Source organism: Solenopsis invicta, chromosome 1 (assembly GCF_016802725.1).
Source record: "Solenopsis invicta isolate M01_SB chromosome 1, UNIL_Sinv_3.0, whole genome shotgun sequence".
In the NCBI taxonomy this organism is placed as follows: domain Eukaryota; kingdom Metazoa; phylum Arthropoda; class Insecta; order Hymenoptera; family Formicidae; genus Solenopsis; species Solenopsis invicta.
The window spans coordinates 7,066,777-7,188,672 of record NC_052664.1 but is presented as its reverse complement, the minus strand read 5'-3'; the positions used below and the strand labels follow the sequence as shown (position 1 = coordinate 7,188,672).

The window sequence follows — 121,896 nt, the reverse complement described above, 5'->3', positions numbered from 1 at the left end:
ACAAAATTTTTGAATTTTTGGTAATACGTTGAGAGGTGAGGGGCGCATACCTCCTTAAAATACTTCAATAATACACACACACACACACACACACACACACACACACACACATGTCATGGAATTGATATCATTCATAAATAAATAAAATTATTGATAAATACGTTTTTCAAACGACTAATAAATTGTACAAATTAGAAAACTTGTGATTATTAGCAGAAACAATTGTGAGATTTGCAAGGAACATTCTGGTGAAGAACCGCGTGCGCCGCGACACCGCGTTGAGTCGGCGGGCGCAAGCCACACGGCGCACGAGTAGAGGTACGTTGGTGGTCGTCATCGACAACGACGACGATGTGTGCGCGAATCTCTATCAGTCGGCGACGGAGTTGCCTGGTGGTTGCACCGTGGGTAGTAAGTGCGCGCGTCGACGCGATCAGCTCGATTCGATTAAACTCCGTCTGCTACGCTGCAGCCCTCGTTCTCCGCGAATAAGGTGAGACCTCGTACTGTGGCTCGTTATGTCGAGTGTCATCATCCCCTCGCGCGTATGTTAGAGTCGCGTGTGAGACACGAATCAGGATAAACGCGATTCACACGTTTACCGATGTACTCCAGAGACACGTAGAATCATATCGCAATTGGCCGCCTCCCATTCGTATGTCTGCTCACGGCCTGGGTGCAAAAGATAATTGAAAGAAACCTTGTGACGTTTTTTTGCGACAATTCTGTGCATACGAACAGCGAGATAAGTACACACTGTTCCAGAATATCATCGTTCTTGTGCAAAAGACAGATGTACAAATCTTGCGGATACACATCGGATACGATCTTTTACGTATTTAAAATCTAAAATTTTTAAGGTATCAATTTTATGAATTGTTGTCTAATTTTCTGTGTTGAGATATTTGATTTATACTTTAAATCCATTGCTCGTATCAAGTTGATCATAAAATTAAATCAAGAACACAGATCATTATTGTTTATTTGCACTTTTGAAGCTTAATTTAGCAAAAAGTTTAGATTTGTGATTATTCAAGAACATTTTAAAGAAAAACCAAATTTGTTCTAAATTTATACGCATGTAAAAGAATTGCGCGTTCTCTTAACCTTGTTCATATCAAAATAATTCTTTCGTACAGAATTATATTTCGACAATAAATTTTAACAGCGCCCCTTCTTTTTGAAACCTTTCATAAAAAATACTCTAAGTAAGCAAAACTATTTATTTACGTCAACCCATTTTACATGCGTATATTGATTTATCGGAACGCGTTCTTCGAATCTATGAAACCGATTTGTGTCACGTTACATTTTAATGTTACTTGTGTTGACTGTAATGCGAAATATGGCTCATTTAATGTTCAATATTCAATTACTCACTTAAGTTTCCTATGGAGGAGGTACGGAGGGGGTTTATTCTAAGCAGTTATCCACTTTTTAAAAATATGAAGTATGATATTGCGTATCTGAAAAACGTTATCTCTGTTTCAAGGAATTTGTAGATTTTTATGTGGAATGTAATAAAACATTTTTATATTCAGTCTGCGTTTAGTTCTGATATTTTAAATAACGAATTATCTATAAAATATAATAGCAATAATAGCGTTTTAAATATAGTTGATTATCTGATTAATAAAAGTGTTATCATCATTGTTGAATTATTTCAATTATTTTTGGCTTTTCTACACTTTGGCTCAACAAAGTGCAAGAATATAGTATATGATTCTAATATATGTATTATACATATATAATACATACATACATATTTACATACATACATACATACATATATATATATACACACACACACACACACACACACACACACACACACACACGCACGCGCGCGCGCACACACACAAGGTATCCCAAAATCGCGGATACTTCATGTTAAAAGAAACTTTTCTTTTTAGCTAAAATTGCGTAGTACATTTTTTGCATAAAAATAATAGTTTTACACAAATTACAAGAAATAAAAATTAGAAAAAGTCTCCAAATGTTATTAAAAATATTGCTTTACATTTTCAAATTGATTAAATAAGTCATGTTTGAGTTACCATGGCGTTGAATAAAAGTTTTACGTGATGTAATAGAGCTAATATAATCAACTGATGTTTTTTATGATAAAATAGATACAAACGATAAAACTGTTACTAAGATTTTATGTAATTATGTAATCATTATAGAGAAGAAAGGAGTATTATGAGTGGACATTACGGTTACTTCTATTATCTCCGTAATTGGGTGACGAATTCTAACAATTACTTATGGAATTATTCGTTTATTAGTTTATGGATGGATGAATGGATTAAGGCAATTATTGTAAACCAAGTCCCTTTTTGGCATTGTTAAAAATTGAAGCAAATAAATTCTATTCTTATTCGTTTAAAATCGGTTTTGTGCTTATATCTCAAAAATAATTTATTTTATGGAAATTTTATAAGAATATTCTGATATGATCATCAGATAAAAAATAAAGTTGATAAAATTTCCCACATTTTGATTTTTTAATAAACTTTTTACGACTAACAGTTTCTAAAATAGATTTTTTACAAGAATCTTTTATTTTTGAACGTTATGTTTTATCCTTTTTACGCGTATTTTTTGTGGGTATCTCAAATTTGGCTGCTCTTACGTAAAAAACATATAGACTAAGATTGAAAGAGTATTAAACAGTTTGCAAAATGGTTTTTTTATTGAATGTTCTATGATCAACAATTCATGAAATATTCTTTTTTAAAAGTAATTAGATTTGCCTAGAATCAGACATTTCTTCGCAAATATGTTAAAAATATCTCATATACGGTTACTCCTAATCTAAAAATAGTTATTATCAAAATGAAAAATTATTAAATTTGCAGTATTTTGGTTATTGATTTGCTTTGTAAACGACTGCTACTTATTGAGATAGGTATAGCTCAAAAACTTTCATTTTATGTGTTTCTAAATTTTTGAAAATATATTACTTCTGATTTGTCTAAAGTAAAATAAAAATGTATAGAAATATTATTGTAGCTTATAAAATTATCTTTAAAATGGTTTTTTTAGCCTCGTTCGGTGAATAGTTTCCAAGATACAGCTTTTGAAAGATTTTGTAATATGCTGATTTTATAAGAAAAGTCAGACTTTTTGTATAAATAAACGCTTGTAGTAATAATAGAAAATATAATCTCTACATTTTTGTTAGTTTATAAACATGTATGCACGATCTTTTGTATTAATACAAATTTTTAAAATTTACTTTTTAAAAAATCAATTACAACAATAATACGAAAATTGATTTTCGACATTTAGCAAAAAAAGAAGTTAGCGGTACGTTTTACAATAATTACGCAGGTTCTCCTAGATACCATATACGTAAAAAAATATCTCAAATAAAAATTTTAGCTTGAAAGAAATTTATTACAAATCAAATTTGTGCCAGTTCTGACGATTCGTTTTCTTCGATTTCGATGATTTGTGACATCTCGTGATCCATCTAATCTTATAATTTATAATTTCTCATTGCATTTTGCAAAACTGTATGTTAGTTATTTATGTTCGATGAATACCGACCGACATACGAACGTTTGAAGATGACAATTCTTTTCTCGAAATTTTATTTTCATGGTTGTTTATAATTATCAAAAAAGTGTGATTTGCAAATTTTTAAAATCAATGTTTATTTCTGAGCTCATAATACATAATGTTCGCTTTCATTTGGGATTTGGATCATACTTTTAGAATGAATAGTTTTCGAGATATACTGTGGAGAAAGTAATCGTTGGAGAAATCAGTAGTTCACAAGATACAATGAGTGCCATTAGAATTTTATCCTTTGTTGTACTTTTTTCTAGTGAACATAATTTTGTGAAATTTATTATTCGGGGGGGGGGGTTGCTAAGTATGAATTCGGTATGAAAAATATGAAATTCAAAATGGCATACAAAATAATCAAAATCAACCAGATTTATTCGAAACTTGGTATTTAGAGGATTTTGAGATCGCTGATTACGAATCTGATTTCAACAATATAAAATTCAAAATGCTAAATGGCGGATCTTTATGGCAAACGTAATTTTCAAAATTGATCTAAGGCTGTAGCCGAATAAGGAGGGTCGAAATTCCCCCTCTCAATAGATTTGTCTAAAATTTAACCCATCCTTTTGTCATTAAAAGAGACTAAGTTTCCTAAATTTTCAAGTCCCGGGCTCCTTCCTATCGTCCATAATCTTAAAAAACAATATTTTTTGGTAAATAATTTTTTTCTCTGCAAGTTTTTAATGAATCAATTTCAAATTTTAACTGGTACTAGATATAATTCAGATATATAATAACAAATTTTAGTTTTCCATTTTGACAGAAAATTCTAATTTTACCTCTATATTTTAATCATAGTTGCATTTTCATGAAAATTACCTCCTTGATTTTTTTCAGAATTTTTGTTCCATGACAACACATTTAAATACCCCAAAAACGGCTTTTTTCACCTTTTTCGGCTATTTTTCATGGTTATTCAATAAAATGGAAATGGCTGCCATATTACGCTCTTCTTCTCTACTAAGTTGTAGAAGAGTGTTTTTTTCTTCTAATTAAAATTTTTTTTGTAATATTGATTTTTATCACAGGTTGAACAGCTTTTAAAATTGTTGGAAAACTATTTCAAAATAAGATTGCAAACAGCAAAGAATCTCTCTTATTTTAAGAGCTTAACTTGATTATAAAGGTTTGATACTTCCCAAACATATTATCCATTGAAAGGAAAAGGATTTTATGCACTGAAATCGTTCCCAGCAAATACAAAGTCACCGTTATGTAAACGTTAGTTGTAATTTTCCACTCAACAATATAAATGTCTTATAACGAATGTATTACACAATAACATTGCTGAGTGGGAAATTACTACTAACATTAATATAACTTTGTGTTTGCTGGGATAACATTGAAAAAACCTGTTGAAATATAGCGTTTTTGAGAATAAAAAAGTTTTGGGTGGCATTTTTTATTATGAGTAATAACAAAAATTATGTAGTTGTATAAGAAGTAACGAATCTATCCGGACATAGATTAAAAAATCACACTTTAAATACATGAAAATGACGAAAACAAGCGAAAACGTGATATGATTTAAGAAACATAATATCCTTTAAAATATTTGTTAATGATGCTTGATGATGATCTCTGTTCTAGTGGAGAATAGAAAATTTATCAGATGGAGTCACGAAATAGTCTTTACAAGCAAAAGTAACTACGAAAAGTAGCCGAAAAAGGTGAAAGAAAGCGGTTTTTGAGGTATTAGTAAGTCTTGTGAGACTCGAGATATTACAATTTGAATTCTTTTTCCGACTTGTAAAATTAGAATTTTCTGTAAAAATAGAAAACTAAAATTTATTATATGTCTGAATCATATCTAATACCAGTTAAAATTTTAAATCAATTAATTAAAAACTCGTAAAAAAAATAATTATTTACTAAAAAAACATTTTTTTTAAGATTATGGACGATAGGAAAGAGCCCGGGACTTGAAAATTTAGGAAACTTGGTATGTTTTAATGACAAAAGGATGGGTTAAATTTCATACAAATTCATAGAGGGTGGGGGGGGAGAGGGGGGATTTCAACCCTCTTCTTATGCGGCTAGTGTCTTTACTTAAAATTATGTTCCTCATATTTGAATTCTTTTATCAGAGGAAACTTTTGATAAGCATTACTAAAACATATTTCAATTTTAGCCAATTTGACCGTAACCATTTTTTTAATATAAAATTTGCAAAGTCTTTTCTTTGTACGAATGCATGCGAAAAATTTACTTTAAATACTATAAACGCGTTCTAATTTAACGACGCAGCTAACAAAGTTTTGTTAATGACGGTGTTACACTGAAATCGTGGTAGTGAAAATTACGTTTTGTGACAGGCGAAATAATTTCTGACAGTTAGTACTTCTTCGAAGTATTGTAAGTAAGAAAAATAAGATTCTTCTTGAGAACTTAATTATGTCTAGTTGAATGTATTTGAAATAATTTGCATCTACTTAATTTTTTTTCATTTAATTGTATACTTACTTGTTTGCAATATATACCTAGAATAATAAAATATTCAGTTCGCGCTAAGCATGTACCATTTATAATTATCTTGATTTTCATACGGACCTACAGAATCGGACACATTTTTTATTTAGTTATTACTTAAGGAATGAAATCTGTATTTATTTTATTGACTTTTTATATTTTAAGCGATACATATGTATGTACAATACGTTAAACAATAATCGTTTTAACAGTATATGAAAAATTTGATTTTAATAAAATCTATTAGCATCTTTGAATTCTACAAAAAATACATATAAATACTACATTATTTTTTTGTTAAGATCTTATCCTATTTATGAAACAATGATTGTTTATGTTTGACATAATATTATATTTAACAACTTTGACAACAGATTCATAATTGCCGACGAATCGTCTAGGTGATTATAAGTATAAACGGACCATTATCATCCTTCTTTCTTTTAATCCATAACTTTTCATAAAGCAGTTAATACAATACGTGAGTTTTATCCCACACAGCAAAATGAAATCTGTAGAATCTCGTTACGATATTTAGCCGGGATATTGTAATGTTTCAAAGATATAAACTTAGTAATACTACAAGATTAAGTGAAATATATCTCAACCTTATTTCTGAGATATTTGAGATATCCCTGAGATATGCGAGATATTCCTGAAATATTGTTTCTAACCTTAGCTATTCAACATATAAAAAAATTTCTTTGTAATGTAAATATTAATATGGTTACATCACATAATTCCAATGCAAAACAATATTTTTTGTAGTATTTTAAAAACATTTTTCTAAAAAAAGAATCTTAAGAATTTGCTCTCAGAAATTCCCGAACAGCCACCCATCCAAATTGTGATCGCGCTCGACGCTGCTTAACTTCCAAGATCGCTGCGAACTAGATCCCTCGTGATGACTTGGTGAATACTTTATGCTAATACGTCTGTAGAACTGATAGATTAGGTAAATATATGTCGAAAAGATGAAACATGTATAATTAAAGCACAATATTTATATAAGCACATATAAAATTAAAGTTTTTTTATTGATTTTCACAAATGCGAAATAGCATTTGGAATAATTTTTTTGTCATTTGTATAAATAAGAATATAATTTTAAAAAAAGTCAATATGACACAATAATTAAATTAAATAAAAAAAATTTTTGTTAAACATTTAAAAAGCATTTAAAAAATATTGTCGGATCATTAAGATGTAGATCAAGGTTTTTTTTGCTTACAGATCTATTTCGTGTATCGACAATATTTATGTTTCTGGATTTACACAGCTTTCTTTTTAATTCATTCTTCACAAAATAAGAGAAATATCAATAATAATTTGTTCAATGTTGCTTCAACGTTACAGCAACATTACCATTTAATGTAGAAAAATTACTATAGATTCAATATTGAAAAAATATTCACACTTCAACATTCAACATCGCAATGTTTTTACAATATATATCTCCGCAATATTGCATTGCAATTTGCAACATTGCTACAATGTTGCTGTTCTGTGCTGTATGGCTTTTATGTACATACATACAACATACATACGTCCGCTTTAGAGATTCAGTCTACGAATATCGAACATATACTATAGATGAGAAGATGTTATGTACTTTCAGTGCACAATACTGATTTCCTTATAATATAAAATGGCCGTACATTTATTTTTATTAGTTTATAAGACCTATATAAATAAAATATCTTAAAGACGTCTGAAAGATATTCTATCTGTTTTGGATATCTTTAGGATATCTTTAAGATGTACTGAACATATTCATTTTTTGTTTAGGATAAGATATTTTCTGAATATCTTATACGGGAATAATTTCATAATTTATTTATTACAATATACTGGTGATATTTTTAGGAAATTGAGATATATTTCGTATATCAGCGATAATTTTAGTATATTCTACAGATGTCCATTGCTGTGTAGAATAGATTTTACAATAGATTATTGAAAACAAATTCGTAAATAAAATTGTTCTATTACGTCACATTATATAGCTATTTTGGCTCATTTTCTGAAATGTGACGCGATAGAGTAATTTTATTAGCAGATTTGTTTTCAGCCACAAAAATGTATCAAAATTATTTTGTCTGGATTGTGGTTTAAAATTCGTTTAACACAGTGTTATGAAGCAAATTGTCATACTGCTATATCACAGCTCCGCTATTATGTCGTCTTTTTCGTAAATAAGAGTCTAGAGAAAGGTAACACTAGCGGAGCACGTGTGACAAATAATTTGTCTTACAATTTGCAGTTTTTGCACTACTTGCTCATTGAATTCATCGAATATTATTATTGTATCTTAAATTTTTATTTCTTGTTTGTCTTGTGACGTTTCACACTTTAAAAATTTTTCTATTTTGCATCTTTTACATCATAAAGCTTTGCGCGGTCTACAATAAAAAGAATTTTAAATGACAAATTATTTCACATTTTGAATGCTTTTGTAGGATTTTTCGAAAAAAATAACGATTTTTTTTTTATTATTCTTTTTCAATCTTTGATCCTAAATAATTCCTAAACAGGTCAACGTAGCAGCTTTCGGTTTCAATCAAAAGATTTCTTTTCTTCATTCTAATGATATACTGTAATATGGGAGTTCCATTTAAAACTTTTAAGTTGACGCCTCTCTAAGGCACCTTTTGAAAGGAGCAACTGTTCTAACCCTCTTAGGACTAGTTTCACAACCTTCGGTTAATTTAATCGGCTGATTTTTTTATCGGAATTGACCAATCGCATTTGTCGTTAAGTAGAATTGACCAGAAATAACCAATCATGATTGATACTTAACCAATCAGTTAAGTTAATCGGTGATTATGAATCTGACTCTTAGAACGTGTTCCAACTTAACAGTAGAACTACGGTAAAATTTCTCTACCTAAAACCACGGCAAGGGTCAATTTGACTGTTCATTAAAAATTAGCGTTTAAATTATTATAATTTTAACAATAATTATCAGGTACATACCAGGTATTAAGTGGACATTTAAGTAAATAAATTGCCTTTATTTAATCGTTTATGTAACTACAAACGTGGAGCGCTATAGTCTCAAGGGCGATCGGCGGCTCGGCCGTCGAGTCTCGAGCAGTAATGAGGAGATAGTAGGCGTTGCCTCAGAAATCGGCTCGAAATGTGCATTTCATTACGAGCACTGCCTAGTGCATACATGTGCCAAATGAGGAAAAATCGTGGAAAAAGAGGAGTAACTACACTCTCTAACAACTCAATTCTTATTGGCTGACAAACGCTCAATTTTTAATATCGGTCAATTTGACCGCAATCGTCGTTATAGGTATATCCCTGTAGAAAAAATATTTAATTCCATAAATTAATTAGTTCTTTTTTTCAACTTTTATAAAAGCAAAATTCATGCACAATCACAAAATTACAAGACTCTACAAGCAATAGATTAATTATAAAGTTAATAGGAAAAACTGAAACGGTCATTTTGACTGCAGTCGTAGTTCTTGTGTTAATGCTTGCAATACTTATGGAATTATTTCATCCTTGTTGTTGTTGTAACGACGCGAAATTCACATCGCGCACACACATGCGGATGCAATACGGGTATCATATCGAATAGGCGACGATCGGATAGCGCGGCATAATAAAGCAGCAAAAAAGGGACACAAATAAACAAAAAAGCAAAGCTTGGACGGTCTCGAGCATTTCCGGGTTGCACGCGGTTATTACCCAACCATAAACATCGTCTGGACGATGCGGCGCCGATATTACAATTGCAGGGCGGTTGTAGATAACTGCCCTAGGACAATATCGGCGCTAGTCCTGGGACCGTCGGCAATCGTTCGTCGGCCGATCGTCTTTATTCGCTGCGCTTGGAAACCGAAAATCCGAATCGCCTAATCGGGGCAAGGATCTCGGAAATCGGGACCAAGTGGGGTGAGAACGTGGCAATTCTTAAATTAATAAATAAGGGTCTGGAAGGGTCTCCGGCACCTTTTTCTAGTCCGACTTCATCGCGGTAATGTCCAAGTATTCGCTCTCCCTGCCGTACCTCCGCGAGCTCGCCTATTCAATATCCGCGAAGGGTCGCATCTCTGATACGAGCTCAGGGCGAAATACGCTCCTGAGCCGATAACAAAAGGGCGATCGTCGCATGGCGTCGTAGCCCTCTCGCTCGGCGAGAATACTCGACCTGCACAACTGTCGTAACGCGATAGTGTAACGCGATAACGTAATACAAGAAATATACTGTAAGTGACGATTATCAAAGCGAATAAATAAACGAAAACGCAGTGACGAAGATAAAGTTTTTCCCACTGAACAGTTGCCGTAGCCAAATATTAAACGAGGACAAATAATGCTTGTGATTGTTATGAGAGTTAAGTGAACGCGCCTTTAAAAGAATAGTTCTTTGAAACGATCAAATATGTATGTCGTGGTTTTTCACAATTTTTAATCTTTTCTGATATATACATTAAATACAGCCTTGTAAAATATAAACATAGAGCTACAATAATATGAACTGTACAGATTAATAACTACTTAATAGTTATAGAAGGATTATAACTTTCCCACGAATTATTAGATCATGAGAAACGTAATCAAGATAATTCTACTTTGATTTCACTATCAACAACAGAATACACAAACTAAGCAGTCAATTGCAAAAAAATTATATTGATAGCTTGTATAATATACTAGCGTTATTTATTCAACTTACCATAACTACTTAGAAACAACAAGTAGGCTAAATTGGGTAGTAGGCTGTATAGAATACATGTATAGAATACATTTATTTGTGTATAAAAGAGAGTGCCAAATGCGTATCACATGCGTAGGCTATTTTTCTTTATTGTATTTCGCATTTGGTGTTGTTTGGAATACAAATCACAGTTAGAAATTGTATTTAGCTTCATGTTTCACGCATCTATTGTTATATGTTAAAACTTTCCATAATAAAAAATTAATTTGTCATAAACTTTTCTGTAACATTCTGCAAAAGGTGCGATTTAGAAAACCGGTTGTCTAAAGCATATCTGTAATCTCTTAAATATATCGTTTTCGAAAATATCAAATTTATGAACTAAAGTAACTAAATATGTAAAAAATATAAAGAGCTCTATTGACAAATACTTATTTTATTATATAGGTAATAATTTATCATAAAGTGTATCAAATATTTAAGAATTAATAAATAACACTAATAAAAAGGTAAGAATACCAAAACAAACTAAATTAATTTTATTTTTGTAATTGACATATTTTTATTCATAGCAATTATTAGCTGTACTATTATCACTTATTAATCTTACATTAGTATTATTTGTATTGTAGTAAAATTTGTAGTGGCACGAGTTAGAAAACTTGACAGAGTTTATAAAAATATTGATTTATTTTTTATATTGCAATATAATTGCAAATATATAAATACAATGAATATAAAATATTCTACAACAAATCTTCTTTTATGAAAATAAATATTAAAATTTAAAATAAAATTGTATAATTACATCGGGTATATAAGTTGATGAAAAATTTACATCAGATGTACCAGATTTTCTAAAACCAGCATGCACAAAACAAGATAAAATTTGTTAAATTTTTGTCTATATTACTTATTTCTTATTTACTTTTTATTTTTGTCATACGTACAGAAATACATAAAACTTTTTGCACGATTCAATTAGAACAAAAAGTGTACCAATGTATACATTATAGATAGAGATAGGATTATTTTTCAATATCATGTTTATGCCTTCGTATTTTTTAACTTCTAATGACAGCAGAAGCTACATTTTTAATGTTTTAACCTCATTTATAGTTGTGGCTGTTAGTAACTCATATTTATTTGTTATTAGAATACATAAATTTACACAGTCAAGAAGTAGCCTCGAGTTGAGTATGGATGTGTAGTATTGTCGACGATTACGACAATTGGAACGCAACTTGTGTCGCCGTGTGCAAAACAAAAGTCTAGGGATTACAAAGCACCCATTCTTTTGTGCATAGTGAAGAAACTGAACGGATATAACTAGCGACTAAAATTCATACAAATAATTAGATGTACAATTAATAAAGAATGTAATTTCATTAGTTATTAATATTTTAAACTAGATTGACTAGAACTTAGTTGAATTACACAAATAAAATATAAAAGTCTAGTTACGATTGAGGTTGGACCTTGGTGTAAAATAATATTTTATATGTAAATTTATTTTTAATTATGAGGGAATAATCACTCTTGAATTCTAGTATGCAACCCGTTAGAGATCTGTTAAATTCCTGGAAGTCCGATAAAGTCAAATAAAGTTCAGCGTAATCTGATAAATTCCATAGCCACTTAAAGTTTTCGGTTTTTGTTACGAATTTTAGGTTGTTAGTTACTAGAGATCACATGAACAAATTATTTACAATTTCTTTTTGAAATCTTCTGAATCATAATAAATTTCGATGAAGTTCAATGAAGTCTGATAAAGTACAGCGTAGTTCAACGAATTTTATCATAATCTGAGGAAATCCTTGAAGTCCGGTAAAGTCTTGCAGTCAGAAGTCTAGGTGTACATGTACTTTCTGAGTGATTATTTCCTTCTCGTTTAGCTATTATTTAAAAATATATTTAAAATTTTCTACAGAACATTTGTGTGTTTTTATTCAAAATTGATAGTAGATATAAACAAATAAATTTGTTACAAAATAATTGAAATAATTAAGATTTTCCATATTATTTTATTTTTTCCATTAAAGAATACATTTTATGTGTTAATAATTTTTAAAAAATTAGCTTTGTTTTATCAATTTATTTAATTCCTTTAAATAAATGTTCATTTCAGAAAATTGTCTATATTTAAAAGAGAAAGTAGTATTATCGGTTGCGTAGATATAATGAGCACTTATATTATTTCCGTTATTAAGTGATGAATTGTTAGTAAACTTATGAAATCATTTACTTTGTTGCCATCTATTGTGTAATGGCGTTAATATGCCAATACACAATACCGACAATTGTTCTAAAACATTTTTATTTTTAAGATTTTCGAAACTTTCAAGTACATTTTAACATTAAATTACACGTACTTCCTCATTGTTTTTGAACTTTCGTGTATTATCATATGAAATGTATATTCCCTTACGAAAAAGACCGATTGTCAAAGTATTACTGGCCGCTACATAGAAGTATTATAGGAAACTATTGGGAATTACTGGAAATCGCATAAACGTATTGTTGATAATTATACAGAAGTATTACTGCTGTATGTGATTTTTTTGCACTACTACTGAAATGTATTACTACCAGTAATATACGCGTAGTACTTAAATATGGATTTTTGCAAATTTAATAATCGCTCGTATTTGACCAGATTCGAGTTGTGGTTTTTAATCCGGTCTAAATCCGTTTAAATGTGAAATATTATATAATTGATAAAATGTTACAAATAATAATACTCTCTGCATATTGCCAACAGTATCACTTAAGTAGTATTTACTATTTCAATATTACTGTCAGTTTTATATGCACAGTAATATGGAAAATTTGTGGAATTTTTTTAACTATACATATAATATTTCACATGGGATTATTCGAACAGGATTAGAAATTGCAATTCAATCTGATCAATATAATTATTGAACCTGCAAAAATCCACTGAATTTTAGATTGTTTACAATGTTTTTAAATTAACAATAATTATTTCCAGCAAACATCAAGTTGCATGTAATACAAATGTTTATTGTAATTTCAATGTAACTGTTACATAACGAATGTGTATATAACAATTACGTTATTGAGTGGGAAATTACAACTAACATTTGGATTACATGTAACTTAGTGTTTGTTGGGTTATATAATTTTTAAAAATTTAATACATTTAATATCTGTGTAATAACATATCTAACACTGTATTATACTTTTAATCTCTCTAATCACTCACTCACTCACACACACACACACACACACACACACACGCACGCACGCACGCACGCACGCACGCACGCACGCACGCACGCACGCACGCACGCACGCACGCACGCACGCACGCACGCACGCACGCACGCACGCACGCACGCACGCACGCACGCACGCACGCACGCACGCACGCACGCACGCACGCACGCACGCACGCACGCACGCACGCACGCACGCACGCACGCACGCACGCACGCACGCACGCACGCACGCACGCACGCACGCACGCACGCACGCACGCACGCACGCACGCACGCACGCACGCACGCACGCACGCACGCACGCACGCACGCACGCACGCACGCACGCACGCACACACACACACACATCTACATCTACATCCACATCCACATCCACATCCACATCCACATCCACATCCACATTCACATCCACATCCACACGCACGCACGCACACACACGTACGCGAGTGCGCGCACGCGTGTGTGTATCACATATTTTGCTAGCAGGTAGTGTTGATCAGAACACAAGAAAAGATTTCATTAACATGGGTCCTAAGACTAATATCTTTAAAGATACAAACTATTTTGTTATTTGAGCTATTTGTCATTTTCTTATTAGTCGTGTCATCTTTAGAATATAATGGACAAAGAAGTAGGTTTGTAGTATCTATTGCGAACCAAACGTAAATGTCAGGAGAGAGAAATAAAGTTAGAATGTGTGATTTAAAAGAGTGCGTGATTCTCTAAGACGTAGGTCTGAAACGTGCGTGAAAGTGAATAGCAATCACATAGAGCAACTCCTCTAATGGTGAGTCAGCATTAAAATTTTTTGTTTTTTGTAAAAAGAAAGTTTTTATTTTGTTATCATTCATTCAGTTTCTTTACTTTAGTTTTTTTATAGAAGATAAATGATTACATTTTATGTTAAAATAAAAATTGTCTTTTTTCTTTTTTTGTTCATTTTTTATTTTTTAAGGTAGAAAATCTAGAAAAAAGATATCCCCATTGTATCCCACTCTCCCCTACTCCTTTGTTCACTACATTCTAAAGATGACACAACTAATAAGAAAATGACAAAGAACTCAAATAACAAAATAGCTTCTATCTTTGAAGATATTAGTCTTAGGACCCATGTTAATTAGACCTTTTTTTCTTGTTTTGATCAATACTACCTGCTATCAAAATATGTGACCTTTTTTTTTAATATATAACAAATTGTAATAATATTTACATTGTGATCCATTGGTAACAGCTTCTGTACGATAGTAATACTCACATAGATAACCAGAGAATTATAATAATTGCTGTGTAATCTGCTGACAGTAATTATGACACAAACAGTAATACTCCCAGTGATAACTATAGGGCTGTAATATTTGTTATATAGTATGATCCGGTTGTAACTACTATATAGGCAGTAATATTCCCAGTATTAACTCCATAACCGGCAGTTGGTTTTGTCCGTAAAGGCTTGAGTGATTTTGTTATTTAACTTTTTATCCAGCCGTTCACATTTCGAGTTATACAAAATAATTCAATAGTGTAGTATTTTGTTAATATGGCTATATAAGCGTCCTAATATATTTTGTAAATTTGGCTACCTGAACGTGCTACTATCGAGATTTTCATATCGAAATATTTCTTTGATAAATTGATTGTTTTTCTAGAGGGCGGTATTTAAAAACGTTAGAGATATAATTTTATGTTTGTTGTTTAATGTTAAACAGAGATAAAATAATATTTCTAATGAAATTTTTAATAGTACTTCTAAAGTTAATAAACGCAGGAAAATTCTAAATTAAGAAAATTGTGAACAGTTAAAAATTAAAAATATATAACTTTGTAACAGGATACCGTGTTTCTTTTAAACTAAACTAATTTTTTAAAATTGTTTTTATAGATAACTATATTACAACCACTTTTTTTGCTTCCACCGATTATGCAATGCATTAGATTTTTATAAATTACATCATAAATAATAAATATTTCATTACTTTGAATCTATTTGATAAACAACACTTTAACGAATGTAATCGTTCAAGTTTCAATAGAAAATATTAATTATGAACAAAGTTCAATGAAATGAAAATGAGTGCTACATTACCCTTTCCTTCTTTATCATTTTGCAGCATAATGTGACATTATTTTGATGTTGCAATTTAACTTTTTGTTCTACTTGGAATAGTTTTGTAGTGCCAACAGTAGGAAAATTATACATATAAATATATGCATTTTGCAATATTTTGTTCTGTTATTAAAACTCTAAAAATCTGTTTTGTAAAAACTGTTTGTTTGACAATATGTCTATTATTTATCTTATAATTCCCTTACGTAAGTTTATGTAATAAGTCAGCATTTATTTAAAAATTTTGCAGCTTCATTATAAGTCTATCTAACAATTTATTTTAACAAACTATATAATTTTATAACAAAATATTGTGTTCTTTTAAACAAAATTAACTTTTTAAATGTATTTCTATAGTGGCTTTTATTATCCTTGTTCCTCTTCTACCCATTATGCAGTATTGTCACATTTTTATAAATCATTCACTAAGTAATAAAAATATTTATAACTTTGAATAGAATTTATTAAACAATATTTTGATGAATATAATCGTTTAAATTTTAATATGAAATATTGATTATTAACAATGTTATTGAACAAAATGTAAATAGATGCTTATAATATCATCTATATACTTCTATTATATTTTTATAATATTTGCACATATCCTATTATATTTAACTTGTGTTTGATATTATACTTACTTTTGGAACAGCAATTTTTTTTTATATATTTACACAATTATTGGATACATATTGTGCAATAAAGATTACACAAAAATGATTAAAGTGTTTATATTTCATATTACATTGATAGCCATAACGGCTATCAAGTGATTAAACACTTTAATCACTTTTGTGTCATCTTATATCAACGTGGTATAAGAAATAAACACTTTAATCATTTTTGTGTAATCTTTATTGCACAATATGTGTTCAATAATTGTGTAAATATATAAAAAAATTGCTATTCCAAGAGTAAGTATAATATCAAATACAAGTTAAATGTAATAGGATATGTGCAAATAGCCGGAAAACGTTACATACGCTCAGTAACCGGAAGCTGAACAAGATATGGTCTTATCCGAAATGCATCCGTTGCAATAAAATTAGAATCAGGTTGCGACGAACTTTGTATCACGCATGATTACCAGTCTATCAAGAAGAGACGTATAAGTGCACTACAGTAGAAGCAGCACTTATCTAATCAGTTAGATGTTTTGCCACTTTAATCCTTAAATGGTGACATAAAGAAAAATCAACACAGATGATGAAATATATTTCAGATCGCTTACATATTGTTTTCATTCTTTTGATAGAAATTACAGATAATATATTAATTACTTTTATTTAAAATATTTAAAAATTCAAAGAAATAAGAAACAAATCCGCATTAAAATTAATATATCAAGTATTTCATTTGTTTGTAAACAAAACTAAAAGATAAAATTCAATAGATTAAAAAAAAGACTTTATTGAGGTTTATCGCCTTGTAGAAATAACAAAGATCACTGTCTGGGATTACTATAGTTTATTAAAACTGTTGAGTACAAAGAAATATCGTATGCGCCCGACTCGACTGAGTCTACTCTCAATGCCTCTCAATCGGAAGTGAAGAACGAGGTGTATGTACCACAATCATGGAGGACTGGAGAGAGCATTGCGGTGGTGGGGATATAATCCTAATAGGCGGTCCAACATGGTCGCTACCGGAAATATACATTGAAGGAGACCAATTTAAATCGACTTTTAGTCGATCATTGTATCGTAATAATTTTCTTTTAGAGCATCATAAATATTCAAACTCCGTATATTCGGAGTTATGAAAAATTTCAAATTAATGCATACATAAAATAAAATTAATGTTGTTAAAGATAGAATACTCTAGAAAAGTCTTTTAAAATTATAACGTTGTAATTTTATTCATTTTTGTACAAATTATGTAAAAATATAAAGTTTTTGTACAAATCATGTAAGAATGTAATTTTTGTACAGATCATGTAAAAATGTAAAGGTTGTATGTACATATAACAATATATATATTGTTACGACCGGGAAGGTTGTCTCGTATTCGCGCACTAATGCTCTACAATAACACGCACGCTCACGGAATAATAAGACAGACTTTTAAAAAGATAACTTTAATGTAAGAACATAACAGTTCGTAAGAAAGATCAAGACCATGACAACAACAACAACCGTTGACAGGGAACGATTTTCTCCTGTCGTGCACATCGATCGCCCCGCGCGAATCGATATTAATCGCTTCCTCAGGGTGGGCAGGCAATACTATTTATTTATAATATTAAGTTAGTTGAAACATCATTGTAGATGCAAGAACATTTGATGTAATTTATTTTGACGTGGTCATCTTTTTTAAATGCATACTCTGAAAAAATTAAGAAAAAATGAATTAAATTTTAATTATAAATGTAACACTATAATTTCTTAAAGTTATTAAATTAACATAAAGTTTTTTGATTTTGTCACGGAGCATGTCACATAACTAACCATAGTTATGCTAATATTTTTTAATTAATAATTTACTAATTGTGCTAATCAAGAATGAAAAATAAACCTAACGGCATGTCCTGACGGAATGGAAAAGCGCGATGGCTTAAGATGGATTAAAAAAAGAGATTTGTTGTACATACGTCGACTGCAGCGCTACTTACGGTAGAAGCGCGTTATAGGCGATCTCCCATGATGCACATCCGATTATAAAATTCCCCACCACCGCAATACTCTTTCCAGTCCTTCATGACGAACAGAAAATGTGTGACTTGAAGATGGACATAAACGATGTATTGGATATAGTTTCACCGCGAAGATTGGATAGAAAACGCGATAGTACAGTCTAACCATACTCAGATAGGACAGTGAGTGTCGGCACTTTTGATGTTATCGTTCTCAAGTCATGCCACCATATTGTTAAATGTACCGGCGCTATAATTCAAATAAACATATATAATAAAAAAATAACTTTATAAGTTTAGGAATTGCATGAGGTTGAAGTCTGTTTTTCAAATCGTTTAAAAACATCGATGATTTAAAATAATTACCACAAACTAATTAAAAGAAGCAAAAATTATTTACAAGCAACATAAAATGAAGTTGTAAATTGAGATTACATATGATATTCTGGTCACGGCCGTGCTGTTAGATCACGAACTTAGGAATAGAAGGAGGGAGCATAAAGTCCTACTTTAGGCAAGAGATGTTCTCTCAGGCATGCAGGGGGAACCGTTCTCTGCCATATTGGTTTCAAAAAACTTATACATAGATATGTGTTAGTGACATCCCGTTTGCGCTGTGTTAGTGTGACAGCTATAAAGTTAGGTTAGATAATTTAACTTACTCGTGTTAGTCATCAACGTTAATTTACTCTTTAAAAATAGAAATGGTAAAATGCATAGTGCCAGGATATTTCATTACGACAAATTCTTTAGACAAATATAAAAATAAATTTCAGAAAGTATTGGAACAAAATATAAAAATTAATTTCCACAGGTAAAAAATTATATTAATCTTATTAATACGTAATATTTTATTTTTATTAATATAAAAAAATATTTTCTTTGTTGATACAATCAATGTATGTGTTTGTTGATACTTTATTTAAAGCAAAAAAAAATTATTTTAAATTATTATTTTTATTTTATCATAATTTATTTTTTGGTTTGTTTTTATATGTAAAATATTATTTAATATGTTTGTTATACTAGCTTATTACATTGCTAAATGTATTTTATGTTATTAAATAATTAAAGAAAAATTTAATGTAAAAGATTAACAAAATTTTAAACTTTATTATTCTGTACTGTTTATTTTATACATACACTGTACACGTTTTAATATGTGCGATCTTTGAAACCAACATGGTGCCCCCCCCGCCACGAACGTGTCTCTCCCCTGTAGGTTATGCACCGTTCCTCTATTCCTAAGTCCATGTCTTAGATGTATAAATTCACACAAGACCACTAAAATTTGATTCCATGTCAGACGGCTAAGTGTCCCAACTAGATATGGATAGACTGTAGCGATAATTTAAACTTCAACACTCTCACCGCGCAGTTTCTCAAAATTATCTCTGGGTAGCGGTTTAGTGAGTATATCGGCACGCTGTTGTTCTGATATGGTAAACGGAGACTTCCTTTTTTTCCACTCTTTCACGAATGAAATGATACTGATTGTTGATATGCTTGATACGTTTGTGATATTTAGAATTTTTGATTATTGCACTTAAGTTATCGACGTAGAGAATAGTTGGGACTTCAACTCGACACGCAATTTTATCTAACAATCTTTTGAGTGAAATAGCATCTTTTGCTGCGGTAACAGCTGCCACGTATTCAACCTCGGTTTTACTGAGTATTACTAATTTTTGTCGCCATTTTGAAGCCTACGATATTAACTCGTTTAAAAAAAAAAATTTAACAGATTTTGTACGAGTTTTTAAATCATTTGCGTAATCGGCATCAGAGTAACCTAACTTCTGACACTTGCTCCCACCAAATTTATATTTTATATCTAAATGAACTTTGTTTATCAAATATTTAAAAACCCTTTTTACTGCTCACTAATGATTATTCGTATTGTACTTACTAATGATTATTCGTATATGTACTTATTCATATATTGACTTAATTAATTAATTACATACGTTATATTTGGACCGAAAATTGTTGCAATAAACAGTAAACCTACAGTTTTGCGAAATGGCACATAACTATCGAAAGTCTCTTCTTTTTCAGACGGATATAAAATTGTGTGTGGATTCGCTGGAACAGATACGGCTTTTGCATCACTCATGTTAAACTTAACTATTATTTTCTTGATGTAGTCGCTTCGATGAATAAAAAGAGATTTATTTTCGAGATCTCGTTCAATTTGTAATCCTATGAAATTTATTACTTCACCAACTGTTATTTCAAAAGTTTTTTGTAAACAATCAATAATTATTATTAGTGTCACGAGATTTTGTTGTGATTAACCCGTCGTCTACAAACAAAGCTAAATACACAATGGAATTCTAAATTCTACCGTGGAAAATGCATTGATCTGTCTCTGTTGCTATGAATCCGAATTCTTCGAGAAAGTTTCAAAACTTTGTACCTCAGCATCTTGGAGCTTGTTTGAGTCCATATAACGACTTATTTAGTTTGCAAACCATATCGTCACCGTCATTGCATATCAGCAGTCCCTCTGGCAGTTCCATGAAAATGTCCTCCTTCAATTCGCCATATAAGAACGCTGTCCTGATGTCGAATTGGATGAGCTCTAGACTTTCTTGTGCCACCATTGCCAGTAACACCCGTAGAGAGTCTCACGACAGGCGCAAAGGTCTCTGTATAGTCTAAGTCTTTTCTTTGTTGGAAGCCACGCGCACAGAGTGTTGCTTTGTAACGCTTGGACTTTACTTTGACATGCTGCCAGATGCTAAACATCCATTTGAAATCAATGGTTTTGCATTTGTCAGATCGTTGAATAATGTTCCAAGTCTGGTTATCTTGATGAGTTTTGAGTTTGTCAGTTATTACCTCTTGCCATTTGTCAGTATCAAATCTTGTAATAGCCTCTCGATAAGTCGTAGGTGGATTGATTTCTACATAATTTGCTTGATACCTTGTTGATTTCTGCAATTTGTCTCTATCTCTGAACATTTGTCGTGTATCCTGAGTGCACTGTTGCTCCACGAGATTTGTATCTTCCGTTGAATGAGCACTTTTTCTTTTAGGATTATCGACACATGTGCGCTGATCTGGGAAGCATCCATTTGGACACAGTACAATTAGACACAGCCAATCACAGCGGCTGATGCCTAGTAATTTTCTTCTGCTCAAGCGCTGTGAGTGATTTGTGTTCAATTGTACTGTGTCCAAATAGATGCTTCCCCGTTAATTTTCTTGCTCCAATAAAATTTTTAATTCACCTTGATTATTCGTATCTGAAATCTGAAAATGAGAATCCTCAATGAAATATACATTCCTGGAGACAAATACTTTTTTTGTAATAGAATCGTAGACTCGATAATTCCGTGAATCATCCTGGTATCCAACGAAAAAGACTTTCTTGGCTTTTGGATCAAATTTTCTTCTGAATTGTTTCTTAACATAAACATAAGCCTCCGAGCCAAAAATCTGCAGATAAGACAAATTGGCTTTCTTTCTGTGTCAAATTTCGTAAGACTTCTTGTGTTTTCTCCAAAGGCATGTCCTATTAAATAGGGTGATTCAGAATAACCTTATGTCCTTGAAGAGACATATTCCTGAAGTTATTTTAAAACAACTTTTTCTTTGGCAAAAACTTGTCCAAAGCATAGTTTTTAAATAATAAAAGGAAATAGTTATCCAATAACCGGGCGCGTATAGCGGTGAGGCAGGGCCGGCGCAACTCACCGTTCGATATGGGCGATTACGTAAGGCGATTGCAGTGATAAGCTGACAGTTCGAACATTGCTTTCCCTCTCTTTCCCCTCTCTCTTGTTCTCTCTCAAAACCTCTATCCCATTCTCATTCTCATTTTTTTCTTATTTATTTATCAATTCATACACTAACACTGAAATAATGCTAGAATTAAAAACGATATTTAATTATTTGACGCCTTGCTTTTAATAATTCTGTACGTGTAAAAAAATATTTTTTTTTAGTCAAAAATAGCATATTTAAAATGCAATTGAAAATGTGATTGAAAAATAAAAATGCAGAGTGAAAGAGAAAGAGAGAGAGAGAGAAAGAGAGAGAGAGAGAGACGAGTTCGATCAAATTTAAACGTGTATACTCATTTATCATCCTACATAGCAATCAGCCTTTATCTTCACGAAGACAAAATATCCATATTAAACTCGAGATTTTTCTCTTTTTTTCTTAAATCACATCACTTGTCACATTCACTGCAATCATTCTCTTGATCAAAAAATACTAACGCATTACTTCATACAAATCATTATTGTCAATTACTATTAGTCACTACTAATCACGCATGAGAATTACTCAAAAAATGAAACACGTGCACGTAATCTCAAAGATTTCAAAGTCATCTCGGTTTTTGACGGCCGAAAGACTGAGTTTCATATGAGATAGTGACAGTCGCTCGAGAAACGTGAACCGTAAACGCGCCGCGAGTGCAACGTTTGGGGCTCGTTCGGAATGACTGTGAAATCTTTGAGTTCATGGTCACAGGCATAACACACGGGAGCAACAGTATTTTTAATTTTTAGTTATCGCGTTCTAATTTTTAGAACGTTAATTACGCAGTGATACCGCGAACAATAAAATTAGTCGACTACTCGCTTGTGAAGCAAAGAGGATATAACCAAACCCAACCTCTTTGTTATAAACACGTGTCGTGTGTTCGTCGTGTAAACACGTGTTTCTTTCTTTGAGTAATTCTCACGCGTGATTAGTAGTGACTAATAGTAATTGACGATAGTGATTTGTATAAAATGATTAGTAATTTTTGATCAAGACAATGATTGCAGTGAATGTGACAAGTGATGTGATTTAAGAAGATCATAGGAAAATTCATATTTTTAATATGGCTATTCTGTCTTTGTGAAGATAAAGCTGATTGCTGTGCAGGAATGATAAGTGAGTATACACGTTCAAATTTGATCGAACTCGTCTCTCTCTCTCTCTCTTTTCTTTCACTCTGCATTTTTATTTTTTATTCACGCATTTTAAATATGATTTTGACAAAAAAAATTTTTTTTACTTGTACAAAATTATTAAAAGAAAGACGTCAAATAATTAATTATTGTTTTTAATTCTAGTATTATTTTAGTGCATAAATTAATAAATAATTAAAAAAAAATGAAAATGAGAATGGGATAGAGGTTTTGAGAGAGAATGAGAGAGGAGGGAAAGGGAGGGAAAGCAGTGTTCGAGCTGTCTGCTTATTACGATCGCCTTACGTAATCGCCCATATTGAACGGTGAGTTACGCCGGCCCTGCTTCATCGCTATATGCGCCCGGTTATTGGATAACTGTTTCCTTTTATTATTTAAAAACTATGCTTCAGACAAGTTTTTGCCAAAGAAAAAGTTGTTTCAGAATAACCTCAGGAATATGTCTCTTCAAGAACATAAGGTTATTTTGAATCACCCTGTATACACAGTTGTGCTGGTCACTTCTGTCTAGAGATACAACAGAGGTAGTTTCTTTACCTGCATCATTGTTTTGGCACTTTCAACTATGGTTCTATTGTCCCTCTCTGATTTGCCGTTTTGTTTGGGACAGTACGGTGAAATGGCTTCTAGACGAATTTCCTCTGCATCTAAATAACTCTTCATATTCGAGTTTATATGCTCCTTTCCATTGTCCGAACGAAGAATTCTTATTGGTCGTCCTAATTTATTTGCGATTATTGCTTCAAATTTCTTGAAACATTTGAAAACGTTGGCTTGTGCTTCATAAAATATACTTGACGATAATCAAAAGCTTTATCTTTAAAAGTGAAGAAGAAACGTGACTTTCCAAGTCATTCTGTCGACATTGGTCCCGACACGTCACTATGTATATAATCACCAGGCTATTTATTTTTGTTTTTTGTTATTTGAAAGATGCTCGATGGCATTTGCCCAATTGAAAAGCTTCGCAAAATTGATCTCTTTTATCTAACTTCTACAACAGAATTATTTTGAGTCATGCTGACTATCGTTCTTTTGTTGACATTACTCATACGCTTGTGTCACATTTGAAGACTTGCAGATAGGTTAACTACTTTTGATATTTGCGGGGTTTTTACTCTCGATAACATCTACCATGTCTGTGAATCGTGCTTACAACTTCTGACACATTCCATTTTGTCACGTAGAAATATGACATTTTATTGATTGAATATCATTTTGTATCTTTTTGTCACATTTCAGCCGATCAAAAATAAATTTTTTTGCAATGCTGGCACATAAAGCACATTTTCAAGATGTGATTTTTTCATTTGCCATTGAACATGGTTTCAATGCAGATTGTTGCTGAGCCTTTCATTTCGCATATACCATTGTCTTCGAGTTAGAGTCCCTAGAAGTAAGAGTCTGGTCAATCTTATCTTATTTTTGATTGGTTCGATGAAAAATGGTAGAACAATGAGTGATGACTGAGTACGCCAAACAATTTAAAAGCAGAAGTGTGAAAAATAAATATAAGAATTTTGTAACAACCTAGCAAAGATAGGCAAGTTATTTTTTCACAGAAGCAAAAATTAATCGTACATAAGTGTCCAGCATATCAATAATCGGAAGAATCAATTTAATGTACTTACATATGACGAGTGGTTTATATCTTCGATCAGGAAAATGAATCGGAAGCAATATCATGAGCCGATAATTGAAATACATGGTTTGTCCCAAAAGTAATGAGCCTCATTTTTTTTGCCACGCGATTGTACAGCGCACACTTGCGCGACCGGTTGGAAGTGGTGGAGGGGACTCTAAGCTTGCCAACGACGCTTGGTTCAATTGCGTACGAGCACTCGGAGCGGTGGGACGCCATTTTTAGTAAACCTCCGCGCAGAGCCTTGTCGTGGTTAGGATGGAGAGAACTTTAGAGCAACGCTATGCGATAAAATTTTGCGTCAAACTCCAAAAGACGGCAAAGAAAACGTTTGATATGCTCACTCAGGCCTTTAAGGATGATTGCTTGTCGTACTCGCAGGTCAAAAAGTGGCACAAGTCGTTCGTTGATGGACGCCCAGAACAGGCCTCATCGGCTACTTCTTCCCGGCCTTCCTTGAACGACTTGTGCCACTTTTTCACTTGCGAGTACGACAAGCAATCATCTTTGAAGGCCTGAGTGAGCAAATCAAACGTTTCCATCGCCGTCTTTTGGAGTTTGACGCAAAATTTTATCGCATAGCGTTGCTCTAAAGTTCTCTCCATCTTAACCACAACAAGGCTCTGCGCGGAGGTTTACTAAAAATGGCGTCCCACCGCTCCGAGTGCTCGTACGCAATTGAACCAAGCGTCGCTGGCAAGCTTAGAGTCCCCCCCACCACTTCCAACCGGTCGCGCAGGTGCGCTGTACAATCGCGTAGCAAAAAAATGAGGCTCATTACTTTTGGGACAAACCATGTAGAAACAAAGATTATTGAAGAAGAATAAAAGAATTATAAGAAGGATTAATCACTAAATATGCAAAATACATAATAAGAATATAATATTTATTGATAAAACAAAGAATTAAATACAAATAAAATACAGAATATAATTTATTGAACTACGAGGTGTGTTCAAAAAGTATCGCGAATTTTGAATTTTCGCGGGTTACGTATATTCGAATTTCGATCTTTTTGTGGCGTTATGTTGGTACTCATGTCTCTCACTTATGCCGACAAGCTCGGCCATTTTGAATGTTCACTTAATTGTTGACAGCTGCTTTGCTTGAACGTATTTTGGATCGTCTTCGATTTTTACCTATTCAAAAAAATGGATCAAAGAACCTGTATCAAATTTTGTGTGAAAAATGAAATTAAGTGCGCGGATGCATTCCGAATGTTGACTGTGGCATACGGAGAAGCTACCTTGGACTGAAGCAACGTTTATCGGTGGTACAAAATGTTCTCAGAAGGCCGAGAAGATGTGAACGACGAAGAGCGTGCCGGACGCCCGAGCACTTCAACAACAGACGAAAAAATTAATGAAGTGGAGAAAATGGTATTGGCCAATCGTCGAATCACCGTTAGAGAAGTTGCTGAGGACCTAAACATATCGATTGGCTCGTGCCATTCGATTTTTATCAATGATTTGGGCATGAGACGGGTCGCCGCGAAATTCGTACCAAAATTGCTCAATTGCGACCAAAAACAGCATCGCATGAACATTGCTAATGAGATGTTGGACTCTGTCCGCGACGACCCAAATTTGCTCCAGAAGGTCATAACTGGTGACGAATCGTGGGTTTATGGTTATGACGTGGAAACCAAAGCTCAATCATCTCAATGGAAGCTGCCGCACGAACCAAGACCGAAAAAAGCGCGCCAAGTTCGGTCGAATGTGAAAGTTTTGCTGACAGTTTTCTTCGATTGCAGGGGCGTGGTGCATCATGAGTTCTTGCCACAGGGTAGAACGGTCAATAAGGAATATTACCTGCAAGTTATGCGCAATTTGCGCGAAGCAATCCGCCAGAAACGCCCGGATTTGTGGAAGAACAAAAATTGGCTTTTGCACCACGATAACGCCCCTGCACACATCGTTGCTTGTGCGCGACTTTTTGGCCAAAAACAACACACTAATGATGCCGCAGCCACCGTATTCCCCAGATCTGGCCCCCTGTGACTTTTTCTTGTTCCCTAAACTGAAGAGGCCCATGAAAGGACGACGTTACGCTACGCTTGACGAGATAAAGACGGCATCGAAGGAGGAGCTGAACAAGATAAAAAAAAATGATTTTTTGAAGTGCTTCGAAGATTGGAAAAACCGTTGGCACAAGTGTATAATATCTCATGGGGATTACTTTGAAGGGGACAAAATAGATATTCATGAATAAATAAATAATTTTTGAAAAAACAGAAAATTCGCGATACTTTTTGAACACACCTCGTATATTACATTAACAATATACAATAATACAAAATAAACAACATACAATAATATTATTACCCAGCAAACACAGTAATATAACATGTACATCTTATATACATAACAATAAGTATCACTAGGTAACGAGTTATGTAGCAAGTAACATACATGTACGTTACATGTACTATTAAATGTCAGTAACAAAATTACGTCTTTGATCTATATCATATCTTCAGATATGTAGCAGAACACTTTAAATGTTATATATAATATATAACCGTGCCAATACTGCAATGTAACATATATTTGTCTTTAAAACATATATGTTACATCAAAGTAATCAAGGTAAGTTTTGGTTGTCTTTGCTGCTCTTTTATTCGGTGTTTGCAGGATGCAAATTATATTCTGATATATACTGCCGATATACTGAGAGAAGAGAATGGTTGCAATTACCATAATTCAATTTGATATTTTTTATGTTTATATGGTTGGAATATTGGAAGTTTAAAAATGTTAGTTTTAATCATTAATAAATCAAAATATTTTTTACTTGATTTTATTTTCAAGGAGACTCATCAGAAAAATTATTTTACTATAACAACACCAATGTTCTCATCAGTGAAAAATCTCATAAAGCCTTTTATGTGATTCCTTTCTTACGAGAAATAGAACGCCATAATAACCATCTAGTGACGGTTTTATGTACTACCATACGCAGAGATAACAGTATGTGATATTTGTGACTATAATGGCATGGTTAAAAAAATAATTATATTCACTATATTTGTAGTTGCGTTAAAGATATACTCGTAAAAATAGTTATTTTAATTTTCATACATATCTCGATATTTTACTATGTTAATAATTGTGATTGTCATAATTTATAGTAAAATATTTTTACAATTGACACAGCTGTATATATAAGGTTGTTCGTACTAACAATAACTATAACAATAACTATAAAAATAGTTCTCATAACCATTATTTTACAACTATGCAGTTATAGTCACAAATACCACATACATTTTTCTCTGTGTAGTAAAAATCTATATATGAACTACAGATTTTTAGTACTAACATTATTTATCAAAAAACACTCAACACATAACTGCATAACTATAATATAATTAAACTTATATGGAGAGTTACAAAAGATGTTTAATTCTCTTGTTAACTTAAGCATACTTTTTAGCAAAAAATTGTTTCATTGTTTGCATATATTTTACATTATGTTAAGAGTTATATACGTAACAAAGAAATATAATTTTGTTCTTTTAGAGTGCTCTCAAATTTGTATAATATTTACGTCTCATCCACAGTGATATATAACATTGTTCTTTTCATGTGCTCTCTTAGTTATGTAACAAAGAAATATAATTTTGTTTTTTTAAAGTGCTCTCAAATTTATATAATATTTACATCTCATCTACATAACAGTGATATATAAAATTGTTTTTTTCATGTGCTCTCTCAATTATGTAATAGTTATGTGTTGGTTCACTGGGTAACCATTAAACTATTCATGAACATTCAACAGACTCATATAAATAAACATTCAACATAAAAATGTAATATATTGATAAATAATAAACATAAATATATTCACTTTATGAAATGTAATATGATGTGACATATCATTCAATAAAATGAAATGATATTGTGCGCTGAACGGCACTGGAGCGCGCTTTTTTGCACTGATGCTATTTGGCGGGATGGAGATGAATTGCTTCGAATATGCTCATTGCGTTCGAAAAAAAATATATCTTTTATTTCGCACTGAGATAATCGCTTTCTGTGATCACGATACGTCTCGAAACCCGACTGCGAAGAAAAGGCGCGTTCCCGCCGTTTGCGGGAACCTATATAGCCCGCGACACGATCCGTCCCGAGGGTCTCACGTGAACCTTTCGCGGTTTCTCAGGGAACAAATCATGCCGGGCTTAGCCGTTCGAATACGCGAGATCGTCGCGTATCGAACGTCAATTGGTCGGCTACAGCGCGCATCGCGCGACCACGCGCGCGATCACGCGGACACCAGACCGAGCTCACCGCTCCGCTCAGACCGGCAAATAACAACATGTTGACTCCAAAGCCAAGAATTGATCGCCGGAATTTGAAAAATGATAATTTTAGCGCTTCGCAACATTCTTGGCTTTAGAGTCAATAATTGGGAAAGAAGTTGAAAATTGCGGCGTTCCGCAACAGATATAAATAAAATGTCTATTGAATCAATGCCCTGATAGCCAAATAACCATAATCAGATGACATTTTGCTGTCACTTATTCCGCATTCAATTTCATCAAACTAGAACCAAGGTTTCCACAAACTGTCCATTGTTTTGATGTCATTAAAGTCTTTATTTAGCAAATTGCCAGCAAATTGTTATCATGCGTGCACTATATTCAACTGATGTGTTTGATATCAAAATGTCAGTAAGTCATCATCATACATGATATCTACACGTGAAGCTTTGTTGTCAGCAATTTGATTACTGACTAGCCTAGTAGTAATTTTCTGCAAGACTGCAGTAAATTTTGCAGCAGATTCTTGAAAGATTCTGCCAACAAGACGATCTTTTTCCACATTATACTCAATTCTTCTGAAAGATGCTGCAGTCAAATTCTTGCAAGAAATTTGTATATATCTGCTGCAATATTTGCAAAATTCTTTTACCAGAATATTAATATAGTCTTAAGATACTTCACTGCCGAAAATGTGCGATTAAAACTGATTTAAAAAAATGTAATCCAGAATTGATCGGGATTTCTGTACCAAAAATATAAAATTTTATGTGGAACAGCGTTCCATACACACGTCATAAAAGAATGAGAGCGAGTATTATTCTCGATGTTACAACATGTAGCTCCTAGAAACTCACTGAAGTATGAACCATGGTATGAATTGGGGAGTCGGTTGTCGGTGGCGCCATATAACGCCTGTAGTCGCACTTGACTCACGAGAAATCTCCCGCGGCGTGGCCGCCTAGCGGTGGCGCTAGCACTCACTTCGCGTGAGGTCTTACACACGGCGGGACCAAATATTGTCATGTCACCAAATTGTCGATAATAAGCTGCAATTTAGAATCTTTAACAATATTCACCAAATATTCTACTTTTTGTATTAAACTTTTGATATTATACGTGCCATCATTTTGTTGACATATTGCTGTCATTATGACATATACAAATGCAAGCTCATTACAAGCCGACAGTTTGCTGTCAACATGATATGTTATTATTAATAAACGTTTGCTCTTAATATTTCATTAACTGATGTTGTGTTTTTGCTCTTCTGTTGCTGACTCAGTTTTACGTTAAATTCTGTAGCCAGCAAATTTCCTGCAAATTCACAACAATACATGCAATACATTAATTTGCCTGATGTGCTGAATCTAGCTTGGTTATCTAGGTAGGTGCATAGCCATAGTTTTGCTGTTAGAAACGGGTTTATTTAATTGTCTTGGCTGACAACTTTTTCTTAGTTGAAATTTGATAAATTGAGTTGTTGTTTTATGTAGTAATTATACTACATAAACTATAGTAACTAATACTCCATTTTTAATCGAACTGGAAGATTGGCTAGTCTCTTACTTGTAGGGACTCTACTCTGAATGTGACAGTATCGCCATCTCTTTCTTGGAAATTCACGGGCCCATCGCACTGGAAGATTATATGACGAGAGGCGCCATTGTCGGTTGTCCCGATGTTTCTTGCGTCACTGCTTAGCAAATGTCTTTCGAGTTCCTCCAGTAATTTGCATTCTCGATTTCCCTTTTGATTGGCCGATGACACAATATTGGCCGATGGTGCAGTTACTAATGCTTTCCACACCCCGAGCGTAAGCTTGCGGGGATAGTGATAAACGCAATAAGAGGAAATAACGAACAAACTCACCTTCACGTGTGCGTAAATGTGCCGAATATTTCCAAATCTAATCAAATTTGTCCTATGGCCCATAAGCTATGAGTGTTTTTCCCCTTACGTCGATTATCACACCCTCTCTTTTCTAAGATAGTAGTTTACGCTTGGTCTACAATTTCCTAAGTCAATGGTGCTTCCACTTTCTGCATTAGTTTTGTTGTTTAGTCCGGTAGAGAGACGGATACCAACATTGTCTGAACTGAACTTGTTGTTTAGTCAAAGCTTGCGACATTAGACCTGTTGCCCTATTTGTATTAATATCTTTATCATCTCTCTTTTTCTTACGGCCGAATATATATTTATCTCATCTCGGGTGCAAAAATTTTTGGAGATTTCAAGCAACTCGAACAAGCCTATTCTCTAGCCATATGTCCTACCTTTTTACAGTAATAAAAGCATTCCATGTTCTTTCTGCTGTTCGACTATTACCTTCGTTGAATGCTCTTTCTTGTCGTATTTATTCTTAGAGTCCGGTCTTTTATTGCGTCTAATACTCACGCCTGCTAAAGCACTCGATACTTCATCGTCCGTTGTCATGCGAGTCATAAGGAAAAAAGAATAGCAGTGGAATGAACTGAATTTGTTCTAATTTGTATCCCCAAAAGAAAGTTAATATGTTGATCCATTCCTCATGAAACAAAACCTAATTAAATTCAACTCTTTTAGGTTCAAGAATAAAGTACCCTTTGCCACGACCAAAATCATTCTCGAAAATTCAACGCGCAACACTTTGTACCGCTAAAATATAAAATTTCAGATATTGTATCCTCGTCACTTCTTCGAAAACTACCCCCAACCCCTGTTAGATTCAAGAATACGGTAAAACTTCGGAAAAGCTACACCGCTCTTAATGACTTTGACCTTTATATAGAGGCATGGGTACTGAACAACTTTTCCTTATAAATTAATCGGCGGTCACGTAGAGTTTTTAAGATATACTTAGAAAAAAAAACAATTTTTTTAAAATTATTACAAAAAATATTCATTTTACAAAAAAAAAAAAATAAAGCTCGTGATAAGCTCTACAAAAAAAATCATATACTACATGAGCTGAAAAGTCCCGGGATGAAACCACTAGAAAATGAACATGATTTATTTCGAGAGGTTCATCTGTCACTAGTTTATGTGTGAAGTTTCATGACATTTTGTTCATTTGTTTACAAGCTACAGTCGTTTAAGTATCGCTACCTTCACCTTCGTAAAAAAAGAAAAAACAGGAATATCGCATATTGATCTAACATTGCTTTTTGATGGGAAAAACTCCTAAACAATCAATGAAATGGTTGAAGAAATGTTATTTCACATCCGCTCCTTCGAGAACAACAGTTTATCTATAATTTAGTGAATTTAAAATAGATCGTACAAGCACTGAAGACGCACCTCGCTCTGGAAGATCAAAAGAGGCTACGAATCGTAAAGCAAGTGCATCGAATTGTTTTAAATGGTCAGAAAGTGAAGTTGCGCGAGTTAACTGAGATCGTTGGCATCTCAAAAAAATGGGTGGGATATATTTTGCACGATGTTTTGGGTATGAAAGAGCTATCTGCGTGATGGGTGCCGCGTTTGCTGACCATCGATTAAAAACAGCCGCACGTTGATGATTCAACGGCTGGTTTGGCGTTGTTGTAGCGTAATCAAGCGGACTTTTTTCGATGTTTTTTGACAATGGATGAAACGTGAATCCATTATCATACGCCTGAGTCCAATAGGCAGTCTGCAGTGGCTGAAAAGCCACGAAAGTCAACCAAAGCGATCAAAAGACCAACGCTTGACTGGGAAGGTTTTGGCCTCCGTTTTTTGGGATGTGCATGGCATAATTTTTATCGGTTACCTGCAGAAGGGAAGAACAGTTATGGGAGAATATTATGCAGCGTTATTAAACAACCTGAACGACGGAATAAAGGCCTCATATGGCAAAGAAAAAAGTTCTGTACCATCACGATAATGCACCGTCACACACATCCTTGAAAGCGATGGCCAAATTGGACCAATGACGATTCGAATTGGTTGCTCACCCGCCGTATTCTCCAGACTTGGCCCCCAGCGACTATTATCTGTTCCCAAATCTCAAGCGGTGGCTCCAGGGAAAGAGATTCACATCGAATGAGGAAGTCATCGCAGAAACCGAGGCGTATTTTGAAGGCTTGGACGTATTACAGAAAGAGCATTGAAATGTTGGATGATTGCTATACCAAGTGTATCGCACTCGAAGGCACCTATGTTGAGGAATAAATATAACTTTGCCTAAAAAACGCTTGTTTTTATTAAAAATCTCGGGACTTTTCAGCCCATGTAGTACATATTTTACCTAACTTCTATGCATTAGTCGTTATAAAAAAAAAACTGTTTTAAAATAAGTATATACATTTGTAATAAATGGTCATACAAAATAGGTCCACCCTTTTCTGCCTTGGGAGCGAAACAAGCAGGCAGGCAGGCAGGCAAGCACGCACGCACGCACGCACGCACGCACGCACGCACGCACGCACGCACGCACGCACGCACGCACGCACGCACGCACGCACGGCACGCACGCACGCACGCACGCACGCACGCACGCACGCACGCACGCACGCACGCACGCACGCACGCACGCACGCACGCACGCACGCACGCACGCACGCACGCACGCACGCACGCACGCACGCACGCACGCACGCACGCACGCACGCACGCACGCACGCACGCACGCACGCACGCACGCACGCACGCACGCACGCACGCACGCACACACACACACACACACACACACAGAGGAGGGGGTGCTGGGGAGTGGGCCGTTAACCCCCGTGTCCCCCGTGCGCGCGCGTGTATATGTGTGACTATATATGTAGTTATTATACGTGCATGGACCCTACTTGAGCATATTTGTCCATTTATATTTTTTATTTTCACAATTACGAGCATGGACTATTTAAAAGTATGATTATACGTATACTGTTGCAATTAAGAAAATTATGCATAGGAGTTTTATTGTAAACAATTTCAAGAGCTTTATTTGACACATTTTTTTGTAAAATAAATATTTTCTGTAATAATTAAGAAAAATTGTTTTTCTTTTCTTTAAGTATATCTCAAAAACTGCACGAGATTGCCGATTAATTTATAAGGAAATGTTGTTCAGTATTTATGCCTCTATAACATATATAAAGATCAAAGCCGTTAAGGGTGGTGCAGTTTTTCCGAAGTTTTACCTAAAACACTCTTGCCATGAGCAGAATCAGCCCGTACTATCACACTCGACGCGCAACAATTTGTATCACTAAAATGTAAAGATTTAAATTTTGTACCCTCGCCGTTCCTTTGCAAAATTATTCAACATTTAATTTATGTTCGTAATTTTCTTTATATTTTCATTATTCTTACATATTGAAGTATTCTTATATATCGATTTTTGCCATATGGCCGTCAAATACCAGGATGACCGTGAAATCTTTGAAGATTTCACGGTCACGGGCGTAACACTATACTGTATATAAAAAAATAGTACAAGTAAAAGTACACATTATGAGTCACATTACAGGTAATGTATGTAACGTTGATTACGGTAACTGTAATTTATTCCATGTTATAACAGCTTTTAGAAGACATATACAAAACTTTGCAGGCAGTCAAAAGTAAAAATGTTTTATAATATTTAAAATAAGATTATTACGAATAGTGTAGCCATATAAATTACCGCAAGTATAAATAATATTTCGGAATAATTATAAAAATATTATTTAGCAATTATTGGAAAAATTATAGACTACGGATATCTTTTCCATAATACCCAAGTTTACTCTATATAACTGTAAAATTGTCAACATAATCTTAAGTTTGCAATAAAATAAACAGTTAATGGCATAAAGGAGCGGTGGCGTCGTAATGGCGATTTAGCTTTGATTACGATATAAACGGTTGCTATGACTAGACTTACCTTGGTACATAATATAAATAAAGTTGCACATGATATAGATATAAATCTCTAGATGTAAATGTAGCTCACTTCCCATTTCTTACAAGATGTTGAAAAAATTTGATTTTTGATTTCAGAACAAGAAACCTCAACGAAATAGTAAATCTGCGAAATACGGCGGCTGCTCGATGATCATCTTTTCTTGTCAAGGGAAAGACGAAGAAGCTAGGGATGAAGAGAACGATGATTCGAGAAAAGACAGTTGTCTATATCGCTATCAGCGATGTCGTATGACAAAAATAGGCGACAAGTGGCAAACAGTTGAGACGTTCTTCTTGACAAGGATAAACCAATCACAAAATATAACGAAATTAATAGAAGAGCGACGGAACTCACGATATCATGTGGGATCACTTTTGATCTCTCATGATTCTGAAAAAAGCGTGATCACGACAACATGATGTGGAAGGCGAAATGGTCACGCTTCACCGAGTGCTTCTGCCGACGTCCTGGCCTTGTTCTGATTCTGCTGCCATGTTTGATCGTTATCACTCTCTACCTTGTTTCTAGCGATGAGTATGAATTTGATGTCTTACAATATCCGTCCTTCAAGTCATACAACGTCGTTGAAGGTGAGAATCTTATTCTTTCGTAACGTCGTCATTTAAATACTGGCACGACTATTCATTTAATATTAATACAAGGCATAGATCCAACATTACAATCCTTATATTTATTACTAGACACACAAATGCCTCTGCTATTTGTTTTCTCTCTTTCTATGTAAATGTGTATGTATGTGTGCACGTGTATTAATATTTTTAAATAATAAAATAATAAAACAAAGTGCGTTAAATATATAAAATAAACAACAAATGTAAGTAATACAGCAAAAAACTTCATTGTAATTAGAAAAACTTCTTTAATTTTATTGAGCTTAACTCTTAACTTTATTATAGTGAGTTCAATTAATTTGATTTAATCAAATTAAATACAAATGTAAAAGCTTTTCTATCAGCTATTGCTGTTATTAGAGCGTACAAAGTAACGATATCTATTATTAATTATGTAACAAACCGCCTTTCCGCTCCCCCCTCGGACCATCCATCGTTCCGGGCTGTCCGGCCGAACAACCGCCGGACAGCAGAAACCTGGCGCATAGCGCCGAAAATACACTCAGATACCGGCGTAGCGCGCGTTGACGCATCCGCATGTGAGATCTGCGTGACAGATCTCCGCGCGCACGCGCTCGACCGGAGTGGCGACCGCCGGACCGATCTCGAGCAGCGGGGAGACCCCCACCGACTCCGTACCGTTCCGTACCCCCGCACCGTCCCTGCTCCCGAGATTCGGGTATATAAGCGCCGCCGCTCCGAGAGTCGAGCGGTCTTCTTCTCCGCCCACTGTCCGATCCATAGAAGAAGCCCATCCTAGCGCTCACTTGGGAGTTAAGAGCCTTAGCTTCCGCCAAGCAGTCTTGGCAAGAGCCTTCCGCCTCTCCGACACCGCCGATAGAAACGGGCTCAAGTACACCTTGGGCTCCACCAGGAGATCCTGGTCGGCAATTCCCGATCCGCCGTCCCCGCTAAGGCATCGACTCACGACCTGGGGTGTGGAGTTCCGCGCCTCTACCAAGGGCTCTTGGCGTGAGTCGATCACCACCGCCGAACATCGCGGTATTAACCGCTCGCGACGGGAATCCCCGATCCGCGTACGTTCGCACCGAGCGCGCGTCATTCACGGCCGTGGCCACGGCCTTCGGCAAGGCCACGGTCTGCGCGCGTCAACACCGGCTTCGAGTTCTCGGAAAACTCGAGGCCGGAATTCCGCGAACTAAGCCGCGACAATAAGCGCGATTCCGATACCGCGGCAAACACCAACTGTAAATACCGTTCGTTCCGTCCGCGCGTTCCGTTTCTCGTCCGTCCGTCCGCGCGTAGTCTGTAAGTTTTGTTGCGTCCGTCCGCGCGTCGTGCCCAAGCCACTCCACCTGTATATAGTCAACGCGAAATAAACGCACTATTGTATTTACCACCTAAAGCAATACAAGTCTAGTTCTCTTGGCGACCTCCCTCCGCGTCCTGGTCCGTCCGCACTCACGCACCGCCCCGTGCGCGGAAAAAGACGGGTCGTTACAATTATTACAAGGTTTAAACATTTTGATTCTCTTATTGGATCCTTTTCAATTAACCGCATAAATTATAACTCACTATCCGCAAAAGTAATACAGAATTTAAGCCTTCTCCCGCCTCAAGCAAGCTCAAGAAAATCAAGTGTATGGAAATTAATTATCATCTATAACAGTCTAAAGATGGAACGTCAAATTATTAAAATCAGCAAAGTCAATTTAACCTTTACTAGCTAACGTGGGGTCACTTGCGTTCACGCAAAATTTCTCGCATTGCGTATGCCGGTACAGTACGTGCTACACGCGTCTATACATATCCTACTTAAAAAAACTTTGTTGTTAGGGGAATGTAGCGCCGCAGTAACGCTTTTCAACTGCTGTTATTTTAATAGTTATGTCGGTGTGAAAATCACGGTGGACTGACTCCAGCTTGGCTGGTAAAGGTGCTAAAATTGGAAGTAAATAATTTTTTATTTTCTATAATATTTTATTTTATAATAAATATATTTGCACAATATTTGTAGCTTTTAACTTTTTATTGAAACTTTATTCACATATTTGCCAAAATATAGTTTCATCAATTGTTATTGCTATTTCACTTTTTAATTGTATACTAGAAGGTTAAAATTAACAAGTAAAATTATGATTGAAAACCATTTTATTATGTTGTCTTTTTTTTAACAGAAGCATAAAACGCGAATGACCTCACATTGGCTACTGAGGAACAAAAAATTACATTGGCTAGTAAGAGTTAATTTAAAACATAAATCTTACAAAAAACAAAGAGCAGGCCGACCGAATAGTCAGACAACAAGCCCATGTCAGTATAAGGACACAACAGTAATGATATGGAAAGAGATAATTCATCAGTTAAGAGCACTTTCATCCTTCTTCAACTGGTTGGAAAACCAATAGACATCAACATCATCCAAGTATACGCCCCCACAGCAGATAAACCGGATGAAGAAATAGACACCTTCTACAAACACATCGACCAAGCACTAAATGCAACAAAGCCGCATGAAATAACCATAGTCATGGGAGACATCAACGCTAAGATAGGTACAGGCAGAGTGGATCAAATAGTGGGCGACCATGGCTTGGGACAAAGAAACGACAGAGGATATAGGTTGGTCCAGTTCTGCGGGGAGAATGATCTCATTATGTCAAACACATGGTACAAACTACCACCAAGACGTCTATACACGTGGAGATCGCCACAGGATAATAGCCAACAAATAGTACGAAATCAAATAGACTACATAATGATCAATCATAGGTTTAGGAACTCCATCACTAAAGTTGTCACAATGCCAGGGGCGGATATCGATTTTGATCATAACCCGCTATGTGCGAACATCAGATTACGACTAGCAAAAGCTAAAAGAAAGAAGATCACAAGTGCTCCTAATGCCAAACTACTCAAAAACAATCAAATAAGATCGAAGTATGTGGAACACCTAAACGATCAGCTCTCAGGTGTTGTCCAGACAGATGATATTGAGGAATGCTGGATCGGTATCAAGAGTGCTTTGGAAAACTCGAACAAGACTTTTTTACAAGAGAGGGAGACAAGAAACAAAAAGATGTGGATGACTGATAAAATACTAAACCTCATGGAAGAACGCAGATAGTGCAAAAATCGTAAAAACATGGAGGGTTACAGACAATATCAGAGGAAAATCCGTAATGAGATAAGAACTGTAAAGGAAAAATGGCTGGAAGAGCAATGTGTAAAAGCCGAGGGTCTATATCATATAGGCGATAGTTTCCATCTCCATAAAAAGGTAAAAGAAATAGCCGGACTACATAGGAAAAAACCGATGCATCACATCATGGATGAACAGGACAGAATTATACTAAAGCCAGACAAACTGTTAGAAACATGGAAAACATATACAGCCAACCTGTTTGACGATGATAGACCGAAGAGCATACACACACTGCTGGATGGTGAGGACCAAGTATCAGGATCAAGTATATTAGAAAGTGAGGTCCTTCATGCTATTAAACTATCAAAGAACAATAAAGCTCCAGGACCAGATAACATGATTTCGGAAACCTTCCACCTGATAAATGAAGAGAACATAAAAACGGTAGTAAAATTCTTCAACAAGATCTATAATACCGGAAACTTTCCCAAAGAATGGCTGCGCTCCACATTCATTACACTACCAAAATCAAACAACGCAAGAAGATGTAAAGAATATCGGCTTATCAGCTTGATGAGTCATTTTCTAAAGCTCTTCTTGAGAATCTTGCATACAAGACTCTATAGAAGATGCGAGGAGGCCAGAGGACACAGCCAATTTGGCTTTAAGTGCGGTTTTGGAACCAGAGAAGCTGTCTTTAGCCTTTACACCCTGGTGCAAAACTGTCTTGACTAATATAAAGACGTATTCATATGCTTCGTAGATTATGAAAAAGCATTCGACAACGTCAAACATGAGCTACTAATAACGTACCTTCAAGAGCTCGGCATGGATAGCAGAGACGTCAGGCTCATTGCCAATTTGTATTGGGGCCAAACGGCAGAAGTGCGTACACACAACTCACTAACAACAGAGGAATTTGAAATAAAGAAAGGCGTGAGACAAGAATGTATCCTGTCCCCCATGCTGTTCAACCTATATGTGGAAAGAGCTTTCATTCAAGCAACCTCTGGCAATCATATAGGAATCAAAGTTAATGGACTCCTTATTAATAATATACGATATGCAGATGACACTGCAATCATGGCGAACAGTGAAGATGACATTCAAACACTGCTAAATGCGGTCAATGAAGCAAGTAAGAAAATCGGGTTACGAATTAATAATAGCAAAACGAAATTCATGGTGGTCTCCAGAAACGAGCTTCCAAACATTAATCTACATCTCGATGGAAAGCCGGTGGAAAGAGTAACAAGGTTTAAATACCTGGGATGCAGTGTGAATGACAGAGGGGATTCGGAACCCGAGATAAGATGCAGAATCGAACAGGCAAGAGCAACTTTTCTGAAACTGAAAAAATTCGTGACAAACCAGAATCTTAGTTTCAAGATCAGATATAGAATGGTGAAGTGCTATGTCTGGTCAATTCTGTTATACAAAGTGGAAACATGGTCGCTTAAAATTGCTTCTATCAACAAACTGGAGGCATTTGAGATGTGGATGTTGAGACGGATGCTTAAGGTAAAATGAGTTGATCATGTGCGGAACACAAATGTGCTCCGTATGGCTAGACTCAAGAACCGGGAACTGTTCGAATGCATTAAGAAAAGAAAAATTTCCTACTTTGGCCACATTATACGGGGAGAACGATACCACTTCCAACGCCTCATTCTACAGGGAAAAATTGAAGGTGGAAAGAGAGGACTAGGAAGAAAGAAGCTGTCCTGACTCAGGAACATCAGACACTGGACGGGGATACATGATTTCCAGTCTCTCCAACGGGCTGCTATTAATATGACGAGAGAAGAACGGAGGACGCCTACGCGGGAATCTGCATGGCACTTTAAAAAGAAGAAGAAGAGCACTTTCCTTATCATGTTCATCTCGCTGTCTCACAATAGATGATATTCATAAAAAAAGAAATCAGGGTCAGGGTTGACTCTTCAAAGCGATACTGATTTGTTAGCTTCTATCTATGATTTAATAGATAACATCTCATAGATAATGAGATCCTTATTTGTTGTGAGACAGTGAGATGAACGTGGTCGAAAGAGCTCTATTAACTCGATGGATTATCTCTCTCCACATCATTACTATTGTATCCTTACACCGACATGGGCTTGTTGTCTCGTTACTCGATTGGTCAGCCTTTCGTTTTTCGAAAGTTTTTATGTTTTAAATTAAATTAATTTTGCTGATTTTAATAATTTGACGCTCCATCTTCAGACTATTATAAACAATAATTTCCATATACTTGATTTTTTTGAATTTGCTTGAGGCGGGAGCAAGCTTAAATTCTGTTTTACTTTTGCAGATGTGATCTGTAATTTACACGGTGCACTGAAAAGAATTTAATACAAAAATTGCGAAACGTTTGAAAATTGTAATAATTAATAATAGATATCATTACTTTGTATGCACGAATAACAGCGGTGGCTCGTAGAATGGCTTTTATATTTATAATTAATTTGATTGATTCATTTAAGCCATATATACAAAGGCTATTTTTTAATTAACCTCCGATAATGTTGTACAAAATTCCTAGTTGCAATACAGAACCCGTTTTTACGCATTTATGTTGGTAGCACTGTTATCTGTATTCCATTGGTCGGAATTTTATTGTTAGTGATAGTGAAGTAGCGAGCATGTAAACATGTCGACTACGATCGAGTCTACCTCCACGTGCGAAGTACATACGTTCTGTCCTCCCGCCAAGTGTAAGTGCGTTTTGTTATTCGCTTTTTGCAGGCCAAAGGGAATAATGCAGCTAAAATTCATCGATAAATGTATTGTGTGAACGATGACTTCAGTTTCCACAGATTTTCTTCCCCTGTTGGCCTCGTCGTGAATGTCGGTACGTCCTTCTGCCTACCCAATCACACGTTACGCCGTCACTTATGAATTTGTTACCGTACATACGACACATTCTTTGATGAATTTCAGCTGCATTGTTCCTTTTGGCCTGCAAAAAGCGAATAACAGGAAGCACTTGCACTTGGTGGGAGAACAGAACGTATGTACTTTGCACTTGATGGTAGACTCAATCGTAGTCGACACGCTTGCAACTTCACTGTCACTAACAATGGAATCCCGACCAATGGTGAGGATACAAGTAACAATGCTACCAACTTAATTACGCAAGAACGGGTTTCAGGTATCGATCATGTAATTTTTGATAAATGTTTACAACAGGGATGCAATCTTTGATGACCTTGACCTTGATATATGTTATTAATGGGAAGGTATTGAGTGACATACAAAAAATTTTAAGTAATGCTCATTTTGTATTAAAAAAATATTATTAGAGAAAGAAAAAACAGTTTTTCTTAATTATTACAGAAAATATTTATTTTATGAAAAAATGTATCAAACAAAAAATGAAACTTGCAATAAGCTTTATAGAAAATATTATATACATATTTTACTTAACTTTAATACTATAGTCGTTATAGTAGGAAAACTGTTTTGCGTGGAAAATCAAAAGCTCATATGGTACAGAGAACGCGTGGGCGAGGGAGGGTTCTCCCTTTCCCTCCCTGTATTTTTTCTAACCTAACCCATCCTGTCCATCTCAGTTAGTCTACTAATGATAGGGTGGGTGCGGGAGGGGCTGGGTCATAATTCAAATCTAATATTGCAACGTGATCAATTCGATATCCTTGGCCAAATTACAACCAAAATAGAGTTGGGTTAGAAAAAATACAGGGAGGGAGTGTAGGAGGAGGGCGGAGCCTCTTTGCCGTCCACGCGTTTCTCTGTACCACATGGGTTTCTCAATTTATCAATAAAATAAACGATTTAAAATACTTACGAATGAAACAACTACTTGAAAAGATCAGTAAGACGAGTAAAAAGGTGTCGGTGTTTGTATAACTTATAACCATTATTTATTAATATTCGAGACACAAATGTTTCGACACTACGGAGTCTCCTTCAGTGTGTGTATTTCTTACATAATTGACGCAAAGTGCAAACAGAATCTTCAAAACAGCCTGAAGCTCTTAAATACATTAGTCCGGGATTTAAAGCCCATAGTCCTAAACTTCTATAAATGTTTCGTCGATTTCCATATTAATATATAATGGTTATAAGTTATACAAACACTAACACCTTTTTGCTCGTCTTACTGGCCTTTTCAAGTAGTTGTTAAATTGCATACGAGCCTGTCAGACTAGTTGTTTACGAATAAAGTTTTATAACTGTTTTAATACTTTCTTACGTCATATTTAATTAATATTTAATTAATTTAATTACTTATATTTAATTAATATGTAATTATTTAGTAGATATGTACAATATCAACCGCTTGTGGAATTTTTTGTGTGACAAAAATGTTATACGTAGTGAAACACCTCAGCATTAGTGGACCGACTAAGACGGGGCGGGTTAAGTTAGAAAAAGGGGGTGGAGGCGGTTGGGAGAGGGGGTGCAGGCGGAGTCACTTTTTCGCCCAAGCATCTACTTTTTACACAAAACCATTGAAAATTAAAAAAAATTATTTTAAAATAGTTTTTCTACTATAACGACTAACGTATTGAAGTTAAGTAAAATATGTATATGATCTCTTATATAAAACTTATTGCAAGCTTCATTTTTTATTTAACACATTTTTTTTATAAAATAAATATTTTCTGAAATGACTAAGAAAAACTGTTTTTTTCTTTCTCTAATAATATTTTTTTAATGAAAAGTGAAAATTTTTTTATTTAAAATTTTTTAAATGTCACTCACAAGGAGAGGACCAGGTGAGTCACCCTGGAATTTTGACCCCAATTTTTTTAATTATTCTAAAGACGAAAAAAATGTTTACGTCTCCAGGTGTTTGATCGAATAGGCCTTAGTTTCGAAGTAATAAATTTGTGAAAATTTGCTATACCACTGCGCAGCTTAAGAGCCTTCCCGGTAAGTGTTCTCCCAACCAGTGCAATATGGCTCTGTGCATTAGGTGCATGCCTCGTAATTGTGAGATCCGAAATTGCTCCTAAAGGCAAGCAATAATTTTTTTTTTAATAAGTGTTTTTATTTATCAAACAATACAAAACGAAGGTTAAGGCTCTTATAAATAAATTAAATTCGAAAATAGTGAGCTTAAGAGCCACGCTGGATTTCGGGTGCGAGTAAATAAATAACGAATAAATTTAATGTCAGGCAAACGTTTTGACTTTTAATGACGGTCTTCTTTGGTGGTATTACAAGTCTATAAAACAATAATTTAATCGTACTAGTTAAGATACAAATTTATCAAATAAAGATCAAAAATAAAAAAATAAAAAATTGAAAACCAGTTACCAAATAGGTAGAGATTGTACATAACCGCGGTGTACATCTTATTTCAACGTCTTAGCATAATAATATTGTTAACGACCTCACAGAGCGTGTGCAGAGACAAGAGTTTCGTAAAACCACATAGATTGGTTGCTAACAAATAAATAAATAAATAAGAAAATGATATTAAAACGATGACTTTAAAACTTGTGACAGACAACCATACAAATAAATAGTTAAAAAAAGGGAATAAACGAAAAATGAACAAAAAAATTAAATAAGTAAAAATAAATATGAAAGCTGTACAAGTCATTAGATATAAAATTGTAAAAAAACGCTTTATAAAATCATGCAAATTCAAAAAAAAGGGAAAAGAAATTAAATTGAAGCAAAAATTATATACAAAATACCTCTCAGCACCGAAACTCGTGTCACAGCCTTGAGATGGGATGTTACATTCTCGGTGAGAATAGATACAAATAATAAGGATCAAATCGAGATAGCCTCGGTGGCCCAAACGAAAGGAATAGAAGGAGAAGGGGTGATCAGCCTAAGAAGGGGGAATACGATCGAGGATAGGTAGATACGCATCCGAGAGAAGTTTGGTATCGCTTTGTTTATTGAGTCCATGCATTTGATTTTTGATGTGTAACATCTCGGATATAGATCTTTTAACATAAGATGGCTCCTTGTCTAAAATTTCAACGTTCTCCCAATCAAATTCGTGATTTTCTCCAATGCAATGTAACAAAATAACTGAAGGAGAACTGGCTTTCCTAATTCCTCTCTGCTTTATGTTCGCTGATTCTTGTTTTTAATTGGCGTTTCGTCTGTCCCACATAAGAAGAATCGCAGTTCTTACAATTAATTTTATAGACCACGTTATTACAAGAAAAATGCTCTATATGGTCTTTGCCAGTAGTTATAAATTTATTCAGTTTAGAAGGGAAGGCGTGAACGCAACGCTGCAGTCAAACTTACATGAGAAAGACGAAAATTTCTCCGACTGAATGTAAGGGATCGTAAAAAATGTTCTCACACGTTTATCCTCAACGCAAGTGTCATCTTTATAAAAATGGTGTTTGAGTCTGAAATTTATCATGGAGAAAATAAAATTTAAAAGATAGTTATTTTCCAATAAAATGTTGACTAAAATTATGAAGTTCTTACGGTGAAATTGAGAATGTGATAATAACAGTAATTTGTCAACCATACCAAAAATAACCTACTATTCCAGTCAATGAATTTCTCAAAGCTTTAAATTTAATAACAGATTCTACGTATTTTAAATTTAATAATACTTGCTACAAACAGATTTTTTGTCTGTCGATGGGATCACCGTTGTTTTCTATTTTAGCGGATTTGGTCATGCAGGATTTGGAGTGCAAGGCGTTAAAATTCCTTTTTTTCCATCTATCTTTTTACTGTAGATATGTAGATTATATTAGCAGCCCCGTCCAACTCGTTATCGAGCATCCTTGACACGTTTAATTCCATGCATGACCGTTTACAATTTACTATGGAGAGAAGAGAGAGAGAATGAGAGAGAATGAATGAAGAGAATGAATGAATGAATGAATAAGCATTTATTCTGTCCTAGGGCAGGCCCTCTAAGGACGCACAGAAGTACAGAGAAACGTAGAGAGTAACAATAATATCACTTACGAACTAAGAACAAACGAAATTGCAGGAGAAAACTAAGCTGCAAAGAAGAAGTAGATATAACTGAGATAACTAAACTATATAATAATTCTATAATAACAAACAAAACAAATGAAATAACATAACGGTGATTGTATTGTTTGTAGTGAGTGAAGCTGAGGAGCGCTATGTGCCAGGCGGGGGGGGGGAGGGATTATAGCGCGACCGCGGCTCAATAAATAGCCGAAGAGCGAGCGCTTAAAGGCGCTAGCTGAGGCAGTCTCCCTGACGGCAGGAGGGAGATTGTTCCAAAGAGAGCATGCGGTCGAATGAAAGGAACGTTGGTAGGTGGAGGTGCGGCAGAAGGGGATGGCGAGATCGAGGGATGAGGAGGGGGAGGAGCGCAAGTGTGAGAGAGGGCGGTGAAGAGGACGGAAATTTTCTGAGAGATAGGAGGGAGACGAATTAAGGATGATTGAAAATAGGAGGCAACATGTGAGATACTCCCTCCTGTCGTCAGAGCTGAGCCACCCCAGCCTCTCGTAGTACCCCGAAATGTGCTCATCCTTGCGAAGATTGAAAATGAACCGAACGCATGAATTCATTAGGCGTCTTAGCTTTAATTTTTGTTGCCCTGTTAAATCTGTAAAGAGGGCCGCGCAGTAGTCAAAGACGGGGAAGATGAGAGCCGTGACGAGCTGAGTACGGAGGCGCAAGGAGAGGCAGCCGGAGAAAGCTTTTAGCCGCCAAAGGATGCCGTTGACGCGGCTCGAGGTGCCGCGAACTTGTTCCGACCAGCTGAGAGAGCTGGATAGACAGATGCCGAGATTAGTGACCTTGTCGGTTGTTTCAATTGGTGCGCCGTTGAGGTGAAGTTGGATACGAGAGGAGGGGATGCTATTGATGAATTTGGAGGACCCCAGGAGCATGGATTTGGTTTTGCGAGCGTTAAGAGTGAGAAAGTTGGTCAGGGCCCAGGACTCGATTGCGGCAATGTCCGCTCTGACCTTAGCGAGAGCGGTGTCAATTTCAGCAGGTGGAAAGTGAATGTAAATTTGAAGGTCGTCCGCGTACAGGATGTGGTTGCAATGTTTTAGGACGGATCTGAGATCGTTAATGAAGAGTGAAAAGAGCAGGGGGCCGAGAACCGAGCCCTGGGGGACCCCGGCGAGAACAGGCATCCAAGACGAAAAGGAGCCGTCCGGGCCACGCACGCGCTGGTGACGCCCCGTAAGATAGGACCGCACCCATTGGCAGGCGGAGGGAGACAGGCGGAAAGAGCACAGCTTACGAAGAAGGAGCTCGTGAGAGACCGTGTCGAAGGCCTTTGTAAAGTCGAACAGAACGAGCAAAGTGACCTTCCTTTTGTCGACGGCCAGTCTCACATCGTCGAGCAGCTTCAGTAGAGCCGTTTGTGTGCTATGCCCCCTACGGAAGCCGGTTTGGAGAGGATCAAGAAGGTTGTAGGTCAATAGGTGGGAGGAAAGTTGCTCGAAGGCAACGCGTTCGAGCACTTTGGACAGGAAGCAAAGCAAGGATATAGGGCGGAAATGGGAAGGTTCGGAGGGATGCTTGGATTTGGGAAGTGGAATAATGTGAGAGAGTTTCCAGGAGGAGGGAAAGGAGGAAGTGGTGAAGGATCGGTTAAAGATATCAAGGATGAAGGTAAAGATGCACGGAAGACACATTAAGATGAGGCGACGATTGATGTCGTCGGGTCCGGAAGAGTTGGAGGTGCTGTGGCGCAGAGCACGCAACAGAGCGTCGGGTGTAATATGAAGGAAGTAAAAGGTGGAAGGGTCAGCCAGAGGCGAGGAAGAGACAGAGAAGCAAGGAAGGGGAGAGAGAGAGTAAGGTGGGCTAGAGGGAGAGATTTGAAGAAAGCCTGGCGGCGGGATAGGGGGGTCGGGTGAGGCGAGGTGAGCTAAGGAGAAGAAGGAGTTCAGGATTTCTAGGGAGACATTTAGATGCGGACACTGGGTCCCAGCGCTAGCGAGGCCCAGAGAGCGCAAGTCGGACCATAATCGTGCTGCGCTGGAGGTCGAGCCAAGCCTTTTGGTCAAGTAGGTATTTTTGGCGGACTTAATAGAGGCCTTGGCTTGGTTGCGGAGCACTCGAAAAGTTTCCCTCCTCGAGGGAGAGGGGAGGCGGAGGAAGGCTCTCCTAGCTACGTCCCGCCTTCGCAGGAGATCGCGGATGGTGTCGTTTATCCAAGGGGCGGGAGGTCTCCTCGCAATGAACGATTTTAGCGGGAAGAGTTCGTCACGAGCAGAAGTAAGGAGTTGACAGAAAGCGAGAACCATGTCGTCGACATGGGAGAAATTGCGGATGCGATGCCAGTTGGAAGATAGCAGGAGACTGTGGAGAGTCTGTAGGTCGGCCCTGGAGTGATCGCGGATGGTGACAAGGCGAGGAGGGAGGCGATGGATGAGAAAGTTGAGTGACACCTCGATGAGGTCGTGATTGGACAGGAACGGAACTGGAAGTTGATGGTGAGACGTTACGAGAGAGAGGCTGCTCACGAGGCAGTGGTCGATTCTAGTATGGGAGGTGGTGGTATGGTGAGTGTTGCCGAAGGGAACGAAAAAAAGATGATTGGTGGAGCAGAAATCAAGGAGAAATTCCGTGTCGTGAGTGGAGCGGTTGGTGTCGATGTTAAAGTCTCCAATGATGACTGCGTTGCGGAAAGAGGGAAGGAATTTTTCAAAGTCGGCTTGGAAGATGGAAAGATGACCGACTTTGGGAGGTCGATAGATGACGGCTAGAAGGAAAGGACGGGAAGCCTTTGGGGAGACGCGAAGCAGCATATATTCAGGCTGGCAGTTGTAGGGACCAGGGGACGCTGCGAGGATAGAAGCGCCGATGTCGCCGCGCACGTAAACGCCAATCCCCCCTCCCCCCCTCCCCTCGCGGTCGCGTCGAATGACGCGATAGCCGGGAAGGGAGACGAAGTTGTCAGGAACATGAGGCTTAAGCCAAGTCTCCGACATAGCAACAATATCGAAAGTCTCCCGGTGGAAAAAATCCGCGAATTCAGAGAAATGGGGGAGGAGCGACTGGCAGTTCACGTGGCAGAGACGCAGGTGCTCCGGAGGCAGGCGGGCGACCTGGGCAGACCGTCAGTCCTTTCTGGACCGCAGGACCCTAGCCGAGGCAGCCGCGTGGGAGTTAATATTAGGAGGGGCACCCCGTGGGAGGGGACCGAGTGGAGCCGGCAGCGCGGGGGTCGGTCGTGAAGCCAGGGGAGGCCGCGAAAGACCGGCGGCGCTCGCAGGCGCAGAGGAGGAGCGTGTACTGTCCGACGACGGCCCGACATCAGCCCCGCCCGAAGAGGGCACCGGCGCCCCCGAGATCAGCGATTGCAAGTGCACGCGGTCGCGGATGCGGATAGGGGGGGTGCTAGAGTGACGCCGGACAAGGATGAGCCCATTTCTCACCCACGAGCGATATAGGCGTCCCTCCCTGACAGCGCGCCGCGCCTCGCCAAGGACCTCACGGGCGCGAGGAGAAAGTCGCTCGTTGATGTCGATGATACCAGGCGGAAGACCGGGAACGTCGGATCCATCCAGCATCCCCTTAGCTCTCTTCCCGGCGATCCACTGGTTCCGAGCGTCGCAGGTGATCAGCTTGACGATGATAGGGCGAGGTCGTCCACCCTTGGCAGGGATGCGAAAGCACGAAGTTATATCGCCAGGGGCGACCTCCACACCAATGGCGGCAGCAATGCTCGAAACAGTCTCGCGGAGGGCTTCAGAAGGTGGCTCCCTGGCACCAAAGATGATTAGTTCCGAACTCAGCCTGGCCCGCTCAAGAGTCTCCAGCCTTGCCTCGATCCCCTCGAACTCCCGTTGGTCGCCGGACGGACCGCACATCTCGAGGGCATCCATGCGCCTACCGAGAGCATCCTGCTGCGTCCTGAGATCGAGGATGGACGCAGTGAGGGTGTCCGACGTGGCGGAGAGACGCGCGTCGAGGGCTGCAAGTTGCGGCTTAATAGTCGAGAGATCCAGCAGTTGCGTCTTGATTGTAGAGAGGTCCCGCAGCTGTGTCTCGATACGCGACATCTTGGTGAGCAGAGCGGAGAGAATGGAGTCAGAATCGGACTCCGGAGGAGCAGGGCAGACAGCGGCTGAGTCACTTGGTGTGAGAGCGGAAAGACGAGAGTGGCAAGGTTCCTGACAAATTGGACAAAAAATGTCCGGAGAGGTTGCTGAGTCGGAGGGGAGCTCCAAGCATTCCGCGTGGAAGGTGTGCTTCGCATCGCGCTCGCAATGGATTGCAGTTGTCGCCGACAGAAACCTTTTGCACACTCGGCAGGACAGAGGCATGCTGATTGGCTGGAGATAGTTAGGCCGGCCCGTGAAGTGTTGCGGGACGCACAGGTGATGTGGAGCTGGTAGGTTTGAGAACGCACTCAGGCGCGCGCTCGCCGGCGATGAGTAGCAGAACGCCGAAAGCGCTCCGGTCACGGCGCAGGCGCAAGAGCAGAATGCCGCTAAGAGAGACCCATAACCTCCAGGAGTAGAGATGGCCAGAAAAGCAGCGAGAGAACGCCGAAAAGTGAAATTGACACTCACCGCGACAGTGAGGTGTCAAGTGAAAGAGGCCCTTGACAGACAGAGGCTGAAAGAAGCGGCCCCGGAGGGCAGAAAGCAGCAGAAATAAAGCTCAGAAAGCGGAGCAAACAAGCAAGCAAGTGGCAGTACTCACGTGATCACAGAGCAGATGACCGTTTACAATTTACTATGGAGAGAGAGATCGAGGGGAAAATCAGTTTTCTTGATGTTATGCTTATGAGGGTGAATAATAAGATTATTTTCGATCAATATCGTAAATCAACCTTCTCAGGAAAATACTTAAATTTTTTCTCACACCATCCCCTGTGTCATAAAAAGGGTGTTATTTTTGGTATGGTTAACAAATTACTGTTATTATCGCATCCTCAATTTCACCGTAAGAACTTCATAATTTTAGTCAACATTTTATTGGAAAATAACTATTTTAAATTTTATTTTCTCCATAATAAATTTCAGACTCAAACACCATTTTTATAAAGATGACACCTGCGTTGAAGATAAACGTGTAAAAAGATTTTTTACGATCCCTTACATTGAGTCGGAGAAATTTTCGTCTTTCTCATGTAAGTTTAACTGCAGCGTTGCGTTCACGTCTTCCCTTCTAAACTGAATAAATTTATAACTACTGGCAAAGACCATATAGAGCGTTTTTCTTGTAATGACGTGGTCTATAAAATTAATTGTAACCACTGTGGTTCTTCTTATGTGGGACAGACGAAACGCCAATTAAAAACAAGAGTCAGCGAACATAAAGCAGACATTAGGAAAGCCAGTTCTCCTTCAGTTATTTCGTTACATTGCATTGGAGAAAATCACGAATTTGATTGGGAAAACGTTGAAATTTTAGACAAGGAGCTATCTTATGTTAAAAGATCTATATCCGAGATGTTACACATTAAAAATCAAATGCATGGACTCAATAAACAAAGCGATACTGAACTTCTCTCGGATGCGTATCTTTCTATCCTCGATCGTATTCCCCCTTCTTAGGCTCATCATTCCTTCTCTTTCTATTCCTTTCGTTTGGGCCACCGAGGCTATCTCGGTTTGATCCTTATTATTTGTATCTATTCTCACCGAGATGTAACATCCCATCTCAAGGCTGTGACACGAGTTTCGGTGCTGAGAGGTATTTTGTATATAATTTTTGCTTCGATTTAATTTCTTTTCCCTTTTTTTTTGAATTTGCATGATTTTATAAAGCGTTTTTTTACAATTTTATATCTAACGACTTGTACAGCGTTCATATTTATTTTTACTTATTTAATTTTTTTTGTTCATTTTTCGTTTATTCCCTTTTTTTAACTATTTATTTGTATTGTTATTTGTCACAAGTTTTAAAGTCATCGTTTTAATATCATTTTCTTATTTATTTATTTATTTGTTAGCAACCAATCTATGTGGTTTTACGAAACTCTTGTCTCTGCACACGCTCTGTGAGGTCGTTCACAATATTATTATGCTAAGACGTTGAAATAAGATGTATACCGCGGTTATGCACAATCTCTACTGTTACGTCCCGACCGAGCGCGGTCGCCGTTGGGCAGAATACGCGCGTTTCGGCGAAACTGGCTGTTTCGAAGCCTAAGCTCCACAGCCCAGGAGCGGATCGCATCGTCGGATTTACCGGCGGACGGGCCCGATTTTCCACGACCGATGGCCTAGTGAGGGAAGTTTTGTAACCTTAAAGGGTGTGCCGCGAGAGCGCAAGTATGGTAGCGTCAGAGTCGTTCCAGGGACTATCTCCTTCTCGTATTAAATACGTTATGAATTCTTCCAACTCGTGGGGGCAACGGTCACAATCGAGAGGGTGGCGGGGGGCAGATACGGGCGCGTAGCAAGAATCGCACTTTTGCGGATTATATGGATGGCCAAGATGGATATAGTGAGTAATTACCCCGAGATAATCTCCCTTCTTGGTGCTCGAGTGCTTGCTTTTACACTCAAGCCATAATACCGTTGATTCGTCGTCGTTGCGAAAATACAGAGAGGTTACGCACCGGGCACTGCATAGCCATATACCGAACAAGCGATTCGCTTCGCGTTGGGCACGGACCGAGAAAATGGCAATGCGCGGCGGTGGGCACATGCTTTAATTTATCGTATGTGATTATTATTCTTCGGGGCACGAACACGTTTCTTCGATCTCTATAACAGTAGGCTGGATGATAAGATACGGCTTGTCTTCTGAATCGTATAAATGACGCGCGAGATCGTTTAGTGCTTTGTAGCACTTGACGCAGTCAACCGCGGTCTCCGGAAATGAGATTAAACGATTGCAGGACGAGCAGCGTATGGCTTCTTCGTCCCCGCCGACAATTAAATGGTGACGCGTGATTGAGTTGTAATATACGCGGTCGCAAGTGGGTAGGTTATTTTGGCACTTGTCGCAAATGATATTGTGATTAATTTGGTGCTGATGGAAGGTGGCTAGGCTACACAACGCGGAGTTAAGCCAATTGAAGTATGGAGCTCGGGTTGAAAAATACACGTTATGTGACATTCCTTATTGGGCGTTGCGACTTAGCTTTTAGAATGGCGGTTGCTTCTGAGACTGTTGCCTATGCCTTGGTGGCTGCACCAGTCAGGTGATGTCCTCGTCCTTCCTGGTTGCTCATTGTCTTCGGGTCTTGACCGTAACGCTTCTGCTTGTGCACTATACTCGCGATATTGCGTGCAGATGAGAGGAAGTAGGGGTGGGAATTGAGCAAAGCGTTTAAGCGTGTAAATTACAATTTATTGCCATAAGCGTAAGGAAGAAAGCAACACAACTTATTCAAGCTATAACTACGTTATACTAGAATTAGAATGGAATTTAAATTAGGAGTTAGAATTAATGTTAATCTCAACTAGGATTAGAAGTGGGCTCGACTTAATATTAGCGCTGGATTGGAACTTGATTTTGAATTAGGAATGGAATGAGTATGATTCGCTGTATCGATCAACGCGAACTAATAGCTCGGACAGAACTCGGTCGCTACGATTGCGACACGGAACTGTTTCGGCTTTACTAGCCCTGATCTCGACTATCGAGTTCGAACTGCTCGGAGTCGCGGGCTGCATCCCTATTTATACGATTTTAAGACAAAGCTCTGAGAAAAGCCCGGCAAGTCGGTACTCTTAGTGGGGGTTGCTGCTGATGCAACCACCACTCAGATTTCTTAAATGAGGAAACTCAAATTCAAGTGCCGTGCGAGCGGACTTCTCCGCCGCGACCATTCGGCACTAAGAAATGTCAAGGAAATGTCAGTTCACGATTTTATGACTTTAACGGTCGCGCAACAGATTTCTCTGTCGCGGTAGCTTTCAAGTGCCGTGTGAGCGGACTTCTCCGCCGCAACCATCCGACGCTGGAAAATGTTGGATTGAGATTTTATTACTTTTCGAGTGTCGCAGTTTTTCTCTAGCGATCCTCCATCACTGGAAAATGTTAAATATGATTTTACAACTTACTGGCCGTGCGTGCAGATCACTCTGCCGCGACTATCCGGCGCTGGGAAATGTTAAATAGACATTAGTCTATGATTTTTATGACTTACTGGCCGTGCGTGCAGATCACTCTGCCGCGACTATCCGGCGCTGAAAAATGTTAAGAACAGGATGCGACCTGACAGTTGAATTTGTTAGCGAATGCCGGCTTGCCCGTCTGTTCAATATCGGTGTCGAAAATTTTATACCCGCAATGTCGCGGACGTGATATTACCTATTCGGTAACTGGTTTTCAATTTTTTTATTTTTTTATTTTTGATCTTTATTTGTTTATTTTGATAAATTTGTCTCTTAACTAGTGCGATTAAACTGTTGTTTTATAGACTTATAATATCACTAAAGAAGACCGTCATTAAAGGTCGAAACGTTTGCCTGACATTGAATTTATTTGTTATTTATTTACTCGCACCCGACATCCAGCGTGGCTCTTGAGCTCATTATTTTCGAATTTAATTTATTTATAAGAGCCTTAACCTGCGTTTTGTTTTGTTTAATAAATAAAAACACTTATTAAAAAAAATTATTGCTCACCTTCGGGAGCAAACTCTCACGATTACGAGGCAAGCACAGAGCCATACTGCACTGGTTGGGAGAACACTTACCGGGAAGGCTTATAAGGCGCACAGCGGTATAGTCAATTTTATTACTTTGAAACTAAGGTCTATTCGATCAAACAACAGGAGACGTAAACTTTTTTTCGTCTTCAGAATAATTAAAAAAATTGGGGTCAAAATTTCAGGGTGACTCATGTGGTCCTCCCCTTGTCAGATTTTCCCATTGATAACATATGTCAAGATCAAGATCGGCAAAGGATGATCCCCTGTTGTAAACATTTACCTAACTTTTTTCCTAGGGCGGAAAGGTAAAAAGTGAAAAATTTTGCCATGAATTTCAATGGTAAAATTTTTCACTTTTCACTTTCCGCCCTAGGAAAATAGTTACATGATTGATACCCTGTATTGCAGTTAAGAATTTTGTATGATGTTATCAAAGGTTAATTAAAAAATAACTCTCGTACATTGTATTTTATTAATTTGATTTACATTTAGCCTTGATAATGCTAACATCTTTCGGTATTTATTCCTTATGAGTGCGTAATATTATTTTTACATTAAGGGCTAACCACCCTAAAATGATATCTAAGTTTGGAAATTTATTGTCGATAAATGAATAACTTTATATAAAAAAAGCTTAGAGGGGTTTATTGTACATATATTGACGAATAAAAAAACATTTTTTAATTTTTTTTTATGCACAAAATGGCGGCGTACTGGCCCATTTTCAAAATCGTCCTTTCTTAAAGATGAATTTTTGCGAGCAAGTTTTCTGCAACATGGTTTATGCTGAAACCAAACAAAAAAAATCTACATTATCTACATATTCAAAACTAAGGAAGTACGTAGAGATTTTTAAAAATATTAAATTTTATCGAAATGGCAGCTATTTATAGAAAAGTGCATTTTTCACCTAAAAATTTGTTTAAAAAATGTAGATTACAAAAAGAGTTTTCAACATTTCGCAAAAAACCTACGTACTTCCCTGTAGAATAGTTACAAGAAGATTGTGTTAAAATTTTAAATCAATCGGATAAAAATTGTAAGAGTGACGTTGCACGCAAATTTGAAAAACTGTGTTTTGAGAAAAACGCGTTAAAAGTTTTGGTAACTGATTTTTTGTGTATAAAGTTAAAAATTTTTAATTTTTTTTTAATCTGCGATGCCTGCCCCATAAATCTGTCTTTCCACGAGTTCAACAGCCTCATTATATTCCTTTCTTGTTGCTAATAATGATATTCTGGTCTTTTTTACTTCTTGGGTGAGACTGCGCTCGGCAAGTACGACGCGCCACGCATCCAATTTTTACCATTAATAATGACAAGTAGTGCCTATCATAAGGTTTCAGATTTGCAAAATTTTCATTAGACTGTTATAACTATCATTATAATAGCAAACAGCCAAGTTTGTTGCATAAACACAGAAAAACTAATGGCGTCGCAAAAACACAGAAACCGACGCTTCCAAAACTATTTACTGATATAGTACAAGTAATGACATCTATATTGGGTTAGTCAAAGGTCTATTTTCGGTACATAAATAAAGCCCACATACTTGTGGAGCATAGAGAAGACGGGGCTGCTCTAAATCGCTTGCAGCTGCTCGGTAGGCGCATAGAGACGATTTAATCAGCTCAAACACTATAATACAGTTTGAATTTTGTTCTAAAACTACTTACAGCATATTTTTATAAGTATAAACTAATGATTTAAGCAATAAAAAAATCGATTTTTTCAAACCTCAAGGGTGATGTTACTCCTTAAATATTAATCCCGAAATATTAATAATAGTGGTGTATGGTTATATGTTCACTCCTGATAATATTATAAGAAGAAATAAATAATATTTCTTCAATATTTTAAATTATCCAGAACACTATAACTTTCAATTATAATAATTATAAAGTTTATGAATATTTTATGCATAATAATTCAAATAATTAACTCCAATCATAATAATTCATATTAATTTTTAAATAATAGTATTCGCAGAATAATATTTCAGGGTTATTGAAATAATATACTACAAATATTATGTAAAAAAACAGACATTATATTACCACAATATTCCTACAATATGGATAAAGTAATTGTTACGTCTGGCGAGAAAATTTTTATTTTCCCGGGCCATCTGTACTAATAATAGCCTAATTAGAATCCGGAAACATCCTCCGATCAGTTGGATAAATCCCGCATCAGTATCATAAATCGATATCGCTCGATTTCAAATCTCATACGGCTTGGCTACATCGTGCCGCCCCCTCGACGCGCAACACCCGCGAGCGTCCATCGGCGCGAGACAAACATCGTGCGCGCCGACCACTCGGCTCGCGACCCCCTCTGATATCGCCAAGCTCCGCGCGTTGGAATTCTATTCAGCTTTCCAATTTAATACGAAATATTAAGAACGGCAAATTTATAATTATCGAAACGTGATCCACTCATGGACGCTTCCCACTGCTGCGCCATGCAACTCCGATCGAAACAACTCTAAAATCACGGCCAATAAAAATGCCAAATAATTTTGAATCAATTAATCTCTTACGAATGATAATAAAACCTTAACTTTTATACGTAAAACTACTGCATGTGCTTGGCGCTATCGCCTCGCACACTCTCAATTATAATATAAATTCTATTAAATTCTATTAATTTTCTGAGCACTGGATTTCGCGTCGGGGCTTGGTATGCGGTGCCCCCGCGAGTCGCGATCCCCGGAGAAGTCTACAAGCGCTCGCGCGATATAGGTGCAAGCCGCGCGGTCGCGGAACGGGGCGGGCTTCTAAGGGCCACACGTTACGAAAAACTATCGCTCCGAATTTTCCGCGAACCTGAGGAATCGTCCCGCGACACCTCTTGCCCATATCCTTGCCTATATAAGGAGCGAAATCGGAGCTCGAAAGACAGATCAGTCTTGTTGGTCGAGTGAGATTCGCTGCTACCACAAACGTTCAGACCTCCAGGTACGATCTCAGCGACGGGAGGGTTTTACTCTTGACGAAGACGTTGGTCTTCGGGATGGCCCCGGTCGGATCGCCTCTTTTCCTCTCCCTCCTTTCCACCAAAGATCCTGAGGGTTGAACTTCACCTAGCACTAGCTAGAGTGTGGCCTCACTCGTTTCTCTGCCTCCCTCCCTTTCTTCCGAGCGTTAGAGAACACTCGCGAAAGCGACTCTCCAACGTCTCCTCTCTCTCTCCCTCTCCTACGGCGTCGAAGAAGACTCGCTAACGCGACTCTTCGACACCGTCCTTCTTCCTTTCCCAACCCGTCGAGGAAGACTCGCTAGCGCGACTCCTCGACGCTTTCACCGTCCCCTCTTTTTCCGTATAATTTCCACCTTTAAGGGAGGCGTTCTAACTGGTGACCACTCCGACCCAGCGGATTCGTCACTCATAACGTATACTCGATCATTAATTTATTTTACTAAAATTCGTAGATCTTTTATACTGAGCTCTCTCTCTCTCTCTCTCTCTCTCTCTCGCGTTAAAGTTGTCCATTCGGAAGATCGGTAAGTTACCTGCTCATTTACGCATTCACGTGGCAATCCTTCTCACTGATTCGATAATGTATCTCCTTAAGGAGCTATGGGCAGAAGAAAGGCACCGTTCAAAGTCCAGAGGACCCCTTCGAGTTACCTCATTATCACATAACACGCGACTAAGATATTGTACCACTTCCTCATTATTCATATGAAAAATACATACACATTTATATTCAACCATTACACGCTCTGTCATTCATTTAATCCCACGCCAAGCTCAAGCACGCACGCTACAACTCCTGTAGCGTTAATAAAACGCTACTACATTTTCTAAACCTATTCATAAATCACCTAATAATATATCTTCCTACAATACCTCCTATTTCCCATACAAGGAATTTGTCGCGTATCCGGCCGTGTTATCAAACGATTCGGAGCCTCGACTGGTGACAGCTGCCTTAACACCAAAACTAACCGACGAAAAAGATCTACGTCCCGGGATCGCAACCTTCGCGAATCCGCAGACATAACAGTAATATTAAATAGTATTGTTGCATTTGTTGGAAAAAGTATGCGGAACGCTCGCATAAGAAAACTCGAACTCGCAACACGAATGACACAACACTTCTTTTAAGGAATATCAACTTTAATAATAAAAATTAAATGTAAAAAAATCGCTAGCGTAATGAACAAAATGTTAGACAGATAGCTCCGCATCTCAAAAACAAAACGTGGAGTCGGAACGCATTTCTCCTGTCCGAAAAATCGATAAATCAATTTTTCTGCGGCCAACTGTCCTCAAACTCGGCCGGCACCACCAAAAACGGGCACAATACAGCTCCATTTCTTTGATGTTGTCCCGACAACCAAAAGGTTTAGATTTTTTCTCACTTTCTTCAGACTTCTTGTCGTCTCCCGGAACCACCTGAGCACTTCCGCTTTCCTTCATGAGCTGCTGTTACAAGATTCTGAATCGCTTTACATTGGATCCCGACAACAGTGCTGGACTTTACACTTTAATAAAGAAATACTCTTTTCTTAAAGAAAAATCTCTTCAGAGAAATCTTCTCTTGAGGAATTTTTCTTGTGAAATCTTTTTTCTTTAAAACTTCAAGCAAGATGGGGGTACCTATCGTGGACCCATTGTCTCGAAAAAGAACTAAGCTCTTGCTTGGCATTTTGCCTTAGTTCCACGGGAAAAACATGATCAAAACCCCGTGGATAAAAGAGCCGAGGCTAGGCAGTCTTCTTAATAACTAAAAAATAAATTTCTTTACATTCTCGGCATATTTTCATGCGTCAAAAACAAGCGGTTTCCCAGCAAACGTCTGAAAGGGGCTTTTTGATCTCATAAAGAAACATCAACAAGAAAACCGTTTTAATAGTACAGAAACTGAAAGTAATTAGGCTCAGAATATTTTTGCCTTTTTTAAAATAAATAAAATCCTAAATGACCATCTTTCTTACTAAACAAATTTATCTTTCTTGAAAAGAAGCTGACCTATCTAAATGCATAATACTACTTTAGTGTTATGCTTGGCTGATTATCGTATGCGATAGACTACGTCATTTACTTTTTTTCATAACTTTATACGGTCATTCTCAATTACTGCAATTTTAGGATCTACCTATTTTTTTACGAGGATTGTGATGCATTTTGACACATTTTGCCCAGATTTGAATTTAATAGAACAAGCTTTCTGATTATAAGCCTTCATCCTTTGAGTTTTTATATCCAAACGTTGTCTAATCCTAACATATATTTGCAAGAGTTTTTTTTTTTAAATTGAAACAATCTTTCTCTGAATAAGCTAGAGCGGATTCAGAAAGTTTTCCCCAAAGCAAATCTAAAGGCAATCTCAGCTCTCTACCAAATGTGGTAGTTGTGTGGCACCAAAGGATGTTACACGGAGGTTATTTGTGATCTAGAACCGACACCCAAGTTATTTATTAGAAACTGTTTATGGACCCTCTAATAGCAGAAAAAAAATAATTATTTGTCCCCCAGAAAAAGTTACCAAAAATCAGAATTTATGATTGATACTAAAATAGACTATGAATATTTTTTATGCATTATACAATTAAAATATAATTAATTACGCATTTATGTGCTCAGAAAGGTTAGTAGTAAATGTTGAGAGCATGAGATTTCGGTTTGCATAATAAACAGGTGTCCGAAAATTCTCAAATTTATTAAATAATACTAGCTTGCTAAAATAGACAATTTTCTTACTAAGTGTAATTTGAAGACGACGTGATTTTTATAGTTTTTTGCATGCTGAATACGAATTCGTTGACGGAATTTGGCTATCATCACCCCCTTTCTGTATAGACTTCTCACATTACACATACTAATAGCCAGCTGCGTTTTGCGTTTGCCAGTTTTTTACTATTCTGCCCTGTATCGGAGGTGACTATTGAGGTTTCTTAACCTGGGCTTTTTTAACAAGGTAGAGTGGTCAGCTTTACACCTAACCCTCCTTCTTTACCTCGGCTTTGAGACCAGGGATTTCAATCCCCATCTGGGGATTTCAACTCCAAAAGGCAAAGTGAAGATAGTATTTAATTCTCCTATTTTTTGTTCTTCATATTAAGGGTTGTTAATCATAAAATTATAAAAAGAACATCGCAATTTGCCATAGTTTTATTTTTTGTATCAATAAATCGACATTCTTTAGTATTATCGGAATATTTTATTCACAAATATCATTTTGCAAAATTTTTAATTCTATTTATCACACACGTTCTTCCTTAGGTATATATTACGACTGCACTCACAAGCGTTGTGCAACTTCGTACGTACCCGTTATGCTAATTACAATAAAATTCTTATACAAAATCACTTGCATCAAATGCACAAAAATAATTACCGAAATTCGCGCCAGGTACAAGAAAGCGTGCTACTCTTACGCGAAAACGATAAAGATCTCTAAATTAAAATAAATAATTATAGACAACAACGGGCTCTCTTAACCAACTAATCAGCCACGGAATTGGAAGAGGGGTGCTTCAAGTGGGCTGTAGGATGGAAGAGAGCGAGGAAACTTAGAAAGAACACATTATTTAACAAGGAAAATAACAAGTATATTTACGCGCAGGTTACATCGAACATCTGCATTATCTGCAGTATGTGCATTAGTGCAGATTAATGCATTTTTTGTAATATTAGTGCGTTTTCTATACACTAGCGCAATCGGAAAATATGCCATGCTATCGTCAATACGAGCTTATTTAAAGATGGTGGCGAAATAAAGCTCAAAATGCTAAATATACACGGACGTTATACGCTGCTCGTATACGGCACACTCTTTAAAGCGCGCATTCTTATTCCTCGCACAAAATAGGCGACGATTCTACACGCAATCAAAAAAACGCGTACGCTAGACAAAGACAAAGAGATAAGACAAAACGCAACGCACAGGAATGTGAAAAAATAAAACGCAAAACTTAGCTGCGGTACCGGCAGGCGTTCTACCAAACAAAATATAATTAAGACATGACAAGATCGGATGGGGTGGCGCTGACGAAACATAGCACGCAGCACTCGAACACGTGAATTTCAAGATCGTACAAAAACTATTCGCTCAGAATACAAAACCGGCGAATACGCGCACGACTCATCCAATCAGTAAAATCGGTAGCTTTACAAAGGGTGGTTTGTCTCACCACGATACGCTATTACACCAAGGTTTTTGTAGAGGCAGGCGGTTGTCCTCGCGACTCATCACGGATACAGCTCCACAACGAAGTGAAGAAGCGACGCTAGGATTTCCGCAGGGGTCACGCAGGATCTCTCGCCCCACGCGCAGGAGCTCGTCGCGTCTCGCGATTGGGTCCGCCTAATCACACGACCCTCGCGGTCTTTGCTAATCACTCTGTCGCACTTCGTCGCGCAATTTGAAGTAGGTCGATGTCTTCAGGTAGACCGCAAATCTTCCGGTGGTTTTCTCGATGCCGAACGATTACTCCTACGGACTCTTCTTTGTCCGTGGCCTCAGCGCTCGGGATCAATGTCAGGATCTTTTGCGGCTCCACTGGCGGTGTCTCCCACATTAGGTTGTGTGCAGATAGTTGACCTCCCTATTTGTCTGACTCTTCCTTGTCATACTTCGTGTCTATGCAGCGGCCTTAATACTGCGTACGCATGCGATGACATAAATAATTAAATAAATTGAAATCATCTGCAATGGCGTTCCTGCCATCCTGCGTATGTCTCGATATTCTGATGGCGGTATGTCTTCTTCCTCGTAATCTTCCGGCCGGATGAGACATCTTTGATACAACATTCGTAAAGTTAGCCGCCGATCTCCAAGTTCGCACAAATCGCTGTTAAAAAATGACGGCCAACACGCATGCACGCGCGCGCGCGCGCGCGCGCACACAAACACACACACACACACACACACACACACACACACACACACACACACACACACACACGGACAAAACACGAGAAATTATATTCGCACGCACCAAAAAGTTCGTTTCTGAGCCAAGAAGACGCAAAACCGCAGCATGCTTTTGTAGTCGGGTCTTACGATTCCTGTGACGAGCGGTCAGATAGGACGTCATGTTATAATACTTATACTAACAAGGAAACACAGGGAAGTGTCCGCCTCAGATTAAAACAAGCTTTTAATATGTTGTAGTACAGATAAAAATAAAGGACACGTATTTTTTTATGCGTGCCCATACGCACTTTAAGGGGGTGAAAGAACACCTTAAAGTACGTATGAGGCCCTTTGAAAAAAATCGGTTTTTTTTCTTTCGAAGCGTATACCGTCGAAACTATAAGAAATAGAAAAAAATGTTTTAAATGAAAGTTGAATGGCTCGAAGAGTAATTTATAACAGCGAAAAAAAATTTTTTTTAAAATTCTTTTTAATACTTTCCCCCACCACTTACTTATTTTTTTTTAATTTTTATTTTTTTATAAGCAAACTAAAGCTTATTTTATTACAAATTTAATGGTATATGATAAAGTTACGATACGACATTCCTATTTTCCAAAAATAATTAACAACCTCTCTATACACGGTACGCGCACCCGGTCCACGCGTTTGTGCGCTATGGAAGTGACTCCCTCCAATTTCGACGAGTCTTTAATATGTTGTACAGATTGAAATGAGGGTCACGTATTTTTTTATACGTGCCTACTATACGCACTTTTATGGGGTAAAACACCCTTTTGCAGAAAATCGGTTTTTTTTTCAAAGCGTATATCGTCAAAACTATAACAGGTAGAAAAAAATGTTCTAAATGAAAGTTGAATGGCTCGAAGAGTAAAGTACCCGAACCGAATAAGGCCCACCTAACATATTTTATTTTTTATAAATTGTATTTACAAAGATATTGAAATAAACTAAATGAGAATAAAAATGTTTATTTCAACCACTTGCCAAAATAAAATTATCATCTATATAAAACACTTTTAAATAAATAAAACAGAAGTTTATAAACTCTGGAAATTGGACTTTATTAAATTCTTGTGCTTTTAATAAGGCCTGAATTAAAAATAAATTGAAAATAACAAAAGAATTAAACATTATTTTTTAACTTACTGTTAAATTGATTATTATTCACAAATACAAAATCTTTTAAGATTTATTATACTGTAAAACATTACAATTATTTTTAATTTTGTCTATAATTAATATTTTAACGTTAAGAAATTCTGGCTATTTTAGTGCAATTTTAGCTTATGAAAAATTAGCGTCATTGAAAATCATTATTTTCTGTTGCAAGCCACATACATAATAAACAAATGTCAATGGCTCTAACAATAAATGTTAAGTGGGCCTTATTTAATAATACATTATTTATAAAAAAGTATACTTATTTCAAAAAATCGATATATATATATTTGTTTTTCTATAGTTAGAAAGTTGAATAATATTATAATATGTTGTAATAAATTTGTAACGCTGGTAGTTTCTCGGTGTCGGTTACGGGATTTAGGTTTAGGATCGGTTGCTCGGATGTGCTCGCCGGATGTCCGGGTTCGTGTCAAATGATAACGCCGTGGTTTGGTAGTGAAAACGAAATAGTTTAAATATATTTTGCTATGGTTTAGTACAAAAGAATCATAAGGTCCCGATATCGTTATCGGATAATACTGAACTCCACGAATAGTATTACGGCACTGGAGTGCTTAATTGTGAGGTCGTCGGCCCGCGTGAAACTAAGAGAACGGTCACAATGTATTCGCGGCGTACTTAATATCTAAACACTTAGAAGAAACGGATTTTAGAAACTCTGGAAACGGACGGACCCGTGTTATGCGCTCGGAAGTAGCAATCGGGGTTGCTCGGTTAACAATCATCGGTTCCGCGGACAAGAAAATATAATTCGCGGTGTCACTTAACGTTAAAGAACGGACTCGGATAGTTATAGCAACAGACGGACAGGCATTATGCGCAAGACGCTCGGAAGCAATGATCGGAGTTGCCGTGAAGCGGCTAACTTAACTTACGGTTAAACGGGCCGTGATTGGCCCGCGCGACGGACGGTCGCGATCGCGGAATCGGGAGTGCGCGGTGCAGCGGGACAGTTCCGCGATACGCGAGAGCGTTCGACGGTAGAGACCTAAGCGGTCTCTCCCTGCGGAGTGTTGTCACCCCGTAGGGAACAGGTTTGCGGAATGAGCCGGAGGACGGCGTCGAGCATTCCCGACGACGGTGCTGGTCTCGAGAATCCCCGAGAACGGAATTGCGGGACGGACGGTTTCTATTGGCCGAGAATACCCAGCCACGGAAACGACGAGTATTCCCGTCGCGGACGGAGGATGGGATCGGCCGAGTATTCCTAGCTGTTAGGACCGACGAGTATGCCCGTCGCGAGAAAGTTAGAACGAGAATGCCCGTTCCCGAGGAAGTGCTTGAGAATGCCCAAGCTAAGGAGCATCGAGAATACCCGGCGCAGGAGCGGAGTAGGTTTGAGATCGGTGGCTCGGAGTGATCTGATCTCGGCTGCCCGCTGCCGGCTTATATAGCGGTCCGCGCGGTAGCAAGCACCAATCAGCGCGCGCGGTAGGGCCGGCCGGAGTAGGAGCGTTTGCCGAACGCGGCGCGCTGCACGCATGGTAACGCGTGATCACGGCAAGCTTAGCTGAGAGCTGAGCGCGTGCACGTGCTCGGTCTTACGCGTTGCGTCCGGAGTGGTGGCACGACGGAGAGACGTAACGTTACAAATTATAAAATAATGTATACTTATTAAATTTACAACAAATTTTTGACAGTTTTTTATGCCTAATTCCCTATTTCTTACTATTATTGACACTGAGGAACACATTAAATGAGACATCTCCGTAACACGATTTTATATCTTGTGCCCGATAGCTCTGCGAATTAACTAACCAACTGATCTTCAGCTGAAAAAGAGCTGATCAGCCTAGTACCAGTGGTTCACCGAGGGAAAAAGCTGATCGTTTACCTAAAAGATCAGCTCTTTCCCTCAGTGGACCACTGGCACTATCTACTGCATTTTATCTAAAAATGATAAACATATATACATTTATATGTTTAAAGTGAAACTAATAATTACATTTAAAAGTAGTTATGCACTTTATTGTCTTGTTTATAATATTTATTCTATTATTTATATTAAAAATCAATAGTTAATTTACACTCATAAAGTAATAAAATATTGTATACAGGGTGTCCCAAAAAGGTATGGACACCTAAATATCTCGGGAAATATAAGTTTTACAGAAAAATCTTTCAGACAAAAGTTGCATGGTTTTGAGGGAGACATAAGATGGTGTCATTAATTTGATCTTGAATAGTTGCTTGAAGGTCAATTTCAATTTTTTAAATGAGAATGCCAACTTTTAATTACATATTCTTGTAGCTTATCTCGAGACCTTTCCAAAACATTACAAGAAAGTTTATTTTCGTTGAATACTTTTCGAGTTGTGAAGCTTGAAAGTTACAGTACACCGTAGCTTTCAAGCCTTACAACTCAGAAAGTACTCAACAAAAATAAACTTTCTCGTAGTGTTTTAGAAAGGTCTCGAGATAAATCACAAGAATATGTAATAAAAAGTTGGCATTTTCATTAAAAAAATTAAAGGTGTCCTTCACGTGATCTTCAAGAAACTATTCAAGGTCAAATTAATGACATCATCTTATGTCCCCCTCAAAACCATACAACTTTTGTCTGAAACATTTTTCTGTAAAACTTATATTTCCCAAGATATTTAAGTGTCCCGACCTTTTTGGGACACCCTGTATATTGTATATACTTTGAAATTGTTTTTTTTTGTTAGAAAAAAATTCTGTCTTAGATTAAAGAGTTTCACAAGATATTTCTCTGCAAAGCTATAATAAAAATATATCAAATAAAGATAAGGTTGTAACGATACGCCCCTTCACCGTCCGTGCGCCACCGTTCCGTCCACCGAACAACGAACGCCGAGTGCAGCCGAGGACCAGGTGCACGCACAACCGAACTTCGCCGTGCAACCACGCGGCGACACGCGCGCCGACCGTGGCGTTCCGTAACGCTCCCACTCCGGCTCAACCGACCGAGCGCGCGGATTGGCTTGCTCAGCCGCGCGTTCGGATATATAAGCCGGCAGTGGGAACGCACGAGGCAGATCCGTCCGACTATCCGACTCGTCCACAAGACCGAGCATTCTCGATCGCTCCTTAAAGACGAGCATTCTCGTCGCACTCCGATATCCTCGACGGGCATTCCCGTCGCTATCCTCGGCCGAGTATCCTCGACCAGCCGTCTCGACGAGCATTCTCGTCATCATCACCGGCCGAGCATTCTCGACCAATCACGTCCGAGATCCTCGACGAGCATTCTCGTCATCATCACCGGCCGAGCATTCTCGACCAATCACGTCCGAGATCCTCGACGAGCATTCTCGTCATCATCACCGGCCGAGCATTCTCGACCAATCACCGTCGTCCTCGAATACCTTTACTGTCGAACCGACAAATTTCGTAACCCATTCATCGGCAGGGCACAAACAACCTGTCGATCGAGCGCCCCACTTGCACGGGGCGCGCTCGGGCGAATCGCGGCGGCGACCGCGCCGGCAACGACCCGCATTTGCGCACACGCTTACACAACCGCGTTAACCAATCCCGCCGCGCCCCGCGACTCCCCGACCGTACGGGCAAGCAGCCCGCATAACTCACTAGTCTAGCCGAAAACTTGTAAATAGATAGTTCTAGCATTAGATATAAACCGCGTAAAAAGACCGTTATAGGTACTCCGCCGCGTAACTGGTAATCCGAGTACCAGCCATATTGTTATCTCTATCAGTATTTCTTTGCGATCTCTATACTATTATCTCTATCATTGTCTCTTTGCGATCTCTATGTTATTAGCTCTATCATTATCTTTTTATTTTGATATCTCTCTATTTTGTTAGCTCTTTTATTTTCTTTCATGTTCATTCTGTCAACTCTTTTGCAATTGTTATTTTTAATAAATCATTCACTATCTTTTGCTACGTAAAACATGGGGTATAGTCATTACGGACACCTGACCAACTGACGAGCCTTATCTGGTCCGATCCCGAACTTCCCACACCGCACCGAATCGACCGAAAACGCGTACCGTTACAAGGTAAATATTTCAATTATTGACAAAGTAAGGTTTGTGAAAGTAATAGATGATATTAAAATAAATAAAATAAGTTTTAAAAATTAAAAATATTAATAATATTATTATTACTTACAAATTCGTAGCGATTAATACACAACAAAATTATCAAGTATACTAAACTGACGCTCGCAAAGCGACAGCATTTTATACCACTATTCTAACGATATATGTTTACATTATGTACTAACTTCGAACATTCTTCATATCTTCTTATCTTTACATTGACATTTAATTTCTTTGCGATTATATTTCTTTTGGTTACTGCAAAATAAAACGACACTACACTGACGAATAACAACAATTACGGTGTTGTAAAACATTAATTTCTTGTTTAGAAAATAATATGTAATTAATATAAATTAAACATTTATTTTGTAACGACCTTACTTTGCGCACGGACGGTGATCGGCATGAGAACAAGGGCGCGAAGGGCGCCGTAAGAATTAGACTCGGTTTTGATGTTTACGAAAATAAGAGCGTTTATTAAATGCAAAATAAATCGTGCTGAATAAAAATAAATGTGATAGTGCGAAATAAATCTTGATAAATGATGACAATACAGAAAATCCGTCGGTTGGTAAGTAGAACGGATCTTACAACAATTCGAATGCACGGACGGACGTGACAATATATTCGCGGACGAAATACGGATTGCTATTTACAAGAATATTTATACGTGTACCTGTGTCGCGAGACGCGTTTCGTGGGACGGCGTCGAGCTTTTTTCTCGAAATCCGGGCGGCTTTGTTGTTGTGGCCGTGAAAAAGCGTTGCGCGGCGCGGCGCGTGGTGCGGTACGGCGGGACGCGACGCGTACACGGATCCGTGTATTTTGGACGCCGATTGTGCGGCCCATCGCGAGACGATTAATACCGCGTAGGTGATCACTGGGTGGCACTGCCCCATGGCAAGTGCGCTTGGTGGAGGGATGGAGCACCGTAACCCCTTACGCGTGGCAGCGCCATACTCGGGATTGCAGAAAGGATCGCCTTGCCTCAAGTAGCTTAACTGGGCCCAAGTACTTTTGAGCCTGCTTGCGGCATATAAGGATAACGATTCGGATCGGTGTCAGGAGAGATCGAGAGTCTAATGGCTTGACAGAGACTGAGGCGCTCGATCTCGTTCTCAATATAGGTGTCTTCTGATCGGCGGATCGGCCAGAAGCGGATAAGGCGGTTTTCGGCCGGCGACTGCCGCCTTTATACAGGGTGTCCGTCCATAAATGTCTGAGCAAATATCTCGTAACTGGTTGAAGTTAGAAGAAAGTTTAATAAGGAAAATTTACATGGTTTTTAGTCGGCTACAAAATGCACGTAAAGAAATTTTTTTTACTCGTCACCTTTTTGAGTTATGAAGGTCAATGTAGGTTTTTTAAATGGGTACCTATAATTTTTTTTGCATATTTACATAGTAGAGGTAATTTTCAATCAAAATTATATTAGGAAAAAAATTGCTACGACGCATCGTTTACGAGATAATCGGCATGCAAAGTATTAAAGTAATAATTTGGATCGAGTATTGTTGAACAAATTTGGAATATCAAATAGGTTGAGAAAGTAAACATTGTTTTTTCATGAAATATTTATTAACAAATTAATTAAGAAATGGTTCGAAATTGTTACCATCATGATCGATACAGCATTCAACGCGTTTTATAATGTTTCTTATTGTTAACTGCAGCATTTCTGTTGTAATACTTTCAACAGCTCTAGTGATTTTATGTCGTAAATCTTCTTCATTTTCAGGAATAGTTGCATAAACAATATCCTTAATATACCCCCAACTTCTGTTGTAATACCACATCTCGAGCATATCACACTTTTCCGTAATTGTAAACATTATTCTCACGCGCTCGTATGAAGTCTGTTATATCGAACAGGATCGCTGACCTTCAACTTTTCAAAATACACGACTGTTTGATTTGTAAATAAAGTATTTGTATAGCACGTAATATGAATTACAGGGTAGTATGAGTCTGTTAGTCAATCGTCTACATACGAGCGCGTGAGAACAATGTTTACAATTACGGAAAAGTGTGATATGCTCGAGATCTGGTATTTAAGTATGCGTAATGAAAATGAAGCACGATTACTTTATCAACAAAAATATCCAGAACGAAGAATACCAAATAATCGTACATTTCGACGAATTGAAGATCAATTGCGTCAAACAGGATCGCTAACAAGACAACGACGTACAATCCAAACAGATGAAGAAAAAGAGACAAGTGTGCTATTAAGTTTTATTGAAAACAGACGTACATCCATAAGAACACTAGCACGTAATTTAGAATTATCGAAAAGTTACGTACACACTGTACTAAAAAAATTCATATTCAAACCGTTTCGTGATAATTTAGTACAAGCTTTACATGAAGGAGATGCAGATCGCCGATTAATGTTCTGCCACTGGCTTCGAGTTAATTATCGCACTGACTTTGGTTTTCTTAATAAAATATTATGGTCTGATTAATCTTGGTATGGAAAATCGACATAACGTGCATACTTGGTTCGATGTGAATCCACATGCGAAAAGAGATAAAGGTTTCCAACGCAGATTTTCGGTGAACGTATGGTGCGGAATCATCGGAACAAAAATTATTGGACCTTTCTTTTTCCATGGTCATCTTAATGGTGACAAATACTTGGAATTCTTGCAAACAACTTTCTCAGATTATTTACGCGATCTTCCATTATCAGTTTTTCGAAATATTATTTTTCAACAAGATGGTGCTCCAGCACACAATACACGTGCTGTAATTAACTTTTTAAATAATAGATTTCCTAATTGTTGGATGGGTACTAATGGTCCTGTACGATGGCCACCGAGATCTCCGGACTTGACACCTTGCGATTTTTTCCTTTGGGGGTATATTAAGGATATTGTTTATGCAACTATTCCTGAAAATGAAGAAGATTTACGACATAAAATCACTAGAGCTGTTGAAAGTATTACAACAGAAATGCTGCAGTTAACAATAAGAAACATTATAAAACGCGTTGAATGCTGTATCGATCATGATGGTAACAATTTCGAACCATTTCTTAATTAATTTGTTAATAAATATTTCATGAAAAAACAATGTTTACTTTCTCAACCTATTTGATATTCCAAATTTGTTCAACAATACTCGATCCAAATTATTACTTTAATACTTTGCATGCCGATTATCTCGTAAACGATGCGTCGTAGCAATTTTTTTCCTAATATAATTTTGATTGAAAATTACCTCTACTATGTAAATATGCAAAAAAAATTATAGGTACCCATTTAAAAAACCTACATTGACCTTCATAACTCAAAAAGGTGACGAGTAAAAAAAATTTCTTTACTGCATTTTGTAGCCGACTAAAAACCATGTAAATTTTCCTTATTAAACTTTCTTCTAACTTCAACCAGTTACGAGATATTTGCTCAGACATTTATGGACGGACACCCTGTATAGAGATACATCGGCCTAATCTCTCAGACATGACACTTTTCCTTTTTTTTTATGGCTGTGTTATTAATAATTATTATAAGATTTAATTTTTATAATATTTTTATAATATTTCATCAAGTATTATAAACATACGTTTAGTGTTTCCATGGAATTGCTTCCATCACATATAGTGGCTGATCTAGTCTTTAGAACAAGACTTAGAGTCACAATCATTACGTTTTCTTTTATTTCCATTGGATTTCTATTTTAGATACGTGAATTATATTGTATTCTTCACAAATAGGACGAAGGTAAATGATGTATTAAATTCTTTCAATACAAACTACCCGAAACTTATATTTACTACATGGGCTGAAAAGTCCCGCGATTTTTCAGTAGGTGGCGCAACTAGAAAATGAACATAATTTTTTTTGAGAGATTTATCTCTCACTAGTTTATGTGTGAAGTTTTATGACATTTCGTTTATTCGTTTACAAACTACAGTTGTTTAAGTGTCGCTATTTTTGCTTTCGTAAAAAAAATGGAAAAACAAAAATATTGCATATCAATTAAACATTGTTTTTTGATGGGAAAAACTCCTGAACAATCAATGAAATGGTTGAAGAAATCTTATCCCGCATTTGTTCCTCCGAGAAAAATAGTTTATCGATGGTTTAATGAATTTAAAATGGGTCGTACAAGCAGCGAAGAAGCACCTTGCTCTGGAAGACCAAAAGAGGCTACAAATCCGGAAATCGTAAAGAAAGTGCATCAAATTGTTCTGTTTGATCGTAAAGTGAAGTTGCGCGAGTTAACTGAGGCCGTTGGCATCTCAAAAGAACGGGTGGGATACATTTTGCATGATGTTTTGGATATGAAAAAGCTATCTGCGCGATAGGTGCCGTTTTTGCTGACCGTCGACCAAAAACAGCAACGCGTTGATAATTCAACGACCGGTTTGTCGTTGCTGCAGCGTAATCGAGCGGACTTCTTTCGACGTTTTGTGACGTCGTCACAAGACATAGATGAAACGTGGATCCATTATCATACGCCTGAGTCCACTAGGCAGTCTGCTGAAAAGCCACGAAAACCGACCAAAGCGGCCAAAAGATCAACGCTCGACCGGGAAGGTTTTGGTCTCCGTTTTTTGGGATGTGCATGGCCTAATTTTTATTGATTATCTGCAGAAGGGAAGAACAATTACAGGAGAGTATTATGCAGCGTTATTGGACAAACTGAACGACGAAATAAAGAAAAAACGGCCCCATATGGCGAAGAAAAAAGTTCTGTACTTTCACGATAACGCACCGTAACACACGTCCTTGAAAGCGATGGCCAAATTGGACCAATTATGATTTGAATTGGTTGCTCACCCGCCGTATTCTCCAGACTTGGCCCCCAGCGACTATTATCTGTTCCCAAATCTCAAGCGGTGGCTCCAGGGAAAGAGATTCACATCGAATGAGGAAGTCATTGCAGAAACCGAGGCGTATTTTGAAGGCTTGGACGTTTCGTACTACAGAAAGGGCATCGAAATGTTAGAAAATCACTATACCAATGTATCGCACTTGAAAGCAACTATGTTGAGGAATAAATATAACTTTCCCCAAAAAACGCTTGTTTTCATTAAAAATCCCGGGACTTCTTAACCCATGTAGTATGATGAAAGTAGCAGGGGAACATCTTAACTTTCTTGACTTAACTTTAATTAAATATAAGATAATAACGGAATTGGCAGAGGATATGATTCGGTGCGAGCGGTTGGAATTAGGAGGGCAAGAATAATTACACAACAGCAATTATAATAATTAACAAAGAAATAACAATGATATTTTATACATTATTATATATACGATTGAATCTGGAAACTGCCGACTTATCGTTTCAAAAGGGTTCCTTTTTCCGTCTCCCGTATTTACAAGTATTTAAAATAATTAAAAACATACATTTTTTATTATAAAGAACTTATAAAGTTAATGGAAACATGATAGCGGTCAAATCGCTATTCACCAATAGTGTGATTTTTTCGAACATTACAATTTAAAGATTAACAATCATAACTTTGAAATACCTACACTGGAAAAAGAGTTTCGTGGTATTATTTAGAAATCTTGTAAGAATAACCAGATTGTAGAAAAATCTGTCAAATGTTCTAATTATACTCGTAATAACCAAAGTCTTATTATAATAACCAGAAATTCTGTTTGGTTTTACCAGAAACACTTAATTATACAAGTTTTATTAACATAATCAAATTATTTTTTTCAGTGTAGATATGATATATCTGCTTGAATCATGGCTTTTCTGGCTGCTTTAAAAAGCATTACTTTCTCCTAAAAATGTCGCTTATTTCTTATCTCTAAATGCACGCAATTCGTATAGTACAAACTTTCTATAAGATGTCCTAAAGACGTTCTCAGGATATTCTTTAGTAATGTGTGAATATATTATCAAAATGTAGGTCAATAAAATTTCATATCAGCTTTCGTTTGACGATAGGTATGGTGGACGGTTACCTCGTATGGAATCCGAAATGTCATATGGTCTCCAAAAAGCCTTTGGATCCGTCCATCGTAAAATTTGTGAGGAAGGAAAAACTGGAAAAATGTCCCAATGATCGCGTCTTCTCGCAAATTTCAAGGGAACCTAATGGCAGCGTGTTTCTTTCCATCGATCCTGCCATAAAGACTATGCATAGCAACGTCGCCTGCTGCTGGTCCTCCGTAGTCAGACCTAAAGTGGATAGGCCGAAGAAGGACAACTATGACTCTACGATATCGTAAGATTTATCATTATCACTATAAGCATTAAAAATTCTAAAGTCATCTTAAAATATTCAGGCGTTTCGACAAAATTCAATCAACTCAAAAAAGATTTTAATGATAAAACATTAGTTTGTCTGTTAAAAATAGAAATTTTTTATTTTAAGAACACAAAAATTATATAAGAAAATAAGATAATTATCTAGAATAACCTCATCATCTCCAATTTTAACAAAATTAGTCTCATTCGACACGTTTTTACACGAAACAAACAAATGTGGTGAAAAAATCGCTCTGCCTCGCAAAGCGAGATAGATACTAATAAAGTTGTTAAAGTGGACGACTACAGATTAAAATACTTATCATATCGGCAAAATTTAGCGACATGAGTATAATATTTTTATATTGTATTGAAAAATACCATATGGCACACACGCGCACAAGGTATTTTTCAATACAATATAAAAATTTTATTTAAATTATTCTAAATTTTACTTTAGATAGATAAAATAATTGTTTATGTTTTGAACATGTATACTTTTATTTAAAAAAATAAGATGCAAAGTTAGAACTAATATACAAATGCTAATAGATTGTGCGCAAAAAAGTCGTGCAATCGGCTCCGTGTCCAATTAGAATAATGTGTGTCCCATCATTATTGTGCCTAATGGAGTCAATGTCTGATCGGGACCGTGTCCGATCAGGATTGTGCCCGATTGAATCGGTGTACAATCGAGACTATGTCCAATAGGGTCCGTATGCGTTCGGAGCTATATCAGGAAATGCTGTTGTTTCCAATTGTTAAAGTGCGCAATCGCATCTCACCCCTTTAGCTGAAGACCATTTTTTTTCAAATTGTCAAATAGTTAAAAAAATTGAATTCGTGAACAAAAGAATTGGACAGTGTTATACTAAATACATTTTGAAAGGTACCTGCTAAAGATATAGATACTATACAAGAAAAGTATTTAGTTAAAAGTACAGATTCACTGAGAAAAAAAATTTGTTAAAAAATTAAAATATTATTAGGAGTACAAATTGAAAACCGCCGTTTTCCAGTAGATGGCGCCATCGGTAAATGCTGGCGCCAAACGTTAGATCAAAAATTTTAAATGTAAGGTTGGGCATCTGGCAACAATTCCTTATCATTGCAGTTGTGAATTTTTATCGGCGTTATATATTTTTTTGTGATCGAAAATGTCGAAATTTGTGCCCAATAAGCGTTATTTGCGGGAAGTTTTGCTTTTTGCCTTCAATTCGAAAAAATCTGCGGCTGAGGCGCGTCGAATGATTGTAAAAACTTATGGTGAGGCTTCCATTAGTGAAAGAACGTGTCGAGAATGGTTCCAACGTTTCAAAAGTGGTGATTTCGGGGTAGAAGACAAGGAGCGTCCCGGACAGGTGAAAAAGTTTGAAGACGCACAATTGGAAACATTACTGAATGAAGATTCATCTCAAACGCAACAGGAGCTTGCAGATTCATTGGGCATGACTCAACAAGCTATTTCACATCGTTTGAAAACCATGGGAATGATCCAAAAGCATGGACACTGGGTGCCATACGAATTAAAGCCGAGAGACGTTGAACGGCGTTTTTTCGCGTGCGAACAGCTGCTCCAACGGTAAAAACGAAAGGGTTTTCTGCATCGTATTGTAACCGGCGACGAAAAGTGGATCCATTATGATAATCGAAAGCGAAAAGAATCGTGGGGCTACCGCGGCCATGCATCAACATCGACGGCCAAGCCAAACATCCATGGCTCGAAGCTCATGCTGTGTATTTGGTGGGACCAGCTCGGCGTAATTTATTATGAGCTGTTGCAACCGGATGAAACCATCACAGGAGCTCGCTACCGAACAACTAATGCGTTTGAGCCGAGCATTGCAGGAAAAACGGCCACAATACGAGCAAAAACACGAAAAAGTGATGTTGCTGCACGACAACGCTCGGCCACATGTTGCTCAGGTCGTTAAAACCTATCTGGAAACATTGAAATGGGACGTCTTACCTCATTCTCCTGACATCGCCCCTTCAGATTACCACTTGTTCCGATCAATGCCGCATGGCCTGGCTGAGCAGCACTTCCATTATTACGAAGAGGCCAAAAACTGGGTCGATTCGTGGATCGCCGCAAAAGACGAGCAGTTTTTTCGACGCAGGATTCGTATGCTGCCCGAAAGGTGGGAGAAAGTAGTGGCCAGCGATGGACAATACTTTCAAGAATAAGTATGTAACCATTTTTCAACAATCAATCCTCAAATTTTGACAAAAAACGGCGGTTTTCAAATTGTACTCCTAATAATTTTATACGTGCAACTAAATATTTAGTTGATTTAATTGTACATACCTTAACTTTATTGCATCTCTTTAGGGTTACATCTTTCTTACAATTAAGTCCTTACAAACTAATTTATCTATTCTTACACACTAGAGTCGGTATTCATAGTCGATACTTATGTCAAGACCGTCTTAAGTAACGTCTTAAAATATTAATACGGCTCTCCGATTGGTTAACGTCATCTTACGTTGATACTTAAGACGGTCTTAAATATAAAAATCAACTATGAATATCGGCCTAAGACGCCGCTTCTTAATCTAAACTTAAACCCTAAACTTATATCTTAGCCTAGCCTGCTTATTGTACACACACACACACACACACACACACACACACACACACACACACACACACACACACACACACACACGCACACGCACATACACACGCACGCACACACACACTCATGCACACGCACGCACACACACACGCACGCACACACACACGCACGCACACACACACGCACGCACACACGCGCACATACACACACGCGCCGCAGTCCTATCTCTTCTATCGAGACCTCCGCTTTCGGTTCCTCTTGTGAATCCGCTTCATTCATCTCTCTCTCTCTCTCTCTCTCTCTTATTCATTCTCTCGATCTCATTCACTCCCCTTTTTTCCTCTTCTCCTTTCTCATCCCTTATGACCACCATTTTCCTCAACCATTTCTCCCCCTTTTCATTCTTTCCCACTACGATTCCCCTTATTTCCTACCATCCCCTTCCCTTCCCCCAACTGACATATTCTTCCCACATATATTCCCACGTTTCACTCATATATCCACACATCCTGCATCTCCTACGTTCTTTCTCCTTTCAGTATCGATTACACTTCATTCCGTTTTCCAATCTGAATCTCGTTATCCTCTGCCACCTACTCTCTCTTCACCCTTTTTTTTAAATACTCCGGTACTCTCTCCTGTTTAATCCATATGTATTCTACGTTACCCTTTGCCATCATTATTCTCTCCCGCCTTTCCTGCTTTTACATCTCCCTTTCTTTTCTTTTCGACCCCTCCATGTCCCTTCCTTCTTTCCCCCTCTTATTCCATCTTACCCCTCTCTCCTCAAAGAATCCCTTTCTTTTCTCTTCCCATTCCAATACATTTTTCTTTCCTCTATTTCTCGCTTTCAATTCTTTCCAACATCTATTCGCCAGCTCGCTTCTTCTTCACTCCTCTAATCTCTTTTCAAATCTTATCACCTTTATTTCCGTCCTTTCCCTTAAATTTTTCCTTTCTTTCAATATGTACCCCAGCGTACCCCAATCTATCCCTAACAGCCCATTTCAAGAATTTTTCATGTAGCCCTTCTAATGTTTCTCTCCCTTTCCATCTTTATATTTCTACCCATATCCTCTCACTGATCGGGATCGTGTCTGATCAGGATTGTACCTGATTGAGTCGGTGTACAATCGAGGCTGTGTCCAATCGGGTCCGTACGGAGCTGTATCAGGAAATGCTGTTGTTTCCAATTGTTAATGTGCGCAATCGCACTTTACCCCTTTAACTGAAAACCATTTTTTGTCAAATTGTCAAAATATCAAAGCATCGAACAACCAGCATGTTACCAAATCTCCCTTAAACCTTCTTTTCCCAATCCTACTTTTCTCATTACTGCTGCTTTTGTCCTTAATTTTTCTCTCACCTACTGCCCTTCGTTGCGTTGCGCTATGTAATCCAGATATGTAAACTTTTTTACTTTCTCTATAACCGTCTCTTTCCACCTCTAATTTATTTTTCTTTTCCTCGTCCTCTTTTAATAAATCTCATCACCCTTTTTTTTTTTTTTTTTTTTTTTTAACGGGGGGAAAATACTCATAGTACCCCGGGTTGGCTAGACCACGGGAGTGTGGGACTCGGGACGCGGTACCCCTCGCCGGCACAGACCGCTTGCGCGGCAGAAAGTTGGCGAGGCCCGGCCCGCCTACCCACTAAAAACCCACCGAGCCCATCTCGCCCCGTTGCGTGGAGGGACCGGGATTGCTATAGCACTCTCCAACATCCCTCCACTGGGGATCGGAGCATGAAGCTCCCCGACGCGCCAGTTCGTCGGGTTGGGAGTCGGGCTTTGCTGGCCCAGCCGAGATACGTCAGCCAGTAGGGCCTAGCCCGACCCCGGGGATGCGGAGCGAGGCATCACGCATCCCCGCGCCCATTTAGGGCCATGGGACCGCTCCCGACATATCGCCGGTGCGAGCCCCACGCCCAGGGACGAGCGGTCGCCGCCGCCCGCCCCGCCTCCTCCCGTCCACGGCGCTCGCGTGGCCAGGCCGGTCGCCAGAGGAGGGAACCTCTCGCCTGGCGCCGGGCCCCATCGGCCTGGGCCCCGTCCCGTCGCATCCCCCGAGCGCTAGGGGCAGCTAGGGGCGGGCACCCGAGGAGCGGCACTATCGCCGCTTCCCCTTGCCGAGGACGGGCGGCCCCGGGGAGGGCGCACTTGGCGCGCCTCCCTAAATCTCATCACCCTTGTCCTGCTCATGTTGAGTTCCAATCTTTTTCCCTCTTCAGCCTAGCCATGCTTCTCATATCGTCCTCTTTCTCCGCCAGAAACACCTTGTCGTCTGCATATGATGAGGAGTATATTTTTTCCTTCCTCAGTTTGACTCCACCGCCCCCCCCCCCTCTCCCACCATCTACCTTTTCTCATCTCTTGTTCAAGGTCCGCGGTTAAACAGAGTTTGACTCAAAGGGGCACTCTTGTCTCACTCCCTTTTCTGTCCAGAAACACTCTTATCTCAGACAGTACAGGATATCCATTCGACGTCCAGATTTGGTTTCGGTCGAACGTCTATGAACTTAATACAAACGTTTTAAAAACGTACATTATGCAACATACAAAGTATGTTTACATTTAGATATTTTGTTGTGCCCCGGTGATGGCTCCGGGCACGTCGGTAGGTATATCGAGATCTTTTCGGCGCCTTAGGAGTTAGGACTCGTAGGAAGGGCCGCTCGGTGGTCGAAGATAAAACGCTTGTTCCAACGTTAAGATAATGTATTTTCTTCAGTATTGCCCTCGTTACACTTGTAGTATGATTATATATGTTGCTCGTTTGCTTGCTTTTCCCGGACGGCCCGGTATATATAGGTCGGCTGTTATCTCCGGATTGTGTTACAAGCTCGACGTGTAAGTCACGCACGGCGAGTAACACACCGGACAGCTATTTGTCAAACTCTTCCGTCGCTTTCCGATTTTGTCGCAATATTTATGCGGAAATTCGTTGTTTGGTTCGGCCAATCGTGTTCTTTGCGGCATGCAGCTCCCACGTTTAGCCGAAATCCGAATACCGGAAAGCGACTTAGCTTTAGCTGGCGCAGCGTGATGGTGTTGCGGGCTGGAAGCCCGACAGACGATTAGCGTCTTTCGATATTTCTAGCGTATGCGGAATTCGCTACGCGTATGCATAGCAATAGGAATCTTAATTTCCTGTTACTATGCGTGTAATTATCGTAGTTGCACAGGGTACAACACTCTTCCCTCGCCGGGAAAGAAAAACGAGGAAAAGGAGTTTTTCGCTTTTAACACCCCTCCCTCGCTGGGAAAGAAAACGGAGGCACGTAGTTTTTTACAATTATTTATGACACGAAAAATATATTAGATCGGTTTAATATTTTAGACTAGAGAGATATTTGACCGATACATGTAACATACAATTTCAAATAAGAAGGCCTATTCGGTCATAGCTAGATCTTAGTGTTTTATATATACGTGTGATTTTATATACTTTCTCAGACTCAACCAAAGTGCGCCGTTACTTTCGGTCATATAACACAGTTATGATCGAATAAGAGTTAGTAATATCACTTTTATTAAATTAAAATTGATATAATAATACTTGATGTTTACTAGCATCTATATTAACCCTTCCCCCCCTGAAAAAATTGTAAAAAATTTATTGCAAAAAATATCACCTCAGCCAGGGTTCGAACCTGGGACCTCCCGAATCTCCGGTACGGGTGTCTTAGCCAACTCGACCACTGAGGCTGTGATGATATTTCTCGCAATAGCTGACTATGAGTTTAGAACGCATGTGATGGCAGCGTGATTTCAAACTAGAGAGATATTCGACCGATACATGTAACATACAATTTCAAATAAGAAGGCCTATTCGGTCATAGCTAGATCTTAGTGCTTTATATATATGTGTGATTTTATATACTTTCTCAGACTCAATGTTCTGTGGGGACAGAAACGCGTAGTATGTGAGACTCGCCGACCTAGCTAGTAGCCGGCATACTCACTAAAACCCAACTTTTTCCGGCGTCTGGGCTCGGGACAAATCACGGGATCGAACTAGCATGCACCGCGATCCGTCCTAGCCCAAACGGGTCCCCGCCCGAGAGCAGAACCCCCCTTCAGAGTTAGCGGCCAGAACTCGGCCGAAGTCAAGCCCCAGTCGCCCGAACCGGGATGCCGGGTGTGCGTCGGACCCCCCTGGAAAAGGGCCCTAGGTACGCACACCCGCATCCCAAGCCCCAGGACGGGTCAGCCGGGCAACTACCCCGCCGCTGATTCCGCCCGAGGCGTACCTCCTCAACAGTGGAGAGGGTAGGGCCCTCTGTCCGGTCTAGCCGGCGCTGCGAGGGTTCCCCCTCCCCACTGTTCCTTCCCGGCTATCCCCTCTCCATCCTCATTAAAAGGGGGAAGGAGGGAAATACAGCCGCGCCAGCAGGGTCTCCCGGTGGCGACATGTTTTGCCATCGGGGACACCGGCGAATATTCCAGTGAGGCAGGAAGAGAGCGACAGAGCCACCCTCCTTCTACCCCGTTCTTCCCGTTGGGGGGGGTGGAGAGGGAGGAGGACCTACTGATGTTGTTGCAGGTATCCCCTTCCCCCCCCCCCCCTGTGCCTTCTCTCAGGCGGCGCGTCAGGCGCATCCTCCCGCGCCCGCTCTGCCGCCTCCTTCTGCAGCATCACAGTAGCGCAGAAGGAGGCAAATGCGTCCCACTTTTTGGGACCATCCAATATCCTTCTCACCACTGTGGATAAGGAGAGGTCGTCGCCCACCACTGCCACGAGAGCACGGCGCTCGTCAGCCCACGCAGGGGCTCCTCGAGGGTGTGCTGCGCCGTGTCCCTGGGCTCCGGGGGCCCTGATGGCACCTAGTGGTGGCCTCCCGTCCAGTCCTCTCGTGCAGGTGCTCCCCGAAGCAACCATGCCCGGAGCACCTGCGTCATGTGGAACGAGAGGCCCCCACGACCCCTCCCCACCCATTGCTCAAGTATGGGCCCAATGGCCTCGACTACCCTGAGTCCGACCCTGGCATGAAGGAGCCTCTCCTGTCAGTGCCGGAATTCCTCCCGTTTAGCGCGGGTTCTCCTCTCCAATAGCGACTCATGCGCCGCCGGCCCGAGCCCGCGGGCATGCTCCTCCTTCCAGTTGTAGATCTCCTCTAAGGAGCACGTCACATATAGTATTATCCCTATTGCAACTGCTACGATTATCAACATAGTAACGCCGCTTGTTGCCATAGGGTAAATAAAGTTTTTCGATTGAAAATACGGAGTGTCAAGACATTTATTTAGTTTTTCTAACTCTGTTTCTAAATTTTTTAATTTTGGATGGTCTTGCACTATTCTTTCTATTTTTATTTGAGACAAATTTATTTTTTCTTGTTTTATTTCTTTTGGTAATGAAATATTGTAATCTGGCATGTATGCCTCAATTTTTGTCTTGTTTAATATTTTAGGTGATTATAGTGTTACCTCGTGTGTTATTAATTTGCAATTATTTTTTAATGTGATTTTACCTGTATTTTCAATCGTTTTCTTTGTTTTCTTGTGGTTTTTACATTGGATGATTATTGATTGTTTTCTTGTTGTTGAGTATAACTATGAATGCGGATTACCTAGTGGTATCCAAATCGTGTTACTAGAAGTTATGTATCTTATTTCGCAATTGTCGCTTTGTACTTTATTTTCCACGTATATCTCTGTCTCGCATGTTGGATTTGTATTTATGCGTTTTATTGAGAAGTTTTCTTCGCATAAGTATTTTCTATCTGTATTTTTACATGTATTTAAGTTATTTCGCAAGAGTGTAATATATTAGCGTTTTTCTGTGCTAATTGCTATTACCGGATTTTTTATTTTAATGATAGCATATTGGTTTTCATTTCTTGGTATAGGTAATGCAATTACGTTTAGTATGCTATATTCCGTGTGTGAGATTAACAGAAATTTTAATATCGTAAATATTTTACCGTTATTATAGTATGCGTTTATTGTGGTTATTTTTTCGATTTCAAACCATTTATTTATGTTAATTTGAAATGGGAAATAAAGTCCTTCTGGTAATTGCAAGTTCGCTTCCTTTAGACTATCCATTATACTTGTTACTGGCGTTAATTGTGGGTGTAGTATCCCTTGTTTTATTAATACTAAATAGTCTGCTATGTCTTTTGTGTCACGTTTTAAATTCCCTAATATCGCGTTAATTACCAGAAAGTGTTCGTGTATGTTGTTTTGTCTATCATTGAATTTTAGTTGTTGTCTTGAGTTTTTCGTCACATTCCCGAGGTCTTCATTTTTTTGTATTGGTCCTTCGGTTTTATCTATGTGGGCTATAGTTTCTTGTAGTATCATAATTTGGTTTTTCGTCGCGTGTTGTATCGTCTGCTGTTCATTTTGTAATAAAGTTAATTGTTCATTAATTAGTTTTTCGTCATTTGCGTCCATTGTGCCGAATAGAGATTTTGCGATGGTTCGTATTCCATCAATTATACCTCTTTTTTCTATCCGTGATGTTTGATATATTATATTAATTTTATTTTTTCCATATTTTTATTTACTTCTTCAAAATCTCTTTTCCTATTTTGTATAGGTTGTCGCATGTTTCTTTGCGTGCGAATGCAAGTAGTTGGCACATGTTTTTAGTTTTTTGCATGTAATCGTGTAATTGTTCTTGTCGTTTTATTAGCGTGGTAAAATCTATTTCTATAACCATTTTCCATGTTGATTCTAATGGGTGTAGTTCTCCTAGTTTTTCATAATATATTCCTGGATGGTGAGTAAGTTCTTCCACTTCGTACGGCTTGTTGCTCGTTGATTCTTTTACTTTTTCCGATAAGGTGGGATTTGGTTTCGTTTCCTGTATGCTGGTCCATATGGTACATAACCTGTAATCATCCGGTTACATATTATCGTATTTTATTCAGCGAATTCTCTTGGCACTGACTGTGCCGTTTTATGTTTTATACGGTTTATCAGTCTTCTCGTCACTGTCGTCGAGTTTTGTGAGAATGTCTTTCTGTTTTCCGTACATCAAGGCGATTTTGCAGATTGTGGAGGATTTTCCCTTTAATATTTGGGATATGTTCACGCTTCCTGGTGACTCCTATAAGGAATCATTGGAATTTGATGAGGTTTCTGGCGTGCTTTTGGTGTCAGAACCGGAAGTTCTTTCGGACGATGATCGGTCATCCTATGGTAATTGGTCTCTGCATTCTGCGGAGACAATCTTGCTAGATGATTTCGATTTTAGAGGTGCTCCTCCTGGCAGATCCTGGAGAGGTTCTGGTAGTTTCTCTAAAGTTTTTGAATTCTCTCTCTCTCTCTCTCTCTCTCTCTCTTCGACTATCAGGTTCTTTTACCTGGTGTCGCTTTCTTCTAATAAGTTTTTATTCTGCTGGTTCAGCTTTGATTATTTTTTCTCTTGCGACTTCTGTTCTTCATTTTTTTCTCAGTCGTCCTTTGTCTGTTGCATAAAGGAAATATGTTCTATTTAGTGCCTGAGTCGAATGTGGAGCTCGAGACGGGTGTTACTGGTGATATCGGGGATCCTGGCGTAGATCCTGAGCTCTTAGAGCTGCACTTTGCCGCGGAAGTACCTGATCGCGGTGATGAGGAATTTCCTCATATCCAAGACATTCGTCCTTCCGATGATGAGTCGGAGAGCGATGGGGAGCTTGCCGACGATCCTATACTCGAGGGATTTCCTGAGGATTTTGAGGGTGACGTCGGCAATATAAATTTTATTTTTCCCGAGGAATTGGATGATGAACGTAACATTCAGTTTTTGTTGGAGCTGGACTTTCCTCCAATGTTTGTTTTGGATAATTCCGATATGGAGGACGAGGTCCCCGCTGTGGGGTAGGACGAGGACCAGGTTCTCTCTGATTTTGAAGTGCCCCGTGACACTGAGTAGTTTGTTATAAGGAAACGTTTTTTAGTTTGTAGTGTAGTTAGTTATAGTATATAGTTTAATGTCGTGACTTTTGTTTTATTTTGACTTTCTCCTTGGAGTGTACTTCCATTTTTGGACTGTTACTGGATTATTTCTGGATTATTGGATTTTTTTATCTTTTTGGTGAGTTCATTATTTTTAATATTTTTATTCTTCCCTGTTTTGTTTATTCTCTTCGTCTTTTTATTTTTTCATCTCTTGTTTTATTCCCCCTTCTATTTTCTTTTATTTTTTAATTTTTGTACATATGTGTAATTATATATATAATTTTGCATCTTTATTATGTATACATTATTATAATTATATCCATTTTCTATATTTTGTAGTTTGTACTTTCCTCTTGTATTTATATATTTGTATTTATTCGCGTCGCGCTAATGTTCGATAAACAATTTTAATTTATTTCCGTGTACGCGTAGTTCCTTTCGGCCTTTCTTTATCGTGAGGTTTACATCACTGTGTTTCTTGATCACAGTGCACGGCCCTGTTCATTTCGAGTCAAGTTTTTTTGTTCTTCCTCGTCGTAGGGTTTCATCAAATAATAGTACTTGGTCTCCTATTCGAAAATTTTCTTCATTGGTTTTCTTGTCGAATTAAAGCTTTGCTTTTTGTTTTTCGTTTTTTAATTTCTCCCTTGCCACTTGATTGACGGCTTTTATTCGTTCTCGCATTTTTTGTGCATAATCGTCGTATGTATATCCTTGTTTCAGCGGTTTTGTTAACGCCGTAGGCATGGTTGCCTGATACCCATATAATAATTCAAATGGCGTGAAACCTGTAGCTGTGTGGGACGTGGTATTGTATGTGAACATTGCGTACGGTAACCACTCGTCCCAATTTGTTTGATCTTCATTAATATAATGCCTTAGATACTCTGCTAAGGTTCTGTGCAATCGCTTTAATGCTCCATTCGTTTCTGGGTGATAAGCGGTCGTCTGAATTTTCTCGATTTTTAGAAATTTACACGTGTTCTTAAAAATTTCACTTATAAAATTTGTACCTTGGTCTGTTAGGCCTTTTTCGAGTATTCCGTGTTCCAGCACAATTTTTGTTATAAACTCTTTTGCTATGGTATTTGCTTCTTGGTTTGTTAGTGCAATTGCCTTGCTGAATTTCGTCAAATTATCTTGGAATGTTAGTGCGTATTTATGCCCGGATGTAGTGACCGTTAATGGTCCTACTATATCCAACATTTCTCGAAACGCTTCTTAGCCGCATCCGTTATTATTAACGGCATTTTAGTTTTTTGCCTTAATTTATTTTTTTGGCAATATTCGCATTTCGCGGTATACGTATGTCTCTATATATTTTTTTATTCCGTGCCATTGATGTTTTACTTTAATTCGCTCAAGAGTTCTTTTTACTCCCTGGTGTCCTCCGAGGGGGGCATCGTGGTATTCATATAATATTTTCTCTTTTTCATCTTCGGAATAATTTATTTGTTCTTCTTCATCTTTTTTGTCTTCTCCTTTTTCGTCGTCATTTCTTATCGTGTTTATATGCTCGTCCGCTTGGATCGGATTTCGACTCAAAGTATTGGCGTTCTTATTTATTTTACCAGCTTTGTGAATTATTTCGTAATCGTATTCTTCTAATTTAAGTCGCCATCTGATTAATCGTGAACCCGGATCGTTTACATTGAATAGCCATATCAGTGGCTTATGATCCGTGATAATTTTAAATTTTGTATCGTATATATATGGCCGGAAATGTTTAACAACCCAGACTATGGCTAATAGTTCCTTTTCGGTCGTATTATAGTTTTGTTCGGCTTTTGTTAACACTCGGTTTGCATATGCGATCGGTGATCCTGGCCTACGATACCTTGCGAGAGTACGGCTTCAACGGCGTAATCTGATGCGTCCGTCGTGACGATAAACTCCGCGTTGAAGTCTGGATACTTCAGTACGGGTGCCGTTATCAACTTATTTTTTAATGTATCAAATGCGTTCTGTTGATAGTTCGTCCACTCGAATTTTTCCCTTTTTTTCGTTAATCTTGTGAGCGGCTTGGCGATTTTTGAAAAATTTTCTATAAATTTTCTATAATATCCTGCTAACCCTATAAAAGCTTGAATTTCCTTTACTCGACAAGGAGTTGGAAATTTTCTTACAGCTTCGAGCTTGGATGGATCTGGTGAGATCCCCTTTTCTGTTATAATGTGTCCCAAGTATATTACTTCCTTTCTTAGAAATTCACATTTGTCAGGTTGTAATTTTAGATTACTCTTCCGTAGTCTTTTAAATACTTTAATTAATCGTTTATTGTGTTCTTCTAAACTTGAACCGTATATTACGATGTCATGTTGAGATATATCAGACATTTTAGCCCTTGTAATCTCGTTAAAATGCTATTCATTAGGCGTTGGAAGGTTGCAGGCGCATTCTTCAATCCGAACGGCATTCGATTAAATTCGTAATGTCCGTATGCCGTTGAGAATGCTGTTTTTTGTTTATCATTTTTGGACATTGGGATTTGATGATATCCTGACGCCAAATCTAGTGTTGAAAAATATTTCGCATTGCCTAGCTGGTCTAAAATGTCAGTGATATTAGGTATTGGAAACGAATCTCCAATTGTTAGGTCGTTTAGTTTTCGAAAGTCGACTACGATGCGTAGTTTTGGTTTGCCTGACGCATCTAATTTTTTGGGGATTACGAGTAATGGCGCATTCCATTGACTTGTGCTCGACTGTATTATTTCTTGGTCTAGCATGTTTTTTATTTGCTTATTTACCTCGATTTTATGTTTTTTGGGTAATCGATACAGTCTGACGTGTACATTTGCTGTATCCGAGCGCGTTTTTATTTCGTGCGAAACCTTTGAGGTGCACGTTAGCCGTTCTCCTTCTAAGTGGAAGATATCACTAAATTTTTCGCAAATATTTAAGAGAGTTTTCTTCTCTTCTTTATTTAAATGGCTTATTCTCAAGAGGTTATTTATTTACTCCTTTCTTGAAATTTTTGGTACATTTCCATTCTCGATTTTATTTATTGATTTTTCGAGTGTATCTTTGCGTACTAATTCCTCGATTTTGACCTGTGGTGCTTGGATTTCTATTTCCTCCTCCGTAGTATTTAATATACTCGCAGGGCACGTGAACTCACTTGGTTCTACCAAGCAACATCCGATATAAACTTCCGCTTTTAATTCTTCTGGTTTGATTATACCGGTTTTGTTTTGATTCGTTGATACTTGTACGATAGTTTCGCTTCGTGGTTTTAGTATTATCCTTCGATATGGAAATAAGTTGAAGCTTGTTTTGTCAATGGTCACTTTTCTTAATCCATAATCGCATGTCATATTATTTTTCCTGACGAAGTCGGCCCTGAGTATTCCATCGTACTCTAGAGGTAAGTTATTTTTAATTACTTATACCGGGTGACTTATTTTTCCATCTTGCACATGTATATGCAGATACGTTTTTTCAAGTGTAGTAATTGAATGACCTGTTATCCCAGTTAGTTTTATTTTTTCATCTTATATTATAGACTTATTTTTTAATGTCTTCAATTTTATAATTGAGATTGTTGCTCCTGTGTCGAATAAGAAAGCAATTTGATTTCTTTGGGCCTCTCGTACAGGCAGGGATATCATATCCAGTCCGGTATCTTCCCTTGGCGCGTGTCGCATGTGTGACACACGATACGCGGCGGCGTTGCGTGACGTTGTCTTATTTATCTCTTCTCTCTCTTCTTCTTCTGTTGTTTTGTGCGCTCGAGTTTTCAATGGCTCGTATTTTTTCTGTTTTATTATTTTTACCTTTTTGATAAGTTTTCGTTTCTTTCGTTGCGGTGTCTCTTTGATTGTTTAGCCACCAACATTCCTTGCGGGTGTGCTCCTTCTTCTTGCAATGATTGCAATATTTTTCAAAAGTATTTATGTGAGAGCGATTTTCCGGTCTTGGTAATGGGAAGCGGTTTGCATATCGGCTACTACGGCAGTCTTGTCTGTAGTGCCCGGTTTTCCCGCATTTTTTGCATTGCGGTGTTCTATAAGAGGAGATCGGTTTTTGGAACTCTGATCTATTCCTTGGATAAAAATTTGGATTGCGATTGCCTGGGCCTTTAACTTTTTCCTCAGCCGGTTATCGCTTCACTCAGCGTCGGATACCGCTGTGCGCGTACAAAGAGCTTGATATCCTCGTGCAATCCGGTTTGATAATTATGGAGGGCCTGTTCTCTAATGCTTTCTAAAATGGCTCGTTGTTGTTCTTGAGTGTGCTCCTTGCCCTGTTCCATTGATTCGTACAGATCCATTGCCAATTTATCTACTCGGCGTTCAAAGTCTTGCGCGCTTTCTCCACTTTTTTGTTTTAGTGAATTGAATTCGATTTGCAAATGCGCTGTGCTTTGTTTGCTTAAATATTCGTTTTCTAGCTCTCTTTTTAATTGTTTGTAACTTCTTATATCTCGTGTTTGGAAATCCGTCATGGCCTTTCCTTTAAATTTCGTGCAGATCATGGCTTCAAGTAGTGAGTGCTCTTCTGCTGGATAAATATTTTTCATAGCATATGAGCTAGCGTTTATAAATTCTTTTACGCAATCTCGGGAGGTTTCGTCTATATCTGGGATCATGTTTTGAGCGTCTTTTAACGTTAAGAAATTAACCGTTGATCCTCTCTGTTTCCTGATATTGTACATGGATCGGCCATAAGAAAGTTTGCGGGCGTGATTATGGAAACTCCTTGTTTCTTGGTTCGGGTCCCTAGGTGGGGTACCGCGGGCTTCGGGTACGGTTCCCATGAAAAATACCCGAAGTTTCCTTATTTCGCGCAATAGTTCATGCATTAGGAAATTTTCTGTTATTGGCAAATTGTAAGTTGTTCTTGGCGTTACTTCGGGCTCGGCGTATTGTTGAGTTGTACCTTATTTTTTGCTACATTGGCATTTAGATTTCTCGACGTTCCGACGGGAGAGCGTGTCGTTGTGGCATCGGTTGTGTCGAGGTACCGGCTTGTTCGTCCATGTTTAGTAAACTAAAATCGTGTAATTCTATCGGGAATTCTCTAGTTGTTAGAACAAAGTCTGTGTCGTCCGTTTTGTTTAACACTCTATTAACTGCGTCGCGAATATTTTCTAACGCGGTTGCCGCGATTTCTATCGAGAACGATGATGAGTCTGACCTAAGGTCGTTTGTTTTTTCGTCGTTACGTGTCCCTTCAGGAGCGTGCCTCCTTCTGGGCATTTACAAAAGAATTTTCTAACTTACAATAAAATCACCGTGGTCGTATGTTGTCGAGTCGCGCTGATTATCTGCCTCTCCTCAGCTGGCTCGGCTTACGTTACGCTGGCTGTTGAGATAGGCCGGCGATCCTGATGTCTCGTTCTTGTTGACGTTTTTCTGTGGCCCTGGGTCCTCTGCTTCCCATTGTGGTCTTGCAGGTGTTGCCTCCGTTGTTGGGCGTGCTGCTTCTCAGCGCTCCAGCTCGATTGTCGTCGTCACGATTTGCGGATATATCGTCTTCTTGAGCGTGATCTTACCGCTACCATCAAATTAAAGTTGTGCCCCGGTGATGGCTCCGGGCACGTCGGTAGGTATATCGGGATCTTTTCGGCGCCTTAGGAGTTAGGACTCGTAGGAAGGGCCGCTCGGTGGTCGAAGATAAAACACTTGCTTGTTCCAAAGTTAAGATGTATTTTCTTCAGTATTGCTCTCGTTACACTTGTAGTGTGATTATATATGTCACTCGTTTGTTTGCTTTTCCCGGACGGCCCGGTATATATAGGTCGGCTGTTATCTCCGGATTGTGTTACAAGCTCGACGTGTAAGTCGCGCACGGCGAGTAACACACCGGACAGCTGTTTGTCAAACTCTTCCGTGGCTTTCCGATTTTGTCGCGATATTTATGCGGAAATTCGTCGTTTGGTTCGGCTAATCGTGTTCTTTGCGGCATGCAGCTCCCACGCTTAGCCGAAATCTGAATACCGGAAAGCGACTCAGCATTAGCTGGCGCAGCGCGATGGTGTTGCGGGCCGGAAGCCCGACAGACTATCAGCGTCTTTCGATATTTCTAGCGTATGCGGAATTCGAGTCCGCTACGCGTATGCATAGCAATAGGAATCTTAATTTCCTGTTATGCGTGTAATTATCGTAGTTGCACAGGGTACAACAATTTTAAAAATGATCATTTTATTAAAAAAATTTTTGCTCGCAATGTATTGCTTTCGCTGACTTATTGACAAAAGTCTGCTCGCAATGTGTTGCTTTCACTGACTTATTGACAATTTTAAAAAAATCGCACGAAGGATTTTACTTTCATTACAAAACGTTTCGTGTAAAATGTGCTCTCAATCGGGTTTTAAGGCTTAGTTCAGATTACACGCTTCAAACAGCAAGCGTCGAGCCCAGATCGCACATGGACGTCCAATGGATGTCCATCGGTGGCCGTTTTTAAGAAGTTCATAATGGTAACACTGGATGTTTTTAGTATCTCTAAAACATCCAAATGTACGTTTTAAGTATGTTTTTAAAATGTGCTATCTTGGATACTTTCCCTTACTTTCACTCTATTCCTCATTTTCCTAAACACATCCTCACACCTTACCACCAGGCCTTTCCTAACCTCTTTATCCCTCGTTGCCTTTGCTAATATCTCTCTATCACAGAATCAAACGCGGCTCTTAGATCTACAAAGAGCGCGACTATTTTTCCTCCTGATTTATTGACTTGTCTATTTACTAGATCGTTCAACACGTAAATATTATCTATCGTTTCTAAACCTTTCCGAATCCCGTTTGATTCTGTGTAATATAGTTGATTTAATTAAGTTTTGGTAAAAAAATTTTAATGGTTGACTTGAATAAACTATACTCTTTTTATGCAACTATATAACTGTTAAGTCAAATGTTTAGTTGATTTTATCGGGCTAAATATTTTAAATTTTCAACAATTTTTTTTTACATATACATTTTAAAAAAATTTCCTAATTAGAAATATATACATTATAGAAGTACCTGAAAGTTTCAATTACTTTTTAAAAACTTATAAAAACCAAAATGTTTAAATTAATTTTGTTTTACATCAAACTAATAATATTTATGTATTATAGTACTTAAATGTTTGGATAATTGTTATTTGTCATGTTTTTTTTTAAATCAATCTTTCAAACTGTGTATCTAAAAGTCCTATATTTTATAAAGGTTAAAATTTAATCAGTTTTATTGAAGGGTCTTTCAATAGTTGTCGTGGATGACACAATGGCGTTGTACTGTCTACTTATAAAATCAATTTATTACTTTTTTAGAAGCAATGTATGATTGGCTATTGCGTCTTATTTTACCACGTGTAATGGTTCCGATACACCAGCACGATACACAACGCGATATGCCCGGGAAAAATTCTTTATGCATAATTATATATAGTTAAACATAACTTTTATACATAATTATCATGTAATTTGCATATACAGGTACAGGATGTTTTAGACCAGCCGTACACCCCTTTTATCTTTGCAGGATTAGGTACAATCAAAAATATGTTCAGACAAAAGTTGTAGGGCTGCAAAAAATCTATTTACTGATCTTATCAATATGACCCTGGATGGCATCGCCAAGATCACATCAAAATCACATCAAGATCACATTAACTTTTTTAATGGAACATCCTATTTTTAAATCCAAAATCTAATAGCTGTATCAAGAGCTTTTCAAAACACTATAAATAAGTTTATTTTCATTAAGTACTTTCCGAGTTGTAAGGCTTGAAAGCTACAGTGTACTGCCTTACAAATTTGAAGCGTTATATAACTCAAAAAGTATTTAACAATAGTAAATTTATTTATAGTGTTTTGAAAAGTTCTCAAAATTAGACTACAAGAAAATGCAGTAAAAGGTATAATATTAGAGTATCGGTTATTCCCTAATTAAAGGTTATCGATACTTCCCTAACATTTTATATTTTTTATTGCATTTTTTTGTAGTTGATTTTGAGAACTTTTCAAAACACTATACATAAGTTTATTTTTGTTGAGTACTTTTCGAGTTATGACGCTTGAAAGTTACAGTACACTGTAGCTTTCAAATCTTACAACTCGAAAAGTACTCAACAAAAATAAAGATCATCTTTCTTGTAGAGTTTTGGATAGCTCTTGATACCAGCTGTTAGATTCTGAAGTCAAGAATAGGGTATCCCATTTAAAAAAATTAATGTGATTTCGATGTGACCTTGGCGACGCCATCCAAGTTCAAACTGATAAAATTAATAAATAGATCTTTTAAAACCCTACAACTTTCGTCTGAACATATTTTTGATCGGACCTAATCCTGCAAAGATAAAAGAAGTGTATGGGTAGTCTAAAACAACTTGTATAATTATATGTGGCGCCTTACATGTGCCACATGTCTCACGTGCGACGCGGCCATGATACCTCACACATGCCATCTGCCATATACACGATGCAGGCCTCGCCAACGCTTTATCATGTGCCACCCATTATACTATTGCGACGCAAACTTTCGCGCATGGATAATAGGTGGCCGCGATCGGGAAGCTCCCAAGCTTACTCCGCGGCACCGACAGATGGCCTTCATTGAGCATGATTACTCATACTTAAAATTTAGCATTCATCAGAATATAAAGACCGCCGTCGTGAAAGTCGCGACAAACGATTAACACTCCAATAATTGCTTCGATCCAACGAGTCTGTTAGGTACACGGCTGAATCGACAAAGCAACTCCATCAGAAGACGACCTACAAGGCTCTAGCGGAGGAATGGTTCCGGTGCTTTGGTGCATATGTACTTGATCAGAGCACCACAGATGGAGGCACTAAACAACGATCAGCAATAATCGCCTCAAGTGGAGGCGCCACAAAAATAAGCAGAATCAGCCGTCTCTAATGGAGGCATCACGACAACGGAACACATCAGCCGTGAGAGCAAACACCTTTGCCATCTCCAATCAGGAGAACAGCTCACGAAGGAATTAGCCGGGCCAGAGTGAAGCCCGATTGCATATATTAACAATGGAACATGACAGACATTTCTTGATCGGACATGGGTCCAATCGCACACAGACTCGATTGGATACAGTCTCGATTGCACTCCGACCCGATCGGACAAAATCCTAATCAAACACGGTCCTAATTGGACATAGACTCAATTGGACACAATAATGATCGAACACATATCGTTTTCGAACACGGAGCTGTTTGCACACGGACCCGATTGCACACGGACTTGATTGCGCACGGACCCGATTGCACACAACCCAATTGCTATTTACAAGATAGAAAACTTTCGTCTCTACCTAGCGGCAGTGTCAAGTATTACTCAAAAATTTTCTGTTTTCTTTTTACATTTCTTTGTAAATAGGTTTTGTAAAGAAAATGCAAAAAAAATTTCGTTTTAAATATCTCTGCAGTTCTTTTTTTCTCTGCATTCATTCTATGAGTGCATTAAAAATTTGCAATTACTTACTTCTCAATTTCTTTGCAGATAAGTTTTGCGAAAAAGATACCAAAAAATTTCTCAGTAATATTCTTTACAAACTCTTTGAAAATTTATCTGTGTTTCTCTGTAATTTTGTTTGTAATTTCTTTTTAATATTTTTACAAATAGATTTTACAGAAAGAAATGCATAGAAATATCTTTTTCAATTTGTTTCAAATTAATATTGCTTGCAGTTTCTTTTCAATTTTGTCTATAGATTCTCATTGATTTCTCTGCTAATATGATTTTTCAATGACGCTAACTTTCCATAAGCTAAAATTGTACTAAAATAGCCAGAATTTCTTAAAATTAAAATATTAATTATAGACAAAATTAAGAATAATTGTGATGTTTTACAGTAAAATAGATCTTAAATGATTTGTATTTGTGATTAATAATCATTTTAACAGTGTGTTAAAAAATATGTTTAATTCCTTTGTCATTTTCAATTTATTTTTAATTCGTGCCTTATTAAAAGCATAAGAATTTAATAAGGCCCAATGTCAGAGTTCAAAAAAATTTTTTTTTGTTCATTTAAAAATGTTTTATATAGATGGTAATTTTATTTTGACAAGTGGTTAAAATAAACATTTTATTTTCATTTAGTTCATTTCAATATCTTTGTAAATAAAATTTATAAAAAATAAAATAAGTGGCTTTTATTCGGCTCAGGTTCGAGCATACCTTATATGCTCATTTGCTCATTTGCATTATATTAATTTTTATCTCACAATCAGTAACTATTGCAAATTTTGAAAAATGATAAAAGACTTCTTCTCAGTTTTATTGCTATCAACCCACGAGAACATAAACGAATATTTTGTGACACCCTGTACATTGGCACCAAGAACTGGGTGGCTCGAGTGTATTTTGTATTAATGATTTTAAATCTTATAATTCTTATAAAGTTTTTTAAATTTAATTTTTAATTTGTAAAAACTTGTACTTGATGGAATTAAAATAAAGTAGTTGAAATAGAATAAAGTTACCGCACCGGCTTTTAAATCCCTTCACCTTGCATACAAATTCAACCACAGTACTTGTATACTCTTTGGGATTACATGATCAAAAAGAGGATTTTATACATTATTATAAGTAAGTTGCTATTTTTTGAGAAATTAATTTGTTGAGTGCCCAATATATCCAAATGAAACCAAAACAAGTGAACCTTTTCATTATTGTTAATTGATTTAAGAAAAGAACAGACTGTACTAAAGTCAAAATACATAAACCGTTGAAAAGTTATATTGTAAAAAGATAAAAACGTAAATGTGTATAAAATAACTTACATGAATTTATATATTGGTTAGCCAGGTAAAACACTAATAAGCAATAAGTCATATAAAATTCCATATTTTACGCACAAGAAAACAATCAAAAACAGATATAGAAAAGATATCGGTAAGTTCTCTTCTTCTCGACGACCGAAAGACAAATGTGAAAATTGTTGGTATGAAAATTGTCAACAAGTTCAAACGTTATTGTTTTATTTCTTCAGAGTGATTCTAATAAACTAGTTTATGAAGAGTCAAAGAAATCTGTATCTCTTCCTAGGTTTATATCATTCTTTTGCTGTTTGATATATACCATCTTTGAAGTCAATCTTTTGTCGTAATTTGTTTCTGAGTCTAGAATTTTAACCAGAGTCCAAATGTATCCCTTGATCTTCATTCTTAATTGTCTTTTTGTCTGCCCCAAATATATGGAATTTTATACAACCTACCATTGTTTTATTAGGCTGACTAATATATAAATTCATGTAAGTTATTTTATACATATTTATGTTTTCATTTTTGTATGTACAATATTAGTTTTTAACGGTTTATATATTTTGACTTCAGTTCGGTCCGTTCTTTATTTTTTCGTAAATCAATTAACAATAATAAAGAGATTCACTTGGTTTGGTTTCATTTGGATGCATTGCACTCATCAAATTAACATATCGAAAAATAGAAACTTACTTATAATGATATATGAAATCCTCATTTTGATCATATATTTTTTGTAAAACTAATTTAATTATTATATAGAAATTTTACGTTGTAAGACTGACGATATGGACTTATATGGAATACAAAACCTCTTTGCAATTATGTTAAAGTTTAATTGGTGACATTCTTTTCGATTGTTTGTGCCGATGGGGACTTACAAGGGGAGCCCTCGAGAAATAAATCACCGATTTTAAAATTTTATGGGTGTGTAGTATTCATTCACAATTTTTATCGTAGTAAAGCAGTTTATTGCGGATATTAGGCATTCTCGAGAAAATAATGATTAAATGTTTTCAGCCTCTATAGTAGCGCTACAGCTTTTTTATAAAGTATAAACAAAAAAAAACAATAATAAAACCGTTTTCGGAGACTGTTGTAAGTATGACGATTTTTCTAATACTGAACGCTACGCCACGCGCCGCTGACTCGATAATCGTTTTTCTGTAACGGTACTATAGGTGTTGAAAATATTTAATCGTTATTTTCTCGAGACTGCTTGATAACCGCAACAAACTGCTTTACTTCAGTAAAGGAGTGAGTACTAGCTCGTAAAATTTTATTAAAATCGATGACTTTTTTCTCGAGGACTCCTTTTGTTAGTAAATTCAAAATGTTCATATGATTTTATACGTGAGAAATTAAAGAATAAATTAAATGTTTTCTTAACATAAAACCTAAAAATTTGTGCTCGTTAAGAACCTCTGTTTATATGTAAGATGTTAAAATGTTAGCTAGGGAAAGAGAGTGAGAATGAGAGTATGAGAGTGAGAGAGAGAGAGAGAATAAGTGAGAGAGGGAATGAGTGAGAGAGATGCGAAAACGAGATGCGGCGTTACTTTCGGAGCGATACGCGGTATCCGACAAAGGAAATCGGCAGCGCTTTCGGAGCGATACGCGGTATCCGACAGAGGAAATCGGCAGCGCTTTCGGAGCGCGACTCGGCGTTCGGTAAAAAGGTCTGGCGTCATTAAGTGTAGATTATCGGAATAGATTGAAAGAGTGGACAATGTCGTTTGAGTGACGTGAAGAGAAAAATTAGCGGTGTTCGGCGCCGCTTGGTAGAGGCGCGGCGCTTTAGAGATTTTTGAAAAGTGTACACGTGTGCGAATGTGTGTGTGTGTAAATGTGTGTGCCTGTGTGTGTCCGTGTGAGGGATATAAGAAGCTGTGCGAGAGCCTGAGGGCGAGAGAAACAATTCTGCGAGTCAAGAGAACATTCTGTAGACACTCAACAAAATATATTATACTTATTATCTAAAAGCCTTAATTGATCCCACATACACTTTGGGGGCTCGTCCGGGATCAGGCTAGTTAGATCCGTAGTATAACGAGTTCCGTGAGTGTCGAGAGTCGAGTTTTGAGTTTATTGTGAACCTGAAGAGACGAGCAATGAGTACCAGATACGTGAACAACCTGACGGTGGCAGAGCTGAAAGAGAGACTGAGAAAATTGGGACTATTCAGTTCCGGTACTAAGAGCGAGTTAATAAAGCGTTTAGACGAGTCAGTTCCTTCCGGCGTTTGGACCGAAGAACAACCAGAGAATTGGGCGACGGAGAGCATAGAAGAAGCCGGTAACACAGGAGCGAATGAGAGAGGTACCGGAAACGAGACATCATCAGGGCATCAATCCAGAGACCCGCGCGTAATCGAGATGGAGCTGGAGATCTTGAAACGCGAAATTGAGATGCTGAAGACTCAATCGCGGGCATCCGCTCGTGTATCAGATGCGCATTACGCATCGAATACGGAGATCAGGTCGACGCAACTTAGAGCAAACATGAGTGCCATAGCCGAGCTTCTCGCTACGTTCGACGATACGACGGGCAATTTTGACATCTGGGAGAGTCAACTGAGATTGCTGAGGCGGACCTACCGATTAGACGACGAACACACGAGGATACTGATCGGGATGCGGCTGAAAGGGAAGGCGCTAGAGTGGCTGCATTCCAAGGCCAAATACATGGAGATATCCTTAGAGGCATTGCTACACGAGCTCAGAACCATGTTCGATCATCGACCGAGCAGAGTGGCACTACGTAAAAAGTTCGAAGAGCGTGTGTGGAGGAAAGGCAAGACCTTTGCCGATTACATGCACCAGAAAGTCATCTTAGGGAACCGTCTGCCGTTTGACGAAGAGGAACTCGTCGAATATATCATTGACGGTATTCCTGACCGCGGGTTGAGGAATTAAGCGCGAATCGGCGGCCTCGACTCGAGAGCAGCACTGATGGAGAGATTTGAGCGGATAACGCTTTGGGACAAAAGGCATCCGGAGCGAGGAAAAGTCACAGTTTCGAGCGAAAGCGGAGAAAAGTGGCGAGAACGGAAAGAGCGAGCAGAAGAAGACGACGCCTAGTGTGAAGAAGAATTGTTTTAACTGCGGCTTGGCCGATAACTTCGGTAAAGACTGCCCGACGAAGGAGAACGGATCGAAGTGCTTTAAATGCGGTGAGCGTGGGCACATTGCGACGAAATGTTCCGAGAAGAGAGCGAAGGTAAAAGACAGTTACGTCGCAACGCAGGTAACGCAAACGAAATGTAAAAAAGAGGTTATGGTAAACGGTTGTAACATTGTCGCGTTAATTGATACTGGGAGCGATCTATGTTTAATGCGTGCGGATCAACATTCCGACCTATGTCGGAAGATCCTATGATCTTCGTCGTTAGAGTACCGAGAGACGCGATTTCGCGGCGTAGGGTTAAAGGAAAACGTAGCGTTAGGAGAATTCCGTGCGGAATTAGCTGTCGACAGGCATTCTTATCCTATTTTAATTCGAGTCGTTGCAAATGATATGATTAGTCGGTGCAGATTTTTTTAATACAGTCGACTTACACATAAAAAACGGTAATATATTGATTAATTCCGTGGAAAATACGATAGCGAAAGATCAAACGCTTCCCGAGATCTTTCAAATAGATCTCGAACGCAAAGAGACAAAGTAAATCTGTCACATATTTCGAGTAACGAGTGTCGAGCGGTTATTAAGAATATTATAAACAATTACAAACCAAATAAGACTAAAAAGACTAGTGTTAAAATGTCAATTATTTTAAAAGGTGAAGAGCCGGTATATCAGAGAGCCCGTCGATTGCCCGCAGTGGAAAAAGAAAAAGTGAACGGCATCATTTCCGAGTGGATTCGAGATGACATTGCGCAGCCATCGCTGTCCGACTACGCGAGTCCGATAGTTTTAGTGGAAAAGAAAGACGGGAGCGCTCGATTGTGCGTAGACTATTGCCAGCTTAATAAAAAAATCGTACGCGATAGATATCCGCTTTCGTTAATAGAAGACCAGGTAGATTTCTTGCAAGGCATGATATATTTCAGCACGTTAGATCTGGAAAACGGTTTTTTTCACGTCCCGATAGAGAAGGACAGTCGAAAGTATACGGCTTTTATAGTGCCAGACGGGCACTATGAATTTTTGAAAGTTCCGTTCGGACTTTGCAATTTGCCGTCGGTTTTTCAGCGATTCATTAACACCGTTTTTAAAGACGCAATACGCGACCGGCTAGTGTTAACTTACCTCGATGATCTCATAATTCCGTCTGTCGATGAAGATACAGGAATTAAAAATTTTGAGATCGTGTTGAAAATCGCGAGCAAGGCAGGACTCAAAATTAATTGGCGCAAGTGTCGTTTTTTACAGACTAAGATAGAGTTTCTTGGCCACGCAATAGAGAACCGTCGAGTATATCCGTCGGTACGTAAAATTGACGCGGTGCGTAAATTTCCAGAACCAAGCAACGTGAAACAAATTCAGAGCTTTCTCGGGCTGAGCGACTACTTTAGAAAATTCATGTCAAAATATTCAATTATTGCGCGCCCTTTAACTAATTTATTGAAGGCAAACGCGAAGTTCCGTTTCGAGGAAGAAGAGAAAGGGGCATTTCTTAATTTAAAAAATATTTTATGTGACAAGCCCGTATTACGAATATATAAAGCGAACGCGGAGACCGAACTGCATACGGACGCGTCAATCGACGGATACGGCGCGATCCTATTACAAAAGAGCGACGAAGATGGTGCGTTCCATCCAATCTACTATTAGAGTAGCAAAACTTTGCCCTCCGAGCGGCGTTACACGAGCTATGAGTTGGAGGTGCTCTTCATTGTTCGAGCCCTAACGAAATTCCGCGTATATTTGTTGGGCATCCATTTTAAAATAGTGACCGACTGCCGAGCGTTCGCGCTTACTATGAATAAGAAAGACTTGTGCGTACGCGTGGCTTGCTGGGCACTGCTTTTAGAAGAATTCGACTATGTTATTGAGCACAGGCCCGGTAAGAGCATGGTCTACGTGGACGCGTTAAGTCGTAATCCGATTCCGAGTTACATGACTATAGATATATGCGATAGCCTGTCCGTGCAATTCAGGCAAGCACAGCAGGACGACGGCGACGTCAAAAAGATATTCGACGCAGTGGAAAAGGGAGATCACGATGATTACATTATTAGAAATAATTTGTTATTTAAAAAACGCGACAGTGATATTCTATTAGTTGTTCCTAAATCTATGCGTACGCAGATAATTAAACGTATGCACGAGCAGGGCCATTTTTCGGTGGCAAAGACGGAGGCATTATTGCGTAGAGAATATATCATACCGAGCGCGGGATCGAAGATTGAAAAAATTATACAAAATTGCGTGGCTTGTATCCTAGCAGAAAAATGTAGGGCAAGCAAGAGGGCTATTTAAATATGATCGATAAGGGGGAATTGCCGCTAGATACATCCATATTGATCACTTAGGACCGTTGCCGACTACAAAAAAAAGTTACAAATACATCTTCGCGATAGTCGATGCTTTCACCAAATACGTGTGGTTATACGCAACAAAAACGACAAACGCGACCGAGATAGTGAATAGACTTAAAAAACAATCTTTTGTTTTCGGAAATCCGAGGCGGATAATCTCAAATCGTGGCACAGCGTTCATGTCTAAAGAATTTAAGGATTATTGTTTGGCGGAAAATGTTAATCACATATTGACTACGACAGGAGTCCCTCGCGCCAACGGATAAGTAGAGTGGGTAAATAGAGTGCTGATTTCGTTGCTAACAAAGCTTTCGGATCCAAAGCGCGAAGAATGGTTTAAATACCTTGATTCAATTATATTTAAATTGTGTGCCACACAGGAGTATTGGCACCACTCTTTTCCGCTTATTGTACGGGACTCATGCGCGCGTGCGAGAAGAACCACAGATCTTAGAATTGTTAGAAAGAGAATGGGTTGACAATTTTGAGAACGATCGGAGCGAATTACGTATGCGAGCGAAAGAGAGCATCGCAAAAATTCAACGCGAAAATCGGAAAACTTCGACAAAGAGGCGAAAAGCGGCGAGAAAATATAATGAGGACGACTTCGTGGCAATTAAGCGTACACAGTTAGGTCCTGGCTGGCTAATAAGTATCTCGGACCATATAGCAATGTAAAAGTGTTGCGTAACGACCGTTATATTGTACAGAAAATAGGCGAGTATGAGGGGCCGTCGAAAACTTCCAAGTCCGCTGATTATATGAAACCTTGGACAAATTTTGCGAGCGATGAGGACGAGTGCAAAGACAAAGACATTCGGGGGCAAATGTCGTTGCAGAATGGCCGAATGTAGGATGTTAAAATGTTAGCTAGGGAAAGAGAGTGAGAATGAGAGTATGAGAGTGAGAGAGAGAGAATGAGTGAGAGAGATGTGAAAACGAGATGCAGCGTTACTTTCGGAGCGATACGCGGTATCCGACAAAGGAAATCGGCAGCGCTTTCGGAGCGATATGTGGTATCCGACAGAGGAAATCAGCAGCGCTTTCGGAGCGCGACTCGGCGTTCGGTAAAAAGGTCCGGCGTCATTAAGTGTAGATTATCGGAATAGATTGAAAGAGTAGACAATGTCGTTTGAGTGACGTAAAGAGCGAAATTAGTGGTGTTTGGCGCCGCTTGGTAGCAGCGCGGCGCTTTAGAGATTTTTGAAAAGTGTACACGTGTGCAAATGTGTGTGTGTGTAAATGTGTGTGCCTGTGTGAGGGATATAAGAAGCTGTGCGAGAGCCTGAGGACGAGAGAAACGATTCTGCGAGTCAAGAGAGCATTCTGTAGACACTCAACGAAATATATTATACTTATTATCTAAAAGCCTTAATTGATCCCACATATATAATCTCTTTTACTTCTATTTAAAATCAGATTGAGCACTTTACGTAAAATACTTTAAATATTTTAAATATAATAATCATACATTGTAACAATATTACTGTAATGTAGCAATGTTATTGCATTATTACTGAAAAATAATCAAATAACGATATTGACGGAAATTATATTTAGTTTACGGTATTTATCTCCAATATTAATAAAATTAGGCTTATCTAACGCGTTTTTGCTTGAGAAGAATGAATCTAACAAAAAAGTTTTGCTCTACTCTAGGAAGAGTAATATTAATCTGTGGTGCGATTTAGGTGTTGCTTAAATCGTTAACTAAATAGTATGAAAGGTCAAAATAAATATGAAAGGTAAAAATAAATAAGAAACGTACTTTATGAGGCAAGAAAATTAAGAATATTCCTCATAATCTTTTAGTTATAAGTCTGTATGTTAAAAGTGGTGCGAATTCTGCAACCTTACACTATATGATTAGAAGAGAGAACTTATTTGACCGAGATAATGTGAAAACACAATGTAAACAAAGCCTTAACAGGCAAAGCTAGATTTGGTACTGATATTTATCGTATTTGATTATATGCCTTTTCAAATTTTCATTAAACTGCGCTCCGAATAAATGTTTGGTCATAATACAACTCTAACAAGCAAACCTATCTTTGCGTGACTCGCCGATTTTATGGAAACTTTGTACATTTGTAGAGTAGGCAAAAATAATAGACACATATTTTTTTTTATTGGCAATGATCAACATTAAAGGGATGAAATCGACTCCTAAAGTTGAGTGTATTAGATAATCATCATGGTGTTACACATAAAAATAATATGCCGATCAACACGAAATTATTACAAAATGTTTTTACGTTAGATAGTAAAGTTTACATGTCCAACTTTCCTTGTATCCTTGTTGCGAGGAGTAAAACATTTCTCAAAAAGACTTATTTTTGTAGAATTTTAAATATAACAGAAAAAATTATTCTTCGATTTTAATAAAACAAAAACCAAATTATGGCACAAAAAAAATAAAAGTTACGTGTTTTTGCTTTTTTTGAAAAAAACCAAAATAAATTAACCCTTAAAATTAAATTTCTTTTCTTGTACTGAAATAATTTCAGTCGCTCTTTGAAACCGTTTTTTTATGTCAGATAATAGAGTTTTAAATGTACGAATTTCTATGCGTCCTTGTTGGAAGAGGGTAAAGTACCCTTTTCACAAAGAATAATTATTACGACGAATGGATGACGAAATCTATATGTATTTACATTGTTATCTATCTATCTAAAAAATAAAATTAATTCAGAACATTATTTTTTGTGTTTTTTATTTTTTTTTAATTTAAACTTTTTTAATTTTTAATACTTTTTTCACTTTTTTTAAATTTATATTTTTGTATATTTTTAATATTATAGTATAGATTATTGTTTATAATTTTTACAGTAATGATACGCAAAAATAATTTATTGATGCATAAAGAGTTTGCACACCAAGCACACTTTATAATTGCTACATTATTGCATGACGCACATATAGTTTCATAATTTTTGAAACAATAATCTGCGGGATTAACAAATTTAGTAGTTTCTTCTGTAAATATCCGCTTTTGTACCACGAATATTTAAATAAATTTAGAAAACGAGGAGAAGATGATTGATTATGATTGAATTTTAATAACAATTGATTCGCAAATGTAAGTTTACATCGTAGTTATACAGAGTGTCCCATTTTTAAAAACGCACTTCGATAATTCGTCAATGAAGCTTTCTCAGCAAAAATGTTTTAGACAAAAGTGGTATGGTTTCGAGGGGGACATAAGCCGGTATCATTAATTTGACGTTGAATAGTTGCTTGAAGGTCACGTGAAGGTTATTTTTTCGTTAGGCATTTTTTGAGTTACAAGATTTGAAAGTTACAGTATCGCCGGCGTTTGCATCACTCAAGGTCTACCACGCAGAGGTTGCCCGGTCGAATTTATACATCTTTTGTGTTCGAAGAAAGATCGAAAGATGATCCAACCAATCAAAGTAAGATTGATCGGTGATCCAGTCAGTCAAGATAAGATTGATCGGTGATTCAACCAAGACTTTCAAGTTTTGTAACTTAAAAAAAAATTTCACATTTAGTTATAGTGTTTTGGAAAAACCTGGAGATAAGCTACAAGAATATGTAATAATTAAAAATATGCAATAATTCCATTAAAAAAAATTGAAGGTGACCTTCACGTGACCTTCAAGCAATTATTCAACGTCAAATTAATGACACCGTCTTATATCCCCCTCGAAATCATACCACTTTTGTCTAAAACATTTTTGCTGAAAATGCTTCATTGAAAAATTATTGAGGTGCGTTTTTAAAAATGGGACACCCTGTATAACTACGATGTAAACTTACATTTGCGAAACAATGTTATTAAAATTCAATCACAATCATTCATCTCCTCCTCTGTTTCTAAATTTATTTAAATATTCGTGGTACAAAAGCGGATATTTACAGAAGAAACCACCTGAATTTAATAATAGATTATTGTTTCAAAAATTGAAAAGTTATATGTGCGTCATGCAATAATGTAGCAATTATAAAATGTGCTTGGTGTGCAAACTTTTTATGTATCAATAAATTTTTTTTGTATATTATTATTGTAAAAATTATAAACAATAATCTATACTATAATATTAAAAATATACAAAAAATAAATTTAAAAAAAGTGAAAATGTATTAAAAATTAAAAAAATTTAAAGTAAAAAAAAATAAAAGATACAAAAAATAATGTCTTGCAGTTCTTCTAGTTTTATTTTTTAAATAGATAGATTAGACATAGATAACAATGTAAATAGACTTTGTCATCCATTTGTCGTAATAATTATTCTTAGTGAGAAGGGTAGTTTAATCTCCCGCAACAAGAGTGCATGAAAATTCGTACATGTAAATCTCTATTATCTAACATAAAAAACGTTTTTAAAGAGCGACTGAAATTATTTCAATACAAAAAAAAGAATTTTATTTTAAGAATTGATTCATTTTAATTTTTTTGAAAAAAGCAAAAACACGTAACCTTCATTTTTTCTTGTGCCATAATTTGGTTTTTGTTTCATTAAAATCGGAGAGTAATTTCTTTTGTTATATTCAAAATACTACAAAAATAAGCCTTTTTGTTTTACTCCGCGCAACAAGGCTACATGGAAAGTTGGACATGTAAACTTTTCTATCTAACATAAAAAACATTTTCTAATAATTTCGTGTTGATCTGTACATTAGTGTAACACCATGATGATTCCCTAATACCTTCAACTTTGGGAGTCAATTTAACTCCTTTAATGTTGATCATTGCCGATAAAAGAAATACGTGTCTATTATTTTTGCCTATTCTACAAATGTACAAAGTTTCAATGAAATCGGCGAATCACGCAAAGGTAAGTTTACTTGTAAGTTGAATAAGAATTAGTAATATTACGCTTATTAAATTGAAAATCAATTTAATAATACATAATGCTAACTCGCTTCTGAATAAACCTTTTTCTCTCTAAAAATTTGTTGCGAAAAGCAACACTTTACACGTAAAATATCAGCACTAAGATCTAGCTGTAACCATTATAGCATGTCATTTATATTATATTTTCTATGTAATTATAATTTTGTCTAAAAAAACACTTTTTTTTCTTATTAATAGAGTCAAGCAGTGCGAGAACTTGACGGAATATGTGGTACTTCCGCGCGAAATAGAGGTAGCGTATGTATCATGCAAGGCAAAGACGAAGGCAAAGCCTAAAGCAAAGACGAAGAATATAAAGCTAACGAATACGATATATGAGAACGTTCACGCTATCTTGAATCCTGAAAAGGTACGCGAACGTATAGACTACAATGGCAGTCAATCCGGGAATTTTTCAAGAAAGCTGAGTGTTCTCTTCCTCGGTATCGACAGCGTTAGTCGATTAAACTTTTACCGAACTATGCCAAAAACCGAGAGATATCTACGCGAAACTGGCTGGATTGGCCTGAAGGGCTATAACAAGATTGGCGACAATACGTTTCCGAATCTAATGGCGATTTTGACTGGTCAAACGCCACAACAGGCATACTCGCGGTGCAAGCCAACAGTGGCCTACAAGCTCGATAATTGTCCCTTTCTCTGGCATAACTTCCGTAATGCCGGCTATGTCACGGCCTACGGCGAAGACGAGACCATCCTTAACACGTTCAACTACCTGAAGGTTGGCTTTGTCGAGCCGCCTACGGATTACTATTTAAGACCCTATATGCTGGCCAGTGAGAAACTTCTCAAAATCAAGAAAAGGTAACAAAATTTTACTTGTTATTATCAAAAAGCAATTTGATCCTTTTGTTGATTAAAAAAATTTCCATTCGCGTTTTCAGATTCAATATGAAGTACTGTACTGGTCCTGAATTGAGCTTTGAACGGATCTTCAATTATGCTGTAAACTTTGCTCAAACTTTCATTGGTGTACCATATTTCGGTTTCTTCTGGACAAACACGATCAGTCACGATAACATGAATAGCATTTCATCGATGGATACTCGTGTGTTGAAGAGATTTGAATTTTTAGAACAAGAAGGAATACTAAATGATTCGATGATAGTCTTCCTAAGCGATCACGGCATGCGCTGGGGAGAGTTTCGCAACACCTTTGTTGGTTGGTACGAGGAAAGATTGCCGTACATCTACATCTGGTTGCCTGAATGGTTCCGTCGAGAGAATCCTGAGACCCATCAAGCTCTCGTGGTGAATCAGAATCGATTCACATCACCGTTCGATCTCTACGAAACATTGCGAAATATTCTTGTCATTGGAGGTGGCGATGCTGATTCTAGTCCAGGATGTTCTACCTGTCAATCCCTTTTTGCGCCTATTTCCAGAAAAAGGGGCTGCCAGGACGCAGGTGTGGCTTATCATTGGTGCACTTGTACAGCCTTCAAGTCGATTAACGTCAATGATAAGATTGTCACTGGTGGTTTGCAAAAATTCCTGGACCATGTTGAGAGCATTGTAAAAAGTTACAAAGATAAAAAAGGCCGGCGATTGTGTGCACGACTCAAGTTGAAGAAAGTGCACCGGGTTGATCAGGTAATCGATTTTGGTACGGATGGCCCGTCTAGCGTCGCATATTTCTACATGATTCAGACAACACCTGGCAACGGCAATTTTGAAGTAACCATAAGATATCACGGTGACGGCAATTACACTGTATCCGATAGCGAAGTCAGCAGAATCAATCCTTATTCTATGAGTGCCAAGTGTTTGAATCACGGTATGAAGCAGTACTGTCACTGCATGAAGTAAACTGTACGAGCCTAAGAAATATTAGGTTTGAATACGTTGTCGCAACTTTATACTTTATTAGTGAATGACTTAATCGCTTCAGAAACGAGTCAACTTTTTTAAATTAGAAAATCGATGACTTAGGAAAAAAGCGTTTTTCAAATTAAAAATATATAGAGTCAATAAAAAATTATTTAGACATTACTTTAAATAACTTTTATGAAACTCAAGAAATATCTCGACGCGTTTGATGTATTGCAATAAGCTTTACTTTTATGATATGTGTTTTTTTCATGTCCTTCTACGATCGATTAAACTTTTACTTTATAAATGCTTTATTCAATATGTATTGTGCAACGATTCCGAATCGATTTTAGTTTAACACGCAAATGTGTGAGGTATATTTTTGTTGATATGCTTGGTACATATCAAATACAAAAGTTGATTACCTCATCTCAAGGAACTAGGGACCTGAGTATGAGTATACATGAACATATTTTTGTTTACTAAAAATAGCTTCCTAAAAATTGTTCTAAAGCCACAACTTACTATTTAAAAAATAAAGGATAATATTAATGAATTTAATTCATTGATCTTTCTAAATAAAATTATTGTTAACAAATGGAAATTTAATATAAGCTAAATGTCAAAAATTATAAATGATAAAAAAATATGCCTCATTTGTTACAACAACGACATAATTCGAAAAACAAAATTTTCCGATTTGAATGTTTTAAATCATTAAAATTTTGTAATGTGATTTTTAAATAAAATTTTGGTATAACCCAGGAGATAGTAGAAAAGTAACATATTGTAACATTACCGTTATTGTTACTCTATTTCATAACAATTATTGCTTTTTTGTCTGTAATAATGGTAATGTCTTTATATTTTCACAGTAACAAACTTTGTTGTTTTTTTATTGTTATTTTGGTTTCTTATTATCTTTATACCTATTCAATAGATTGGAGCACTTTTTCAATATGCACATACACATAGTAATCGGCGTGCTAGATCAAAGGTTATGTACAAAATAAATGCAAATATAAAAATTATTTTTTTATATTTTATAATATCTTTAAATATTATAAAATATTTTGTAGCTTGTATTTTAGGCTGTATTCTGATAGTCATTACCAATGAAAGATACTAAGGTTAGTTAACACGTTAACTGCCACGCCGGTCCCCCTAGGAACCGTCGCTAGAATTTCCGTTCAGGTTTCACCGGTCCGTACGAACCGGCGGCAAACTTCTTGTTATCACCGCGCGCGTGTCGATCCTTGCGTACTTATGAGACTAAACATTTTTTTAATTTAGGCGACATCGGTTTTTGTTTAGTCAATGTTTTAAGGAAAAGAATATAATACTTAAAACATTAATGTAATTTATTAAAACAAGAAAAACAAAGGTGAGGTTTGTTTGTACATTCATTACAGAAGGTTGTAACTTTTTGCGTTACATTTTTTGTTATTTTTAATACGAATCCAAAAGTATTTATTACAATTGGAAAAAGTCAGGCTCTCGAGTGCAACTCATTTGCAAGTGGAGAGGAAAACAAACGAAGACAAGCCCCAGTCCTCAAGTCGGGTTACATTACCTGACATTTGTTTCCACTCTAGCTCGCTTATCGACGAGTGGTCCGGAAGGGCCTGCTTGACGGCTAACTGTGGCGTGAACGGAACGGCAGGTAAAACTGGCGTGGCTGTTAACGAATTTTCAATTAAAAATTTTTACATTTAAATCTAAGAGATTTATCATAAAAATAAATATTGTATCAATTATTAGTTGCCTTAGACTATCCGATATTTTAATAAAAATAAAAATTAATAATTCATATAAAGAATTAATATTCTTCAAATAATCACATTATTCAAAAAGTCAGTCATTATTCGTGCGATCCCAAGCAGAACAGGGAGTCATTACGACGTCAAAATGATGTCAAAGTTACTATAAAATGATCATAAAAGTCATTTTTCGATTAACTAGTGTTGTGTCGCATTATTCTGCATGAATAGATAATTTTGTCTTTGTTTCTTGTAAGGTTTAACATATAAAATAATAACTTCTTTAATATATTAAAATGTTATAGGCAAGTAAGAAAATAATGGTTTCAGACTTTTAGGAAAATAGCTTTTAAATAAACAAATGCTATCTGTCTGGTGAATAGCTTTCATCCTTTTATTTGTATTCATATATGATTTTTGAAGGCAAATAACATTTACCTGAACTACTTAGGAAAATGAAAATAAAATTTAATTTATAGTTAAAATACAATATAGTGGAAAAATTCAAATATATGAGAGTAAAAATCGAGTAGGTATAACTTAATCCATACCAAAAAATGCCGCACCAATCTTGTATGTAATTAGATTTCAGTAGAATTTTCTCAAAATTTTATTAAAATAAAAAATTTTTAATATACAAAAACTTAGCGCTGCAGGATGTCTAAATATAATTTAAATATGCTGTTGTAAAATATAATAGTTATAGTAACTTAGAAAATTATAATAACTTACGATGTTACTTAAATGTTAAAAAACTAGAACTTATTTCGCGTAATTGTTTTTATAACGCATATCTTAAAAATGTTACATTTATTGCATTTTTTCTTATGTCAATTTTTGTATCGTCGATCACGTGATAAAAAGTAGGAGTCGCGAAACTAATAAACAGCTGCTAGTTAGCTGGCGTGGATATCCTAGCAAATTTAACTTTTGAATTTTTGCTACAAATTTAAATTTACCTGCAAGATAACGGCGACGAATCAATTTTACGTAATTCTTCCTAGCAATAGCAGTATGCAATATTTTCCGGAAAATACTACCTCTACCTTCATTACGGAGTTACCTCAAACTTTATCGCATGGAAAATGGGAAGTCGCTTTATTCAATTTCTCTTTAGTTTTTTTAACGTACATCAATTTCTCGAAAATGTGGTCAGATTTTTTCATTCGTCAGATGACCAATTTGAGATGGAAGGTGGTCCATATGAGTTGGGCAAAATACAGTTCAGTACAGTATGGAATTTTTAAAAATATCAAAGATCTTATCCTTGTGATTAATAGAGCATACAAAGATTCACATTTTGTTTTTGAATTGCAAAATAGTATATTGGTAAACTCAAATCTTACAATTAGCTGTGATGATAGAAAAATGTGATGTGATTCACTATACAATATTTCCCAATAATTCTTTTTTTTAAGTATTAGGATGCGAAATGGAATTAAGCATCGAGAATAATTTATTATTTTGTAAGATCATGTTCGTCGATTCCGGTAAATTCATAATGACTTCTTTCAGACTCGAATTTAAAACGAAAAATGGTACTCGAGTTACATGTTATCAGAGTAAATAACCCTGTAATCTGTAGCGTGATATTTTCCAAATTGTCCTGGTCGAGTTACACAAGAGTAATTATATGTACGGGACAAATCTAATAAAACATTTCTCTTCTCCATTTTATATTCTGTTGTGTGAAATGCGTTTCCGTAGAATCAAGATAGATATAAGAGATCAGCTCGAAAAAAAATATAATTTAAAGGCTGGATAAAGGAGGAAGGTTTATGGGTAATTTTGGCAACCTATCCATTGTAAAAAAAGAATCGTGCTCCTAGAACTATCAATGTAACCTCGGAAAGGACTGATTATCACGGTGATGACATGGAAAGAAAACGGAAAAGACAGTTTTGGAATATAAAAATACTTAAAACTGCAAGCTGGATCTTTCAATAATAACGTGCGTATTCATAGTCCTTTCTTGAGGAACGAGGATTCCTTGTTTCTGTCTATCTTTGTTTCCCGTACTATGTTTTACCGTATGTAAAACAAAGACAGACAGAAACAAGAAATTCTCATTCTTTTAAGGAAGGACTATAAATACGGATATAAGGATCAAGAAATCCTCATTAAACGGAAACAACATAACATCGATATACGAGGTGTGATCAAAAAGTAAGGTGACTTTTCATTTTTATAAAAAAATATTCATTTATTCATCCAAAATTATGTTATCCCCTTCAAAATAATCCCCCTCTGATACAATGCATTTGTGCCAGTGCTTTTTCCAGTCGTCAAAACATTTCTGAAATGCACTTTTGGGTATTGCCTTGAGCTCCTCCAGCGATGCAGCCTTAATCTCCTCAATCGTCGCAAATCTTCGTCCTTTCATAAGCCTTTTCAATTTTGGGAAGAGGAAAAAGTCGCAGGGGGCCAAGTCTGGTGAATACGGTGGCTGAGGCACGATGATAGTATTGTTTTTGGCCAAAAAAGTACTCACTAGTAACGACGTGTGCGCAGGTGCATTATCATGGTGCAGAATCCATGAATTTTCTTTCCACACTTCCGGATGTTTTTTTCTTATTGATTCACGCAAACGCCGCATAACCTCAAGGTAATACTCCTTGTTTACCGTACGACCTTGTGATAGGAATTCTTGATGCACAACGCCATGGTAATCAAAGAAAACTGTGAGCAAAACCTTCACATTCGAACGAACTTGGCCTTTTTTGGTCTTGGCTCTCCTGGGCTCTTCCATTGGGATGATTGGGCTTTGGTTGACTCACCGTACGCCACTGTCAACATTTCAAGAGTTTTTGAATACTTAATACCATTTTTTACACAAAAATTAATACAAACTCTCTGCTCCATTATTTTCAACAGCAAAAAATCGCCGAGCACGCAAACACGAGTCTAACCTTTATGCCTCTCACATAAAAACAACACACGCTATATAGTCAAAACTGTGAACATATGATCGTGACGAGTGTACCAACACAAAAAAAAAATTTTGAAATTAGAGTGTACAGAGCGCGCGAAATTCAAAAAGTCACCTTACTTTTTGATCACACCTCGTACAGGGTGATTTAGAAAGACCTTGAAGACATACTCCTGAAGTTATTCTGACACAACTTTTATTTTGGCAAAAACTCCGATGCTTAGTTTTTAAATTATAAAAAGAATTAGTTATCCAATAAACGGGTGCATATAGCGGAGAGGCAGGGCCGGCGCAACTCACCGTTCAATACGAGCGATTACGTAAGACGATGCAGTGATCAGTTGACAGCTCAAACACTGCTTTTCTTCCCTCCCCCCGTTCTCTCTCTCTCTCTCTCTTTCTCTTTCCGCTGTCTCAAAACCTCTATCCTATTCTTATTTTTTTCTTATTTATTTATTAACTCACTTACTGACACTGAAATAACGTTAGATTGAAAAACGACATTGAACTATTTGACGTCTTACTTCTAATAATTCTGTACATGTAAAAAATATCTTCTTTAAGTCAAAACTAGCACATTTAAAAAATGTGATTGAGAAATAAACATGCAGAGAGAATGAATGAATAAGCATTTATTTTGTCCTAGGGCAAGCCCTCTAAGGACACTCAGGAGTACAGTTGAACGTAGAGAGTAACAATATCACTTACAAACTAAAACTGAACGGAGTTGCAGGAATATAGTAAGCAACAAAATAAGAAAGTAAACTATAATAACAAAACAAAAACAAAAACAAATTGTGTTCGGGATGGCGCGAGAGACGGGGACGGGGCGCGATGCGTTGTATCTCTTCCCGATTTTGCAGGAGACCGACGCTCGCGAGCGGGAAGCGAAAGCCGGCCGTCGTCAGGCAGTGGCACGGCCGCGAGCGCGAATATGCGCTCGAGCGTGGCAAACGGCGAGCGGGAACGTGTGCTCGGGCCGTGTTAGATTGCCCGCGAAAATAGCGACAAATATTGATGCCTTCTGTATTCGACGATCCTTCTGGAAAGATCCGGAGAGCGGAATGTTGTTGACGATTGTTTTCCCGCCGGAATCTTTTCAGAAAGATCACAGTCTTTATAAGGCGCAAGAGCAAGACGCGCGTAGCAGTCACTATTCGAGTTTGAGACAAGTAGAACGATAATATTTAAGCGAATTTTAGAACGGCTTTCTTTCCTTTTCGGACTTTGATTTCGGGATTAGTGCCACCATCGATAGGCGTCGATGCGTGCGTAACAATTGTGTCCATTCATAGTGCGTTAGGCGAGTCATACTTCGAGCGTGGTAATCTCCGGGTCTTTAAGAAGAAAACGCCTTCTTCGCGTTGGCTTGCTTTTTTTTGTCGGGCAGTCGTCTAGGCCATCTCCGTCTCAATACTTCGTCTCACCGTCTTTCATTCTCTCACGTTACAAGTCCGAGCGCGAACAAATTGTAACGATCGTACTTCATGGGCGGTTGGCGGGAACGGGCGCGAAAAGTCGCCTGAGGGAATTAGACTTCGTTTTGGTTGGTGTAAAATAAAAAGCGTTTATTGAGAACAGAAGAGACGTGGCAAGACTAGCATACGTCTCGTGCACATACAATCGGTGGTACGCAATAATAGCAGCGGTTACGGAAAATACAGAGACGCGGTCGGACGGAAGTCGATCGCGGAACTTAAACTAATAATTAGAACGCGCGGACGGACGTGACAATAAACTGCGCGGACGAAAATACGGAAAGCTATTTACAAGATTATATACACAAAACACCTGCTACGCGAGACACGGTTCACGGAACGCGTCGTCGCGTTATTTTCCTGGCCTTGCTATTGTGGCGTGAAAGTGAAACTGTCGTGAGACGCGGCGCGTGGTGCGGTAAGGCGGGGCGCGTACACGTACACGGATCCGTGTGGTCGGAGTCGGTTTTTCGCGCAGCCTGTCGCAAGGCGGTTAAGACCGCTACAGCGGCCGAAGGACATTACCCCACGCCAAGTGCGCTTGGTGGAGGCACGGAGCACCGTCCTCCTTACGCGAGGTAGCGTCGGTCTCAGGAGGCGGAAAAGATCGCTCTTTGTCAAGTGGCTTGACAGGGCCCAAGTTTTACTTGAGCCCGTTGAGGCGAGTCGGGAGGCGGAATTGGAGTCGGAAGCGGAGTTGGTTGCGAACCAAGTGTCTTAGCAGAAACCGAGGCGCTCGATCTTGGTAGCAATCTCGGTAGGGGAAGCTTCTATTCGGCGGACCGGCCAGAAGCGGACAAGGTGGTCACTTCCGGCGAACGTCGCCTTATATACCCGAGAATCGAGGCGAGGGGATGTGCGACGTGTTACGGCGGAGCGGTCCGGCGGCAGCATCCCCGCCACTCGATCTCGGGTCTTTCGTTTTGGGCCACGCGCGTAGAGCGTGGCTGGGGACGGCGCGGGAACGAAAGCGCGTGCGCGCGGAGATGCAAGCGCGGGAGCGATCGCTTGTTTGCTTCGTTGTCGGTTATTTTATTAGGCGCTATGCGCCGATAATGGGCTTCAACAGAAAGAAATAAAATATTCTGAAAATCAAATATTCTTTATACTTATAAAATGCTATAAATGACATTAAAACATTAATGTTTAAGTTTATTTTGCAGTAAAATTTATTTAAAGATCGTTATATATATAGTCAACATTATGAGTCCAGTAATCGATTGGTTATGACGTCAATATTAGTTATTTCGGCGGACAGTTTGCTAGTTTGCAATAATCCGCATGTATGCATCGTTTTGATTCCGTAATTTAATTGTTATTGATGTAAGAGAAGAAATGTGTGACAGTGGTTTTGTGAAGGCACAATCAGATAATCTTCCTAAAGTTTCCACGGGAACGATTGCTGATTATTTTATGAATAATGAGTTTTACAATGTGACCAAATTAAATAGAGCTAAAATGAAAAGGTAAGATAGTTAATTCTTATTAATAAACCATATTGTTCAAATACGAAAGTGAGTGTAATAGTATTTTGCCTAAATTTATTTGATAATAATAATTGTATACACTCAGAGCATAACCTTTAAAACCTAACCTACAAAAATTATCAGTAACGCTTGTTCTTTATTGTAAATCACAACGAGTAAATTATGGTGATTCTGCAGTGGGTTACGTACAACTCAAAAGAGATTGGAAATATTTGTAATGTTCAAGGAAAAGTTTGTGCAGAACACCGAGTAAATAGTAAGGCTTACGTTGTGATGCTAGTGAATGAAGATGATGAAAAAATAATAGAAGTTCAATGTCAAGACTGTGCTGCTTCAGAAGGTATATGTACTCTTATGTACTCTTATGTATAAAATATAAATATACTTAAATATATAATATGTTTATTCGTTATTTCATTTACATTCTGCTTTACAGGTGGCTCTAAGAATGCCATCGCTTTTCTTATGTGGGTGCATCGTAGAAGTGAAGATCCAGAACCAACAGCAATTGTATGTTACTGGAAAAAACCCCGCTTAGCTAAAGTTTCAGAAAACGTTAAAAATATAAAAGCAAAGGATATGGGGAAAATTAAATGTCCAAAAGATAATTTAAGTAACTATGATTCAGATGATTTTTAAAACTCGTTATTGATGAAATTCCAGTCACATCACTTTGATTGTTAATTGTCTAGACATTGCATTGATCTAAAGGTCAAAAATTCACCATCATTACATGAAATGTTAGCAACATTTTATACCTCTGATAATTTTACACCGGATGCGGATAGTTTTTTAAAATTTGCTTCTAATATTATGACCTTAGATTTGTGTAATGAAATTGCCATAAATACGAAAAATCAAAGTGAATGTAATCTCTGGAATGAATTAAGATACGGTAGACTCACTGCTTCTCGATTCCACAAAATGGCACATTGTAGCGTATCCAATGGTAGCCTTGTTAATCAAGCAATAAATAATACAAAAGTAATGAATATAAAGTCAATGCAAAGAGAATAAAACTTAGAAAAAAAGGTAATAGAAATTTTAGAAAAAAAACATAAACTAAGTCTGGATTCTTGCGGTTTATTATTAAATCCAGAGTTTCCTGTTATTGCAGCTTCTCCAGATGCTGTAGGAAAAGATTTTGTAGTGGAGATAAAATGCCCAATGACATTAAAAACTGAACGTGCCTATATTATCTCCGATATGAAATTAAGAAATAAATGTTTCGCTCAAATTCAACTTCAGATGTTTTTAAGAAAAGTTCGAAAAGGATTATTTTGTATGGCAAAACATAATTTTGAATCAACGCATGAAATCATAATTGTATGGGTAGATTACAATGAAATTTATGTTAAAAATCTGATACAAAAAGCTATGATCTTTTGGAAAAGTAACATTTTTCCATTAATTCTAGAAACTGTACAGAGTTAGTTATATAAAAATATTGTTACATATATTATAACATATGTGCTTACAGATATATTTTTTTACAAGTTTTGTAAGAAAAAATAATCACAATAAATTACACTATTAATAAAATTGTTTTTTATTACTTATATGTATATAATTTTATAAATTATTTTTTCATTACTGTTTAATAATAGGTTCTTGAAGATTTATTAATGCTGCAGCGACTATTATCATATCATCAATAACGTCTAATGTGCGATGGTGAATATTCGAATAAGGTTTAAGTATACTGAAATTCCGCTTCCGCGCGACCCCCCCGACGGACCGGTCACCGTCCGCAAAACGCCGGCCGAACATCCGCCGAGCGTCACACAAGGCGCCACGCGCCGATAAACGACTTTAAACGCGCCAATACGAGCAGCGAGGCATCCGCGCGTCGCGGCTACCGCGCCGCGCACGCGCACCGGCCCCAAACCGGCACGCGCTAGCGACGTGCTCACGCGCCTCCGTCCGCCCACCACGCAACCGATCTCGAGCGGCGGGGACGCTGGCTCCGACACGAACCGAACCGCCACCGAACGTTCCCGACGTCTCGAGATGCGGGTATAAAAGCGCCGGAGCAGCAAGATGCTGCGCTTCTTCTCCGCCGACTGCTCGGACCGCTACTCCGCCGACTAGTCTCCGAAGAAGTCTCCCGAGGTAGTCCTGGGGTCAAGAGTCTTGGCCTCTGTCGAGCGTTCTCGACGGCTACCGCTTTCGCACCCGTCTCTCCTCGCCGAAGCTGGGCTCAAGTGTCTTGGGCTCAGGCAAGCGTACTTGCCCGACCGGCTTTCCTCGACACCGATCCGATCCTACCGCGGCGGCTACAGAAGAACGGGGTAAAGCGTCTTTGCCTCCGTCGAGCGTACTCGACGTAGCCGTCGCATCCTGCCTGCGAGTAAGATCACAACGCAACCGCCGCGGATTTAAAGAGCCGCTCAGCCGAGCGACGCCCCGCGCCCCGCTACCGTGCTGGCGACCGCGAAAAGCCGAGCACGCGACCTCGCAAGGCCGAAAAACACGGGGCCGCCCGCGCGCCGAAAACAAACGCCGACCGCGCAAACCACGCACCTGCCGTGGGAAGAAGCGGCAACCGCGCCGACGACGTTCCCCGCGCCGAACCCTCTGTACATACTAGCTGTAAGACATTTGTATTCGTCACTCAATAAAACCTGTACCTATTTTTCACGTTCAAACACCCGAGTCTAATTCTCTCTTAACCCGGATCGTGCCCTGGAATTCCCGACGAGCTACGTCCGTGCGCGATCTCTATCCAAGAGAAACGGGTTGTTACATGGCGCCCGAACAGGGACCGTTGCCGTCCGGAGAGAATTAGACCCGCGTTGGCCATGCCGAGAAGCTGGATCTACCGAATAGACCGTACCGCGCTAGAGTCGCACCTCGAAACTCTCAGGCTGGACACAACCGGGAACGTGGACGATCTCCGCCGCCGCTTACGGGAATACGCGACCGCGCATCCCGAATATCAGCCCGCGAACATGCCACCCCCGGAGGACCAGTCCGAGATCCGCATCGAGATACCGGACCCACCACTCACTGGCGGGGGGCACGCGTCCGACGCCAAGCAAATGAACCAGATACGGAAGTGGGGATGCCACTTCGAAGGGAAAGACCCCATCGCGTTCCTTGAGCGGGTCGACGAACTACAGCGAGAGTACGGGTTCTCCGACGCACAGTTATTGCGCGGTCTCCCCGAACTGCTGCGCGGGGAAGCGCTCCTGTGGTACCGCAACAATCGCGACTCCTGGGACGACTGGCAGGCGTTCACCGGCGAATTCCGGGAATATTACTTACCACGGCGATACGTCGCCAAATTAAAACGGGACATTCAGGCGCGAAAACAAGGTACCGACGAGCTATACCGCAAGTACGCGACGGAGCTCCTCACCATGATGAGACGCGCAGGCGGGTACGAAAAGGAGGAGCAGCTCGACCTGCTGTACGAAAACCTCCAACCGCGGTACAAGTTGTACGTCCGCCGCGACGGCCTCCGCCGAACAACCGACCTGCTCCGTCAGGCGGAGGAATTCGAGGAAATCAGCGCGCAATGCCGCGATCGCGGCGTCGCCCCCAAGCCAACCGCCACCAACACCGCCGCAACCACGTACGACAAGAACGAATGCTGCTGGCGCTGCAAGCAGCGCGGGCACACTCGGTTCGACTGCCGTCGCATCGCGAAAAAATTCTGTTCCCAGTGCGGGAAAGACGGCGTCTACACACGCGACTGCCACCCGCCGCCGGGAAACGCCACCAGGACCGGGGAGGCCCCTGCCGCACCCCGGTCCTCCGAGTAAGATTTAAACCGCGACCGCACATCTACCTCAGAATCGACCAGCACGAGCTCGAGGTCCTCCTGGACTCGGGCTCGGAAGCCTCCTTCGTGAGCCCGGCTATCGCGAACCGTCTACGACGCCGAGGGCGAGAGATACGACCCGTCACCGGCCAGGTCTACGTGGCGGACGGGTCGAGCGTACCGATTGGGGGATGCATCGTGCTACCGATCGTCATCAACAACCGAGCAATTTCGCACGAGTTCCAAATATTACCCGGACTCGACACCGACGTACTTTTCGGCGTCGATATCATGGCTCGGGCCCAAATCGCCATCCCGCCGCCACCGAAACACGCCGCGAGGGCACGCACTCCTCCGCACGCAACCCTCCCGATACGACCCGCGGCCGAAGGGGAGGGAGAACAGGAACGCCTGCAAGCCTTCCTCGCCGAAGAACTCCCCCGATTCGAAGCCGTACACGGACCGACCGACCGGCTGCAACACACGATCCGCGTCAGAAATCATCCGCCGATTAAGCAACGGTACCGTCCTCGGAATCCGGCGATGCAGGCCATCATCGACCGCGAGGTCGACGAAATGCTCCGTAACGGAATCATCGAGCCGTCGCAAAGCGCGTGGAGCTCACCTATCGTGATCGTGAGAAAAAAGGACGGCAAACCACGCTTTTGCATCGATTTCCGCAGGGTAAACGATGTGACCGAACGCGACGCGTATCCGCTGCCACAGATCGCCGCGACGCTGGATAAACTTCGCGGCGCGCAGTTCCTGACCACGCTCGACCTGGAGAGCGGCTACTGGCAGGTGCCGCTAGCACCGGAAAGCCGACCGATTACCGCGTTCACGGTGCCCGGACGCGGACTAATGCAGTTCCGCGTAATGCCCTTCGGACTGCATTCCGCGCCCGCCACGTTCCAACGGTTACTAGACGGCATACTAGGCCCGGAGTTAGAGCCTAGCGTGTTCGTCTACCTAGACGACATTATCGTCGTTAGCCGAACCTTCGACGAGCACCTCGACACCCTGCGAGAAGTCTTTTCGCGACTAAGATCCGCCCAACTCCGGCTTAACCCCGCGAAATGCCGGTTCTGTACGACAACAATCAAGTATCTCGGACACGTCGTGGACCGCGAGGGCATACGAACCGACCCGGAAAAGACCAACACGATCGTAGAGTGGCCGGTGCCGCACACCGTGCGGCAAGTACGCCAATTCCTCGGCATCGCCTCGTGGTACCGCCGATTCATACGCGACTTCGCGACCCTCGCCGCCCCGCTAACCGCACTCACTCGCAAGAACGCCGCCTGGAGGTGGGGAACCTCGGAGCAGGAGGCGTTTGACGCCCTGAAGAGAACGCTCACGACCGCGCCGGTATTGGCCTGCCCGGATTTCGAGAGACAATTCGTCTTACAAACGGACGCGAGTACGACCGGCCTGGGAGCCGTACTCACACAATACTTCCCCGAGGGCGAGCGCGTGATCGCATATGCCAGTCGTACCCTGAATCCCGCCGAACGAAACTACAGCGCGACGGAGCTGGAGTGTCTCGCAATACTGTGGGGAATACGCCGAATGAGGGATTACCTCGAGGGCTATCGCTTTAAGGTCGTGACCGATCACCAGTCACTCCGCTGGCTACAAAAACTCGACTCGCCCACCGGCCGACTCGGACGGTGGGCATTCGAGTTACGACAATACGACTTTGACGTTCAATACCGCAAGGGAGCGTTGAACAAGGTAGCCGATGCCTTGTCCCGCCGACACGCCGTCAACGTCATCGCGGAGCCCCGATGCCCGTGGTACCGGAAATGGTGGAGAACCGCACGCAACACGCCGCACGACGCCCCCGACTTCCGCATCGAAGACGGGAAATTATACAAACACATGCTACATACCCTCGACTTGTCCGAAACGCCGAGCGACGCACAATGGAAAGAGTGCGTCCCCCGCGAAGGACGCACCGAGATCCTGCGGCGGTATCACGACGAGCCGACCGCCGGACATCTCGGGATCGCCAAGACGATCTCGCGCATCGCCGCACAGTACCACTGGCCCGGAATGTTCCGCGACATAGCCCAATACGTGCGGCGGTGCGAGACATGCCTGGCTCACAAAGCGGAGCAGCGCCGACCCGCCGGACTGCTCCACCCGACCGTAATTACGCGACCGTGGCAACAAGTTGCCATCGATCTCATAGGGCCGTTACCACGATCCTCCCGGGGCCACACGTGGCTCCTCACTATGCAAGACCGGTTCACCAAATGGCTCGAGATGCGTGCTCTCCGCCGCGCCACCGCACAAAACGTGACCGCCGCCCTCACGGAAGCTATCGTGCTCCGCCACGGATGCCCCGACGAAATCCTCTCCGACAACGGGACCCAGCTGCGTTCGGCCTCACTGACCCAGCTTCTGCAGAAACTGCAGATCCGCCACCGATTGACGCCGGCGTACGCCCCGCACTGTAATCCGGTCGAACGCACGAATCGGTCCGTAAAAACAATGATCAGCCTGTACGTAAAAAAGGACCACCGCAAGTGGGACGCATACCTCGCTGAACTACAGTTCGCTTACAATACCGCAGTGCACGAAGCAACGGGGCATACGCCGGCGTTCCTAAACCACGGCCGCGAACTACGACGTCCGGGAGAACGCGCGGCATCGAACGACGCAGAGGCGCCGCACGCGCTGCAACGACGCCTACGCGAGGCGTACGAAGTCGTACGCATAAAACTTGCCCGAGCGTTTCAAAGGCAAGAACGATACTATAATCTGCGCCGCCGGAATTGGCGACCGCGGCTAGGCGAATGGGTATGGAAGCGCGACCGCCCGTTCGCGCGGCATCGCGGCGCGCGGATGCCTTCAACGCAAAACTCGCGCCAAAATACATTGGACCGCTAGAAATCCGGAAAATCATCTCACCCGTTATAGTCGACCTCCGGAGCAAAAGGGGGAAGTGGTACCGACACACGCACATCCAAGATCTGAAGCCAGCCCCCACTCCACGAGCCGACGGTGATACTGACACCGAGGATGAAAACAATGCGGCCGAAGATGACAACACCGATCTGGGGGAAGGACGTCCGCCCGAATTTGAACATAACGGCCCAGGCATCGCAGAGCTCACTTTGACGCGAGCCATGGCAAGCGACGCA

The 121,896-nt window shown here is 38.6% G+C and overlaps 1 protein-coding gene and 1 non-coding gene across 3 annotated transcripts; one reads left to right on the top strand and one right to left on the bottom strand.

Moving 5' to 3' along the window:
- Positions 1-353: 353 nt before the first annotated feature.
- Positions 354-109,633, top strand: LOC105202277. Of its 2 annotated transcripts, none has more exons than XM_039455239.1 (5): positions 354-493; positions 35,476-35,970; positions 73,666-73,945; positions 105,693-106,319; positions 106,400-109,633. In XM_039455239.1, the coding sequence occupies exons 2-5, from the start codon at positions 35,796-35,798 to the stop codon at positions 107,322-107,324; spliced, it is 2,007 nt and encodes a 668-aa protein (XP_039311173.1). In that variant the 5' UTR covers positions 354-493; positions 35,476-35,795; the 3' UTR covers positions 107,325-109,633. The 2 variants fall into 2 exon arrangements, with proteins under 2 accessions (XP_039311173.1, XP_039310827.1); XM_039454893.1 differs by having other exon boundaries at positions 355-860.
- On the bottom strand, positions 80,178-80,253 carry Trnas-gga. The gene has a single exon. It is a non-coding gene; the product is annotated as a tRNA-Ser (tRNA).
- Positions 109,634-121,896: the final 12,263 nt, after the last annotated feature.

What these genes read in the sequence shown, in the direction of transcription:
- LOC105202277 (XM_039455239.1), top strand. Translation starts at nt 35,796, where the DNA reads ATGATGTGGAAGGCGAAATGGTCACGCTTCACCGAGTGCTTCTGCCGA. An exon ending in GTCATACAACGTCGTTGAAG is followed by an intron (nt 35,971 to 73,665) that starts GTGAGAATCTTA and finishes GTTTGACGATAG; the next exon opens with GTATGGTGGACGGTTACCTC. An exon ending in CTTCTCAAAATCAAGAAAAG is followed by an intron (nt 106,320 to 106,399) that starts GTAACAAAATTT and finishes TCGCGTTTTCAG; the next exon opens with ATTCAATATGAAGTACTGTA.